Here is a 144179-nt window from a genome sequence, read left to right on the forward strand (position 1 = left end):
CCGAGTCGCTTCGGCGAAGTTACGAGCATTTTCGTCAGGCTTCGTAGCGTCTTGGGCGACCAGTTGAGTTGCGACGCGCTCAGATTCAGAAATACGAGTGGCAGAGTTCGTAGCGTGCGCCGCGAACGCGCGAAGGCGTTCTGCTTCACGCTGGCGTGTCTCTCGCCGGACCAAAGCGAGCTTCGCCTGTCGATGCCGTTGCCACTCTGCGCCGTTTAGCGCAGCACTTTTCTTAGTTGGTGCCATTGCAAGCGAAGCACTGCTGATGCATGTTGCAGTTGCACTCCGTGGGCGACGAGGCGCCACAGGCTAATTCGATGCGAAAGACAAACCATGTGGTGCACAAAGCGCCAAAACCAAGCTATGGCTGTGTTCCAAACTAGCCGTGGACGGGTAAGTAGACGGCATAGTGGACAGCGGCCATCTTAAGACTCGTTGCAATTCCCACGATGACGTCAAAGTAGAGAGCTTCGCGCAGACAGCTTCGAAGTCAAAAAACGCTCCAGGCTACTTTCCTGCTCAAACAAGATTGCAGCTGAACACAATGCTAAGAAAGCGGAAAGGGAGGCTGTCTGCTCCAAATAAAACGTAGACAAGCTATCCTGCGTGCTTGATTTAAGTCACATAATGTTTTTTCGCAGATTTCCAGGCACAATGACTTAAAATACAGAAATAGTGTGTGCGTCTATCAACTTTTTCTTGTCGCCGCGAGGTGGCGTCACGCTGCAGAAGCATCTCCCGTACGTTTTCAAAACGGCTAGAAACGCGCTCCGTTACATGGCCTCGAAGCTGTCTCGGCTGTCTCGATAGCTGTCTATACGCAGACTGTCTACCATGCTGGCCAGAATTGGAACACAGCCTATACCGCTTTGGAGCCTCCACAGCGCTGTGACAGAAGCGCTCCCTGTCGGCGCTTGTTAGTGTTACGATGCAGCACTTCGCTCCACCGCTCCTATCTCCATCTCACTTGCAGCACTGCCGAAGGTACGAGGCGTACACAGGTAATATCCTTGCGCAGCGGAATGTAGTTCTCGGCGTAACTGGCGGATTATAGGGTATACACTAGAGAGCTTTATTTTTTATCGCTACATGATACGATACAGCGATACGTGACATGTTAGGACGTTTGCGCATGCACGTCATATACCGATAATTACTGTGTCAGTTACCTCCGGTAACCGTAATAGCCACCCTAACCGTGGAAACATTGCAGCATCCATACAGCGCCGACAACCCGCTTCGATCCGAATTCGCACTTGCTGCTGGCTCTCCACCCTGTCAGCAAGGAAGTGGCGAAATCCGTCCTCGCTAAGTATCATCTCAAGCTGAGGTCAAATCATTACGTATCATCATCATCATCATCATCATCAGCCTGGTTACGCCCACTGCAGGGCAAAGGCCTCTCCCATACTTCTCCAACAACCCCGGTCATGTACTAATTGTGGCCATGCCGTCCCTGCAAACTTCTTAATCTCATCCGCCCACCTAACTTTCTGCCGCCGCCTGCTACGCTTCCCTTCCCTTGGGATCCAGTCCGTAACCCTTAATGACCATCGGTTATCTTCCCTCCTCATTACATGTCCTGCCCATGCCCATTTCTTTTTCTTGATTTCAACTAAGATGTCATTAACTCGCGTTTGTTCCCTCACCCAATCTGCTCTTTTCTGATCCCTTAACGTTACACCTATCATTCTTCTTTCCATAGCTCGTTGTGTCGTCCACAATTTGAGTAGAACCCTTTTCGTAAGCCTCCAGGTTTCTGCCCCGTAGGTGAGTACTGGTAAGACACAGCTATTATATACTTTTCTCTTGAGGGATAACGGCAACCTGCTGTTCATGATTTGGGACTGCCTGCCAAACGCACTCGAGCCCATTCTTATTCTTCTGATTATTTCCGTCTCATGATCCGGATCCGCCGTCACTACCTGCCCTAAGTGGATGTATTCCCTTACGATTTCCAGTGCCTCGCTGCCTATTGTAAATTGCTGTTCTCTCCCGAGACTGTTAAGCATTACTTTAGTTTTCTGCATATTAATTTTTAGACCCCTTCTTCTGCTTTGCCTCTCCAGGTCAGCGAGCATGCCTTGCAATTGGTCCCCTGAGTTACTAAGCAAGGCAATATCATCAGCGAATCGCAAGTTACTAAGGTATTCTCCATTAACTTTTATCCCCAATTCTTCCCAATCCAGGTCTCTGAATACCTCCTGTAAACACGCTGTGAATAGCATTGGAGATATCGTATCTCCCTGCCTGACGCCTTTCTTTATTGGGATTTTCTTGCTTGCTTTACGGAGGACTACGGTGGCTGTGGAGCCGCTATAGATATCTTCCAATATTTTTACATATGGCTCATCTACACCCTGATTCCGTAACGCCTCCATGACTGCTGAGGTTTCGACTGAATCAAATGCTTTCTCGTAATCAATAAAAGCTATATATAACGGCTGCTTATATTCTGCACATTTCTCTATCACTTGATTGATAGTGTGAATATGGTCTATTGTTGAGTAGCCTTTACGGAATCCTGCCTGGTCCTTTGGTTGACAGAAGTCTAAGGTGTTCCGGATTCTATTTGCAATTACCTTAGTAAATACTTTGTAGGCAACAGACAGTAAGCTGATCGGTCTATAATTTTTCAAGTCTTTGGCGTCCCCTTTCTTATGGATTAGGATTATGTTAGCGTTCTTCCAAGATTCCGGTACACTCAAGGTCATGAGGCATTGCGTATACAGGGTGGCCATTTTCTCTAGAACAATCTGTCCACCATCCTTCAACAAATCTGCTGTTACCTGATCCTCCCCAGCTGCCTTCCCCCTTTGCATATCTCCTAAGGCTTTCTTTACTTCTTCCGGCGTTACCTTCGGGATTTCGAATTCCTCTAGACTATTTTCTCTTCCATTATCGTCGTGGGTGCCACTGGTACTGTATAAATCTCTATAGAACTCCTCAGTCACTTGAACTATCTCATCCATATTAGTAATGATATTGCCGGCTTTGTCTCTTAACGCATACATCTGATTCTTGCCAATTCCTAGTTTCTTCTTCACTGTTTTTAAGCTTCCTCCGTTCCTGAGAGCATGTTCAATTCTATCCATATTATACTTCCTTATGTCAGCTGTCTTACGCTTGTTGATTAACTTCGAAAGTTCTGCCAGTTCTATTCTAGCTGTAGGGTTAGATGCTTTCATACATTGGCGTTTCTTGATCAGATCTTTCGTCTCCTGGGATAGTTGGCTGGTATCCTGCCTAACGGAGTTACCACCGACTTCCATTGCACACTCCTTAATGATGCCCACAAGATTGTCGTTCATTGCTTCAACACTAAGGTCCTCTTCCTGAGTTAAAGCTGAATACCTGTTCTGTAGCTTGATCTGGAATTCCTCTATTTTCCCTCTTACCGCTAACTCATTGATCGGCTTCTTATGTACCAGTTTCTTCCGTTCCCTCCTCAGGTATAAGCTAATTCGAGTTCTTACCATCCTGTGGTCACTGCAGCGCACCTTGCCGAGCACGTCCACATCTTGTATGATGCCAGGGTTAGCGCAGAGTATGAAGTCTATTTCATTTCTAGTCTCGCCGTTCGGGCTCCTCCACGTCCACTTTCGGCTATCCCGCTTGCGGAAGAAGGTATTCATTATCCTCATATTATTCTGTTCCGCAAACTCTACTAATAACTCTCCCCTGCTATTCCTAGTGCCAATGCCATATTCCCCCACTGCCTTGTCTCCAGCCTGCTTCTTGCCTACCTTGGCATTAAAGTCGCCAGCATAGATTCCAGCATTTGCGTTGGATCTGCACATTTTACATATCTATATTAACAGCGCATAGAAAAAAAATACACTACAATATACTGCCTTTTTGCTGCCTAATATAACTACTTTGCCTGCGTGGTTTTGTTCGTGCTTTGTTTTTTTTAATATATGTTTCAAGTCAAGACGGTCTACAAAAGGTCTGCGGACAATCTATCCTCTACCTAGGTTAGTTTTCACAATCGAGGAGAAATATTCCAGACCTAGGGACTTAAGTTCTGGTCTAGTAAAACTTTTCGTAATTTAGGAAAGACGTGCGATGACGAGGATGAAAGAACAACGCAGAGAAGTGATGAAACCACAGCTGCGAACGCAAGCGGGCCCATAAAAACGCGTTGTAATGCATCTATAGTACTCACCTACGAGAAGGGGGATGACACGAGCATATTAAGCCACCTTGCGCACGAATTTCAATCATTTACGTAAATAATCTCTGGCCCGTCAATCGATTTGAACATACTCTGCCTTAATTTTAAGAAAAGGGCTTCCTACTGCGTAACTAACCATGTTCCGTTACAAAACAAGCGACCGCAAAGAACAAGCATATATGGATAACTCGGGAAGTCACCCACCCGAAGCATCATATAAGAATGATACCCAACTCTATTAAAAATCATGGATCATGCGCATCCAAAACTAACAAACTAGCATGCGCAGTAGCACATTTTCGACAGACAGCCAAACATGTCAAGGAGTATTATTTTCATGTAATGCCGCTTACCCTTTTCACAAACAGCCCTCATCGATTCTGGAACCCCCATTTACGCCATACTAAAGACACGTTATCGGACTTGTCTCTTGAGGAAAAAGCTAACAACGCTAATACGTACCATAACTATTTTCACTCTAACTTACCAAAACACGACGACAACCTTTCAAACTTTAGTAGCAGTCCAACATCGCGCATTGATCCTTTAATCATATCTGACGCGGACATCTTTAACGTGTTCTTCACCCTTGACCAGGTGACATTCCAAACCATTTCCTCAAGAGATACGCAGAATGGTACAGCCGATACTTGGGCCTGATATTTCGAAAGTCCCTATTGCAATCATCCTTACCCACCGACTGGAAAATGCGAAAATCATCCCAATACACAAAACAGGATATACCTGATTGCCTTCTAAATATCGACCAATGTCTCTCACTAGCACCGCTTGCAAGATGCTCGAGCATATCATCCTTAAGCACTTAAGAAGCATTCTTGACACTGACAACCTTTTAACGCCGCACCAGCACGGACTCCGCCATGGACTGTCAACCGTCACGGCAGCTTGCGGAAGTTGTGCATCATCTCGCATTTAACATCGCAACTAACCAGACTGATTAAATATTATTAGAGCTTTCGAAAGCTTTTGATCGCGTAAGCCACAGTAAATTATTAGGAAAATTACGATGTCTTATTGGGGATGGGGAAATTTTAGACTGGGCAACAGATTTCTTAAGAAACTGGACACAATTCGTAATATTTTAGCATACGGAATCTGCGATAGTGCCTGTCACATCAGGCGTCCCCCAGGATCCGTGTTGGGGCCGCTGTTATTTTAAGTTTTCATTAACGACATAACAAGAAATATAGCCTGTACCATCAGACTGTTTGCTGTTGATTGCATTATCTACCAAACACTTAACACCCACGCAGATCATGTTTCGCTTAGCACTTCACTAGACCAGTAAAATGAATGGTGCCAAAAAAAATGGCAAATGACGCTAAACACAACTAAATAATTTTGCATGAAGGTAACAAGAAAAAAAAACGACCTTATGATTTTCCGTACTTTATTAATTGTGCAATGGTAACAAAAGTTCACCAGCATAAATACTTAGGCATCACTGTAACTTCTGACCTGAGATGGGACGCGCACAATGGCAACGTGACATCGAAGGCATAACGCAAGCTAATTCATCTCCGAAGACGTCTCCGCCTCACACCCACCCCCACTAAGCTTCTCGCATATACTGCTCTCGTTAGACCAGTTTTGGAGTACGCTAACACAATTTGGTTGCCCCATTCAGTAACTAATATAACGAAACTGGCAGAAGTACAGCGAAAAGCGCTGCGACTTATTTACAAATATAAGCGCACAGATGCACCGACTAACCTAGCGGCCATTTCGGTTTCTGTGACACCATCATAGAGAGCGAAACAAGCACGGCTCAAATTTTTATTTAACTTGATCAAACTATTATAAGATAGGCCTAACGGAACAATGTGTTTTTCGCAATCACGTTCATCGAGACAAACATGTACACGCTATAACAGAATATTCATGCCATAATCATACATTCATGTTCTCTTATTTCCCCTCCGTGATAAGAGAATGGAATCGCCTCGACCTTTCAGTCATTTCTACAGACACATTATCTCAGTTCACATAACTGTTAGAATCCATATCAAGTAATCAGTAACGCAGTCTTATTTACATAATATGCCTCTCAACTTTTGTAAGCCACGCTGATTATCGTGTACTATTATTTTTGTTTCGGTTTTATATCCTTTTCATGGTGTATTCACTGCATTGCTGTGCATGTCTGCTAGACATGTGATATCAATATTTGTTTGTTTTTATATGTATTGTTACCTTACTCTCTTGTGTTTCTTGGTTGGCTTATTGACACGCAATTTGTCCGTGCACATTTATTACTATGCATTTCATTTTTCTATGCCCCCTGCGATGGTCTCTGATGGGACTGGCAGCATCGAAAATAAATAAATAAATAAATATGCGATAGCGTCGAATCGACGACGTCTTCTGCGGCAGAAAAAAAAACACGTCCTCAGAGCTCAGAAGCAGCGGGCATCGCAGGCCGTGAGACGACCGTTTTACTGCCAAGCACAAGTTCGCAGTTTTGATTCTCGTCCGACACCGGTCTCGTTCCTGTGGCGATGGAATTGGAAAATCCTCGCGTGTGCATAGGATGGAAGTCCCCGTTAACGGCGTACTCACGCATTTTAGAGGGATCGGCACACCGTATACCGTCAATGTTACCGTGTACAAGTTTACGGGAACAATTTACCGCATGCCGTGTTTGTGCCGTATACCGCAACAACATGACAGCATTCAGGGCTGCCCCCTTCCATACTAACTCGCTCGTGATAGTTGCTCTAGATCGTTTATCTTTACGCTGCTGAGCCTAGAGTGACGGCGCGTGCTGTAGCTACCCAATCTAAGAGGCCAATGGCTCAGAAATGTGTGTCGACTTCCATCTAGCAGATAGCATCACAGCCTTTAGCGTCAATCAACGCTCATGATGGTAATAATGATGATTATGGTTTGTTACTACTCCCTGTCTAAGTTGCAGGCAGACTGTACGTTATCCAGGCCTGAATAAATAAAATAAAAAAAGTGAAGAAATACAGAAATGTATCGCGCAAGGTCACGCCACGTATACGCTGCACAGTCATGTGGCGTCATCTCTTAGATGGAAATCGACACACTTTTGCGCATCGATGGCGTCCCTCTTGGCCCAGCAGCGTGAAAACAAACAACCAATCTTAGTTATAACAAAAGAGCGCTTATACTTTATCTTCAGCGTGGAATTAGACTAAACCATGGCAAATTTTACCAACTATTTCTTGCTTTTACGAAGCAAGGCAAGCATCAGGGGTGAATTATCCTCGAAATGCCATCCTGCGTGCTGCCCTGTCTTCGCCCAAACACGCATACCGTGGAGTGTTGCGGTTCGCTCTAAATAACTTTACACCCTTTGGGGCTTATCTTGTCCTACGACAATGGTCGTCATATCCTTTGCTTGCGTTTCCTTTCTTCAAAATCTGCGGTGCCTTCTTTCTCGTCGAGAATGCTGTGTCACGCTGATAGCGCGCGTGCCGTTCGTGACTGGGAAGTACCGGGCTCGCAGTGATAAAGAAAGCGAATGCAGGCAAGATAGAGGATTATCATTGTTGCGCGACAAGATAAGCGCCAAACATTCTTAAAGTCTGCACCTGTTGCAGTTCCGTCACGTGTAGCTGACTCAACGGATGGGCCGCAACGCGGGGCCTACGGAACAGGCCAACGACCCAGAGCGTGGAGCGCCGCAGGAAAACCTCCTTGGAAGGGGACCAAATCGACCAAATGTAGAAAGCCGTTTATTTCAAATGGTGAGAGGCGGTAAATGACGCAGTACACTTACAAGGTTGAGCGCGGTGTGGCGCCAGTGGTCAGAACAATCCGAAACTGAAGCTGAACTAAGGATACAACATCAGCTCTCCCATATAAAAGAAAGTGAAGCTATCTCCCCTGGCTTGAAAAAACCAGAGAGCTTCAGACACACAAATGTCTTGCGCACAAAAGCAGGAACCGTATAAAGTTATACATTGAATAAAGATTTAAGAGGACCTCTACATCCAGTCTGTCACAATAAAGACCGCATAACACTCAAAAGTGTTTTGTGGACTGAAAGCATCCTTATGCTGGGTATCCCAGCTAACTTTAGCCAGAGATTAACAATATGCTCATGCATTCTAAGACCATATGCATGGTTCTGACTATTGTATTGAGTAAGTCAACTATTGTTTTGTAATCTGCTTAATTGCATAGTTAATCAATATTAATTAACCAACTTCGGAAGCAATGTGTTCAGGCCAACATACCAATTAGAAAGTTGTAGAGCGCTTAGCAAAACTGATTGGACAGTTTAACTTTCTGTCTATTAGTCATTTGTGTTTTCCCGCTTACTGCAGATGCCCGCGAAATAAAAAAAAATACCATGTGACATGTCCGCTTGCGCGCCGTGATTTCAGAGCGCCCAAACACTCCGCATACAAACGAACATAGTATTATTCGGCTGTGCTGCCGCTGTGCCTGCTTGTCGCTATCATGAACCGCCGATAGGAAAGGAAACCGGTGGCGTAAATCGCACAGCCAACGCCTGCGTGACTGCCCTGTCGCCTTTTAAGCGGCAGCTCATCCTGCTAGATGTTATGTTCGTTCACGCGGGAAATGCTTGGGAGCGCAGCAATCACGACACGCAAGCGGACATGTGACGTGGAATATTTTTGTATTTCGCGGGCATCTGCAGTAAGCGGAAAAACATTAATTGCGTAATAGCTAGAAAGTAGGAAACTGCTTAATCTGACGTTTTGCAAAGCACTCTACAACTTTCTAATTAGAATTTTTCGCCTAGCTTCGTTGCTTCCGAAAATGATAATTTAATCTTGCTTAATTATGCAATTAAGCTGTATACAAAAAATTGCGTTGCTTACTCCATGCAATAGTCAGCAACATGCATTTGTGGCTTTCTTGATGATCGAAGCTGGAATTCTACGGCAGACATCCGTTATCCTTGCCTTGAACTAACCTGGCGTCCGTCTCGATCACGTAAGCACAATCTTTCACATAACCCTAAAGAAAGAAATCGAGTGGAGAGAGGTCAGGTGGCCTAGCCGGCCAATTTACAAGCCCGCGCCTTCCAATCTATTGTACACGAAAAGTCGCATCCATCCAGTTCCGTGCTCTGCTCCTGCTGTGTGCTGGTGCCCCATCTTGCTGATACCACAGTAGTGGAAGACGTATGATTTTAGCACACGACCCAGGTATTCTATTACTAACTCAGGCGCTACGACATTATGTTTTTGATGGTGAATTTGTATACCAAAAAAACTGTTCCGTTAGGATCTAGATAGAAGTAGGCGTTGCCATTCTCTTTAAGAGCAAAACACAGGTCGTAATAATCCAGATGTGCAAGCCGTAGAAATCACCATGTGTGAAGTCTATACTAGAAGAATCGGATACACCCGCCGTGTTCGCTTAGTGGGCATACACAAAACACCGCACAATGTTACAAGCGCAGAATGTCACGTGACGAGTAATTGACATATCCATACATACTACACGAGTAATTGACCTATTGACATACTACACAACTTCAAATTCCCACATTTTCCTGTCTTCGACCTCTAGTGGCATTTGTCGACAATGTTTGTTTGCTTGTTCGCCATTTGTTGAGGGTGAAGCATAGGATAACGACGTTGTCCGGATAATGCCGATGCAGGCGGTTGGACGAAGATGATGTAACGGAAATAAAGGACACATACTCCGACAAAGCATAGCAATCGTTTTGAAATATCAATAGGGCCGCAGCAGCAAGCACAGCGTGAGTATAGGGACACGGAATGCTCACATTTAAGACATCAGTTTTAACATGAACAGGCGAATTCGAACAACGAATGTCGCTCTCAGCCGTTTCGACAAGGGGACTTGCCTTCGTCAGGGCAGCAACTGTTTTGCTTAGCGGTGTTTTTTACAGCGAAGCTGTTAGCCTCTAGTTAGTTAGGGCATATTTGATTTGCTTAGCAGTGTTTTTTACAGCGAAGCTGTTAGCCTATAGTTAGTTAGGGCATATTTTGATTAAATTTGCTGTATTTGAGAGAAAAAGTTAACATTTTTGTGACGATTGGAAGCGAAAATTCTATGTCGGATACTTATATATTAGAAGTAATTTTCAAAATTTGCAAGGTTGACAAAAATAGAAGTATGCAGTTTACAATTTCGTAGCTCTGCACCACAAAAGATATCGTACTTCTGTAAACTGCATCCGTTAGAGCATCGAAAGCGGACACATATGATATGTCAATTTATATCTTACGTAAATTCGTTACGTTGTTCACAAGGTTTTTGCAAAGGTTCTATTTAGATATTAGTGGTGTATTTGAGAGCCATGCATAATATAGTAACTTTGAGCGCTTTAGATGTGCTATTAGGTGCAGTTGACAGAATCGTGATGTCGTTTTTATTGCTGAGTTGCAAAGAAAAAAATGGATAGTTTCGTTTTCCCCAAATTTGTGATTTTGCCAATGTTTATTTTAAAGAAATTGATGACCTACATCTAAAGTATTCGCAACAGACACTATAGTTAACTTTTTCTTTTAAATGCAGCAAACCTCTCCAAATTTGGTGCACTGGTCGACGAGAAAAAATTTACCGGCAATTACGATACACCCCCCCCCCCTCATGTGAAATTTGAGAACAGCTCTTACGTGTTGTCATTCCGCGTGTCAATACTTTGTGTTATGGCTATATACGTAAACGGCTTATATCAGGAAGAGATCGCTGTGAGTGGTGCGCTTTGTTTCCATACAGACGATGCGCACTACTCGGGTGTCATATTGTTGCCATCGTCGGCACACAGCCCGTCTTGCGCGGCACTACGCTTTTCGTCTCACGCTTTCGTTCCACCAATACAGTCTAAAAAAACCTAAGACAAGATGAGCTGAAACAGTAAAAACAAAGATTGAAAAGAACATCTTCAAATGTATACCAACATGTTTATGAGAAAGAAATTGTGCATAAAAACCATTATTGGTGAGGACTCCTCAGCCACTATTTCTTGTCAAACCGCTAATGGAACCATAACAAAACAACGAAACAACAGCTATACACACAAGAATACAGTAGGCTAAAACGATCAGCAGCAAACCACTTAGAACCTATCATCTTCGCAAAAGCAAGCAACAGACCTTTCCACCAGCACAAGAATTAGGATCTTACAAGAATCGATAATTTCGTCAACTACAAGACAACCAATGAACACCCAGAAGAAGGTAGACGGGAGAATCCCTTCAAGACGAAGAGAAAGAAAATTACCATTTTGTTTAATTTTTATTTTACTTTTGTGTAATAAATGCCCGCTGCCTTTCCAAGTGCGTCCCCTTGGCTGTGGATGCTGATAGTAGCTTTCTCTCTCTTTATTTCATACTTTCTCACCAACACCTTCAAGATCTCAAGATCGGGGCCCTCGTATCTCTCTTCAACGCGAGCTCTGCAGCGAGACAAAGCACCAGATCGAGGCTGTCAGCAGTTGGCGCTCTCTGTCGACATCGCAGATCACTTTGAAGATACGGCTATAGAGGACGAAATTATACGTCCCTCGGGGCCGCTCCAGACGCTGCTGCTCCAGGAGTACGGTTTATCACGGTTCATAATGGTTCGACGTAGGCGGATAAGGCGCTAACCAGCGATAACGGCTTATAATGATCGGAACTACATCAGTGCATCTGGCGCCGCCACCTGAAGTAGATTGCTAATGTCATTACCCTTTGCCGCCGTTGACAGCACTTCATTTGGCCGCAGCGCTGTCGTTTGCATGTACGGGTCCGATCCAGTTTCAAGTTGACATGACAGCAGGCAGCGTGGATATTGTCACGTAGTAGTGACGGTGAAGGAAGCAGCAAAACTCGGAATGACGAAACTAGTGTTTTATTAGGTGAACTTGTGGCCTCATAAACAGGCTACACTCAAAGAACGGCGACAGCGGCGAACACAGTCGGCGATGGTCGAAAATCTGATCAGCACGGGTGCGATCGGAGATGGTTGTTCGGCGCGTTCGTTCGGTTACCGGCGCGCGCGATTGGCCTACTCCGCGCCGACGTCGCCAGCCGCGGGGCGCCGCCCGTTTTTGGTGACGTCAAAATGACAACACGCTCCTGTCAATCATCCGCCCACCGAGCATTTGGTCCGAACGCGACGGGAGTTGAGAAGTTTGGAGCGATCATACGGCTTCGCATGGCGCGTCTGGTGGATTGGATTGGATCCAACAGGCGGCCTTTTAGGCTGCGGAATGGCACGTTTGAATCCAATCCATAGTTTAAATCTAGAAAATGGCGCTTGCGTTGGAAACTTAGGTTGTTGCGCTGGCTTTTCTAGAGGAAGGAGGAGAGCGGGTGGCGGTGCGAAACGCGTTTGAAGAAATGGCAGAAAGTGAATTCCGGCGTCGTTTTTGTTTCTCGAAACAAATAATTCGTTGGTTGTACAGAGAAATCGACAAGATCATCGGTGCCAGCGAGCCACTGGGATGTTGTGGCTGCCTCTTGAAAAGTGCGCCACTCTTCCCGTCGTTTTTTTTTTCTTTTTCCTTCTCGCTGTGCGCGACACCACCTACAGACGACGCAAAGAACCTAATAGTTATAAATTGCAGTAGTCACACGTACTACTATTTGAAAACGTGTTTGGGCTTGAGAAGAAAAAATACATTTTTTTTAAATAAAGATTTCATTCAATTGGAAGACGAGAAACATTTGGCTTTGTAGTATACTGTTTGCAAGCAGACGAAAAACGACGGAGGTAAACTTCCGGGGAGGTCACCGCTTCCTGATTGGCTGCTCTCTCCGCCCCGCTGTCACAAATTTTGCATACTGCAACTTTGTGACGTTGCAGCAACTGAACAGAACGCGTATCGAACAAAATATCTCCGATCGCGCCCCAGGTCAAGCAGGTCCGCCATTATATATGAGCCATCGAACGTTCGACATTAATCGCTGGTGCCCACGTGTCTTCCAGAAAGCTCTTCACCATTCGCGTCACGCACACATGCAATGAGATTACACAAGGTTCGGCGACAACCAGACAGCGGACAGAACCACCGATAACATTTCAGAAACTTCCGATACTTGCAGGCGCATCCTACGTTGAGCGATAACATTTGTTAGACGGTGAAAAACAGCGCTCACCTGTGAAGGATAAACAAGTTTACATGCCAATATGATCATGTGGCACAATGCTTGTGCATACTTAGAAAACTCATGGAGAAGTTTCTGTATACATTTTTTATGTAAGTGTAGTTCGCTCTCCCCCGCCCTCAATGGCGGAAGAGGAGGAGGGCAATAGGCTGGGACGTAGTATAGGGGCCCTATAACGCAAAATTATTCCAATATGTTTTTATTCCAATCTCCTGACGTAAAATTTGCGTAACCACCGACGCAAACATCGGGCGGTGACACGCAGGGTTGTCTAAAGAGACCAATCAATTTTGTTTGCTTTAACAATGAATAACATTGCCTACAGTCAGCGACTTGTCTTATCTAATTGGCTGACTAGAGATGAGGAGCACCCTCAAGTGGAGAGGGATTCGCTGGGGCCGAGCCAGTGCACTGCAAATCGATAACCAGATAAAGAGGGTGGCGCCGGCGTCTGCGATTGGCCCGCTTTCCCTTACTTGCCCTGAGGTGGCTGGTCGAAAATCGCAGCCGCATGCAACGGAAGGTTAAGAATAACGATAAAATGGATCCTGAACCAAGAAGAGTTAGCAGAGCGAGGTCGTAAACGTGCCGAAAGGGCTTGAAAACGTTACATGGCCACGGAAAAAAGTTTATTGTACGCAAATAAACCCATGGTTTCCGGCAGGTGCGAGTAGCCAGTGCCTGAGCAATCGGCGGCAGCCATCATTTATTCCTTTCGGAATGGGACAGCCTGCGGCTGTTCAAAAGAAAATTCAGTTTTGTTCGGCATAATAATGCATCTTTAACGCGTACACGTCACTTTGACGCGGTAAATTTTCGCAGTCTTGTGACGTCGCGTGAAAGCCAGGTGAAGTGGGTGCAGCCCGAAAACTTTTGACCAATAGCCGATTGTGAATGGCTAAAAGGCGTCGAATCAGAAATAACTACACATTTTGTTCTGTCCAATGAACCATAATCCCTGTGTACGCGTCATGCCAGATGGGGAGCTATCGCGGTTTTCGTGACGTCGCGCGTGACAGACAGGCGAAGGGGGGGAGGGGTGTTGAAAAAAGTTTTTGACCAATCGCGGGGGGCTGATTGCACAGTCGGGATAGAAAATTTTGGAATGGTTTTATGTTATAGCGCCCCCACATAGATTAGGGCGTCTCGTTGTCCTGCTCGCACGTCGCTTTGTTCAGGGTGAGGCAACCGCGTCATCTGCTACGTCATCCGCTTTCGAAAAGCCCATCTTTCGGGTAGCACGCTTCAATCGCTCGAATAAGCCATGGGATTCTCGTCCGCAGGCGCCTTTCGCGCTAATAGGATTGCTTGAAGAGGTGGCAGTGCTAATAGCAGCGCAAATCAGAAAGTCTTCGCCCCTATTTTCTTTTTAGCCAAATTATGGTTGTAGATGCGAAGTCAACATATCCATTCGCGGCAGGGTACCTTTCTTGGACCGGCCCGGCCTTATCTGTCCGTCAGTTGTTGAAGATGGCGGTTCTGCTTCACAGCTTCACAGCTCCATGGCGAACGAGCCACAAAGTGTGATTGTTTTCTGTGGAGCAACGGTCGAACGCCCATCGAAATCCACAGGGAAAGCCAGCCCACGTGTGGACAAAGGTGTCTCGCTTTGAGAAGTGCGAGTTCGGAGTTGTGAGTTCGGAAAACGCCGCGAAGGCTTCCACGACAATGAGCGCTCGAGAAGGCAGCGTGGGTCAATGACTGACAAAAACATGACACCGGGGCATCTCAAATTTAGTGCTGCGATGGGACGAATGGTATGAATCGGTGTGGGGACCACGTTGAAAAATAGTGTAAGGTATGTAGAATAGTACGTATATTTGTAATTACTTGTACGTACCTAATTTTTACTAAGAAAAATAGGGTTAAAATCTTTCTGATTCGCCTCGTAATACGTCCAGAAATCTCACTTCTTCAAGGTATGGTTTCGCTCAACCAATGCTGCGACGTGGTATCATCCTAAAAACACTGCGTGTTTTCCTTCGATTGTTCCTGTGAGAAGTATGCGACGTGGACATATGTGTTTTCATGCAACGTGATGATGCCGTAGTTGATTTATGTTTTTTCCGAGACAATGCAGGAATAATTGCAGCAGGTTTCTAATTTGTGCTTGCGCGGTTCCTTACCAAGGGCAGTGTTGGCGGTGCTGAGGCACTTGACGGGTTTCGTAGAGGCATCTAATCATGTATATCTTGCACCGCAGTTTTCAAAACGTGATGAAGAGACCTGTAACTGACACAAGTGTGCTCATTAGTGGCCTATGAGTGTTTCGCGTTTGCCCAAGCGGTGTCCTCCTCCAGATTGAACTGATTGATTGAACTGAGCTCCGCAATTTCAGCTCCCGTGCCAAGCGATTATGCGGCTACATGTCATTGCTATTCACGCTGGCAATCCACAGCTGTGGTTCCTTTCGTTAAGTGGGCACTGATGCAGCCAAAATAATTCAAAATCTCGTGATTCCTGCACCACATATGCGCAACCTACAGCGCTCTTTTTGTATAGATATTGCTGCAGTCAAAGTTTAAACAGTTGTTCTTTAATGACCTAGTTCAGCGACCATCAAGTAAATATTTGGCCGAAGAAGCTAAAGCAACATCAAGTGGTCCCCCCACGTGATGGGAAAGCATTGCAGCGGGAGCGCGAAGGCTCTCGCCTACAAAAGAAAAAGAGGGCGGGGGTGAGGAAGGCTCGTTCATAAATTGTATCAGAATTCTAGTACACACTATATTAGCGTGTAGCAGAGAGCGAGCGCTGGCGGCCAAATACTTTTCCTCATCGACCAAGTTGAGCAGAGTGACAAGATTTGCCGACCACCAACTGCGCAAGGGTCTTTAGTTATCGGGCGTTGCTGGACACGGAGGTTACAAGTTCGCTCAATATTAGGTTAGGTTATTTATTCACTCTTTATCTAATAGTTCCTGCTAATTCATCTTCACTACATCGTTATTTTATAAAAGCAGCTGCTGCACTCAGTATATGTAGACCTATTCATGCGCTAGATCGCCGCCTTTCGACAATGTCATTAGTATACACGATCGTGTCCACGCAACCCTTTTCTTTCTTATCTTCATAATCATAAAAATTTCGAAGTGTGCCGGAGCGCGGAACAAAGCTGACACACTTTAGACACAGCACTGCGTGGTTTAACACTTTATATTTACATCAATAAGTGCGCTTTGAAATTAACAATAATAAAACTAAATTATGTCAATCAACTGGAAGCGCTTAATAACATGCAGGCGCCGTGCGCAACTGCAGAGCAGCGTAAGCAGTCCCAACTTGCACCGTCTCCAGGACGCCCGCAGCCAGGAAAGCTCGCCGTCGGGTTACGCAGATGTGGACCGGAGGATCAAGCTGAGGTATCCTACGGAAAAGCATGATCGCACGCAGGCGGCTTGTCGACATCACGAACGCCACCAAGGAGCGCTTCCACCATGGGCGCCATCGGCACCAGAAAACAGCGGCGACCCACGCGAAGGCTCTTGGTATCGGTGACGTCACCGTTGCGGCCGCACTCGCACGTCCGCCATTGACGACGGTGTGATGGCGCCGATCGCTCAGGTGAGGCCCCTGCGCCGGCCATCTTGTAACGCTCCTGTGCACCGGCTGTGACTTGCCTCGCTGTCGCGCGTTGTGCCGAGCTGCCGCCGACCAGTGACGCCCGGAGCCGCCGTGGACGCGCTTGGCGGCTTGCAAGAGTCGTCCATGTGGTGGAGTGACTGAAGCCTGACTGTGATCGTACCGACATTTCTTCTGCCGATAAGATCCATCGTCTAAACGCCGCTGGCGGAACCAGGGCAGCATGGCGGACATCCTGCATTTTCTCGCTTCCACGAAGTACCTGGCAGTCCTGGAGCTTCCTGGTGACGGCCTTTTTCGAAATGGAGTATCCTGATTCAGATAAGCAGGCAGCTGGACAGGACTGAGAGTTGTATTCCTTGTCGTCTTTGTCGTCTCCTACAAAGAAGCGCATTAGAAGCGCCGCCTTCCGGGTAGCGTTCCGTGTTGTGTTGAAAAATACGGAAAAAATAATTTAGGAACTCGTTACAAAATTGTCTATTAAGGTGGTTTTTGTGCAATAACCTCGTGTTTTATCCATCCCACAATATGGCTCATTATTGCAGACCCGTGCGCCTTGCAGGCCGCTTGTTGGGGAAATAAAACATCCGAAACATGATTGTTTTCAAGAAACCTTATATTAAAGTGAAGTGCATTCTCCAAGAAGGCAAGTTTCTTCAATGCTGCGAGACCCCGTGTAGAACACCAAACAGTTACTTGCGCGTGAGTGCGAAACCAAACAGCATAAATCTTTTCGCATGGAAAAGGAACGCGTAAAATTTGCGTTCGTCGTTGTAAATAAAATATTATAGCAGGCATCATTTTAGCTCTGATTTACATGATGTTTGTTTGGATGACTTGATCATACCTTAGTTCGACCTACAGATTTAAGCAAGACCGCTGCATCTGCTGACTTATTCCACATATATTACTTGGAAATCATTGCAACGTGCTCAAAGTGGAAAATATTGTCTGTAATTTTTGTTGGAAACGGAGGATTTTTTAAAATTTTGCGTGTGGTATTGATGATTGGATAAGGGTGAATAATTGGATTGTGAGATGCGCATGTCTTGATGATGGCTAATAGTTACCCTTTTTTTCAATCGTTGCATTTGAAGATTACTATTTATTTAGTGAACCGTTCGAACGTCCTGCATGCTCTGCGCTGACGACGCTAATTATGGTAATTCTAAATGCTATAAAGGCTTTTCTTTCTAAATGAAACTAACGACATTAGCTAATTCAACTTCTATAACGCTGTAGATCTAATATTTCGTTACTTCTGAAGAAGGATACAAAGATGTTTGTGCTTTAACTTTGTCTTTCCGGCTTTTCACCAGGACGTAGAAACGAACCTGTACCTGGACCAGAAACCAGCTGATCCGAACCGTAATCAGAGCCGCAAGTAAGTTCACCAACGCGAACAGATACTTTTGGCATGTGCCTGTATCACAACTAGGTTGAACGGAAGAAAATAATAATGGCATTTAAGATGCACACTAAAATTAGGCTGTTTCAGCTACCGAGATAACGGGAACCAAGGAAATGCATAAAACTAACTAAAACAAACTGCTTTCCACGGTCAGTGGATGAATCCCAGCAACATGCCGTTTGCGACTCTGAAAACCGCTAGTTCGGCAGAACAAAAGGCTGTGCCCACTTTACGAACAACGTGTAGCTACGCTCGTGATAGCAAAACTTTGCTATATTGACTTTCTTGCTACCGTTGCTAGCATAAACATTTCCGGTATCAACTCTAAAACACAAAATTTAAATGCTTTACAATACGGTATGACTGAACGACTTTAAGCAAATTGCATTACTTGTAATACTCATATGAGGCAGAAATCGCGACATGCTGAGCAAAAAATAAGTGCACTGCAGGAGTGAGCGACCAAGGGAACCAAAGTAGTGGTCAGTCGTAAAGTACTGCATTAGTCACTCTGCTGCTTCTAATCAATGTAGATGTGCCGAAAACCCGATCTCTGCTTTCACAAGGGTTTCGAGGCTTGTTCATCACTGGGCACCATGCACGGTAACGTTTACTTTCAAAGAAATGAACATCTATTAAACTTTTTTAAAAGATCGTCTACAGAGATCACGTACTCAGATCACGTACAGTATTGCCAGTAGTGGCGCAATAAACGTATTCGCGGACGCCTTCACTCTTACGGACGTCTTTGTGCTGCCCAACATACCGCAGAAAGTTATAAGCGCTAAATGTTGCGCGATGGGTGGTTGCAACGTCTGCCTCATAACTCCTCATATTCGCTGTTCCATGACCTTGATCTACAATGACAGTAATAGGGGCAAGTTTTTTTTTTCTTTCATTACTGCCATATGTTAAGGGTGAAGCTTAGGTTGAGTTCGTTTCCCGGATGATGACGACGTTGGTTGCGGGAAAACGAGAACTGTGTAATTGAAATAATGAGCATTCCTCGCTGCCTTCCCATTCCCTGACTTGAAATGTGCCTGTAACATTAAAATGAATGAATGAATGAATGGTCCAACAAATCTACGCCATCGTTATGGCATATCGATAGGGTACCAACCGCAGATGAGTATAGCCACATGGAGGGCTCAGATTTAAAGCATCACATTTTCCACCAGCATAACGTATTTCACATGTCCGCCAGCAGCGAGATAGTTACTGAAATACTTTCTCTCAGCTACAATCCACGTTATGAAGCTATGGTGGTAATTATATTTAGGCATACATTTTTTCGAACCATTGAGTAACCAGACTACCAGAGAAAGGTGAGTGAGAAATACATTCTATGTGTTATATATTAGAGAAAACAGCGTACTTATACTTTTTTAGAGCGCTGCTCTTTGGCGTCCGTTCCTGGGTTTCGCGTCGTCGTCGGCGTCGTCGTCGGCGTTGTCGTAGGCCTCGTAACCAGCTCCGCCCCCCTTTCATCCCCCCAGCGCTAGCAGCGACCGACTGATACCGCTGGATGCCGCTGACGCCGCTAGAGAGTCAAGATAACGTGACTGCATAGAACACCGTCGCCGCCATGCAGAAAGAGTATCAGTCAAAGGCATCAGTCAGTCGCTGCTATCTCTTCCCTCCTCCCTTTATCGTGTTGTCCGCTTGCTGCGCGCGCTTCTGCCCCCATCGTTTGCCGCTGGGTGTACACGCCGCCCCACTCCGCTTCCGCTTACTGCTGGTTGCTCTCGACGGCGGCGATGAGCCTCCGCTTCGGCGGCGCGAACTGCAGGGTCTTCTCGGCGGCGGCGATGAGCTTCTGCTTCAGCCTTGCTTACTGCTGGTTGCTCTCGACGGCGGCAATGAGCCTCCGCTTCGGCGGCGCGAACGGCAGGGTCTTCTCGGCGGCGGCGCTTAGCCTCTGCTTCCCCCACGGCTGTGACAACCTCGCGAGGCACTTGTATAGATCTCGTCTTTGAGAATCAAGCATTGGTGTACCAAGTCGAACATATATCAGTCTATTTCTCCGACCACAAAGCTTCCTTCATGACTGTCAAGAACTGTTAGTGGAGTCTTTGTTAAAGGAATACGTGTGAAAAAAAAAAAAATTCTGTGATAGCGCATACATGTGTTGCTCGATTTCTTTGCCTCAATCTATCCAAAAGGTGAAACAGCTTATTTGCTGCGCTCAAATTTCGCATTAGGAAGTAACGTAATCGTCGGTAATTTTTTTCTCCTCTTACACCACAGAACGCTCGCGAGATCCAGCAACATACATGCCCTCATCTAAGATAAATACCAAGTTAACTGCCAAGATAATTGCCAAGATACCAAAGATAACTGCAAAGGCTGCAAGCGGCACTGAACGAAAGTGGTATAGCAGGACTCTCATTTCACACGTCTACCAGGTACGCACAAATACAAATATTCATATAGTAAACCAAGTGTAAGTAGTTAAAATTATTGTAAAGCGCACAGCTTGGCTACTTGGAACATGTTCATAGCTAAAACCCAAACATAAAAACAAAACGGGAGTAGATTGACAACACCCTCAGTGGTTGGCTAGAAGCTATGTTTTTGCGATGCTAAGCGCGAGGTCGCGGAATCAACTCCCGGTCACGGCGGCCGCATTTTGATAGCGCGGAAATGCAAAAACGCCGTCTACCGTGCATTGGGAACACTTTAAAGAACCCAAGGTCGTGCAGGTTAATTCAGAGTCCCTCACTACGGCGTGCCTCATGATGAGTTCACCATTTTTTTTATGTAAAAGCCCACAATTTAATTTGTTTAAAGAACAACAACAGGACAGAAAGACAAGCATACAACTGCTCATGCATACCTGTCGAGTTGTCGCCTTCGTCCTGTTATTTTTTTTTTCATGGTCGCGTTTTAGTTATGAACAGCCAAAAAGATTGCTTTATCCCAACGCCTATCAATGCAAGGTGCACTTTCCATTGTTGCTTGTAGACTACGTTACTGGAGTTGCAATGAAGGTTCTGGCTAATCTCGAATTTGAAATCCGACCAGGTTGCTGTTGACTCCCATGTTTTGACCTCATCTTGTTCCTATATAGTATCGTTCCCTTTTGGTCTCTAATTCTGCGGTCATGTGTCACTTACATAGCTTTACAAAAAAGTTCAGTAGGAGGCGAAAAGTCTGAGGCACGTCTGCGGACCCTCGATTGACCGATCCACCTCCCATTAATGAGGCGTCCTTTGTGTACTCCACTCGCAGGCAAGGGAGCGGTCGCTCGCCGCTCAGCGCCGGAGCGTTTGGCGAGGGCTCCCGGGCCTTATTCGCAAATGCAGCGGGGGCTCATCTTCCCAGCCACGGCGGTCATGCGTTTGCAGTGCCTCGCCGCCGACGGACACTGTTCGCGGAACTCAGGCGACGCTTTTCGCGACCGGACACGACTTTCGCGTCGATGCCACTTTCCCTCGACACTTGCTTTCGGTGGTCACTTACTATCTCTCGGGGCCATGGCCTTCACGGACATCCGGTCGACTGGCTCTCGGCCGGCTACGATCCCCCACCGCGCTCGCTGATGTCGCCGTGAACATTGCACCGAAACATTTAGCGCCGACGTGCAAGCCTCCGTAACCACCTGCAGTGTGTTGAAGCGAGCCGAGAGGAACAAGTCGAGCGGGCCCACAGTTTATTGCGCATACAGCAATAAATACACGAGCTTGAATAGGCAGGAGGGAGAAAAGAACATACCAAAGCAGGGATACATCGTCAGGAGGATAGCCGCGATGATGAATAGTAAGAGAACACAACCAATTGTTCACCATCACCTGTGCGCAAGATACGGGAGTTCCGTGGCGAGGAGCGGTATCTGAGGCACACTCGCACATATATCGCCTTTTTTGCCGGTGCAAAGTACCTCGCATATATCTTGCATGCACGTTGGCCACCGTAGCGCCTTAGTATTTTGCCCTAAATAAATAATGCCCGACAACCACAAAAGGAGCTACGCATGACTAGGTGGCTGGCGCCACACCCCTTCATTAAACTTGAATGTTCTCATAGGCGGTCGTTGACACAACGGCCAGTTTGCCCGATGTATATAGCATGGACTACTAGAGCTGTTGCTCGTTTGCTTTTTCGTTTTTTTTTTCAGAGTATCCCGTGGTGACGTGTACTAATTAAATGCACTGAACTTCAATACAACTGGTTTTTCTCCCCTGTCCAGCCTGCAGCATGCTACGACTCCGAAAACGGTTTGGGTGCCTTTGGGTGCCTTTGGGTGAAAACGGAAAGACAGCCTGTCAGCAAAATTATCAGGTAGGCTGTGTCAGACATGCAGCCACAGTGGGGCACGGTCTTGTGCGTTCTGTATAGGTTGTGTGGCCACAAGGGGGTACAAATATAGCCCTAACGAAATGAGGCGATGATTTCACAATTTGCATCTATTCACGCATTAGAAAGTTCATGTGCCTAAGTTTGTTATGTTGCAGTTAGTGGAGGTCTCACCGTCTAATTTTGCTATCGTCCTCACTCCCTACTCGTAGTGGACCCGTTTGCTTAGGGTGTCTGGGCACCAGGGTACCGAAATGACCCCCCACCTGGTGACGCCCAAGATGGACTTGCGGCGCTCCATCCCGCAGCACTCGCAGAAAGTCGTGGCTTCTGCGTTTGCCTTAATATCCTGTCCTTGCGCTCTCTGTGGAGGCAGACACGTTCCGCCGCAGTCAAAGGGGTAACATATATATATTTGTTCGTCTTGCTACCTGAGTCTCTCCCCGTCATTTCTGACCATACGTGTCGAACGCAGGGGCGGTATACAGCAAACAAAACGTGAAATTTCTGCTATTATTGTATACTAGTAGGCCTTATTTCGGCTCCTGGTGAGCAACAGTTTGACATTCATCAATAATACCTAATATTTGGCCTAGCGAACTCTTTCAAATGCGACCATCCTTGCTGCTCGAATGGACAAACGTACTGCCGAGTTACGCCTCTGAACGCCGAGTGGTAGGCGTAATTTATCTCCGATGACGTCATGCGTGACGAAACAATTGCGCCATTTCTGCGTGCGACGTATGCACGATCGGATAACGACTTCCTTCCTCTTCACACTGATACCAAGGCAACGCGTGTCGCTCGTGTGGTAGGAAAGATATGAGCGATAACCCTATAACACATTTACGTTATATGCGGTTTCAGCAAATTTACGAGACATTTCACTGACCGATTCAAGAAAAATTTCATGTCAACATATTGCACGTGACCTTCATTCTCTGTGGTCATGAAGCGATTACCTTGGAAATAACGAAACTATAGTTTGGAAGTAATACTTTATTCGTTTAAGCATTTATTATTTTAATCGTAGTGGAACTCTGACGCTATTTATTGGCTCTAATCAATGCATAGTTTGGTCTTTTATTCTTTGGCAAGTCTGTTCGCACTTTTGCATGTTTCAGGAGAGCACAGTTTTCTATTAAATTCAATTGGCTCTTTGGTGTAAATGCATCCTCTGATATCTTCTTCACATTGGGAGCATGGAATGAGAAGCAGGAAATGCAGCTGAGGATGCAGAAAGTTGGTATATTCGCCGACACTGTAAGAGCCCACATAATACAACTGCTTGCGCTAAGGTTGAGATGATCGTGCTTACCCGCCGCCTCAGCCCAGCGGCTCGAGGCACCGGGTGTGATCGCGGCCGCAGCAGCCGCATTCTGGTGGAGGCGGAGCTGTAAAATTCGTGAGCTGTAAATTACCAAGGAGGCTTCAAATTATTCCGGAGCCCCCCACTACAACGCGCCTCATAATCTGGTTGTGGTTTCGGCACGTCAAGCCTTAGGATGTATTCTTAATTTTTTTTATGGGGGGAAATAACACGGAACAAGACTGATGCATGCGTTTATGCATACGAGCATAAACCAGATGAACGACATGCAAACCACGCAGGGCACACAAAGGATATTAGGTTAAGAACAGAGAGCTACGCATATTGCTGCAGTTTTCAGACAATTTTGAGTATTCTTGCCAGGTAGGTAGTAAAGCAGCATCAGAAGATATTATCCATAGACAAAAGGAAGAAACCGATACTGGCCAATACGTAAATGTAAAAATTGTTGCGATGGAGAATTTCTTACCTACATATTAGCTTTTACAGAGAATCCACAATTTTTTTTTTAATGTAATGTCCCAATTCTTGACTACGATGAATACTTGCGATAGTATCTACTTTTTGTTTTTTGTAAGCTTCTATATCAAATTCTATAAGGAGTGAAGATAACACTTTAAAATGGCAACTACATCTTCCTGCATCTTTGTTTGCATTTCCAGGCAACCAGAAGTGCGGCCTGCATAAAACTCGCAGAGCTTTGAAATATGGAAGAAAGCACAGCGAGGGGATTTTCCGTAGCACTTCAAATAACTGCAAGCCAAGCTTTATTGCATTACATTCTGAACCACACTGTAATGACAGTTAACATTTATTAGATGCCGGATTTATTTATTTATTTATTTATTTATTTATTTATTTATTTACTTAGTTCTACCTCATTTTACATTACGGAAACAGTTTCTCTCTTTCTATTTCATCCTTTCCGCGTATCCTCTCCACCTGTCCTGCCCTCACCGGCCGTGGTGGCACAGTGGCTTTGGCGTTGTGCTGCAAAGCCCGAGGGCGCGGGCGCCGCATTTAGATGGAGGCGAGATGCAAACATGCCCGTGTGCCGTGCGATGGGTGAACGTCAAAGCACGCCTGGTCGAAATTAATCCGGAGTTCCCCACTACAGCATGCCTCGTAATTATGCAGTATAAGAGTTATAAACAGGGATAAGGTGCCTCAGAAAGGCCACCGTTTCTGAGGCCTGTTTATAAACTTTATACCTCAGTGTGCTATTCCATCTGTCAGCCCCTTTCTTGATTTTGCACAGGAATTATGTAGTGGTTTTGGCTCGTAAAGCCAAAACCCGTTTGTTTGTTTGCCCTTTGTCACCGGCTCCTACCCACTATGGGGGATCGGCCATGATGGGGACGGATGATAATAATTCCTTATTTATTGACACCTTGGCGAGTTGGGAAGGTTTTGCTTTTCGTTTCCTCTCAGTGTGACTATTGAAAACGATGAACAGGCTACGATCGTCGAGGACGAATTTACTTGTGAAAACTCCCTAGAAGTGTCTTGCACAGAAAAGTCGGTGCCACCATAAACCTGCAAGCGTATATATACCACCGATCGTATTGCAGCATCGTCTCGAAAAGATTGACTCACTGCCTGAATTATTTCACGCCAGATAACTCCGTAACCGCAAGGATTGCTTACAGTAAATTATTTTCCACGTTGAGAAAACTATAGCTACAACGGCCGGTTGAGGGTTTCAGCGAAATACAATTCACAAGTGAAGAAGCTAGAAACGCCATCGGCATTCAAGCAAGCGATCGCTTGTTCCATTTCTGCGCGTTCAAGACGCGAATGCGGAAAGTTCCTTTATAAGCAGAGTGGCGCTGATTTTTTTGGAGCCACTTATGGTGTCCACGGCGCTGGAATGGAAGGCGCGTCCAGGTTAGCGGCATGGCAACTTGTCGCACGCCGTTTGCTGTTCACGGACCGATGGACGACGGCAACTTTTCTGGCAAACGGCGACATCTCCCTGTGGCACAGTGACGTGGCCATTCAGCGGCAGAGGAGCGACAGGACGCGGCTTCACTCTGGCGTCTCCGGCTACTAGCGGAGATTAAAACAGATTCAGAGACACTTGCGAATATCTGTGGCGGCGGAGCGACCAGTCTAGGCCTCAAGTTTAGCGCAGAGAAATCGGGAATTATGATCTTTAATGAAGAGACGAATAACTACGTGGTGTCATTTCAACAGAAAGTCACACCCACAGTCAAGCAATGGAAATATCTGGGCGTATACATAAACGAAGGAAATACTTACTCAAGTGACATTCAAGAGAATGCGCAAATAAAGGGGAAGCGGAATGCTACATTAATGAAACACAACGCACTGTAGTGCAACAACAGGTAGGGAGTGGTGCGTGGAGTCTGTAAAGGAGTAATGGTGCCAGTGCTAACGTTCGCAAATGCCATTCTGTGCTTAAAATCGAATATCTTGTCGAGGCTGAAAGTTAACCAAAGATCTTTAGGGCGGTTGGCCTTAGGAGCCCGCGGCAAAGCCACCAATGAGGCAGTGCAGGGGGATGGGAGTTGGGCCTGGCTTTAAGTCAGGAAAGCGCAGAGCAAAGTTAGTTTCGAATAAGAAAGACTCAGGCTCATGAATGAAAATAAATGAGCAGCTAAAGTGCACAAGTACATGTACTTGAATAGCGTGCGCACGGAGGAAGAGGGGAAGGAAGTTGCAACTAAGTACATGGTAATTGTAACTGTAGATAGACAACTAGGAGTCATCAGAAGGAAAATGAGAGACAAAGAGACAGTTAAGTCAAGTCAAGTCAAGTTTATTTCCAACAACACCGAGTCAGAGGTTCTTTCGTGAAAAAATGTCACAGACATCTTGAGAGTGCCTAAGGACCCCTTAAATAGCAGTAGGCAGTCGGCTATTAGATAGTTAGTTAGTGGATGCAAAGAATGAAAACCAAAATGACCATGGAGACTTGCAAGAATGAGGAGAAAGAAATTAAAAGAGAAAATATGCCCGATAACACAAAGAGCAGTGCCTTGATATTTGAGGCTCGCGAGCCAGTTGCCCAAGGACAAAAACATATCGGAGCAAATATTCGGAACTAGATGAGGCATGTGTATGCTGCAGAGAAAATTCGTAGACCACACAGAACACCCTAATGCAATGTGAAGTGATCCAATGAGTGACAACCGTAGGTAACGAACACCTTCCAGCAGCGCTTGGGTTTAAAGTGGACGGAAGCGGCCAACCAGTCAGCAGTCGAGATAAAGCAAGATACGTTTAGAGTATTGCTGAAAAAAAAGCAGGGTAGAGATTGATACGACCGGATCTCCTACAGTCATGCCTAGCGGTACAAAGTAGATTTAGAAAAAAAAAAGATTATCGAGATGTATGGAATAATGCTGGATAAAGAACCTGTATAGCAGGCCTGATTAGCCTGAAAAAGCAGGCTAGGTGACTATTTGTCACCGCCGCGTTTCAAATGCTATGCCATTCAATCATCACCATCATAATCATCATCAACATAAGGTGCCTCGATGTCCTCCTCGCCCGCCGCTCCGTACAGGGGTTCAGGGGCGACAACCGCCTCGTTTCCTACGGCGGGAGTCACGCTAAATCTCACTCCGAAGTACCGTGCGCGTAGCGCACTGACGCGAGATGGTCTTTCTCTACTATATGTGCATACGTGCGTGCAAGAAATAACCGCGCTGAAGTGTTTGCAGAAGGTATATTGCGTGACCTACTGCATGTCAAGTTATTTGCTTTCTTTCTTCTACTACTTCTTTCTTTTGTGCTTGGGCTCAGCTCAATGAACTTTGTCTCTGGAGCTGCTCTATCCGAAATGACTTTGTTTTTATCTTTGTGAACTAAAACTACAGACCGCATCTGCATGCGTCTGATCTCAGCACGTAATTTTTGTAACAGCAGATTCCAAATATTAAAAAATGTTTGCAAGGTACAGTTAAATCATATCGCGCATTTCAAAAGTTAGAGGTGATTCACACTGCATCATGCAGTGGGGAGAGCGGCCACCCACCTCTAGCCATTTATATTCGAAGTGATCCGTTAAACAAATTGCAAACGTGCAATCTAGGTGCACTGAATCAGCCAAAATTTCGTGGAGGTTGGCTTCTGCACATGTTTTGCTCCCATGCTCCTCAATCACTTGGGCTTCCACTTCACACAGATGTACCACAGCCTTAATAGAGCATAGCTGGAGATAAGAAGGTTCTCAACAACTTCCTTTAATTGTGCTGGCAGTATGCCTCCATACATGGATTCAGGGTCCTAGGGACATAAATAGTCACAGTCTGCACCGGCAACCTGACTTTGAAGATGGCGTCAGTCATTGAAATGTCATTGAAGTGCACTTCACATGACTTAAGAACTTTCATTACTTCTTTGCTTGGGTAGTAAAGGTTGCTGCCTTCGCGAAAATATTCTTTCTGGCTGGATAGGTAGGCCTGCTCACTAGTACTTGCCCCCAGAACTCGAGCTCAGCATGGCACACACTGGTTTCTTTTCTTCGGGAATCCTTTCATAAGGAAATCTGCAAAAGGAAGAAGCCTCTGAATGAGACCACTGTTGGCCCAGCATTTGGCGTCAACTTCTTCAAGTCATCTGCCCAGTATTGCTCGAAGCTAGATTTTTCGGTGTGAGCCTGCACGTTTACAAGACAGCGCACCGTCTTCATTTCCGACGAGTACAAAGACCACAAGCTCACTGTGGTTAACTGCATGTGGCATGTAATTAACGTGCTGACTTGCTTTTGAACGCGATGTGTTTATCCCACATTATTGTAAAACGAAAAATCTGCAGTGTATTCAATATAGGGCTCGGTGGTCCCGGGTTACGAGCGCGTGCTTGTCGTGCTTTATTTCTAGTGATAAGCATCCATGCATGAAAACCCACAAGCTCTCTAATACTGCAGTGGTTGAGTTTGCAGCGCAGTTTGCCAACAATTAGCTTTGATTTCATATTTTACACCGAACCTTCCGCTGTGACTATATAAGCGCTCAGAAATTAAGCTGATACGCACAAGAGTAAATGAAAGACGTACCAACCGAAACCTATTAGAAGAACCAAATTTCACAGCCAGCTCGGAATTGTAGGAAACCTGAGAGCGATAAAGGTGATAATATGGGGGAAACTTTCTAGTGTGAGGTGGTTTGCCTGCATTGAGGCAATTTGCGTCTGTCTCTGTAATTGCAAACTTGCTCGGACCAATTTCGCGATTTCATGGAACTGTGGCAAAGAACAACTAGGTTTGTAAGACAGAAAGTCCCTGCATAGAGCGCACGCCTTCGAAAACATGGTGACAAAATTAGAATTCTGTTGGTCAAGTTAGAAAGCCACAAAAGTTCAATATTTTACTACAACACTTGACGCGTAAATGAACTAAAGGGTGTATTGGTTTGATAATTTCTGAAAACGGACTTGCAAGTGTCTATCCGCACTAACAGCATCGTTGAAACTTGGCTTTGATTCCGCAAGGTTCCACAAATCCGACGATTTTTCGCAATGTCCCGCCGTCAGCACGCGCACTAACAAAATGTCAGTTGCACTGTACATACACTGTTTTCCTGAATTTCAATTCGTGGTTACGAACAAGTTGAACAAAACCAGAATAGGCTGTATACTCTCATTCCACAGATACTAGGAGTTCGTAGGGTGCCACATGTCCCGTTTATTGTAGGCCTTCCATAGAAGCCTTTCTTTTTCGACATCTCGTAAACGGAAACAATCGCCAGCCATTTCTCGATGGAATGATTAGAGCACTGCGGGACGGAGCACCCAGTCATCTTGAAAAAATCACAACACGGCTGGCAAAGGGGGCGATGGTTGCTAACCACGCACGTGTACGGCAGCCGTAGGAGGCGAGACAAAAAATGATGAAACGTGCCGATAAAATTGGTTTCCAGGAAGAATTATCAGCATCGACCCCTTCAAATAATGACGCCACCCTGTACGGAGTGCCGGAGGAGGTGTTCATTGAGGCAGCTTATTTTGAAAGTATAATGAGTTTGAAAGGATAATATGCTTCTACTAACTCAGTTTACAGAGATTTCAGTAGCTCAGAATATACCTATATGGATAACACTTCTAGATATTATGGTAACGTGGACAGGGAATTGTTATGCAATATTCTCAAGCACGAAGGCGTAGATGACGACTTCGTGGAGCACCTGTGGGATGTATACGGAGACAAATTGGTACAAATTGTATGGGAAGGCCGAAAATATTATGATGTGGTGGAAGTTCACCAAGCACTGAAGCATGGATGTCCTCTGTCTCTATTTTTGCTCACGCTTTACGTTGAGGGCATAAAAAGACGACACGAAAACAGTGAATTATGGTTTGGTTTGTCCTACATGTGTAATGGGCAAATGGTGCTACAAATGATCCCCGGACTGATGTATGCGGACGACATAGTGCTACTAGCGGAAAATGCGAGAGATTTGCAGACGCTAGCAAATATGTGTGGCAACGCAGTAACAAAGCTAGGCCTTAAGTTTAGCACAGAGAAATCGGGAATTATGATCTTTAATGAAGAGACGAGTAATAACATTGTGTCAATTCAACAGCAAGTCGTAGCTGTAGTCAAGCACTATATATACCTGGGCGTATACGTAAACGAAGGGAAGACTTACTGAAGCGCCCACCAAGATAATCTGAAAATAGTAGAAGTGGAATGCAGCCATAATGAAACACAGAGCACTTTGGGGCAACAATAAATATGAGGTGGTACGGTGAATCTAGAAAGGAGTAATGGTGCCAGCGCAAACGTTCGCAAATGCCGTTATGTGCTTCAAATCGGATTTCTTGTCACGGTTGGAAGTTAACCGAAGATCGGTAGGCCAGTTGGCTTTGGGAGGTCACGTTAATAGCACAAATTAGGCAGTGGAGAGGTACATGGGTTAGGCCTCTTTCGAAGTCAGAGAAGTGCAGATCAAAATTACTTTTGTAGACAAAAGGCTCAGAAACATGAATCAAAATAAACAGGCGGATAAAGGCTAAAGGAGGTAAAGGTATAAACTGCATTGCGACCACGGCGGCAACACAGTCGCCAATTGTTTACAAGTGCGAAATGCACAAACCATGCCTGACTGATCGAAGAAGGCGCCACTGCAGGTTAAAGGCGGCCTACAATTCCCAACTTTCTACCGTTTAGGGCCGCCGCATTCCCAGAAAAACTACGGGGTCAATTACCCCGCACCCCCACCCCGTTTCCTCATTCTCATTAGCTCTATTATAAGCGCTGTCCAAAGCTGAAGAAAGGGTTGAGACACCATTGAGAGCTTTCAAGATCGCTTCCTTTGCGCCAGGCTCAGAGCGGTATCGATACGGCGACAGGACTCACCATTCTGGATGCCCGGGAGCGCCAGCTTTCGGACGCCAAGAGACATGCAGACGCGACGACCGATTGATGCGCGGCCCGGCGCCTCCCGGTAAGCACTCAAAACGTTTCCCTTTTTTATTTTCACACGCAACTGTTATGTGCTGTTCAAATTCAGCGAAAATATATCGTGTACCTAGGGGCGTTCAAGACCGCGTGCGTGCGTGAGATTCGGGAAACAAGATGTTAGGACCAGGAAGAATCGATACTGTATTGTGCAACACGAAATCTTTAAGAAAAGGGCTTTACAAATGCACTAACAACATACCTTGCACATACTTTCTAGTGACAACGCTAGAAAATGTAACGCGGACAAATTCCGCACATCTGTACCCATGCCGCGATTCCCTCTTTATAAGCCCAAAATTGATAGAAGTTAGCTTATACAGATCTTGAAAACGTATTCCGGGAACCTAATACGCGTATACATGTTTTCACTACAAGCTCCTTAACTCTACAAATGTTCTAGAACTTATACACAGCAACTTACGAGGTGCGCTGCCAAAGCGGGCTTTCTTTGAGGATGCGAAGTTTCCGCACAAACGGAACAGAGTGAAATGACGGGAAGGTTTTTGTTGACAATATTCACGCAAAGAAGAAGGAAAAGCATGTAGCAAAAAGGGCACAAGTATCCGTACCTCAAAAGCGTGGTCACAACACGGATGAAGAAATCAAGACAGTTGGTAACCAAGTACAGGGTAACTGAAAGTCAAAATAGACAACCAGGATTCGCCTGAAAGAAAGTGAGATAAACAGAGACAGTGAATTGGATGCAAAGAAGGGAAACAAAAAATACAACGGAGGAGGAGGAGGAGGAAATAAAGAGCGAAGGCAGGGATGTTAACGAGAAATGCATCTGGTTGGCTACCCTACTCTGGAGAACGGGAAAGAGGGAATAGAAAAATAAGATAGAGAGAGGGAGGGAAGGGGGAGGAAAGCCGCGGTGAGCTCGCGCACGCACACGGAAGGCTTGGGCGAGTCAAAGATGTCTCCATAGGCCAGTCGCCCTCAAGAAAGACAAAAGTTCAGTTCAGTTCAGTTTTATTTCCTTAAAGACCCCTTTGCTAGTAATATTACATAAGGGGTGGGTTGATAATGCAACATAAACACAGGTATTCAGAAAAGCTGTACAAGAAAGCTAATTTTCACAAGTGCATAAAAACAGAATGAATGACGCGTGAAAAAAGCAGGTAATTTTTCAGCCACCAAAGACACATTTTCGAAGACCGATGTCAGGCAAGTGATTTCAGCGACGTGGTGGGGAAGGGCGTTTCTGTCTGATGCTGATGCTGTGCGGGGGAAAAAAAGACGAAGAAAGAGTAGTTGTATGGGAGCGTGGCCGTAAAAGTTGTAATGGGTGCCCAGTTCGCATACATATAGCGATATGCGTGTGGGCGGTGTGATATATCGCTTGTGAATTAGGGAACTGTAAAAGAACTTATGAAAGAGGCAAAGGATGGCTGTAGCATGGCAATGAGCAAGGGGCTGTAGATCAGAATTTGCTCTTAGGGATGATACGCTTACGTCATATGAGTAAGGTGAATGGATCTATCGACGACGAGGTTTTGAATGGACTCGAGCGCGTTAACACGATACACTTGATATGGATTCCAGATGGGTGATGCGTATTCAACTTTCGGTCTGATAAGGCATCTGAAAGCTAGGAGTTTTACGTTCTGCGGGACGTCACGCAAGTGTCATCTAATGAAGCCAAAAGTTCTATTAGCTGATGAAAGTATGTTGGCAATATGCGTACCCCAAATGAGATCATGAGAAAGTGTCACGCCCAAATAGTTAAATGATTGTACTGATCCTATGGGAACCTTTACTATTGTATAAGAGGACAGGAAACGGTTACGGCGGCGGGAAAAGATATATGTTTACGTTTGTTGGGATTAAGAGTCATCAGCCAATGTTTACTCCAAGACTGCACGTTGTTGAGACTTCGTTGTAAGGTGGTTTCGTCAGTAGCATTAGAAACTGGATGATAAATCACGCAATCATCGGCGAAAATTCGTATCTTCCAAGATACATGTTGGGGTAAATCATTATTATAAATTAAAAAGAGAAGATGACCGATAACTTATCCCTGAGGGACATAAGAAGTTACAGGGAGAATGGATGATTTGTCATTTACAGAAACGAATTGGTAGCGATCAGCAAGGAATGCTTCGAGGACTTGAGTACGTCACTGTGTAAGTTCAAAGAAGAAAGCTTTAGTAGTAAGTGGCGGTGAGAAACTTTGTCAAAGGCCTTTTCATAGTCCAGAAAAATAGCGTCAGTTTGTTGGTTAGAGTCAACGTTTACCTGCAAGTCTTGCAGAAAGAAAGCTAATTGCGTTTCGGTAGAGAAACCCTTACGGAACCCATTCTGTGCCCAATGAAAAAATTGATTGGCGTCCAAATGATTCATGATCAGGGAGTAGATGGCGTGTTCCATGATTTTGCACGGAAGGTTAGTTAGAGAGATGGGTCAGGAAGATCAGTCAGCAATCATTTTACAAATGTCCTAACGGCCCACACCTTCACTCTATGACTGCGCTCTCTCCGGATCACACCGTAATATTCGTTGAGCAAAGCCACACTTCCGGTTCTGGTTGTAGGCGCGCGCAGATGAAACATGGGTATGTGACTTTCGTTGCGGTTCTTAGGTATTTACACATTATTATTTTCCTTCGTACAGCCCTATGCTAACTTGGTGCATTCCTTTAGTTCCAATGTCAATTTTGATGTCCTTCTTGCTGTTCTACGTGCGCTAGAAGGCCTCAAATCGCCTTATTATGACGAAATTGTTTAGGCGTGGCAGGCCAGATAGGTAGATCCCATCAATTCTAAATCTGCCGGCAGGTGCCATAGGAAATATTGTCTTTAAAATCTGGCAGCAGTGCCCGAAGTGTGTAGCATTGACAGCATTAGTAAAGTACAGCGTTGCGATTGAACTCATCGGAGAGTGTTCTAAATGCAAGCAGGTACAATATTCAGGCGCAATAAAGCACGCACAGTTGCGGTCCCTAACAAAACAAGCTTATGCAATGCAACTCCTCCTCGGCAGAGGCAACAGCCACACGCCTCCTAGATAGCACAAGGCCGGCACGCTTCGATCCGTGACGTCATGCTACCTTACACGACTGCCATAGAATCTAATGGCTATGCTCTTTAATAAGCCTCTGTGATTTTTACGTAACTGTTTTCGTCACGCTGTGCCTGACGGTGGACATTTCAGTCAAAGGAGCACGACGTCAAAACGCAGAGTGCACAGGCCTGCTTTCTAGGAGGCACTGGAACCGCACCTTGGCCAGCTGGACGTGTAACAACGCACTAGCATCAAGTGCGCCGACAGTGCCATTGTGTGGCATCGAACCTCGATTCTGCGCTTCATGCTACCGACGGAAAATTCCCGTCGTACGTCACAGTCCAGTGAATCAATAAATAACGTTGTCTAACATTCACAACCTGCTCCGCCAAGACCAGTTCATACGCACATTAGATCAGAACGAATGCTATGGTATAATTATAGAGCACGTGTTCACACTACTCATGCTAATAGCTGAGCGCAGGACGCTGTCCTGGCTCCACCGTTTGCTGGAATTGTGCATAGTGGTTGCGGTGCGTCCTCTTCGCTTTGTCGCTTTTGACGCCAAACACACTCGGCGTCTATGGAGATTATACTCGTTAAACCCTGTGTATCCGACCTTTCCATGCGCTCTTAACAGGAAACGCATGGAAACGCAAACACCAAAGGCACCAATGAAGACAAAAAAATGTCGTGATGTCGTGATGCGTGATACGCTATTGTGTATTTCCTTTGTGTATCTTTATATCTCCTCTATATCCTCTTGCAGTGTTTCTTCCACTTCTGATAGAGATACTTTGTTTGCCCATAGTCTTATATCATCCGCATATATTGTATATTCTTGGTGTGTTATACGTTGGAGTGTGCCTGTGACTTCTGCCAGAGCCGGAGAGAACAGTATATAGCCATGGGGCACTCCTATCGTAAGAAATCGCTTTTCAAACTGTTCTCCAAATTTAACGCTTAAATTTTTATTGTATATAGAAAGTGGGCTGTGTACCCCGATGTAAGCGACGAACGATATGCACTGAGAGATGTGCTAAATGACATGCGGAGTGTTTCCAAGGTCAGTGCGGCGAGGTGGTGGCAACGGGTCCGAGCAATGAGTTTGACATGTGCACGCATTGTCTTGACGGCCATGTGCATCGTGATTGAATAATCTTGAGCAATGGCAGTGGTTTCGGCGGTTGACACACTGCACAGTAATCCAAGGCATATCCTTCATAGCTCTGTGGGCCGACGAGCGATGGGGACGGTCTTCAAGTAGCACCTTGTTGTGCCCGTACAACCAGCCCAGATTACGAATCTACAAGATGCAGAATTTATCTTGCGAACGCCCTTTGGACAAACCCGGGGCTGCGCCGAAAGGCACAGCACCCTAACGCTCTCTTGACAAGTCAAGATGCTGCGCCGCCAGGCAGCGGCGTCCTGTGGAGCAGCATCGGCGAGCGACATGTCCAAACGTGCAACGAAGTGCTAGACAGACCGGCACCGTATTTTCTTTCCCCTGGAGGTCACCGCGCGCTGCAAATTTGAAGCGGGTGGCCAGCGCGGTCGCTGGTTGGACCTCTCATATGACCGTCGAGTGCTGTCTTTGTATTGGGCCGTTTGAGTGACAATCCTCTCTCGGGGCTTTATAAGCCCCGACGCCGCCGCCTGGAGAACCAGATCCACCGAACCACCGTGAGCTGAGTGCCGCTGTCGAGTGGAGTGAGATGTGTTACGCGTTGGAGTCACGCCGGACGTCGCCGTGCGGGAACAGTCGCGTTTTCTGTAAGCTCTCGGCCCTCGTGCCGATCCGATTTTGTCCTGTATAATGACCTGTATATAGTTTATAAAGTCCCTTTTGTTATTCTCACCGACGCCTGAGTCGGAGTCTTCGCTACAGACTAGAGAGCTGGCAACGCTCTGTCAGGAAACGGGTGACGAGAGCTACGGGACCACCTCGGAAGTCGCAACAGTGGATGGCAGCTACGGGATTGACCGGCATGGGCTACCTCGGCGCGGTGAGTGCCTGAAGTTTACCTCAAACACCAGACTTTCTCTGACGCAGGTTATAGTAGCTTAGGGAAGGATTTGGTGTTGCATTGTGTTAACCTTGTGTGTGTGTTTCAATCCTAGTGAGAGTGTTTTGAAAACCAGGGGATGCTGAGGGGGTAAACAGGGCAGTGCGTGAAATACTTGCGGTTGTCTTACTAGTAGCGTTATAGTAGCGTACGGCAGGTATATTCAAAAAGGGTAAACAGCAGGAGGACAGTGTGAACGATGGAGAAGTACAAGGTCAAAGAACTTCTCCAAATTTGTGAGGAGTTGGGAATTGACTTGGGCTCAACAAAAAGAAAGAATGCGATCCTTGAGGTCATGAGGACTGAGGACGTAACGGCTGAGGAAGCCGAAGATGCCTGAGCGGATATCAATGAACGTCGCGAGGAGGAAAAGAGGAAGAAGGTACGTTGCGAGGAGGAAAGGCAAGAGAAGGAACGTCGCGAGCACGAGCTTAAAATGAAAGAGTTGGAGACCCGAAATAGCTCGACGGCGCCGATTCTCACTTCTAACGGTCCAAGAATATGCAATCAACTTCCACCCTCTGTCATCGGAGAGGATATGGCCATATATATACCTCGTGAAATTTGAGCACGTTTGCGAACGGAATAGCATTGAGCGATCCCTCTGGGCACAGAATCTGTTAGCCTTGTTTCCTGGGAGGCATCGGACGTAATAACTTGCTTATCGAACGAGGCGTCACAGTGATGTGAAGGAAGCGCTACTGCGGAAGTACAAATTGTCGCCCGAAGCTTTCCGGCAGAGGTTCGGTATGCAAAAAAAGGGCAGGGAGTCGAATGTTGACTTCGCCTTTCGGCTAAAAGCCGACCTGGTGGAATGGCTGAAGGGCGAAGAGGTTTACGACGACCGCGACAAAATCGTCGAATGCATCGCGTTCGAGCAGTCCTACCGTTGCATTGATGAGGATGTCAGGCTCTGACTGCAAGGTAGGCTAAAGGAGGTTAAGCTAAACAAGGCAGCAGAGTTGGCGGTAGAGTATTACACCCGCCGCAGCTTGCACAGCAAGGCAGTGCGCGTAGAAAAAGCAGATAGGAGAGATGGGTTTTCCGGGAAGCCCGACGAACGGAAGCAAATCTTGCGTCGCGAGTTTCGGAAAGACAAGTCCCTTACCAAAGAAACTGTAAGAGATGGACAGAATGCATCTCAGAATGCTAACGATGGTCCTAAGCCGCGAAACGATACGACGCGTTCTTTTGAAAAACGGAAGCCGTTAACCTGCTACAGTTGCAAAAAGCAAGGGCACATCGCTGGGAACTGCCCAGAGAAAATTGCTTTTGCAACAATACAGGAAACTAACAAAAACATACGTCTATAGGAGCCATATATGCAGGAAATGAAGGCAAACGGCAAGAAGTGCCGAGTACTTCGGGACTCGGCAGCAACTATGGACGTTGTCCACCCGTCTTTCGTCTCTTTTACGGGAGAGTGCGCCTGGATACGGCAAGTGGCCGAGGAGGAGAGTGTCTGTTTACCGATCGCAACGGTTATCATTGAAGGAGCGTTTGGGAAATTTAACACAGAAGCCGCTGTGTCTACCGCCCTCCCGGAGCACGTTCCCTACCTCTTATCAAATAGCTCGGAGCAGCTCCTGAAGGATCAGGGCAAATCATTCTTTGCCGATATAGCGTACATGGCCCTGACGCGATCCAAAGCGCGCCAGCTGTCGAAGGAACGTGACTTTGCGTCAGTGAGCGAACAGCGGTGCCGCACACTGACCGATCACGGTAACTTCAGTGGCAAGCAGGCACGGGAGAGGCAGAGCTCGGAGGCTGGCCTGGGCGAGCGTGTCCTGGAAGTGACTGGGAGGGACTCGTGCAGTGCTAGCTGCGATATGGACACGACGCCGCAGTTAGAGGAAGAGCGTCAAACTGGGAGTGGAAAAAAAGAGGGTTTCATTTTACGAGGAATCTGGCTTATTGTACCGCCGCTACACGGGTAAGCAGGGTCATAAATATGAGCAGCTTCTGATTTCTCGAAAATATCACCGAAAAAAATAATTGAATGACCTCGTTTGCTTCCTCAGCAGTATGTTTTCGGTACAAGTGATTTCAAGGGGACCATTCAATTTTTTATTATTATTGCTGATTATTAATGGTTCCTGATATTTTGGTGTGTTGTTAATGTGAAAAATGGTTGATTGAGCCTTGTGTACCAGATCGTACACCTGCCTACTGTTGCAGCGGGATCAAGTCAGCATCTGACAAGTCAAATCTGCAGCGCAGCATCTTGACAAGTCAAGATGCTGCGCCGCCAGGCAGCGGCGTCCTGTGGAGAAGCATCGGCGAGCGACCTGTCCAAACTGGCAACAAAGTGATAGACAGCCCAGCGCCGTATTTCCTTTCCCCTGGAGGTCACAGCGCGCGGCAAATTGGAAGCGGGTGGCCAGCGCGGTCGCTGGTTGGACTTCTCGGACGACCGTCGAGTGCTGGCTTTGTATTGGGCGGTTTGAGTGACAATGGTCTCTCGGGGCTTTATAAGCCCCGACGCCGCCGCCTGGAGTACCGGATCCACCGAACCACCGTGAGCCGAGTGCCGCTCTCGAGTGGAGTGAGATGTGTTACGCGTTGGAGTCTCGCCGGACGTCGCCGTGCGGGAACAGTCGCGTTTGCTGTGAGCTCTCGGCTCTCGTGCCGATCCGATCTTGTCCTGTATAATGACCTGTACATAGTGTATAGAGTGTCTTTTGTTATTCTCACCGGCGCCTGACTCGGAGTCTTCGCTACCGACTAGAGAGCTGGCAACGCTCTGTCAGGAAACGGGTGACGAGCGCTACGGGACCACTTCAAAGTGGCAACACGAGCTGGCAACGCTCTGTCACGAAACGGGGGACGAGCGCTACGGGACCACCTCAAATTCGCAACAACGTGCACAGACAACGGCTGATCGCCCAGTCGTCGGAATGCGATAGATAATGCTTGGCTTTCCGACTAAAATCAATGACAATGGTACAATAAATGTTCAATGTTCTCTTCCACGTCGCAGACGTCGCATGCAGCACTGTCGGTCATTCCAGTCAAAGTATTGTACGCCTTTGTGAAAGCCATTCCGAACCACAGCCAGTATAGAAGCGATGCCTCACGTAGGGGAAGCCCGGGTGGATGTGGCAGTTGTAGCGAAGGGCTCAGTTCGCACAGCCTGGTGTTCCTTATATTTGGGGTGTTTCACTCTGTTAAAGAGAGCTTGTATGGCAGATGACGAAGCTGCCTTGCAGCATATGTGCTCGAAAGAGGAATGGGAACGTTGTGTTGTCCGTGATGTGACTCTCAGGCAGCTTTGTCTGCTTGATCATTTCCACTGATCCCGCCATGGCCAGGCGGCCACTGGAAAATAATTTCATGCCCTTTCTGTTTAACACCGTGATGAAGTTTGACGATTTCGTATGTTAGCTGTTCGTGAGCTCCACGTCTGACAATTGACTGCATGCTATGTAAAGTCAGTCTCGAGCCGGCAAACACGGCCCATTTACCAGGACTTCCTGTGTCAATAAATTGAAGCACACTGCGCAGTGCCGTGAGTTCTGCAGCTGTGGACGTCGTGACATGTGACGTCTTCAATCACCGTGTTACTACTCTTGTCGCTATAAACACAACACCCCCAGAACTCATCGATGTGGTCGATCCATCATTATAGATATGTATGTGGTTACTATATCTCTCGTACAACAGGAGTAAGCTCAATTGCTTTAGGGCAGACGGTGGTAGATGTGACTTTTTGTGATGTGGAATTCGGAGGTGTACTTCAGGATGGCAGAAACAACCTGGAGCCGACACCCGCCTGGCCGCAGGTGTGTACCCCGATGTAAGCGAAGAACGATGTGCACTGAAAGATGGGCTAATGACATGCGAAGTCTTTCCAAGGTCAGTGCGGCGAGGTGTTTGCAACGGGTCCGAGCAAAGTGTATGACATGTGCACACATTGTCTCGACGCCCATGTGCGTCGTGATGGAATAGTCTCGAGCAATGGCAATGGTTTCAGCGGGTGACACACTCCATAGTAATCCAAGGCATATCCTCAGAGCTTGGGCATGAATGCTCTAGGATGCACGCAAATTGGTTACGCAGGGGTTCGATATAACAGGTAGGCTATATAGAAGGAGCCCAACAAACAACACCCTGTACAGCTGTAACATGGATTGTGCGCACAGCCCCCAGTTCTTTCCTGCAAGGAACCTGAACACATGACAAATAGCAGACTCGCTTTTTCACATCGTTCACGTGAAGAGTCCAGGACAGGTCTCTATCATTCACAGCCCCCAAGAACCTGTGACTTCTGTTGGACGATATCACTTGTCCATTGATTGATATGCCGTTTGCAGACATTGGCTTCTAGGTAAATGCCACCACTGCGCACTTTCCCACGTCACCTCCATACCTTGTTTACGAAGGTAGCATGATATCGATGAGGCCGCCTTCTAAAGCCAAGAGGGAACCTGAAGCCGTGTCACCCTCGACGTCCAGATACAGATGTCGTCGGCGTAGATAGAGAATCGAACAGTCCTTGACAGGTCCTCGAGCAGTCCAATAAGGGCTAGATTAAAAAGCGTTGGGCTTAGTACTCCGCCCTTAGGAACTCTGCAGCTACTGTAATACTGTGGTGTCCGGCCGTCCCCGGTGAGCACATAGAATGATCGCATCGGTATGTAGCTACGAACCCAGTGATTTATCCTTTCCACCAAGTCCTATTGCGTCTAACGCTTTAAGGATAGCTTCATGGGTAACGTTATCGTAAGCCCCTTTAACTTCTAGAAACAAGGCAGCAGACAAGAGTTTACAGGCCTTCTGGAATTCGACGGACGTTAGCAAGTCAACAACGTTGTCTATAGATGAGCGGCCGTGTCTGAATCCTATCAACGTATTTGGATAAATTTCATAGTGTTCTAGGTACCACTCGAGACGCGTTAGAATCATCTGCTCCATTACTTTGCCTACACAACTAGCAAGCGCGATCGGACGGTATGACCCAATGGCCAAAGGCGACTTGCCAGCTTTGAGAAGCGGAATCAGCCGACTTGGCTTTCATCCCTGGGGAACCGTGCCAGTCTGCCGCGAGTCGTTGTACAGGAGCAGGAATGCCTCTCCAGCTCGTTCACCGAGGTTACACAGAGCACGGTATATATATATACTATATATACTACTATACTATACTATATATAGCTACTATATGCTTTTCCTCGCAGATAGGTGGGGCTTCCATAATTTAACAAAGAAAATTCTCGTTCAGTGACAATCGACACCTATTTTCTGCCGCTTGAGTTAATCTTGTCACTTTCCCAGAGATAGTGGTGGGCATTCAAATCTCCAGTGTTGACCTACGGTGGTGTAGTCGTCGATATTTCCCGTAAGCGCTCGCAGTGTAGACGACTTGATGGTGATAAGTAGGCTCCCACAATTGAGAAAATGACCTAACTCTTCTTCGCAGTCAAACACACGTACTGGTTTTCATTGTCAGGTGACACGGGGTGATAAACATACGCCAAGTCACGGCGCATAATAACAATAATCTATCGGCATTGCCCATGGGTGGAGGTTATAATGCACTGATACCCAGACAGTCTGATGGGAGATGACAGGTTTGGTTGACAAATGACAATAATGGGAAACTGATTCACGAATACAAACTGCCTAAAGTCGGACATGCGCGAGTTAAGTCCTCTGGCGTTCCATTGAGAGACAGATGCATCCTGGATCTCCTCTCGAAACGATGGTCTCTGGCGGGCCCTTGCTTTAGCCTAGAGCTGCAAGCACTGGACCCAGGGCGTCCAGCACCTGCAGCTCGCTCTGCGCCGACGGGATTTTCATGTTGCTGAGTATAACAGGCATATCATTCAGCAGTGACTGTAATATTATAATAACCTGGCGTTCATCAGATGTCGTTGCGTCAGCAGTTTGTGAGTGTCTCGATGGCGGCGGTATCCTAGGTGTCTTCGTGGCGGGTTGTGCGCTTGCAAGTGCGGCACCCTCTGCAGGATGATGGAGCCTTGCTACTTCCTTCGTTATCGCGCCATCTTTCATTGTGGCGCTCCGCGTTGATGTAGCAGCCACTTTGGCGGAAGACGGCTTGTTGCTCGTTGCGGCGCTTCGTGGCACTCTTTGGTGGCGATACCATCGCGGCCTAAGTGTAGCGGCAGCCTCGCTGTGTGTGAAATGATCCCGAACCATGCGCTTTAGAGCCGCTAATTCCTTCCGGACCCTCGGGCAGTCCTTCGATGAGGCATCGTGGGAACCACGGCAATTAGGGCACTTCAGGACAGTCTCGCGGCAGGCGTCTTCGGAATGGTATTCACCGCACCGCAGGCACACGGCATTGTTCACACAGACGCTTTTTACATGACCAGTCTTGAAGCACTTGTCACTTTGCAGGGGCTTCGGTATGTAAGGTAAAACTGCATGGCGGACATGGCCAACTTTGACGTGAGAGGGAAGGCAGTCTCCTTCAAAGTGTCGCGCAGCGTGTGTTTCCGAGCCTAGTGAGGTGCGTGATGAAAGTGCCTTCTGTTGTTGGCTTTATTAATATTGGCACGTCGTTGGCCGGAATGGAAACGTCGCCGTCATAAATGACGCCAACAGTGCCGTTACCGCCTGTAGGGGTCATTGATCGCACTTTTACTTTGTCGATTTCCGTGACATTCAGAAGACCTTGTAGTGCGCTACGATGTAAAACATCTACAGCCAGGACATTCTTCCGTGAGTGTATTCCCTCGTCTTTAATCTCGTTCGGTGCGATTCCCTCGAGTAACAAAGAAAGAACCTGCCGGTTCAGGAGCCGCAAATCGGTCGTAGGGTCCACGGACAAGAAGAGAACAGTGGGAGGCCAGCGCTGTGACACATATGCTTCACAGCTGAAACACTTGCTGGACATGACGCCCGCAGCAGCCTTCTTTTTTTGCCTTTCGGCTGATGATAACCTTGAAGTCGTCGTCCGAAGAGTCGCAGCTGTCCGACTACAACTCTGTGGCTTCGCTGTCTGTGTCGCTTGACTCGTTCCCACGTTTCCTGGAAGTAGGCCGACCGGACGACTGACGACTGCGCGCCAGGAAAGTCCTTGGATGTTTCTTCGTCCATTGCCCCAACGAGGGAGCAGCAGCTCCCAGAATTTGCTAAGAAACAAAGCGAAAATGGGCCAACAGTGCCAGCGTTCAACTAGAAAATGAGTTCGTCGTCGTCCCCTCCATTGAGATTTACAAGAATGGGAAGCAAGAAATTAGAAGAGAAAATCTGAACGATGACACAAAGGTCAGTGCCTTACTATTTGAGGCTCGAACTGGTTGCCCCAGGACAAAAACATGCTGGAGCAAATATTCGTAACAAGATGAAGCATATGTATGCTGCAGGCAAAATCCGGAGACGCCTTTGCACATCCTAATGGAATTCGAAATAATTCACCGAATGAGACCTGTAGGTAACATACACCTTCCAGAAGCACTTCGATTTAAAATGGACGGAAGCATCAACTGGTAAGCAGTCAAAATAAGCAAGAGACGTTCAGAGTACCGATCGCAAAAAAACAGGAAATAGATTAATAAGGCCGGATCCGTTGCAATCATAGGTAGCTTTACAAGGTAGAGAGAAAAGTTTTGAGGAAGAGAAAAACGGTTAGGGGATCGATGCATACAAAACTGCTCAAATGAAACGCATCTATAGCACAGCTGTTTAACTCAAGGTGATTATTTGCCACCACCCCTGTTTAAGGGTAATGCCAATTAATCATCATCATCGTCATCATTATCAGTCCAGCGCTAATGCCCCATAGGCGGTGCACTACGCGTGTAGTTAAAGAATGTTGCCCAAAAATATATGAAGTTTTACGTGCCAAAACCACTTTGTGATTATGAAGCACACCGTAGTGGAGGACTCCGGAAATTTCGACCACCTGGAGTTCTTCATCATCATCATCATCAGCCAGGTTACGCCCACTGCAGGGCAAAGGCCTCTCCCATGCTTCTCCAACAACCCCGGTCATGTACTAATTGTGGCCATGCCGTCCCTGCAAACTTCTTAATCTCATCCGCCCACCTAACTTTCTGCCGCCCCCTGCTACGCTTCCCTTCCCTTGGGATCCAGTCCGTAACCCTTAATGACCATCGGAGTTCTTCTACGTGCCCCTCAATCTAACCACAACGGGTGTTTTCGCATTTCGCCCCCATGGAAATGCGGCCGCCGAGGCCGGGATTCGAACCCGCGACCTCGTGCCCAGCAGCCAACGCCATAGCCACTGAGCAACCACGGCGGGGGAATGTTGCCAAGATAAGGCAAGCGCAGTCATGCACTGGTGATGTGGTGAAATTAAGAATTTGCAAGGCAGGAGGCAATTAGAGATCGCCGGGAGAAGCTTTCACCTTGCAGTGAACATAAACAGCCTAATGATGATGACGATGATAGTGATTTTGTGGCAAAGACAAACCCAGTTGTAGAGGAGCATGAAGATCTTTATTTGGAGCGGAAAAAATATATTACTGGCACTCAAATTCATTCTCGAATGAAAACGTTGATAATCGAATTAATGAAGAATCCAGCTCGCGTCCAAAGTTCAGATGCGCCTCTTCATCTTCCGTTCCACCAGTTCCTTGCTCAGTCGGTCTCCCAGGCGTCTTTTGTATCGTAACAAGACTGTCTAGAGTATACGGCTCGCCTTAGTGTAAGGCCCGCACCGGTACTTCGGAGTGCGAACTTTTCGAAAACATTCTTCACTAAGCGTGCTGGGCATACTAGTGTGCGTGGCCTTCCAGATCCCTCCAGTGAGCCGTTGTCATCTCGGAGACCTCGCATTTGTGACGGTTAATTTCGGCTACCCGCTACTACAGGTAGTCCCAGTTACCGCCCTGTCGTATAGCGGGGCCTACATACTCTAAGAGAGGAAGTCGCGCGCGTATATGTAGGCTCTTTATCCTTCCAGGACGAAGCAAATATTTGTAACAGGACGAGGCATGTGTCTGAAGCCCACTGCAGCAAAAGTCAGGAGACAAATTAGAACACTGTAATGAAATGCCAAAATATTGATCACGCAAGAACCGTAGGGAACGTCCCCCTTCCGGAGTCACGGGGATTAGTATAGGTGGGTGCGTTAGCTGGTCAGCAGCTGATGTAAGCAAGAGTCGTTTTGAGGACAGACGGAAAAGCGGAAGGAAGAGATGGATGGAGCAAAGGTGGTTGCAGACATAGGTAACTGTACCTTATAGATATAAATGTTTAAATGAAGAGAGACACAATTAAACAGACTGGTGAAGTGCTAGACAGAAACATATTTGGGAAAATCTGAATAGTTCTAGCAGGCTGGGTGACTATTTGACGCTGCCCTTTTCAAAGGGGATGTCAATAGAAATAATCTTCATCACCGAGAATTCCATCGTCATCTGCCCTGTATTTTGCCGCATTGCGACCGCGATCATGAGGCACCACTTCAATAAGCTTAAACTGCATCGGCCGGCGCTGAGGCGCAAGGTTCATCAGATTTAGCTGTACCACGTTTGCGCGCACAATAAGGCAGCATCGCAGCAAGGAGTGTGCGCGTCAAATTTTTTTGAACGTGTGGCGTGCGGTTTTGTTCGAAACTCGTCAAGAGCTTCAAGGTGGTGGGAACCTGAAACAGAAATGGACCGCACATTGGACTACCAGCTCTGGGAGAGTGCCGATTATGCGAGCTCGTCAAAAAACGAGGGCCACAGGAGTGACGAGAACGACTGAATAAAGCTGTTCCTAATCAACCGCTAGAGGTTGCGTTAATCTGTATAGAAATCTGACTGCAGTTCGAGGCTTCAGTGAGTGGTCGTAAGCCTGCCTCATGTATAGGCCCCTGCCGTGAAAATAAAAAAAAGAAACCGAAAGTGCCGGCCTTATACAGCAACATTGGGTACAATTTCTGTATTTACAGGTAATGTACTTAACTAAATCATTTAACCTAAACTTAAGGCCCGCGAACGTAAAACTATTCCAACGTGTCTTTATCGAATCTCCTGACGTCAAATTTGCGTAACCGCCGGCGCAAGCATCGGGTGGTAACCCGCAGCGTTGTCTCGACAGCCCAATCAAACGCCCTCTTATTTTATAGGTGGTCAGTTTGCTTTGACAAAACGAACAAGATAGCCTACATTGAGCGGCTTTTCGTTTGTGGTTCCAGGAGGCGAGGAGTACGCTCAAGTGGAGAGGGTATTGATGGGGCCGAGCCAACCCACTGAAAATAGACAACCGGATGAAGAGGTTGATGCCGGCGTCTGCGATTGGTCCGCTTTCCCTAACCTAGCGTCAGTGGCGCTGAGGTGGCTGGTCGAAAATCGCGGCGGCGTGCAACGGAAGGTTAAGAATGTCGCTAACACGGATCTTCAGCAAGGAAGAGCTGGCAGAGCGAGGTCGTAAACGAGCCGCAAGTGCTCGAAAACGTTACATGGTCACGCAGAAAGCTTTATTACACGCAAATAAACTCATGTCCTCCGGCAGGCGCCAGTAGCCAGTGCCTGAGCGATGAGCGGCCGCCATATTTTATTCCTTTTGGAACGGGGCATCCTGCGGCTATTTAGAAAAAAAAATTCAGTATCGTTCGGCATATTAATGCATTTTTAACGCGTACACATCACTTTGACGCGGTGAGTTCACGCGGTTTTGCGACGTCGCGTGACAGGCAGGTGAAGTGGGTGCAGTCCGAAAAGGCATCGAATGAGAAATAACAATTTTACTTTTGTTCGGTCCAATCATGTACAATCAGTGTGTACATGCCGTATCAGACGGGGAGATTTCGTTGTTTTCGTGACGACGCGTGACAGACAGGCGAAGCGCGGGTGGTCCAAAATATGTTTCTGACCAATCGCGGAGGGCTGATTGCAGAAATAGTACAGAAAAGTTTGGAATAGCTTTACGCTATAGTGCGCGTGCACTGTAAAAAATAAAAGCAGAAACCTTCTACACCCACTTACGAAAATTTATTTCAATGGAGGCACAGAGCCTATATATATAATTCATAAACAGATTTTTTTTTATTTACGTTCAAAGAGAGTTTCGATTTTATTTTAGGAGAATTTTTTCATAATGGATAAAGCGAAAAAAATGTCGAGAATACTGTGAGCGAAGTCACTTTTGTTTGGTTCTTTTTTTTATTGATATGAATTAAGGAGACGTTGACGTACAATTTAAGGCGCTGGCTACTCCTTAGCTCTCGAAAAGGTCTAGCTTAGAACATACAGGGTACAATGTTACATATCAAATAAACTTTTCGTAGAAGCACCAGAACTTGTCAAACAACGTTTTTCACCAAAAGTCTGCTGCGGGGCCGGATGGCATTCCGTACAGTATGCTAAGAAACCTCAGACCGACAGGTACGAATGCTCTCTCAGGCATCTATAATAATCTATGGATAGAACAAACTGCACCTGACTCTTGGAAAGCCGCTCGAATCATACCAATCTGAAAACCGGGTAAGACGCCCCTGTGCCTTGAATTCTTCCGCCTAGTTAGTTTGACAAGTTGTTTATGCAAAGTAATGGAGAAAATGATTGACGCATGACTTCAGTGGTGCTGTAATCAAACGGACGTGTTTTCCAACTACTTAGCAGGTTTTAGAAAACAGAGAGGCTCAATAAATGCAATATTGGATATAGTAACCTTTGTGGACCACGATCGTGCATGTGAAAAGATTACGATTGCAGTATTGCTAGACATAAAGAGGTTATTCAACAGTTAAGTCACGTTCATTTTCTGCTAAGTATGTTGGAACTCAGAATATCTGGAAGTTCCTTGCGATGGATTTCTGTATTTTATCAAGTCGCAAAATATGTGTTCAGGCGGGTGAAGGAAAGAGCGCTGAACATGTTGTCAAACAGGGAGTACCACAGGGAAGCGCACCCAGCCCCTTTATAACTGCTGCGTCATGGCTGATTTAACAAGAAGACTGCCATCACAGTTAAGGTTTTCACTGTATGCCGATGGTGTATGTATTTGGACATCTGGGACTAAGGTTCAATTACTTCAGATGGCATTGCAAGACGGCATAAATATCATTAAACGATTTTTGAGAGAGAGAGAAAGAGAGAGAGAGAGAGAGAGAGGAATGGTTCTGTCACACGCAAAGACAGCTGTATTGCCCTTCACTCGGAGGCAGTTAAAAAATGTCACTCCTAACCTGGAAGGACACCCTCTAATGATTGTCACATAGCATCGATTTCTTGGCATAATACTTGACAGGCAGCTATCCTGGGCACCCAACATTAAAATGGTCGAAAACGAGTTCAATGCAATAGTGACTGTACGCAGTCTTGCAGGTACATCATGCGGCGGATCAGTATCGTCCATGCTCAAAATTTACGATGCATTAAACGGAAGCTGAAACACTTTTCGAATAAAATGAGTTCTCTGCGGCATTCTACAGTTTTGAGTCCCGTGAACACGAATATCTGGTTCAAAAAGGGCGAAAACAAACGCAAGCGGCTGTTTTTTCAAGAAAACGCGCACCAGCGCCTCGGGGCATCGCGCGAACGCCGCTGTTGCCCGTGATTGGTCGGGGCCGCTGTGACGTCAATCGCGGCAGTCGCCGGTCGGCGAGGGAAGACGACGACGATCGCTCGAGCAGACGTGCCGTCGATGGGCTGCGTCGACAACGGCCGCTCGAGCACAAGTTGGATTCGACGGTCTTGGTTTCTAGCTGGAATCAACAGCACTCGACGAACGGACACCGTGGATATCCGTTTTTCCAAGGTGGGCCCTTGTTCTACCACGATATTGAGACTTTGAAGTGTTCGACGCGCTGCATGGTGAGCTAAGCCTAAGGCTTGACACAGCGACGAGAAGCCACCGGCGGCGGCGGAGGCTCAGCTCGAAGACTATGATGGAGACCGTAGAAGGTACGGAGATCGATCCGGAAGAATTAAACGTGCCGGGGCAATGGTACGTTAGAAAGAAGAAAGGAAAAGCGGCGCCCCTAATGAACAACGAGGCACGCCATATGGAACGGCAGCGAGCCGCCGAGAAGCTCGCAGGGAGGAAGATGGCGGCTAAGTCGGTTGAAAGGCACTTTGCCCGACTTCCCGACGGCGCCGAGAAAGTAGTCATGAGGCCGCACGGCGGTCTCATAAGTCTAATGAAATACGGAAGTGCGTATTTGGCAGACGTAATACTTAGGGCGGCTGGCGTCAGTCCAGACGCCGCCGGACAGGACGTCATCTTGATGAATGCGAAGCAACATTCCATTCTCGTCGCTACCGTCAGCGCGGAAAGGAAGCGAAAATACGCCGACTTGAAGCTCCTCATGTTCGAAGGGGAAAAAATTGAAATGACTACGTACGTCACAATGCCGGAGGACTGCGGGAAAGGCGTCGTGCATGAGGTCCCTTTGTCCTTCTCGGACGCAGATATCATGAAAAGGCTGCAAATCTACGGGAATCCTCCAGTTCTGGGAGTACGACGACTCGGAAGAACGTCGAGGACGGTTTTAATACTGTTCGAAGACAAAGAGGTGCCGCGGTGGGTGAGACCTACGCTCTCCGCAAAAATCGGAGTTATTCGTCTACAAACCAAAGTCGCTCCGGTGCAAGCGTAGCTGGGAATTTGACATTAAAGTAGAGGGGAAACCAGTCCCAAGGGTAAACCAAATCAGAATCTGATTTGGTTTACCCTTGGATCCAAGGAAATACCCTTGGATATAAGAAAACGGATATAATGATGGGACAATCAAAAATCTAGAGGGATTTGCCACACAAGCACTTGGCATATTTAGAAGGGTCGCGCTGAAAGGACGAGGCCTGAAGGAAAGAAGCTTGCTTAAGCTAACCCAAGCATACGTAATAAGCCGCGTCGGCTATTCCATGCCTTTCTTAAACATCAGGTCAGAGGAGAGGAGGAAACTCGACTCGCTCATTCGACAGTGCATAAAAAGGGCCTTAGGCTTACCAATTACCACCTCCACGGAGAAGCTCCTCTCTATGGGAGTGCACAATACCTGGGACGAAATAGCGAAGCCTGTCAGAATTTCGCAGCTCGAAAGATTAAGCCGAACGACCACGGGCAGAGCTATCCTCGAAATGGTAGGCCTGCAAACAGATAGGGGACTGCGAGGCAAGACAAACATCCGGCTGGACTGCCGAGAAAATACAATCATTCCCCCCCTCCCTCGTAACATGCATCCCATATTCAACACGGAGAGGAGGGAAATGAGAGCAGAAGCACTAATCAAATGCTTTGATTCAATGGACAGCAAGTCGGTTGCGTACGTGGACGCGGCAAGTGGCAAGTCGGGTGCGGCGGTTGCCTCGGTGGTCGACGGCCGAGGTGCCCCCGTATCGGCCGCCACCATTAGAAGCCGCAATTCGGAAACGGCTGAAGAAGTTGCGATAGCGCTCGCTTGCGTGGGAACGGAAGCAAATTTCATAATTAGCGATAGCAAAACGGCCATCTGGAATTTTGGAAAGAGTAGGATCTCGCCGGAAGCGGCAAGGGTTCTAGCCAGTAGACGGCTGAACAGAAAAATTCGCCTAATTTGGACCCCTGCACACACGTCCGTTCCTGGCAACGAGGCGGCCCACGAGTTAGCCCGAGTTCTCTACTTTCGGGTGGCTGTGGAACCGCCCGACTGCCGGAACATGGACGAGCGTCAGCAAAATTATACGGAGATTGTCGAAAATTATCGGCTACGCAGGACACTGGTGCCACCACCGGATAAAAGTCTAAACAACAGAGAGGCAGTCGCATGGCGGCGCCTGCAAGCTGGGAACTTCGTAAACCCGGTCTGGGCATACCATGTTATGCATGATAGAGAAAACGATGAGTGCAAACACTGTGGGGCGAGAGGGACCCTCGATCACATAATCCGGGAATGCGCTAGCTCACCAGGCGCTAAAGCAAACATAAATTGTAGAGAGGTCTGGGAAGCCCTGCTGCGGAGCGAGGACCCTACTCCACAGCAACACGCCATCCGCCTGGCAGAAGAAGCCGCGAAGAGTCAAGGCCTCTTTGCTTGCTTCTAATCGCGGAGGTTCCTGCCTCCGTCCCCAAGGCCTGTGTGCCGAGGATGGGGAGTATGGGCCTCCTTATCCGGTGGTACAATAAAGTTGCTATCATCATCATCATCATCATCATCATCATCATCATCATCATCATCTCCGGTCGACGCCGCCGCATGCCGCCGTTTCAGAGCGTAGTACGCTGTTCTGTTCTGGCTTCATAGCTCAGTTGTAAGAATCATGGAACGTTCTCGCTGTCTCGGACAGCTTGTATTTTCGCCGAACATGTTCGAACCGACAGTCGATACGGAAAACGATGGCGGCAATGGCGGTAACAGCGGCAACGACGATGTTGAATGTGCCAACAGCGAGAGCGATTTGTGCACCTTCTCGCGCGTTGGAAATCTTAGCTGGTACGTGTTTTTTTTTTTTTCATGTAGCTGCACGTTCCAATGACGGGAGAAAAAATGCGCTAAAGTGTCACTGGGAACTTGCTGCTGGAAGAATGCCGAAGCACTAACTTCTCATTAGATTGTAAACATGGGTGCAATTCCGTGATGTCAAGCACGTTGCCGCTGCTTGTCTAAAGTCCCGTCGTTTTTGGAGTGTTGATACACGATCGCGAACATAAGTGCCGCGTTTCAAAGCGCGCACATGCAGTGCTGCGAGGTGCAGTCATGGAAGTTGCTTATCATACACACCCAGAGATGGCCAGAGGTATTATATGTGCAATATTCATACTATGGTTCGACGACTTTGCGATTGTGGCTCGATCAAGAATCGGTATGCGTGCTCCATGCTAGTGTTGACATAAAGATATTAGGCAGTTTTAGCACCGCCGTGTGGTAAACACGATAACTGCAACTGTACGTCGAATGTCACTAGGCAAGCCTATACTCCATTTCATATCTCAGATGCAACGCTGTGGAAGCTACGCACGAAGTCCGGTCACCAAAATTTATTACTGCGCGCGTTTCCGTCTATGCTTCGCAGCGTGCCAGCGGCGTTTGCTCGCGCGAGCATGCACGTGAACCTGCCGCGACGGGCAGCTTCACGAAAGAACATTTTACGAAAATCGCAAAAGAAAACAAACGTGAGCGGCGGCGGCGGCAGATCTCTCGTAGCGTGGTTCAGTAAAGCGCAGGAGGGAAAGAGGCATGCCAGTACATGCCAGCATGCCGGTCCGGCAGCTCGGTCGCCGCGAGTGACGTCACTCTCGCCGGTTCTCTCCTCTGGCAACCACCTCACCCGGCGCTCCGGGAAGTGATGGGGGCGTGTCCGCGGGGGTGATGTAGAAAGCGATTTCCGCCCCTTATATTAACAAAACGAAGAAAAAAATTCGGAACCGTAAATTATTAGGTCTGTTCTTCCCAATCCCAGCAATTAGAGGAAATTGAAAACCGTTTCAGCTTCCCTTTAATACGACAAAAAATTGCGTATTTCGCGCCCATTTTACACGGACATTCCCACGCGTCAGAAGGGCGACTTCAAAAACTTTTTGCTAGATGACTACTCATATGTCTGAGAATTTCACGAGCGACTTCTAGCTGTCTTGTAATACCTGAGGCTCGCCAATCACCGTGTGCAGTAATGAGTACAGAAACATGCCGACATTATTTTCGTCTTCTTAATAATCCTCAATTACCATTTGTTTGCAGCTTCACCACCCGGCACGTAACTGTAGGCTGATAGATCTCGTATGCGTTATATTTTTAACGTAAAAAAACATTGGGGTTGATTCCTCTTGCATAGGAATCGGTAGAACACGAAAGTGCAGCGTGTCTTCACAGAAGCTGTTGCATGTTTTCTTGGTGAAGTCACGGTTCACTGCAGCCAAAGGGGCACGATTTGCGGGACGGCGACCGTGTTGCACGTATCCTTGGGGTGCGGCGTCCTGTTGACGAGCGGCGTCCTGCTGCCGAGTCGCTTCGGCGAAGTTACGAGCATTTTCGTCAGGCTTCGTAGCGTCTTGGGCGACCAGTTGAGTTGCGACGCGCTCAGATTCAGAAATACGAGTGGCAGAGTTCGTAGCCTGCGCCGCGAACGCGCGAAGGCGTTCTGCTTCACGCTGGCGTGTCTCTCGCCGGACCAAAGCGAGCTTCGCCTGTCGACGCCGTTGCCATTCTGCGCCGTTTAGCGCAGCACTTTTCTTAGTTGGTGCCATTGCAAGCGAAGCACTGCTGATGCATGTTGCAGTTGCACTCCGTAGGCGACGAGGCGCCACAGGCTAATTCGATGCGAAAGACAAACTATGTGGTGCACAAAGCGCCAAAACCAAGCTATGGCTGTGTTCCAAACTAGCCGTGGACGGCAAAGTAGACGGCATAGTGGACAGCGGCCATCTTAAGACTCGTTCCAATTCCCACGATGACGTCAAAGTAGAGAGCTTCGCGCAGACAGCTTCGAAGTCAAAAACGATGCAGGCTACTTTCCTGCTCAAACAAGATTGCAGCTGAACACAATGCTAAGAAAGCCGAAAGGGAGGCTGTCTGCTCCAAATAAAACGTAGACAAGCTATCCTGCGTGCTTGATTTAAATCACATAATGTTTTTCGCAGATTTCCAGGCACAATGACTTAAAATACAGAAATAGTGTGTGCGTCTATCAACTTTTTCTTGTCGCCGCGAGGTGGCGTCACGCTGCAGAAGCATCTCCCGTACGTTTTCAAAACGGCTAGAAACGCGCTCCGTTACATGGCCTCGAAGCTGTCTCGGTTGTCTCGATAGCTGTCTATACGTAGACTGTCTACCATGCTGGCCAGAATTGGAACACAGCCTATACCGCTTTGGAGCCTCCACAGCGCTGTGACAGAAGCGCTCCCTGTCGGCGCTTGTTAGTGTTACGATGCAGCACTTCGCTCCACCGCTCCTATCTCCATCTCACTTGCAGCACTGCCGAAGGTACGAGGCGTAAACAGGTAATATCCTTGCGCAGCGGAATGTAGTTCTCGGCGTAACTGGCGGATTATAGGGTATACACTAGAGAGCTTTATTTTTTATCGCTACATGATACGATACAGCGATACGTGACATGTTAGGACGTTTGCGCATGCACGTCATATACCGATAATTACTGTGTCAGTTACCTCCGGTAACCGTAATAGCCACCCTAACCGTGGAAACATTGCAGCATTTATACAGCGCCGACAACCCGCTTCGATCCGAATTCGCACTTGCTGCTGGCTCTCCACCCTGTCAGCAAGGAAGTGGCGAAATCCGTCCTCGCTAAGTATCATCTCAAGGTGAGGTCAAATCATTACGTATCATCATCATCATCATCATCATCATCAGCAGCAGCAGCAGCAGCAGCAGCAGCAGCAGCAGCAGCAGCCTGGTTACGCCCACTGCAGGGCAAAGGCCTCTCCCATACTTCTCCAACAACCCCGGTCATGTACTAATTGTGGCCATGCCGTCCCTGCAAACTTCTTAATCTCATCCGCCCACCTAACTTTCTGCCGCCCCCTGCTACGCTTCCCTTCCCTTGGGATCCAGTCCGTAACCCTTAATGACCATCGGTTATCTTCCCTCCTCATTACATGTCCTGCCCATGCCCATTTCTTTTTCTTGATTTCAACTAAGATGTCATTAACTCGCGTTTGTTCCCTCACCCAATCTGCTCTTTTCTTATCCCTTAACGTTACACCTATCATTCTTCTTTCCATAGCTCGTTGTGTCGTCCTCAATTTGAGTAGAACCCTTTTCGTAAGCCTCCAGGTTTCTGCCCCGTAGGTGAGTACTGGTAAGACACAGCTATTATATACTTTTCTCTTGAGGGATAACGGCAACCTGCTGTTCATGATTTGGGACTGCCTGCCAAACGCACTCCAGCCCATTCTTATTCTTCTGATTGTTTGCGTCTCATGATCCGGATCCGCCGTCACTACCTGCCCTAAGTAGATGTATTCCCTTGCGATTTCCAGTGCCTCGCTGCCTATTGTAAATTGCTGTTCTCTCCCGAGACTGTTAAGCATTACTTTAGTTTTCTGCATATTAATTTTTAGACCCCCTCTTGTGCTTTGCCTCTCCAGGTAAGCGAGCATGCCTTGCAATTGGTCCCCTGAGTTACTAAGCAAGGCAATATCATCAGCGAATCGCAAGTTACTAAGGTATTCTCCATTAACTTTTATCCCCAATTCTTCCCAATCCAGATCTCTGAATACCTCCTGTAAACACGCTGTGAATAGCATTGGAGATATCGTATCTCCCTGCCTGACGCCTTTCTTTATTGGGATTTTGTTGCTTGCTTTACGGAGGACTACGGTGGCTGTGGAGCCGCTATAGATATCTTCCAATATTTTTACATATGGCTCATCTACACCCTGATTCCGTAATGCCTCCATGACTGCTGAGGTTTCGACTGAATCAAACGCTTTCTCGTAATCAATGAAAGCTATATATAACGGCTGCTTATATTCTGCACATTTCTCTATCACTTGATTGATAGTGTGAATATGGTCTATTGTTGAGTAGCCTTTACGGAATCCTGCCTGGTCCTTTGGTTGACAGAAGTCTAAGGTGTTCCGGATTCTATTTGCAATTACCTTAGTAAATACTTTGTAGGCAACAGACAGTAAGCTGATCGGTCTATAATTTTTCACGTCTTTGGCGTCCCCTTTCTTATGGATTAGGATTATGTTAGCGTTCTTCCAAGATTCCGGTACGCTCGAGGTCATGAGGCATTGCGTATACAGGGTGGCCATTTTCTCTAGAACAATCTGTCCACCATCCTTCAACAAATCTGCTGTTACCTGATCCTCCCCAGCTGCCTTCCCCCTTTGCATATCTCCTAACGCTTCTTTTACTTCTTCCGGCGTTACCTTCGGGATTTCGAATTCCTCTAGACTATCTTCTCTTCCATTATCGTCGTGGGTGCCACTGGTACTGTATAAATCTCTATAGAACTCCTCAGTCACTTGATCTATCTCATCCATATTAGTAATGATATTGCCGGCTTTGTCTCTTAACGCATACATCGGAGTCTTGCCAATTCCTAGTTTCTTCTTCACTGTTTTTAAGCTTCCTCCGTTCCTGAGAGCATGTTCAATTCTATCCACATTATACTTCCTTATGTCAGCTGTCTTACGCTTGTTGATTAACTTCGAAAGTTCTGCCAGTTCTATTCTAGCTGAAGGGTTAGATGCTTTCATACATTGGCGTTTCTTGATCAGATCTTTCGTCACCTGGGATAGTTTGCTGGTATCCTGCCTAACGGAGGTACCACCGACTTCCATTGCACACTCCTTAATGATGCCCACAAGATTGTCGTTCATTGCTTCAACACTAAGGTCCTCTTCCTGAGTTAAAGCTGAATACCTGTTCTGTTAGTTGATATCTTAGTTGAAATCAAGAAAAAGAAATGGACATGGGCAGGACACGTAATGAGGAGGGAAGATAACCGATGGTCATTAAGAGTTACGGAATGGATTCCAAGGGAAGGAAAGCGTAGCAGGGGGCGGCAGAAAGTTAGGTGGGCGGATGAAATTAAGAAGTTTGCAGGGACAACATGGCCACAATTAGCACATGACCGGGGTAGTTGGAGAAGTATGGGAGAGGCCTTTGCCCTGCAGTGGGCATAACCAGGCTGATGATGATGATGATGATGACCTGTTCTGTTGGAATTCCTTTATTTTCCCTCTTACCGCTAACTCATTGATCGGCTTCTTATGTACCAGTTTCTTCCGTTCCCTCCTCAGGTATAAGCTAATTCGAGTTCTTACCATCCTGTGGTCACTGCAGCGCACCTTGCCGAGCACGTCCACATCTTGTATGATGCCAGGGTTAGCGCAGAGTATGAAGTCTATTTCATTTCTAGTCTCGCCGTTCGGGCTCCTCCACGTCCACTTTCGGCTATCCCGCTTGCGGAAGAAGGTATTCATTATCCTCATATTATTCTGTTCCGCAAACTCTACTAATAACTCTCCCCTGCTATTCCTAGTGCCTATGCCATATTCCCCCACTGCCTTGTCTCCAGCCTGCTTCTTGCCTACCTTGGCATTAAAGTCGCCAGCATAGATTCCAGCATTTGCGTTGGATCTGCACATTTTACATATCTATATTAACAGCGCATAGAAAAAAAATACACTACAATATACTGCCTTTTTGCTGCCTAATATAACTACTTTACCTGCGTGGTTTTGTTCGTGCTTTGTTTTTTTTAATATATGTTTCAAGTCAAGACGGTCTACAAAAGGTCTGCGGACAATATATCCACTACCTTGGTTAGTTTTCACAATCGAGGAGAAATATTCCAGACCTAGGGACTTAAGTTCTGGTCTAGTAAAACTTTTCGTAATTTAGGAAAGACGTGCGATGACGAGGATGAAAGAACAACACAGAGAAGTGATGAAACCACAGCTGCGAACGCAAGCGGGCCTATAAAAACGCGTTGTAATGCATCTATAGTACTCACCTACGAGAAGGGGGATGACACGAGCATATTAAGCCACCTTGCGCACGAATTTCAAGCATTTACGTAAATAACCTCTGGCCCGTCAATCGATTTGAACATACTCTGCCTTAATTTTAAGAATATGGCTTCCCAGTGCGTAACTAACCATGTTCCGTTACAAAACAAGCGACCGCAAAGAACAAGCATATATGGATAACTCGGGAAGTCACCCACCCGAAGCATCTTATAAGAATGATACCCAACTCTATTAAAAATCATGGATCATGCACATCCAAAACTAACAAACTGGCATGCGCAGTAGCACATTTTCGACAGACAGCCAAACATGTCAAGGAGTATTATTTTCATGTAATGCCGCTTACCTTTCTCACAAACAGCCCTCATCGATTCTGGAACCCCCATTTACGCCATACTAAAGACACGTTATCGGACTTGTCTCTTGAGGAAAAAGCTAACAACGCTAATACGTACCATAACTATTTTCACTCTAACTTACCAAAACACGACGACAACCTTTCAAACTTTAGTAGCAGTCCAACATCGCGCATTGATCCTTTAATCATATCTGACGCGGACATCTTTAACGTGTTCTTCACCCTTGACCAGGTGACATTCCAAACCATTTCCTCAAGAGATACGCAGAATGGTACAGCCGATACTTGGGCCTGATATTTCGAAAGTCCCTATTGCAATCATCCTTACCCACCGACTGGAAAATGCGAAAATCATCCCAATACACAAAACAGGATATACCTGATTGACTTCTAAATATCGACCAATGTCTCTCACTAGCACCGCTTGCAAGATGCTCGAGCATATCATCCTTAAGCACTTAAGAAGCATTCTTGACACTGACAACCTTTTAACGCCGCACCAGCACGGACTCCGCCATGGACTGTCAACCGTCACGGCAGCTTGCGGAAGTTGTGCATCATCTCGTATTTAACATCGCAACTAACCAGACTGATTAAATATTATTAGAGCTTTCGAAAGCTTTTGATCGCGTAAGCCATCGTAAATTATTAGGAAAATTACGATGTCTTATTGGGGATGGGGAAATTTTAGACTGGGCAACAGATTTCTTAAGAAACTGGACACAATTCGTAATATTTTAGCATACGGAATCTGCGATAGTGCCTGTCACATCAGGCGTCCCCCAGGATCCGTGTTGGGGCCGCTGTTATTTTAAGTTTTCATTAACGACATAACAAGAAATATAGCCTGTACCATCAGACTGTTTGCTGTTGATTGCATTATCTACCAAACACTTAACACCCACGCAGATCATGTTTCGCTTAGCACTTCACTAGACCAGTAAAATGAATGGTGCCAAAAAAAATGGCAAATGACGCTAAACACAACTAAATAATTTTGCATGAAGGTAACAAGAAAAAAAACGACCTTATGATTTTCCGTACTTGATTAATTGTGCAATGGTAACAAAAGTTCACCAGCATAAATACTTAGGCATCACTGTAACTTCTGACCTGAGATGGGACGCGCACAATGGCAACGTGACATCGAAGGCATAACGCAAGCTAATTCATCTCCGAAGACGTCTCCGCCTCACACCCACCCCCACTAAGCTTCTCGCATATACTGCTCTCGTTAGACCAGTTTTGGAGTACGCTAACACAATTTGGTTGCCCCATTCAGTAACTAATATAACGAAACTGGCAGAAGTACAGCGAAAAGCGCTGCGACTTATTTACAAATATAAGCGCACAGATGCACCGACTAACCTAGCGGCCATTTCGGTTTCTGTGACACCATCATAGAGAGCGAAACAAGCACGGCTCAAATTTTTATTTAACTTGATCAAACTATTATAAGATAGGCCTAACGGAACAATGTGTTTTTCGCAATCACGTTCATCGAGACAAACATGTACACGCTATAACAGAATATTCATGCCATAATCATACATTCATGTTCTCTTATTTCCCCTCCGTGATAAGAGAATGGAATCGTCTCGACCTTTCAGTCATTTCTACAGACACATTGTCTCAGTTCACATAACTGTTAGAATCCATATCAAGTAATCAGTAACGCAGTCTTATTTACATAATATGCCTCTCAACTTTTGTAAGCCACGCTGATTATCGTGTACTATTATTTTTGTTTCGGTTTTATATCTTTTTCATGGTGTATTCACTGCATTGCTGTGCATGTCTCCTAGACATGTGATATCAATAATTGTTTGTTTTTATATGTATTGTTACCTTACTCTCTTGTGTTTCTTGGTTGGCTTATTGACACGCAATTTGTCCGTGCACATTTATTACTATGCATTTCATTTTTCTATGCCCCCTGCGATGGTCTCTGATGGGACTGGCAGCATCAAAAATAAATAAATAAATAAATAAATATGCGATAGCGTCGAATCGACGACGTCTTCTGTGGCAGAAAAAAAAACACGTCCTCAGAGCTCACAAGCAGCGGGCATCGCAGGCCGTGAGACGACCGTTTTACTGCCAAGCACAAGTTCGCAGTTTTGATTCTCGTCCGACACCGGTCTCGTTCCTGTGGCGATGGAATTGGAAAATCCTCGCGTGTGCATAGGATGGAAGTCCCCGTTAACGGCGTACTCACGCATTTTAGAGGGATCGGCACACCGTATACCGTCAATGTTACCGTGTACAAGTTTACGGGAACAATTTACCGCATGCCGTGTTTGTACCGTATACCGCAACAACATGACAGCATTCAGGGCTGCCCCCTTCCATACTAACTCGCTCGTGATAGTTGCTCTAGATCGTTTATCTTTACGCTGCTGAGCCTGGAGGGACGGCGCGCGCTGTAGCTACCCAATCTAAGAGGCCAATGGCTCAGAAATGTGTGTCGACTTCCATCTAGCAGATAGCATCACAGCCTTTAGCGTCAATCAACGCTGATGATGGTAATAATGATGATTATGGTTTGTTACTACTCCCTGTCTAAGTTGCAGGCATACTGTACGTTATCCAGGCCTGAATAAATAAAATAAAAAAGTGAAGAAATACAGAAATGTATCGCGCAAGGTCACGCCACGTATACGCTGCACAGTCATGTGGCGTCATCCCTTAGATGGAAATCGACACACTTTTCCGCATCGATGGCGTCCCTCTTGGCCCAGCAGCGTGAAAACAAACAACCAATCTTAGTTATAACAAAAGAGCGCTTATACTTTATCTTCAGCGTGGAATTAGACTAAACCATGGCAAATTTTACCAACTATTTCTTGCTTTTACGAAGCAAGGCAAGCATCAGGGGTGAATTATCCTCGAAATGCCATCCTGCGTGCTGCCCTGTCTTCGCCCAAACACGCATACCGTGGAGTGTTCAGTTCGCTCTAAATAACTTTACACCCTTTGGGGCTTATCTTGTCCCACGACAATGGTCGTCATATCCTTTGCTTGCGTTTCCTTTCTTCAAAATCTGCGGTGCCTTCTTTCTCGTCGAGAATGCTGTTTCACGCTGATAGCGCGCGTGCCGTTCGTGACTGGGAAGTACCGGGCTCGCAGTGATAAAGAAAGCGAATGCAGGCAAGATAGAGGATTATCATTGTTGCGCGACAAGATAAGCGCCAAACATTCTTAAAGTCTGCACCTGTTGCAGTTCCGTCACGTGTAGCTGACTCAACGGATGGGCCGCAACGCGGGGCCTACGGAACAGGCCAACGACCCAGGGCGTGGAGCGCCGCAGGAAAACCTCCTTGGAAGGGGACCAAATCGACCAAACGTAGAAAGCCGTTTATTTCAAATGGTGAGAGGCGGTAAATGACGCAGTACACTTACAAGGTTGAGCGCGGTGTGGCGCCAGTGGTCAGAACAATCCCAAACTGAAGCTGAACTAAGGATATAACATCAGCTCTCCGATATAAAAGAAAGTGAAGCTATCTCCCCTCGCTTGAAAAAACCAGAGAAATTCAGACACACAAATGGCTTGCGCACAAAAGCAGGAACCGTATAAAGTTATACAATGAATAAAGATTTAAGAGGACCTGTACATCCATGCAGTCTGTCACAATAAACACCGCATAACACTCAAAAGTGTTTTGTGGACTGAAAGCATCCTTATGCTGGGTATCCCAGCTAACTTTAGCCAGAGATTAACAATATGCTCGTGCATTCTAAGACCATATGCATGGTTCTGACTATTGTATTGAGTAAGCCAACTATTTTTTTTGTAATCTGCTTAATTGCATAGTTAGTCAATATTAATTAACCAACTTCGGAAGCAATGTGGTTAGGCCAGCATACCAATTAGAAAGTTGTAGAGCGCTTAGCAAAACTGATTGGACAGTTTAACTTTCTGTCTGTTAGTCATTTGTGTTTTCCCGCTTACTGCAGATGCCCGCGAAATAAAAAAAAATACCATGTGACATGTCCGCTTGCGCGCCGTGATTTCAGAGCGCCCAAACACTCCGCATACAAACGAACATAGTATTATTCGGCTGTGCTGCCGCTGTGCCTGCTTGTCGCTATCATGAACCGCCGATAGGAAAGGAAACCGGTGGCGTAAATCGCACAGCCAACGCCTGCGTCACTGCTCCTGTCGCCTTTTAAGCGGCAGCTCATCCTGCAAGATGTTATGTTCGTTCACGCGGGAAATGCTTGGGAGCGCAGCAATCACGACACGCAAGCGGACATGTGACGTGGAATGTTTTTGTATTTCGCGGGCATCTGCAGTAAGCGGAAAAACATTAATGCGTAATAGCTAGAAAGTAGGAAACTGCTTAATCGGACGTTTTGCAAAGCACTCTACAACTTTCTAATTAGAATTTTTCGCCTAGCTTCGTTGCTTCCGAAAATGATAATTTAATCTTGCTTAATTATGCAATTAATCTGTATACAAAAAATTGCGTTGCTTACTCCATGCAATAGTCAGCAACGTGCATTTGTGGCTTTCTTGATGATCGAAGCTGGAATTCTACGGCAGACATCCGTTATCCTTGCCTTGAACTAACCTGGCGTCCGTCTCGATCACGTAAGCACAATCTTTCACATAACCCTAAAGAAAGAAATCGAGTGGAGAGTGGTCAGGTGGCCTAGCCGGCCAATTTACAAGCCCGTGCCTTCCAATCTATTGTACACGAAAAGTCGCATCCATCCAGTTCCGTGCTCTGCTCCTGCTGTGTGCTGGTGCCCCATCTTGCTGATACCACAGAAGTGGAAGACGTATGATTCTAGGAAACGACCCAGGTATTCTATTACTAACTCAGGCATGGCTACGAGATAATGTTTTTGATGGTGAATTTGTACCAAAAAACTGTGCCGTTAGGATCTAGTTAGAAGAGAAGGAGGCGTTGCCATTCTCTTTAAGAGCAAAACACAGGTCGTAATAATCCAGATGTCCAAGCCGTAGAAATCACCTTCTGTGAAGTCTATACTAGAAGAATCGGATACACCCGCCGTGGTTGCTTAGTGGGCATATATAAAACACCGCACAATGTGACAAGCGCAGAATGTCACGTGACGAGTGAGTGACATATCTACTACACAACTTCAAATTCCCACATTTTCATGTCTTCGACCTCCAGTGGTATTTGTCGACAATCTTTGTTTGCTTGTTCGCCATTTGTTGAGAGTGATGCATAGGATAACGACATTGTCCGGATAATGCCGATGCAGGCGGTGTGACGAAGATGATGTAACGGAAATAAAGGACACATACTCCGACAAAGCATAGCAATCGTTTTGAAATATCAATAGGGCCGCAGCAGCAAGCACAGCGTAAGTATAGAGACACGGAGTGCTCACATTTAAGACATAAGCTTTAACATGAACAGGCGAATTCGAACAACGAATGTCGCTCTCAGCCGTTCGTATCGTAAGCAGACTTGCCTTCGTCAGGGCAGCAACTGTTTTGCTTAGCAGTGTTTTTTACAGCGAAGCTGTTAGCCTCTAGTTAGTCGGGTTTTTTTGTGTCCATAAGCAAAAAAGAAAGTGACCAAAAAGGTACATATCTCCGTCGCAATCAGGCATACAACACACAGCTTAGTAACCATTTCAATAAATAAAAGCACAAAACAAGCGTCAAAACAGCATCATGGATGATGAGGCGCCAGTGAACAATGCGAGGCACGTTCCTTCTCCCCGCGTGTAATTCCCGGTAAGGATTACGGTTGCACAAGCTGTTCCGGTGGGAAAAGGGCTACAGCAATATACGAAACAGTGAGTGACGTCACCAAACTTCTCATGTAAGAAGGAGACCTGCCTACCAACTCATTCAGTTCCTTGCAAGACCGCTATAGGTAGACCACGCACAGTTAAGACTCCCGAAGAGCAGCGTGAATACGATGAGCGTCCAAGAGTGTAAAATCGTAATGCTCAACAATGGTGTCGTGCTGCGAATAGGCAGAACAATAAAACAGTCCATATCCCTATCGGCGGCATTTCAGTGGTTTTCTAAAAGCTTCGCTGGCCATCCACTTTGCCAGGGTCGGGATGGTCAGACATATTTTTTTTTTAAAGGAAGCTTTAGCTCTCGCCCAACTTTGACGCCGCCTATTGAAAAATATTTAAAACGCGCAAACGATTTTCTGGCATAACCACAGGGCATATTTTGATTAAATTTGCTGCATTTGAGAGACAAAGTTAACATTTTTGTGACGATTGGAAGCGAAAAGTCTATGTCGGATACAGATATATTAGAAATAATTTTCAAAATTTGCAAGGTTGACAAAAATAGAAGTATGCAGTTTACAATTTCGTAGCTCTACACCACAAAAGATATCGTACTTCTTTCTGTAAACTGCATCCGTTAGAGCATCGAAATCGAACACATGTGATATGTCAATTTATATCTTACGTAAATTCGTTACGTTGTTCACAAGGTTTTTGCAAAGGTTCTATTTAGATATTAGTGGTGTATTTGAGAGCCATGCATAATACAGCAACTTTGAGCGCTTTAGATGTACTATTAGGTGCAGTTGACAGAATCGTGATATTGTTTTTCATTGCTGAGTTGCAAAGAAGAAAAAATGGATAGTTTCTTTTTCCCAAAATTTGTGATTTTGCCAATTTTTATTCTAATAAATTGATGACCTACATCTAAAATATTAGCAACAGACACTATAGTTAACCGTTTCTTTTAAATGCAACAAACCTTATAAAATTTGCTCCACTGGTTGACGAGAAAAAATTTACCGGCGATTACGATCCCCCCCCCCCCCCTCATGTGAAACTGGAGAACAGCTCTTACGTGTTCTCATTCCGCGTGTCAATACTTTGTGTTATGGCTATATACGTAAACGGCTTATATCAGAAAGAGTTCGCTGTGAGTAGCGCGCTTTGTTTCCATACAGACGATGCGCACTACTCGGGTGTCATATTGTTGCCATCGTCGGCGCACAGCCCGTCTTGCGCGGCACTTCGCTTTTCTTCTCACGCTTTCGTTCCACCAATACAGTCTAAAAAAACATAAGACAAGATGAGCTAAAACAGTAAAAACAAAAATTGAAAAGAACATCGTCAAATGTATACCAGCATGTTTACGAGAAAGAAATTGTGCATAAAAACCATTATTGGTGAGGACTCCTCAGCCACTATTTCTTGTCAAACCGCCAATGGAACCATAACGAAACAACGAAATAACAGATATACACACAAGACTACAATAGGCTAAAACGATCAGCAGCAAACCACTTAGAACCTATCATCTTCGCAAAAGCAAGCAACGGACTTAACCACCAGCACGAAAATTAGGATCCTACAAGAAACGATAATTTCTTCAACTACAAGACAACCAATGAACACCCAGAAAAAGGCAGACGGAAGAATCTCTTCAAGACGAAGAGGGAGAAAATTACCATTTTGTATATATTTTATTTTACTTTTGTGTAATGAATGCCCGCTGCCTTTCCAAGTCCATCCCCTTGGCTGTGGATGCTGATAGTAGCTATCTCTCTCAATATTTCATACTTGCTCGCCAAGAACTTCAAGATTTCAAGCTTGGGGCCCTCGTATTTTTCTTCAACGCGAACTCTGCAGCGAGACAAAGCACCAGATCGAGGCTGTCAGCAGTTGGCGCTCTCTGTCGACATCGCAGATCACTTTGAAGATACGGCCATAGAGAACGAAATTATACGTCCCTCGGAGCCGCTCCAGACGCTGCTGCCCCAAGAGTACGGTTTATCACGGTTCATAATGGTTAGACGTAGGCGGATAAGGCGCTAACCAGCGATAACGGCTTATAATGATCGGAACTACATCAGTGCATCTGGCGCCCCCACCTGATGTAGATTACTAATGTCATCACCCTGCGCCGCCGTTGGCAGCACTCCATCTGGCCGCAGCGCTGGCCTTTGTATGGGTCCGATCCAGTTTCAAGCTATTACAGCAGGCAGCGTGGATATTGTCACGTAGTTGTGACAGTGAAGAAAGCAGCAAAACTCGGAATGACGAAACTAGTGTTTTATTGGGTGAACTTGTGGCCTCATAAACAGGCTACACTCAAAGAACGGCGACAGCGGCGAACACAGTCGGCGATGGTCGAAGATCTGATCAGCAGGTGAAGCATGTCCGCCTTTATATATGACCCATCCAACGTTCGACATTAATCGCTGGTGCCCACGTGCCTTCCGGAAAGTTCTTCACCATTCGCGTCGCGCATACATGCAATGAGATTACACAATGTTCGGCGACAACCAGACAGCGGATAGAACCACCGATAACACTTCAGAAACTTCCGATACTTGCAGGCGCGTCCTACGCTGAGCGATAACATTTGTTAGACGGTGAAAAACAGCGCTCACCTGTGAAAGATAAACAAGTTTACATGCCAATATGATCAAGTGGCACAATGCTTGTGCATACTTAGAAAACTCATGGAGAAGTTTCTGTATACATTTTTTACGTAAGTGTGGTTCGCTCTCCCCCGCCCTCAATGGCGGAAGAGGAGGAGGGCAATAGGTTGGGACGTAGCATAGGGGCCCTATAAGGCAAAATTATTCGAATATGTTTTTATTCCAATCTCCTGACGTAAAATTTGCGTAACCACCGACGCAAACATCGGGCGGTGACACGCAGTGTTGTCTAAAGAGACCAATCAATTTTGTTTCCTTTAACAATGAATAACATTGCCTACAGTCAGCGAGTTGTCTTATCTAATTGGCTGACTAGAGATGAGGAGCACCCTCAAGTTGAGAGGGATTCGCTGGGGCCGAGCCAGTGCACTGCAAATCGATAACCAGATAAAGAGGGTGGCGCCGGCGTCTGCGATTGGCCCGCTTTCCCTTACTTGCCCTGAGGTGGCTGGTCGAAAATCGCAGCCGCATGCAACGGAAGGTTAAGAATAACGCTAAAATGGATCCTCAACCAAGAAGAGTTAGCAGAGCGAGGTCGTAAACGTGCCGAAAGGGCTTGAAAACGTTACACGGCCACGGAAAAAAGTTTATTGCACGCAAATAAACCCATGGTTTCCGGCAGGTGCGAGTAGCCAGTGCCTGAGCAATCGGCGGCAGCCATCATTTATTCCTTTCGGAATGGGACAGCCTGCGGCTATTCAAAAGAAAATTCAGTTTTGTTCGGCATAATAATGCATCTTTAACGCGTACACGTCACTTTCACGCGGTAAGTTTTCGCAGTCTTGTGACGTCGCGTGAAAGCCAGGTGAAGTGGGTGCAGCCCGAAAACTTTTGACCAATAGCCGATTGTGAATGGCTAAAAGGCTTCGAATCAGAAATAACTATACCTTTTGTGCTCTCCAATGATCCATAATCACTGTGTTCGCGTCATGCCAGATGGGGAGCTATCGCGGTTTTCGTGATGTCGCACGTGACAGACAGACGAAGGGGGGGAGGGGTGTTCAAAAAAGTTTTTGACCAATCGCGGAGGGCTGATTGCAGAGTTGGGATAGAAAATTTTGGAATGGCTTTATGTTATAGCGCCCCCACATAGATTAGTGCATCTCGTTGTCCTGCTCGCTCGTCGCTTCATTCAGGGTGAGGCAACCGCGTCATCTGCTACGTCATCCGCCTTCGAAAAGCCCATCTTTCGGGTAGCACGCTTCAATCGCTCGAATAAGCCACGGGATTCTCGTCCGCAGGCGCGTTTCGTGCTAACAGGATTGCTTGAAGAGGTGGCAGTGCTAATAGCAGCGCGAATCAGAAAGTCTTCGCCCCTATTTTCTTTTTAGCCAAATTATGGCTGTAGATGCGAAGTCAACATATCCATTCGAGGCAGGGTACCTTTCTTGGACCGGCCCGGCCTTATCTGTCCGTCAGTTGTTGAAGATGGCGGTTCTGCTTCACAGCTTCACAGCTCCATGGCGAAACGAGCCACAAAGTGTGATTCGTTTTCTGTGGAGCAACGGTCGAACGCCCATCCAAATCCACAGGGAAAGCCAGCCCACGTGGGGACAAAGGTGTCTCGCTTTGAGAAGTGCGAGTTCGGAGTTGTGAGTTCGGAAAACGCCGCGAAGGCTTCCACGACAATGAGCGCTCGAGAAGGCCGCGTGGGTCGATGACTGACAAAAACGTGACACGGGGGCATCTCACATTTAGTGCTGCGATGGGACAAATGGTATGAACCGGTGTGGGGACCACGTTGAAAAATATAGTGTATGTATGTAGAACAGTACGTATATTTGTAATTACCTGTACGTACCTAATTTTTACTAAGAAAAATAGGGCTAAAATCTTTCTGATTTGCCTCGTAATACGTCAAGAAATCTCACTTCTTCAAGGTATGGTTTCGCTCAACCAATGCTGCGACGTGGTATCATCCTAAAAACACGGCGTGTTTTCCTTCGATTGTTCCTGTGAGAAGTATTCGACGTGGACATATGTGTTTTCATGCAACGTGATGATGCCGTAGTTGATTTATGTTTTTTTCCGAGACAATGCAGGAATAATTGCAGCAGGTTTCTAATTTGTGCTTGCGCGGTTCCTTACCCAGGGCAGTGTTGGCGGCGTTGAGCCACCTGACGGGTTTCGTAGAGGCATCTAATCATGCATATCTTGCACCGCAGTTTTCAAAACGTGATGAAGAGACCTCTGACTGACACAAGTGTGCTCATTAGTGGCCTATGAGTGTTTCACGTTTGCCCAAGCGGTGTCCTCCTCCAGATTGAACTGATTGATTGAACTGAGCTCCTCAATTTCAGCTCCCGTGCCAAGCATTTATGCGGCTACATGTCATTGCTATTCACGCAGGCAATCCACAGCTGTGGTTCCTTTCGTTAAGTGGGCACTGATGCAGCCAAAATAATTCAAAATCTCGTGATTCATGCACCACATTTGCGCAACCTACAGCGCTCTTTTTGCATAGATATTGCTGCAGTCAAAGTTCAAACAGTTGTTCTTTAATGACCTAGTTTAGCGAACATCAAGTAAATATTTCGCCGAAGAAGCTAAAGCAACATCAAGTGGTCCCCCCACGTGATGGGAAAGCATTGCAGCGGGAGCGCGAAGGCTCTCGCTTACAAAAGAAAAAGAGGGCGGGGGGGAGGAAGGCTCGTTCATAAATTGCACCAGAATTCTAGTACACACTATATAAGCGTGTAGCAGAGAGCGAACGCTGGCGGCCAAATACTTTTCCTCATCGACCAAGTTGAGCAGAGTGACAGGAATTGCCGACCACCAACTGCGCAAGGGTCTTTAGTTATCGGCCGTTGCTGGACTCGGAGGTTACAAGTTGGCTCAATATTAGGTCAGGTTATTTATTCACTCTTTATCTAATAGTTCCTGCTAATTCATCGTCACTACATCGTTATTTTATACAATCAGCTGCTGCACTCAGTATACGTAGACCTATTCATGCACTAGAACGCCGCCTTTCGACAATGTCATTAGTATACACGATCGTGTCCACGCAACCCTTTTCTTTCTTATCTTCATAATCATAAAAATTTCGAAGTGAGCTGGAGCGCGGAACAATGCTGACACACTTTAGACACAGCATTGCGTGGTTTAACACTTTATATTTACATCAATAATGTGCTTTGAAAGTAACAATAATAAAACTAAATGATGTCAATCAACTGGAAGCGCTTAATAAAATGCAGGCGCCGTGCGCAACTGCAGAGCAGCGTAAGCAGTCCCAACTTGCACCGTTTCCAGGACGCACGCAGCCAGGAAAGCTCGCCGTCGGGTTGCGCAGATGTGGACCGGAGGATCAAGCTGAGGTATCCTACCGCAAAGCATGATCGCACGCAGGCGGCTTGTCGACATCACGAACGCCACCAAGGAGCGCTTCCACCATGGGCGCCATCGGCACCAGAAAATAGTGGCGACCCACGCGAAGGCTCTTGGTATCGGTGACGTCACCGTTGCGGCCGCACTCGCACGTCCGCCATTGACGACGGTGTGAAGGCGCCGATCGCTAAGGTGGGGCCCCTGCGCCGGCCATCTTGTGACGCTCCTGTGCACCGGCTGTGACTTGCCTCGCTGTCGCGCGTTGTGCCGAGCTGCCGCCGACCGGTGACGCCCGGAGCCGCCGTATACGCGCTTGGCGGCTTGCAAGAGTCGTCCATGTGGTGGAGTGACTGAAGCCTGACTGTGATCGTACCGACATTTCTTCTGCCGATAAGATCCATCTTCTAAACGCCGCTGGCGTAACCAGGTCTGCACGGCGGACATCCTGCCTTTTCTCGCTTCCACGAAGTACCTGGCAATCCTGGAGCTTCCTGGTGACGGCCTTTTTCGAAATGGAGTATCCTGATTCAGATAAGCAGGCAGCTGGACAGGACTGAGAGTTGTATTCCTTGTCGTCTTTGTCGTCTCCTACAAAGAAGCGCATTAGAAGCGCCGCCTTCCGGGTAGCGTTCGGTGTTGTGTTGAAAAATACGGTAAAAATAATTTAGGAACTCGTTACAAAATTATCTATTAAGGTGGTTTTTGTGCAATAACCTCGTATTTTATCCATCCCACAATATGGCTCATTATTGCAGACCCGTGCGCCTTGCAGGCCGTTTGTTGGGGAAATAAAACATCCGAAACGTGATTGTTTTCAAGAAACCTCATATTAAAGTGAAGTGCATTCTCCAAGAAGGCATGTTTCTTCAATGCTGCGAGACCCCGTGTAGAACACCAAACAGTTACTTGCGCGTGAGTGCGAAACCAAACAGCATCAATCTTTTCGGATGGAAAAGGAACGCGTAAAATTTGCGTTCGTCATTGTAAATAAAATATTATAGCAGGCATCATTTTAGCTCTGATTTACATGATGTTTGTTTGGTTGACTTGATGATACCTTTGTTCTACCTACAGATTTAAGCAAGACCCTTGCATCTGCTGACTTATTCCACATATATTACTTAGAAATCGTTGCAACGTGCTCAAAGTGGAAAATATTGTCTGTAATTTTTGTTGGAAACGAAGGTTTTTTTAAAATTTTGCGTGTGGTATTGATGATTGGATAAGGGTGAATAATTGGATTGTGAGATGCGCATGTCTTGATGATAGCTAATAGTTACCCTTTTTTTAAATCGTGGCATTTGAAGATTTCTATTTATTTAGTCAACCGTTTGAACGTCTTGCATGATTTGTGCTGACGACGCTAATTATGGTAATTCTAAACGCTATAAAGGCTTTTCTTTCTAAATGAAACTAACAACATTAGCTAATTCAACTTCAATAACGCTATAGATCTAATATTTCGTTACTTCTGAAGAAGGATACAAAGATGTTTGTGCGTTAACTTTGTCTTTCCGGCTTTTCACCAGGACGTAGAAACGAACCTGTACCTGGACCAGAAACCAGCTGATCCGAACCGCAATCAGAGCCGCAAGTAAGTTCACTAACGCGAACAGATACTTTTGGCATGTGCCTGTTTCACAACTAGGTTGAACGGAAGAAAAAAATAATAATGGCATTTAAGATGCACACTAAAATTAGGCTGTTTCAGCAACCGAGATAACGTGAACCAAGGAAATGCATTAAACTAACTAAAACAAACTGCTTTCCACAGTCAGTGGAAGAATCCCAGCAACATGCCGTTTGCGACTCGGAAAACGGCTAGTTCAGCAGAACAAAAGGCTGTGCCCACTTTACGAACAACGTGTAGCTACGCTCGTGATAGCAAAACTTTGCTATATTGACTTTCTTGCTACCGTTGCTAGCATAAACCTTTCCGGTATCAACTCTAAAACACAAAATTTAAATGCTTTACAATACGGTATGACTGAACGACTTTAAGCAAATTGCATTACTTGTAATACTCATATGAGGCAGAAATCGCGACATGCTGAGCAAAAAATAAGTGCACTGCAGGAGTGAGCGACCAAGGGAACCAAAGTAGTGGTCAGTCGTAAAGTACTGCATTAGTCACTCTGCTGCTTCTAATCAATGTAGATGTGCCGAAAACCCGATCTCTGCTTTCACAAGGGTTTCGAGGCTTGTTCATCACTGGGCACCATGCACGGTAACGTTTACTTTCAAAGAAATGAACATCTATTAAACTTTTTTAAAAGATCGTCTACAGAGATCACGTACTCAGATCACGTACAGTATTGCCAGTAGTGGCGCAATAAACGTATTCGCGGACGCCTTCACTCTTACGGACGTCTTTGTGCTGCCAAACATACCGCAGAAAGTTATAAGCGCTAAATGTTGCGCGATGGGTGGTTGCAACTTCTGCCTCATAACTCCTCATATTCGCTGTTCCATGACTTTGATCTACAATGACAGTAATAGGGGCAAGTTTTTTTTTCTTTCATTACTGCCATATGTTAAGGGTGAAGCTTAGGTTGAGTTCGTTTCCCGGATGATGACGACGTTAGTTGCGGGAAAACGAGAACTGTGTAATTGAAATAATGAGCATTCCTCGCTGCTTTCCCATTCCCTGACTTGAAATGTGCCTGTAACATTAAAATGAATGAATGAATGAATGGTCCAACAAATCTACGCCATCGTTATGGCATATCGATCGGGTACCAACCGCAGATGAGTATAGCCACATGGAGGGCTCAGATTTAAAGCATCACATTTTCCACCAGCATAACGTATTTCACATGTCCGCCAGCAGCGAGATAGTTACTGAAATACTTTCTCTCAGCTACAATCCACGTTATGAAGCTATGGTGGTAATTTTATTTAGGCATACATTTTTTCGAACCATTGAGTAACCAGACTACCAGAGAAAGGTGAGTGAGAAATACATTCTATGTGTTATATATTAGAGAAAACAGCGTACTTATACTTTTTGTTCTCCTCTTACACCACAGAACACTTGCGGGATCCAGCAACATACATGCCCTCATCTAAGATAAATACCAAGTTAACTGCCAAGATAATTGCCAAGATACCAAAGATAACTGCAAAGGCTGCAAGCGGCACTGAACGAAAGTTGTATAACAGGACTGTCATTTCACACGTCTACCACGTGCGCACAAATAGAAATGTTCATTTAGTAAACCAAGTGTAAGTAGTTAAAATTATTGTAAAGCGCACAGCTTGGCTACTTGGAACATGTTCATAGCTAAAACCCAAACATAAAAACAAAACGGGAGTAGATTGACAACACCCTCAGTGGCTGGCTAGAAGCTATGTTTTTGCGATGCTAAGCGCGAGGTCGCGGAATCAACTCCCGGTCACGGCGGCCGCATTTCGATAGCGCGGAAATGCAAAAACGCCCGTCTACCGTGCATTGGGAACACTTTAAAGAACCCAAGGTCGTCCAGGTTAATTCAGAGTCCCTCACTACGGCGTGCCTCATGATTAGTTCGTCATTTTTAATGTAAAAGCCCACAATTTAATTTGTTTAAAGAACAACAACAGGACAGAAAGACAAGTATACAACTGCTCATGCATACCTGTCGAGTTGTCGCCTTCGTCCTGTTATATTTTTTTTCGTGGTCGCGTTTTAGTTATGAACAGCCAAAAAGATTGCTTTATCCCAACGCCTATCAATGCAAGGTGCACTTTCCATTGTTGCTTGTAGACTACGTTACTGGAGTTGCAATGAAGGTTCTGGCTAATCTCGAATTTGAAATCCGACCAGGTTGCTGTTGACTCCCATGTTTTGACCTCATCTTGTTCCTATATAGTATCGTTCCCCTTTTGTCTCCCATTCTGTGGTCATGTGTCACTTACATAGCTTTACAAAAAAGTTCAATAGGAGGCGAAAAGCCTGAGGCACGCCTGCGGATCCTCGATTGACCTATCCACCTCCCATTAATGAGGCGTCCTTTGTGTACTCCACTCGCAGGCAAGGGAGCGGTCCCTCGCCGCTCAGCGCCGGAGCGTTTGGCGAGGGCTCCCGGGCCTTATTCGCAAATGTAGCGGGGGCTCATCTTCCCAGCCACGGCGGTCATGCATTTGCAGTGCCTCGCCGCTGACGGACACTGTTCGCGGAACTCAGGCGACGCTTTTCGCGACCGGACACGACTTTCGCGTCGATGCCACTTTCCCTCGACACTTGCTTTCGGTGGTCACTTACTATCTCTCGGGGCCATGGCCTTCACGGACATCCGGCCGCCTGGCTCTCGGCCGGCTACGATCCCCCACCGCGCTCGCTGATGTCGCCGTGAACATTGCACCGAAACATTTAGCGCCGACCTGCAAGCCTCCGTAATTACCTGCAGTGTGTTGAAGCGAGCCGAGAGGAACAAGTCGAGCGGGCCCACAGTTTATTGCGCATACAGCAATAAATACACGAGCTTGAATAGGCAGGAGGGAGAAAAGAACATACCAAACTAGGGATACATCGTCAGGAGAATAGCCACTATGATGAATAGTAAAATAACACAACCAATTGTTCACCATCATCTGTGCGCAAGATACGCGAGTTCCGTGGCGAGGAGCGGTATCTAAGGCACACTCGCACATATATCGCCTTTTTGCCGGTGCAAAATACCTCGCATATATCTTACATGCACGTTGGCCACCCTAGCGCCTCAGTATTTTGCATTAAATAAATAATGCCCGACAACCACAAAGGTAGCTACGCATGGCTAGGTGGCTGGCACCACACCCCTTCATTAAATTTGAATGTTCTCATTGGCGGTCGTTGACACAACGGCCAGTTTGCCCGATGTATATAGCATGGACTACTAGAGCTGTTGCTCGTTTGCTTTTTCGTTTTTCTTTTTCAGAGTATCCCGGGGTGACGTGTACTAAGTAAATGCACTGAACTAACTTCAATACAACTGGTTTTTCTCCCCTGTCCCGCTTGCAGCGTGCTACGACTCCGAAAACGGTTTCGGTGCCTGAGAGGCGTGCAGACGTTGTGTGGGCGTCAATAACATCGGACACCCGGCCGGCGGAAAGACACTCTGTCAGCAAAGTTATCAGGTAGGCTGTGTTAGACGTGCAGCCACAGTGGGGCACGGTCTTGTGCGTTCTGTATAGGTTGTGTGGCCACAAGGGGGAACAAATATAGCCGTAAAGAAATGAGGCGATGATTTCACAATTTGCATCTATTCACGCATTAGAAAGTTCATATGCCTAAGTTTGTTATGTTGCAGCTAGTGAAGGTCTTACCGTCTAATTTTGCTATCGTGCTCACTCCCTACTCGTAGTGGACCCGTTTGCTTAGGGTGTCTGGGCACCAAGGTACCGAAATGACCCCCCGCCTGGTGACGCCCAAGATGGACTTGCGGCGCTCCATCCCGCAGCACTCGCAGAAAGTCGTGGCTTCTGCGTTTGCCTTAATATCCTGTCCTTGCGCTCTCTGTGGAGGCAGACACGTTCCGCCGTAGTCAAAGGGGTAACATATATATCTGTTCGTCTTGCTACCTGAGTCTCTTCCCGTCATTTCTGACCATACGTGTCGAACGCAGGGGCGGTATACAGCAAACAAAACGTGAAATTTCTGCTATTATTGTATACTAGTGGGCCTTATTTCGGCTCCTGGTGAGCAACAGTTTGACGTTCATCAATAATACCTAATATTTGGCCTAGCGAACTCTTTAAAATGCGACCATCCTTGCTGCTCGAATGGGCAAACGTACTGCCGAGTTACGCCTCTGAACGCCGAGTGGGAGGCGTAATTTATCTCCGATGACGTCATGCGTGATGAAACAATCGCGCCATTTCTGCGTGCGACGTATGAACGATCGGGTAACGACTTCCTTCCTCTTGACACTGGTACTAAGGAAACGCGTGTCGCTCGAGCGGTAGCAAAGATATGAGCGATAATGCTATAACACATTTCCGTTATATGCGGTTTCAGCAAATTTACGAGACATTTCACTGACCGATTCTAGAAAAATTTCATGTCAACATATTGCACGTGACCTTCATTCTCTGTGGTCATGAAGCGATTACCTTGGAAATTACGAAACTATAGTTTGGAAGTAATACTTTATTCGTTTAAGCATTTATCATTTTAATCGTAGTGGAACTCTGACGCTATTTATTGGCTCTAATCAATGCATAGTTTGGTCTTTTATTCTTTTGCAAGTCTGTTCGCACTTTTGCATGTTTCAGGAGAGCACAGTTTTCTATTAAATTCAATTGGCTCTTTGGTGTAAATGCATCCTCTGATATCTTCTTCACATTGGGAGCATGGAATGAGAAGCAGGAAATGCAACTGAGGATGCAGAAAGTTGGCATATTCGCCGACACTGTAAGATCCCACATAATACAACTGCTTGCGCTAAGGTTGAGATGATCGTGCTTACCCGCCGCCTCAGCCCAGCGGCTCGAGGCACCGGGTGTGATCGCGGCCGCAGCAGCCGCATTCTGGTGGAGGCGGAGCTGTAAAATTCGTGAGCTGTAAATTACCAAGGAGGCTCCAAATTATTCCGGAGCCCCCCACTACAACGCGCCTCATAATCTGGTTGTGGTTTCGGCACGTCAAGCCTTAGGATGTATTCTTAATTTTTTTTATGGGGGGAAATAACACGGAACAAGACTGATGCATGCGTTTATGCATATGAGCATAAGCCAGATGAACGACATGCAAACCACGCAGGGCACACAAAGGATATTAGGTTAAGAACAAAGAGCTACGCATATTGCTGCAGTTTTCAGACAATTTTGAGTATTCTTGCCAGGTAGGTAGTAAAGCGGCATCAGAAGATATTATCCATAGACAAAAGGAAGAAACCGATACTGGCCAATACGTAAATGTAAAAATTGTTGCGATGGAGAATTTCTTACCTACATACTAGCTTTTACACAGAATCCACAATTTTTTTTAATGTAATGTCCCAATTCTTGACTACAGTGAATACTTGCGATAGTATCTACTTTCTGTTTCTTGTAAGCTTCTATATCAATTTCTATAAGGAGTGAAGATAACACTTTAAAAAGGCAACCATATCTTCCTGCATCTTTGTTTGCATTTCCAGGCAACCAGAAGTGCGGCCTGCATAAAGCTCCCGGAGCTTTGAAATATGGAAAAAAGCAGAGGAAGGGGACTTTCCGTAGCAATTCAGATAACTGCAAGCCAAGCTTTATTGCATTACATGCTGAACCACACTGTAATGACAGTTAACAGTTATCAGATGCCGGATTTATTTATTTATTTATTTATTTATTTAGTTATTTACTTAGTTCTACCTCATTTTACATTACGGAAACAGTTTCTCTCTTTCTCTTTCATCCTTTGCTCGTATCCTCTCCACCTGTCCTTCCCTCACCGGCCGTGGTGGCACAGTGGCTTTGGCGTTGTGCTGCAAATCCCGAGGGCGCGGGATCAAGCCCCGGCCACGAGAGCCGCATTTACATGGAGGCGAGATGCAAATATGCCCGTGTGCCGTGCAATGGGTGCACGTCAAAGCACGCCTGGTCGAAATTAATCCGGAGTTCCCCACTACAGCATGCCTCGTAATTATGTAGTATAAGGGTTACAAACAGGGATAAGGTGCCTCAGAAAGGCCAGCCTTTCTGAGGCCTGTTTATAACCTTTATACGTCAGTGTGCTATTCCATCTGCCAGCCCCTTTCTTGATTTTGGATAGGAATTATGCAGTGGTTTTGGCTCGTAAAGCCAAAACCCGTTTGTTTGTTTGCCCTTTGTCACCGGCTCCTACCCACTATGGGGGATCGGCCATAATGGGGATGGATGATGATAATTACTTATGTATTGACACAAACACACCTTTGCGGATAGGCCACGCAGTGGCTGGTGATAAACAACATGGAAAACATGTAATCAAAATGAAAGCGTGTGAATAGTGGATGTAGCCATCAGTGGCGTCTCAATGAGAAACTACCGCTGCCTAGACGGAGCTCAGGAAAAACCACCCTGAGCACCTTGAGTGAGAAAGTGCCGTAACTTAATAATAGTAATGTTATGAAACTTAAAGGGACCCTGAAACGCTTTTGACGATTTTCTACAAACGTACTGAGTCGTTAGAGTAGGTCCTTCTGATCATTAATTGACACATCTAAGTGCCCCACGTAAAGCGTGTAATTTATTATAAGGTTTTAAAAATGCACATCGCTGCCGATCGCAGCACAGTGCTCGGCGGAATTTTAAGCCGCCCCTACCCATATGACCGAAATCACCCATACGACGTCAGTGGGGCGAGCTATCCGATTGGCTGACAAGGGCGCGTGTTCGATCATTTTTCCAACTTTATGGTAAACAAATGATCTTCATAATAGTTGGAATGTTAGCTAATTTGTTTTTATGAAAAGAAAGTAACATAAAGAGAATGCACAAGAATAATTTTTCAGTACAGTTGAGCACTTCCGGCACACAGCAAGTGTCGTCTGCTTGTGTTACAACGTACTCCATTTTGTCGAGAGCTCCGCGGTCAGAATCGGTCTCAGTCTTTTCGCGAGCACTATGATTCGACTTTGTTGCCTTGTGGACTGCAAACGTAGCGAGTGGCAATGTGTCAAGCTGCGACATTGTGTCCCTCTTCAAGGCAGCGTACGAGCGAACTGGCTGCTGGGCATCGGACTGCCGCTATCCGATCGGCGCCAGGATTTGCGCGTTTGTGGCCGTCACTTTACACCGGAAGATTACTAACGCAATAGCGTTTCGCGAGTCCGGTATTAGGGCAAACGCAAGCGCAAGGGGACAGAGTTTGGCCATGGTTTGGCCGCTTGACTGTGCCGTAACGGGATGACCCACGAGATGAGCAGAAGGGCAAATGTGAATGGTCTGCACGGTGCAGCCACCTGGTGGCAATGAGCTCAACCATACACAGTAGCAGCAAGAAGTGTATTCTTCTTTGTTGCTGGTGTGTATTTTTCGCAGGAGTGTAATCATCAACACGTTGTTTTTATAAATGTTTAAAATCTTTTACACTTGGTTAGAGCAATATTAGCGCTGTGTTTGGCTGGTTAAGCGCTGCGCCAACAAGTGTATGGACCGTGCAGACCGATCAGGCCGCTCACGTACATCTACGCTAAAGTTCCTTCATCAGCTTGAGTTTATGCCTCCAGTCATTTGCCGAAATGACCAGCTTGCCTGTGGTTACCGCTTGTGTGTGGTTAACGGAATACCAGACATGTTCGGCGCTACGACAGAATGCTCGCAACGCACGCTGCTTCGATAGCTCTCGCTTGGGGTCGACGGCCAAGCGGCTAGCGGAGAGGTCTCGCGCGGGCGGGGGCGGGCTCCAAAACAACCGGAAGTGGACGATGTGACGTCGCATCGTGACGCTGAACCAGTGAAGGCGGAGCTTAGCCCCGCTCGCTCGGCGAACGAGTTGAGGAGGAAAAGCATGACTAGGGAGGAGGGTAACTTCTAATCGCTTGTAGCTCCGTTAATGCGTAACGCTTCACTTAAATTGTGGTGCGAATGTTCTACCTAAGCTGAACCCTACTCGTCTACAAAATTTGTCCGAACTGTTTCAGGGGCCCTTTAAAAAAAATAAACACTGCTTTTTATCCCAGCCTCCGTCATCTTAATGATGAAAAATGGCGGAGTTAACTTTCAAACTCCCAAACAAGTAAACGCGGGACCACAGGGAGCCCATTGTTTTTAAGATTTACGAAACTGTTACCTTAGCGAGTTGGGCAGGTTTTGCTTTTCCTTTCCTCTCAGTGTGACTATTGAAAACGATGAACAGGCTACGATCGTAGAGGACGAATTTACTTGTGAAAACTCCCCAGAAGCGTCTTGCACAGAAAAGTCGGTGCCACCATAAACCTGCAAGCGTATATATAACACCGATCGTGTTGCAGCATCGTTTCGAAAAGATTGACTCACTGCCTGAATTATTTCACGCAAGATAACTCCGTAACCGCAAGGATTGCTTACAGTAAATTATTTTCCACGTTGAGAAAACTATAGCTACAACGGCCGGTTGAGGGTTTGAGCGAAATACAATTCACAAGTGAAGAAGCTAGAAACGCCATCGGCATTCAAGCAAGCGATCGCTTGTTCCATTTCTGCGCGTTCAAGACGCGAATGCGGAAAGTTCCTTTATAAGCAGAGTGGCGCTGATTTTTTTGGAGCCACTTATGGTGTCCACGGCGCTGGAATGGAAGGCGCGTCCAGGTTAGCGGCATGGCAACTTGCCGCACGCCGTTTGCTGTTCACGGACCAATGGACGACGGCAACTTTTCTGGCAAACGGCGACATCTCCCTGCGGCACAGCGACGTGGCCATTCAGCGGCAGAGGAGCGACAGGACGCGGCTTCACTCTGGCGTCTCCGGCTACTAGCGGAGATTAAAGCAGATTTAGAGACACTTGCGAATATCTGTGGCGACGGAGCGACAAGTCTAGGCCCCAAAAAAAATTAAATTATGGGGTTTTACGTGCCATAACCACTTTCTGATTATGCGGCACGCCGTAGTGGAGGACTCCGTAAATTTCGACCACCTGGGGTTCTTTAACGTGCACCTAATTCTAAGTACACGGGTGTTTTCGCATTTAGCCCCCATCGAAATGCGGCCGCCGTTGCCGGCATTCGATCCCGCGACCTCGCGCTCAGCAGTCCAACACCATAGCCACTGAACAATCACGGCGGGTTAAGTCTAGGCCTCAAGTTTAGCGCAGAGAAATCGGGAATTATGATCTTTAATGAAGAGACGAATAACTACGTGGTGTCATTTCAACAGAAAGTCACACCCACAGTCAAGCAATGGAAATATCTGGGCGTATACATAAACGAAGGAAATACTTACTCAAGTGACATTCAAGAGAATGCGCAAATAAAGGGGAAGCGGAATGCTACATTAATGAAACACAACGCACTGTAGGGCAACAATAGGTAGGCAGTGGTGCGTGGAGTCTGTAAAGGAGTAATGGTGCCAGTGCTAACGTTCGCAAATGCCATTCTGTGCTTAAAATCGAATATCTTGTCGAGGCTGAAAGTTAACCTAAGATCTTTAGGGCGGTTGGCTTTAGGAGCCCGCGGCAAAACCACCAATGATGCAGTGCAGGGTGATAGGAGTTGGGCCTGGCTTTAGGTCTGGAAAGCGCAGAGCAAAGTTAGTTTCGAAGAAAGACTCAGGATCATGAATGAAAATAAATGAGCAGATAAAGTGCACAAGTACATGTACTTGAAAAGCGTGCACACGGAGGAAGAGGGGAAGAAAGTTGCAACTAAGTATATGGTAATTGTAACTGTAGATAGACAACTAGGAGTCATCAGAAGGATAATGAGAGACAAAGAGACAGTTAAGTCAAGTCAAGTCAAGTTTATTTCCAACAACACCGAGTCGGAGGTTCTTTCGTGAAAAAATGTCACAGACATCTTGAGAGTGCCTAAGGACCCCTTAAATAGCAGTAGGCAGTTGGCTATTAGATAGTTAGTTAGTGGATACAAAGAATGGAAAGAAAAATCACTATGGAGATTTGCAAGAATGAGGAGAAAGAAATTAAAAGAGAAAATATGCCCGATAACACAAAGAGCAGTGCCTTGCTATTTGGGGCTCGCGAGCCAGTTGCCCAAGGACAAAAACATACCGGAGCAAATATTCGGAACTACATGAGGCATGTGTATGCTGCAGGGAAAATTCGTAGACCACTCAGAACACCCTAATGGAATGTGAAGTGATCCACTGAGTGACAACCGTAGGTAACGAACACCTTCCAGCAGCGCTTGGGTTTAAAGTGGACGGAAGCGGCCAACCAGTCAGCAGTCGAGATAAGCAAGATACGTTTAGAGTATTGCTGAAAAAAAAAAAAAGCAGGGGAGAGATTGATACGACCGGATCTCCTACAGTCATGCCTAGCGGTACAAAGTAGATTTAGAAAAAAAAGATTATCGAGATGTATGGAATAATGCTGGATAAAAAACCTGTATAGCAGACCTGATTAGCCTGAAAAAGCAGGTGAGGTGACTATTTGTCACCGCCGCGTTTCAAATGGTATGCCATTCAATCATCACCATCATAATCATCATCACCAACATAAGGTGCCTCGATGTTCTCCTCGCCCGCCGCTCCGTACAGGGGTTCAGGGGCGACAACCGCCTCGTTTCCTACGGCGGGAGTCACGCTAAATCTCACTCCGAAGTACCGTGCGCGTAGCGCACTGACGCGAGATGGTCTTTCTCTACTATATGTGCATACGTGCGTGCAAGAAATAACCGCGCAGAAGTGTTTGCAGAAGGTATATTGCGTGACCTACTGCATGCCAAGTTATTTGCTTCCTTTCTTCTACTACTTCTTTTTTTTGTGCTTGGGCTCAGCTCAATGAACTTTGTCTCTGGAGCTGCTCTATCCGAAATGACTTTGTTTTTATCGTTGTGAACTAAAACTACAGACCGGATCTGCATGCGTCTGATCTCAGCACGTAATTTTTGTAACAGCAGATACCAAATATTAAAAAATGTTTGCAAGGTACAGTTAAATCATATCGCGCATTTCAAAAGTTAGAGGTGATTCACACTGCATCACGCAGTGGGGAGAGCGGCCACTGTTGCGTTTCGCCTGCGACACGTGGTTTTGCCGGCGCGACTGCGGCGGGGCGGCAGACATTTTGGCCCGATCGTCGTCGCCGCAACACTCATCGCCAGGTGTTTCCAGGCGCGACTGCGGCGATGCGACCGCCTAGGGATCATCCTCGCATTCCAGTCATTGTGCCCGAAACAGGCGATGCCAAAGCAGGGATCTCATTCCAGTCATTGTGCCCGAAACAGGCGATGCCAAAGCAGGGATCTCGTTCCAGTCATTGTGCCCGAAACAGGCGATGCCAAAGCAGGGACCATCCTCTCATTACAGTCATTGTGTCCGACCGGCAGCGCCACGACAGGGTGCTACGAGATCGTGCTCGACATGGTGCTACGGCATCGCTACGACAGTGTGCGTCACCATTAGCCCATTGTACATTCACGTGCTCGTCTTTTGAGGGGTTCCTTCTTGCCCTCAACTGCGAGAGTATAAAAACAGCTGCCCCCGGACGCCAAAAGGAGGGCTCCGATTTCTTCTGTTGAGTGAAGTGCTCTCCCGTCTCTCTACTTCGGTCAACCTGACCGCCAACTCTTTGCGATGTTAAAATAAACAAGTTGTTTCGTTGTTACCAGTCGACTCATGCTTTGCCGGGACCTTCGGATGCTTCCAGTTGTACCCCAGGCCGCCAGGCCAACGCTACCCTTGGGGCTTGCGACCCAGGTACAACCACGGGCGTCAGCGCCGAGTTCCCAACAGATCGTACCAGCAGTCCGATCCAAACACCACCCACCTCTAGCCATTTATATTCGAAGTGATCCGTCAAACAAATTGCAAACGTGCAATCTAGGTGCACTGAATCAGCCAAAATTTCGTGGAGGTTGGCTTCTGCACATGTTTTGCTCCCATGGTCCTCAATCACTTGGGCTTCCACTTTACACAGATGTACCACAGCCTTAATAGAGCATAGCTGGAGATAAGAAGGTTCTCAACAACTTCCTTTAATTGCGCTGGCAGTATGCCTCCATACATGGATTCAGGGTCCTAGGGACATAAATAGTCACTGCCTGCACCGGCAACCTGACTTTGAAGATGGCGTCAGTCATTGAAATGTCATTGAAGTGCACTTCACATGACTTAAGAACTTTCATTACTTCTTTGCTTGGGTAGTAAAGGTTGCTGCCTTCGCGAAAATATTCTTTCCAGCTGGATTGGTAGGCCTGCTCACTAGTACTTGCCCCCAGAACTCGAGCTCAGCATGGCACACACTGGTTTCTTTTCTTCGGGAATCCTTTCATAAGGAAATCTGCAAAAGGAAGAAGCCTCTGAATGAGACCACTGTTGGCCCAGCATTTGGCGTCAACTTCTTCAAGTCATCTGCCCAGTATTGCTCGAAGCTAGATTTTTCGGTGTGAGCCTGCACGTTTACAAGACAGCGCACCGTCTTCATTTCCGACGAGTACAAAGACCACAAGCTCACTGTGGTTAACTGCATGTGGCATGTAATTACCGTGCTGACTTGCTTTTGAACGCGATGTGTTTATCCCACATTATTGTAAAACGAAAAATCTGCAGTGTATTCAATATAGGGCTCGGTGGTCCCGGGTTACGAGCGCGTGCTTGTCGTGCTTTATTTCTAGTGATAAGCATCCATGCATGAAAACCCACAAGCTCTCTAATAATAATAATAATATTTGGGGTTTTACGTGCCAAAACCACTTTCTGATTATGAGGCACGCCGTAGTGGAGGACTCCGGAAATTTTTGACCACCTGGGGTTCTTTAACGTGCACCTAAATCTAAGCACACGGGTGTTTTCGCATTTCGCCCCCATCGAAATGCGGCCGCCGTGGCCGGGATTCGATCCCGCGACCTCGTGCCCAGCAGCCCAACACCATAGCCACTGAGCAACCACGGCGGGTTGCTCTCAATACTGCAGTGGTTGAGTTTGCAGCGCAGTTTGCCAACAATTAGCTTTGATTTCATATTTTACACCGAACCTTCCGCTGTGACTATATAAGCGCTCAGAAATTAAGCTGATACGTACAAGAGTAAATGAAAGACGTACCAACCGAAACCTATTAGAAGAACCAAATTTCACAGCCAGCTCGGAATTGTAGGAAACCTGAGAGCGATAAAGGTGATAATATGGGGGAAACTTTCTAGTGTGAGGTGGTTTGCCTGCATTGAGGCAATTTGCGTCCGTCTCTGTAATTGCAAACTTGCTCGGACCAATTTCGCGATTTCATGGAACTGTGGCAAAGAACAACTAGGTTTGTAAGACAGAAAGTCCCTGCATAGAGCGCATCCCTTCGAAAACATGGTGACAAAATTAGAATTCTGTCGGTCAAGTTAGAAAGCCACAAAAGTTCCATATTTTACTACAACACTTGACGCGTAAATGAACTAAAGGGTGTATTGGTTTGATAATTTCTGAAAACGGACTTGCAAGTGTCTATCCACACTAACAGCATCGTTGAAACTTGGCTTTGATTCCGCAAGGTTGCACAAATCCGACGATTTTTCTCAATGTCCCGCCGTCAGCACGCGCACTAACAAAATGTCAGTTGCACTGTACATACACTGTTTTCCTGAATTTCAATTCGTGGTTACGAACAAGTTGAACAAAACCAGAATAGGCTGTATACTCGCATTCCACAGATACTAGGAGTTCGTAGGGTGCCACTTGTCCCGTTTATTGTAGGCCTTCCATAGAAGCCTTTCTTTTTCGACATCTCGTAAACGGAAACAATCGGCAGCCATTTCTCGATTGAATGATTAAAGCACTGCGGGACGGAGCACGCAGTCATCGTGAAAAAATCACAGCACGGCTGGCAAAGCGGGCGATGGTTGCTAACCACGCACATGTATGGCAGCCGTCGGAGGCGAGACAAAAAGTGATGAAACGTGCCCAGAAAATTGGTTTCCAGAAAGAATTATCGGCATCGACCCCTTCAAAGAATGACGCCACCCTGTACGGAGTGCCGGAGGAGGTGTTCATTGAGGCACCTTATTTTGAAAGTATAATAAGTTTGAAAGGATAATATGCTTCTACTAACTCAGTTTACAGAGATTTCAGTAGCTCAGAATATACCTATATGGATAACACTTCTAGATATTATGGTAACGTGGACAGGGAATTGTTATGCAATATTCTCAAGCACGAAGGCGTAGATGACGATTTCGTGGAGCACCTGTGGGATGTATATGGAGACAAATTGGTACAAATTGTATGGGAAGGCCGAAAATATTATGATGTGGTGGAAGTTCACCAAGCACTGAAGCATGGATGTCCTCTGTCTCTATTTTTGCTCACGCTTTATGTTGAGGGCATAAAAAGACGACACGAAAACAGTGAATTATGGTTTGGCTTGTCCTACATGCGTAATGGACAAATGGTGCTACAAATGATCCCCGGACTGATGTATGCGGGCGACATAGTGCTACTAGCGGAAAATGCGAGAGATTTGTAGACGCTAGCAAATATGTGTGGCAACGCAGTAACAAATCTAGGCCTTAAGTTTAGCACAGAGAAATAGGGAATTATGATCTTTAATGAAGAGACGAGTAATAACATTGTGTCAATTCAACAGCAAGTCGTAGCTGTAGTCAAGCACTATAAATACCTGGTGTTGGAACCTCGGCGCTGACACCCGTTGTTGCACCTGGGTCGCAAGCCCCAAGGGTAGCGTTGGCCTGGCGGCCTGGGGCACAACTGGAAGCATTCGAAGGTCCCGGCAAAGCATGAGTCGACTGGTAACAGAACAACTTGTTTATTCTAGCATCGCAAAAGAGCGGGCGGTCAGGTCGACCGAAGTGGAGAGACGGGAGAGCACGTAACTCAACTGAAGAAATCGGAGCCTCTCTCTTGGCGTCCGGGGGCAGCTGCTTTTATACTCTCGCAGTTGAGGGCAAGAAGGAACACCTCTATAGACGCGCACGTGACTGTGCCGCTCGGGCACGTTGGGAAGAGTAGGTGACGCATCCGCCGGGCCGGCGCCGCTCGGGCACGTTGGGAAGAGTAGGTGACGCATCCGCCGGGCCGGCGCCGCTCGGGCACGTTGGGACGAGTAGGTGACGCATCCGCCGGGCCGGCGCCGCTTGGGCACGTTGGGACGAGTAGGTGACGCATCCGCCGGGCCGGCGCCGGTCAGACCTCCTCGCCTCACAGTTGGGGGAGCTCCTCTCCCCGGCTGCCGCGCTTTGACAAGCGTGGGCACCAACATGCACACACACACACACGCACACCGAAGACACGTGGCATTGGAACATGCCTGGATGCGCTTGGCGGGGAGGCGTCTGCCGCTTTGAACGAAGCCCCAGCGTCCGTTGCATCCGCGCCGGCTACACCGCGCGTCGTAGGCGAAACGTAACAGACGGCCCCGCCGGGGGAAGGAGATCCCGATGGTCAGGGGACTGCATCCGCTGTCCGGAGGGATGTCGCTCGATGATGCTCATAACCGAAGTCGGGCGTCCCTCGACGTTTCTTGAGCGCAGCGCACAGAGAAGGCCTCGTTCTCTCGTTCAGGTTCACACAGGACACTGCAAAGTGACTTCGGGAGAGTTCACATTTTTGTTCTCGTTCCCGGCAAGCGTTAGAACTACGCCGAAACTCAACCGCTCAGTCAGCAAGCACGGCACAACCCTCACTAAGCCCCGCCAGGCTCTTTCCCCTTCTATAACACTGCCTAGAAAGCACATCATCACTTTGAAACACTACACAAAAGCAATATGTTAAAAATCCTGCCTCAGGAAGAAAAACATCAGTAACAAACAATTTTGAGGCTGATTCCCTCGTTAGGGGCTTCGACTTAAGCCATCGGCGTTACCGTTGAGACTCCCCTTTTTGTAACGCACCTCAAAGGAATATTGTTGCAAAGCGAGGCTCCAGCGCAGGAGGCGGCCATTTTTGGGAGAGATGGTCTGCAGCCATTGGAGAGGGCAGTGATCCGTCTCAATGATAAACCTCGAGCCGGCTAGATAGCATACAATTTCTGAACGGCCCACACGAGACGCTATACGGCCCACGAGACGCTATACGGCCCACGAGGCGCTATACGCCTGCTCACGACTGGTCAGCTTACGACTAGCATACAGGACGGGGTGTTCCACTTCTCCATTTTCCCGTTGGCACAGTACAACGCCCATGCCTCGCTCACTAGCATCGCACTGAACAACGAACCCTTTTGTGTAGTCTGGCGATCGTAGCACAGGCTGGCTTGTTAGGCACTCTTTAGGGCGCTAAAAGCTATTTCCTTTGTCTCGTCCCAGACGACTGTTTGCGGCTCTGTCTTTCTTAGAGCATCCGTCAGGGGAGCCGCGATATCAGAGTACCTGGGGATGTACCTCTGATAGTAGCCGGCGACACCTAAGAACGACCGAATATCGGTCTTCGTGCGCGGTTGCGGGAAGTCTCGCACAGCGGCCACCTTTATTTCAGAGGGGCGGCGACGACCCTGACCAATCACGTGACCGAGGTAGACAACCTCGGCCTGTGCTAACTGGCACTTAGGAGCCTTGACTGTCAAGCCCGCTTCGCGCAGGCGGGTTAGCACTGCCCGCAAGTGTGCCATATGCTCAGACCAGGATGCGGAGAATATCGCTACGTCGTCTAAATACGGTAAAGCGAATTCTTGCTGTCCCCGCAACACTTTATCCATGAGGCTTGAAAAACAGTATGGCGCGTTCTTCAAACCAAAACTCAACACTTTAGGACGGAATGTTCCCATTGGTGAAATGAACGCCGCATACCTACTAGCCTCTTCTGTAAGTGGAACCTGCCAATAACCCCTGACAAGATCTAGGGTGGAAATAAACTGAGCGCTACTAACTTTCTCAAGGCGCTCCTCGATGTTAGGGATCGGATAAATTTGATCCTTAGTGATGGAATTAAGCCTGCGGTAGTCGACGCAAGGACGAGGTTCCTTGCCCGGTACCTCAACTAAAATCAAAGGGGAGGTATAATCACTCTCACCCGCCTCAATAACTCCGAGCTGTAGCATTTTCTTTACCTCAGCCTCCATAATATCGCTCTGGCGGGGTGACACCCGATACGCCTTGGATCGTACTGGCTCTGGGGAGGTAAGTTCTATGTCATGAGTAAGGACAGAAGTCCTACCAGGCCTCTCAGAGAACAGACTTTGAAACTCTTGTAAGAGCTGGTGTAGTTCGGTTTTCTGCTCAGGCGACAGCGATGCTCTACTGATTAAGTCACTAATGACTTGATCGGTGTCTTTCCTGTTCGTCACTGAGCCTAGTCCCGGAAGCTCGACCGGAAGCTCTTCAGGAACGTTTACCATCATGCACACCATTGCTTCCCTTTGTCTATAAGGTTTTAGCAGATTACAGTGGTAAACTTGCAGTGCTTTCCGCTTTCCTGGCAGACTCACCACGTAGTTAACGTCCGACAGTTTCTGAGCAATCCGTGCTGGGCCCTCCCACTGCACGTCTAGTTTGTTTTTAGCGATGTGCGCAATATCATGACCTCATCGCCCACCTCGAAACGACGGGCCCTGGCTTTCCGATCATAATAAACCTTGGCCCTCTGCTGGGCCTTTGCCATTGCTTCACCTGACAACTCCTGTGCCCTTCTTAAGCGTTCGAGGAGCTTAAGCACGTACTCCACCACGACTGGGTCGTCGCCCCTGCCTTCCCACGATTCTCGAAGCATGCGAAGCGGAGACCGCAGCGAGCGACCGTACACCAGCTCAGCTGGCGAAAACCCCGTAGCCACATGCGGCGCGGTCCGTAATGCAAACATCACCCCAGGCAGACACAGCTCCCAGTCAGTTTGATGTTCAAAGCACAATGCTCTCAACACGTGCTTCATGACGGAGTGGAGCTTCTCAACGGAATTCGACTGTGGGTGATACACTGAGCTGTGTAACAGATTTACCCCACACCTTTCGAGAAAAGTTGTCGTCAAAGCGCCCGTAAACACCGTGCCCCGATCCGACTGGATTTCCGCAGGAAAACCAACTCGCGCAAATATGGACAGTAGTGCATTGACTATCTCAACTGAGCTGAGTTCTTTAAGCGGCACTGCTTCAGGGAACTTTGTCGCTGGGCAGATCACAGTCAAAATGTGTCTGTACCCCGTGGCTGTTACCGGCAGAGGTCCCACTGTATCAATAACGAGCCGTCTAAAAGGCTCCGTAATGATAGGTACCAATCTCAACGGCGCCCTCGATTTGTCCCCTGGTTTGCCCACCCGCTGACAGGGGTCACATGTCCTCACAAAGTGGTCTGCGTCCCGAAAACACCCTGGCCAATAGTACTCTTGCAAGAGACGGTCCTTAGTTTTCTTAACTCCTAGGTGTCCGGACCACGAACCCCCGTGCGACAAGCGCAACAGATCCTGACGATAGCATTGAGGCACGATCAGCTGATCGAACTCCACTCCCCTGCGGTCTAGATACTTCCGGTACAGGACCCCACCTCTTTCCACAAAGCGAGCATTTTTCTTGGCGATACCTTCCTTGACAATGCAGCGTATGTTTTCTAGGCTGCCATCCTTCTTTTGCTCGGCTATCAAAGCCGACCGGCTGACTTTTAGCAACCTATTAAGTCCGTCTGACGTAGGCGCGATGAGCAAATCTGCAGATAGCTCTTCTAACTTTCCCGCATCGGTAATTTCCTCTCCAGTATCTGGTGCCTTTAACGCTACAGGCTCAATTTTATTCAGTTCGGGCGTGCTCTGAATATCAGCTTGCTGCGCCTCTGACCCTTTTTCATTGTTCGACAACGTCGGCCCCGCAACTACCGCCTTTGCAGCGAGCTCCCGAACCTTCGATCTGGTTAAGGCCTGAACGCTAGCCTCACCAAACAAAAGCCCCTTCTCGCGCAGGAGGTGATCGGACCTGTTCGAAAATAGGTACGGGTACTGGGGGGTCAGCATAGATGACACTGCGGCCTCCGTCTCAAGCGCTCCGAAAGGTCCTTCAATAAGCACTTTTGCTACGGGCAGACACACGCTATGAGCTTCCACGGCTTGCTTGATCCATGCACACTCGCCCGTGAACATATCGGGTTCTACGTAGGATGGGTGAACTACATCCATCGTAGCTGCGGAATCGCGAAGCACTCGGCACTCTTTCCCGTTCACGAGGAGGTCTCGCATGTAAGGCTCGAGAAGCTTCATGTTCTCGTCAGTGCTGCATAATGACAAAAACACGACTTTTGTTTTTGTTTCCGGACACTGCGCCGAAAAGTGACCCGGCTTCTGGCACGTATAACACACGCGCGCTTGCCTCATCTCGAACCGCTTTCTGCGTTCGGCTTCGGCTGCCGCCGTCTCCTTACGTTCTGTCGGACTGCTTTCACTCGCATCCGCACTACGTGTGTCCCCCTTTAATCTCATGGGCGTGAACTTCGGCCTCTCAAACTTCGAGCCAAATTCACCCTTTTGACCGTCCTTAGCTCCGCGAGCCCGACGCGTCACAAACTCCTCGGCTAGCTCAGCGGCTTTAGCCACTGTACTAAAGTCTGGCCTATCCAAGACCCAGTACCGCACGTTCTCAGGTAACCGACTATAAAACTGTTCCAGCCCGAAGCACTGCAGAACTTTATCGTGGTCACCAAACGCTTTCTCTTCTTTGAGCCACTCCTGCATGTTTGACATAAGCCTGTAGGCAAACTCTGTATATGACTCACTTTTGCCTTTCTCATTTTCCCGAAACTTCCGACGGAACGCCTCCGCTGACAGCCTGTACTTTTTTAGCAGACTCGATTTCACTTTGTCGAAATCCTCTGCCTCCTCTCTATTCAAGCGAGCGACTACGTCGGCCGCCTCGCCGGGTAACAAAGTGAGCAAGCGCTGTGGCCACGTTTCCCGAGAGAACCCCTGCTTCTCGCACGTTCGCTCAAAGTTAACCAGGAAGAAACCAATGTCCTCTCCAAGCTTAAACGGCCGCATCAGGTCAGTCATTTTGAACAATACGCGTTCTCCTGCACCGTGTGCCTGACTTCCATTACGAGCGCGTTCGATCTCTATCTCGAGACGCTTCATTTCCAAAGCGTGTTGACGGTCGCGCTCTTGTTGCTCTCGCTCTTTCTGTTCTTTACTTTCGCGCTCCTGTCTTTTTGCCGTCTCCCTCTCCTCAATGGTCTCAAGGCATTCCGACAGCTCGTCATCCTCAGCTTCTAACTCAAGAATAGCCCTTAGCAGTTCTGGTTTTCTGAGTTTGTCTGAGACATCCAGACCCAACTCTCTTGCAAGCTCCAGCAATTTCGGTTTGCGCAACGACTTCAAATCCATGGCTGCTCTGAATGCTGCTTTCTCTACTGCCTATTATTGTCTTGCCGCAAACTAACCCGGCAGCAACGACAACCACAATTACCAGCTCTGTTTCTGACACTAACAAAAGCCTGGCAAAACTCAGAAGAAGAAAGTCCCGCACTCACCAAACCTCGCAGCCAAGAATTCAGCGCAGTCGTTCCGCTGCAGGCAACCAGTCATCACACAGGGCTCGTTGCACTGCTCCCGGATGGTCGTTGTGCTGCTCAGCATACAGTCAACCGCATATCTTCGCCGCTGGCCTCCGTTGTCGCGATCTCACCGCTGGCAGACAGTTGTTGGAACCTCGGCGCTGACACCCGTTGTTGCACCTGGGTCGCAAGCCCCAAGGGTAGCGTTGGCCTGGCGGCCTGGGGCACAACTGGAAGCATTCGAAGGTCCCGGCAAAGCATGAGTCGACTGGTAACAGAACAACTTGTTTATTCTAGCATCGCAAAAGAGCGGGCGGTCAGGTCGACCGAAGTGGAGAGACGGGAGAGCACGTAACTCAACTGAAGAAATCGGAGCCTCTCTCTTGGCTTCCGGGGGCAGCTGCTTTTATACTCTCGCAGTTGAGGGCAAAAAGGAACACCTCTATAGACGCGCACGTGACTGTGCCGCTCGGGCACGTTGGGAAGAGTAGGTGACGCATCCGCCGGGCCGCCGCCGCTCGGGCACGTTGGGACGAGTAGGTGACGCATCCGCTGGGCCGGCGCCGCTCGGGCACGTTGGGAAGAGTAGGTGACGCATCCGCCGGGCCGGCGCCGCTCGGCCACGTTGGGACGAGTAGGTGACGCATCCGCCGGGCCGGCGCCGCTCGGGCACGTTGGGACGAGTAGGTGACGCATCCGCCGGGCCGGCGCCGTTCAGACCTCCTCGCCTCACAGTTGGGGGAGCTCCTCTCCCCGGCTGCCGCGCTTTGACAAGCGTGGGCACCAACATGCACACACACACACACGCACACCGAAGACACGTGGCATTGGAACATGCCTGGACGCGCTTGGCGGGGAGGCGTAGCAGCGGCGCCGAACGGGCCAAAATGTCTGCCGCTTTGAACGAAGCCCCAGCGTCCGTTGCATCCGCGCCGGCTATACCGCGCGTCGTAGGTGAAACGTAACACTGGGCGTATACGTAAACGAAGGAAAGACTTACTGAAACGCCCACCAAGATAGTCTGAATATAGTAGAAGCGGAATGCAGCCATAATAAAACACAGAGCTCTTTGAGGCAACAATAAATATGAGGTGGTGCGGTGAATCTAGAAAGGAGTAATGGCGCCAGCGCAAACGTTCGCAAATGCCGTTATGTGCTTCAAATCGGATTTCTTGTCAGGGTTGGAAGTTTAACGAAGATCGGTAGGCCAGTTGGCTTTGGGAGGTCACGTTAATAGCACAAATTAGGCAGTGCAGAGGTACATGGGTTAGGCCTCTTTCGAAGTCAGAGAAGTGCAGATCAAAATTACTTTTGTAGACAAAAGGCTCAGGAACATGAATCAAAATAAACAGGCGGCTAAAGGCTAAAGGAGGTAAAGGTATAAACTGTATTGTGACCACGGCGGCAACACAGTCGCCAATTGTTTACAAGTGCGAAATGCCCAAACCATGTCTGACTGATCGAAGAAGGCGCCACTGCAGGTTAAAGGAGGCCTACAATTCCCAACTTTCTACCGTTTAGGGCCGCAGCATTCCCAGAAAAACCACGGGGTCAATTATCCCCCCCCTCACCCCGTTTCCTCCTTCTCATTAGCTCTATTATAAGCGCTGTCCAAAGCTGAAGAAAGGGTGGAGACACCATTGAGAGCTTTCAAGGTCGCTCCCTTTGCGCCAGGCTCAGAGCGGTATCGATACGGCGACAGGACTCACCATTCTGGATACCCGGGAGCGCCAGCTTTCGGACGCCAAGACACATGCAGACGCGACGACCGATTGATACGCGGCCCGGCGCCTCCCGGTAAGCACTCAAAACGTTTCCCTTTTTTATTTTCACACGCAACTGTTATGTGCTGTTCAAGTTCAGCGAAAGTATATCGTGTACCTAGGGGCGTTCAAGACCGCGTGCGTGCGTGAGATTCGGGAAACAAGATGTTAGGACCAGGAAGAATTGATACTGTATTGTGCAACACGAAATCTTTAAGAAAAGGGCTTTACAAATACACTACCAACATACCTTGCACATACTTTCTTGTGACAACACTAGAAAATGTAACGCGGACAAATTCCGGACATCTGCACATGCCGCGATTCCCTCTTTATAAGCCCACAATTGATAGAAGCTAGCTTATACAGATCTTGAAAACGTATTCCGGGAACCTCATACGCGTATAGATGTTTTCACTACACGCTCCTTAACACTACAAATGTTCTAGAACTTATACACAGCAACTTACGAGGTGCGCTGCCAAAGCGGGCTTTCTTTGAGGATGCGAAGTTTCCGCACAAACGGAACAGAGTGAAACGAGGGGAAGGTTTTTGTTTACAATATTCACGCAAAGAAGAAGGAAAAGCATGTAGCAAAAAGGGCACAAGTATCCGTACCTCAAAAGCGTGGTCACAACACGGATGAAGAAATCAAGACAGTTGGTAACCAAGTACAGGGTAACTGAAAGTCAAAATAGACAACCAGGATTCGCCTGAAAGAAAGTGAGATAAACAGAGACAGTGAATTGGATGCAAAAAAGGGAAACAAAAAATACAACGGAGGAGGAGGAGGAGGAAATAAAGAGCGAAGGCAGGGATGTTAACGAGAAATGCATCTGGTTGGCTACCCTACTCTGGAGAACGGGAAAGAGGGAATAGAAAAATAAGATAGAGAGAGGGAGGGAAGGGGGAGGAAAGCCGCGGTGAGCTCGCGCACGCACACGGAAGGCTTGGGCGAGTCAAAGATGTCTCCATAGGCCAGTCGCCCTCAAGAAAGACAAAAGTTCAGTTCAGTTCAGTTTTATTTCCTTAAAGACCCCTTTGCTAGTAATATTACATAAGGGGTGGGTTGATAATGCAACATAAACACAGGTATTCAGAAAAGCTGTACAAGAAAGCTAATTTTCACAAGTGCATAAAAACAGAATGAATGACGCGTGAAAAAAGCAGGTAATTTTTCAGCCACCAAAGACACATTTTCGAAGACCGATGTCGGGCAAGTGATTTCAGTCACGTGGTGGGGAAGGGCGTTCCAGTCTGATGCTGTGCGGGGGAAAAAAAGACGAAGAAAGAGTAGTTGTATGGGAGCGTGGCCGTAAGAGTTGTAATGGGTGCCCAGTTCGCATACATATAGCGATATGCGTGTGGGCTGTGTGATATATCGCTTGTGAATTAGAGAACTGTAAAAGAACTTATGAAAGAGGCAAAGGATGGCTGTAGCATGGCAATGAGCAAGGGGCTGTAGATCAGAATTTGCTCTTAGGGATGATACGCTTACGTCATATGAGTAAGGTGAATGGATCTATCGACGACGATGTTTTGAATGGACTCGAGCGCGTTAACACGATACACTTGATATGGATTCCAGATGGGTGATGCGTATTCAACTTTCGGTCTGATAAGGCATCTGAAAGCTAGGAGTTTTACGTTCTGCGGGAGGTCACGCAAGTGTCATCTAATGAAGCCAAAAGTTCTATTAGCTGATGAAAGTATGTTGGCAATATGCGTACCCCAAATGAGATCATGAGAAAGTGTCACGCCCAAATAGTTAAATGATTGTACTGATCCTATGGGAACGTTTACTATTGTATAAGAGGACAGGAAACGGTTACGGCGGCGGGAAAAGATATATGTTTACGTTTGTTGGGATTAAGAGACATCAGCCAATGTTTACTCCAAGACTGCACGTTGTTGAGACTTCGTTGTAAGGTGGTTTCGTCAGTAGCATTAGAAACTGGATGATAAATCACGCAATCATCGGCGAAAATTCGTATCTTCCAAGATACATGTTGGGGTAAATCATTATTATAAATTAAGAAGAGAAGATGACCGATAACTTATCCCTGACGGACATAAGAAGTTACAGGGAGAATGGATGATTTGTCATTTACAGAAACGAATTGGTAGCGATCAGCAAGGAATGCTTCGAGGACTTGAGTACGTCATTGTGTAAGTTCAAAGAAGAAAGCTTTAGTAGTAAGTGGCGGTGAAAGCTTGCAGAAAGAAAGCTAATTGCGTTTTGGTAGAGAAACCCTTACGGAACCCATGCTGTGCCCAATGAAAAAATTGATTGGCGTCCAAATGATTCATGATCAGGGAGTAGATGGCGTGTTCCATGATTTTGCACGGAAGGTTAGTTAGAGAGATGGGTCAGGAAGATCAGTCAGCAATCATTTTACAAATGTCCTAACGGCCCACACCTTCATTCTATGACTGCGCTCTCTCCGGATCACACCGTAATATTCGTTGAGCAAAGCCACACTTCCGGTTCTGGTTGTAGGCGCGCGCAGATGAAACATGGGTATGTGACTTTCGTTGCGGTTCTTAGGTATTTACACATTATTATTTTCCTTCGTACAGCCCAATGCTAACTTGGTGCATTCCTTTAGTTCCAATGTCAATTTTGATGTCCTTCTTGCTGTTCTACGTGCGCTAGAAGGCCTCAAATCGCCTTATTATGACGAAATTGTTTAGGCGTGGCAGGCCAGATAGGTAGATCCCATCAATTCTAAATCTGCCGGCAGGTGCCATAGGAAATATTGTCTTTAAAATCTGGCAGCAGTGCCCGAAGTGTGTAGCATTGACAGCATTAGTAAAGTACAGCGTTGCGATTGAACTCATCGGACAGTGTTCTAAATGCAAGCAGGTACAATATTCAGGCGCAATAAAGCACGCACAGTTGCGGTCCCTAATAAAACAAGCGTATGCAATGCAACTCTTCCTCGGCAGAGGCAACAGCCACACGCCTCCTAGATAGCACAAGGCCGGCACGCTTCGATCCGTGACGTCATGCTACCTTACACGACTGCCATAGAATCTAATGGCGATGCTCTTTAATAAGCCTCTATGATTTTTACGTAACTGTTTTCGTCACGCTGTGCCTGACGGTGGACATTTCAGTCAAAGGAGCACGACGTCAAAACGCAGAGTGCACAGGCCTGCTTTCTAGGAGGCACTGGAACCGCACCTTGGCCAGCTGGACGTGTAACAACGCATTAGCATCAAGTGCGCCGACAGTGCCATTGTGTGGCATCGAACCTCGATTCTGCGCTTCATGCTACCGACGGAAAACTCCCAACGTACGTCCCAGTCCAGCGAATCAATAAATAACGTTGTCTAACATTCACAACCTGCTCCGCCAAGACCAGTTCATACGCACATTAGATCAGAACGAATGTTATGGTATAATTATAGAGCACGTGTTCACACTACTCATGCTCATAGCTGAACGCAGGACGCTGTCCTGGCTCCACCGTTTGCAGGAATTTCGCATAGTGGTTACGGTTCGTCCTCTTCGCTTTGTCGCTTTTGACGCCAAACACACTCGGCGTCTATGGAGATTATACTCGTTAAACCCTGTGTATCCGACCTTTCCATGCGCTCTTAACAGGAAACGCATGGAAACGCAAACACCAAAGGCACCAATGAAAAGACAAAAAAAAATGTCGTGATGTCGTGATGCGTGATACGCTATTGTGTATTTCCTTTGTGTATCTTTATATCTCCTCTATATCCTTTTGCCGTGTTCCTTCCACTTCTGATAGAGATACTTTGTTTGCCCATAGTGTTATATCATCCGCATATATTGTATATTCTTGGTGTGTTATACGTTGGAGTGTGCCTGTGACTTCTGCCAGGGCCGGAGAGAACAGTATATACCCATGAGGCACTCCTCTCGTAAGAAATCGCTTTTCAAACTGTTCTCCAAATTTAACGCTTAAATTTTTATTGTATATATAAAGTGGGCTGTCTACCCCGATGTAAGCGACGAACGATATGCACTGAGAGATGTGCTAAATAACATGCGGAGTGTTTCCAAGGTCAGTGCGGCGAGGTGGTGGCAACGGGTCCGAGCAATGTGTTTGACATGTGCACGCATTGTCTTGACGGCCATGTGCATCGTGATTGAATAATCTTGAGCAATGGCAATGGTTTCCGCGGTTGACACACTGCACAGTAATCCAAGGCATATCCTTCATAGCTTTGTGGGCCGACGAGCGATGCGGACGGTCTTCAACTAGCACCTTGTTGTGCCCGTACAACCAGCCCAGATTCCGAATCTACAAGATGCAGAATTTATCTTGCGAACGCCCTTTGGACAAACCCGGGGCTGCGCCGAAAGGCGCAGCACCGTAACGCTCTCTTGACAAGTCAAGATGCTGCGCCGCCAGGCAGCGGCGTCCTGTGGAGTGCACAGATCGGATCGGCACAGATCGGATCGGCCCTCGTGCCGATCCGATCTTGTCCTGTATCATCATCATCATCATCATCATCAGCCTAGTTACGCCCACTGCAGGGCAAAGGCCTCTCCCATACTTCTCCAGCTACCCCGGTCATGGACTAATTGTGGCCATGTTGTCCCTGTAAACATCTTAATTTCATCCGCCCACCTAAATTTCTGCCGCCCCCTGCTACGCTTCCCTTCCTTGGAACCCTTAATGACCATCGGTTATCTTCCCTCCTCATTACATGTCCTGCCCATGCCCATTTCTTTTTCTTGATTTCAACTAAGATGTCGTTTACCCGCGTTTGTTGCCTCACCCAATCTGCTCTTTTCTTATCCCTTAACGTTACACCCATCATTCTTCTTTCCATAGCTCGTTGCGTCGTCCTCAATTTCAGCAGAACCCTTTTCGTAAGCCTCCAGGTTTCTGCCCCATATGTGAGTACTGGTAACACACAGCTGTTATACACTTTCCTTTTGAGGGATAGTGGCAACCTGCTGTTCATGATTTGAGAATGCCTGCCAAACGCACCCCAGCCCATTCTTATTCTTCTGGTTATTTCAGTCTCATAATCCGGATCCGTAGTCACTACCTGCCCTAAGTAGATGTATTCCCTTACCACTTCCAGTGCTTCGCTACCTATCGTAAACTGCTGTTCTCTTCCGAGACAGTTAAAGAATACTTTAGTTTTCTGCAAATTAATTTTCAGACCCACCCTTCTGCTTTGCCTCTCCAGGTCAGTGAGCATGCATTGCAATTGGTCTCCTGAGTTACTAAGCAAGGCAATATCATCAGCGAATCGCAAGTTGCTAAGGTATTCTCCATCAACTTTTATCCCCAATTCTTCCCACTCCAGGCCTCTGAATACCTCCTGTAAACATGCTGTGAATAGCATTGGAGATATCGTATCTCCCTGTCTGACGCCTTTCTTTATAGGGATTTTGTTACTTTCTTTGTGGAGGACTACGGTGGCTGTGGAGCCGCTATAGATATCTTCCAGTATTTTTACATATGGCTCATCTACACCCTGATTCCGTAATGCCTCCATGACTGCTGAGGTTTCGACTGAATCAAACGCTTTCTCGTAATCAATGAAAGCTATATATAAGGGTTGGTTATATTCTGCACATTTCTCTATCACTTGATTGACAGTGTGAATATGGTCTATTGTTGAGTAGCCTTTACGGAATCCTGCCTGGTCCTTTGGTTGACAGAACTCTAAGGTGTTCCTGATTCTATTTGCGATTACCTTAGTAAATACTTTGTAGGCAACGGACAGTAAGCTGATCGGTCTATAATTTTTCAAGTCTTTGGCGTCCCCTTTCTTATGGATTAGGATTATGTTAGCGTTCTTCCAAGATTCCGGTACGCTCGAGGTTATGAGGCATTGCGTATACAGTGTGGCCAGTTTCTCTAGAACAATCTGACCACCATCCTTCAACAAATCTGCTGTTACCTGATCCTCCCCAGCTGCCTTCCCCCTTTGCATAGCTCCTAAGGCTTTCTTTACTTCTTCTGGCGTTACCTGTGTGATTTCGAATTCCTCTAGGCTATTCTCTCTTCCACTATCGTCGTGTGTACCACTGGTACTGTATAAATCTCTATAGAACTCCTCAGCCACTTGAACTATCTCATCCATATTGGTAACGATATTGCCGGCTTTGTCTCTTAACGCACACGTCTGATTCTTGCCTATTCCTAGTTTCTTCTTCACTGTTTTTAGGCTTCCTCCGTTCCTGAGAGCCTGTTCAATTCTATCCATATTATAGTTTCTGATGTCCGCTGTCTTACGCTTGTTGATTAACTTAGAAAGTTCTGCCAGTTCAATTCTAGCTGTAGGGTTAGAGGCTTTCATACATTGGCGTTTCTTGATCAGATCTTTCGTCTCCTGCGATAGCTTACTGGTTTCCTGTATAACGGCGTTACCACCGACTTCTATTGCGCACTCCTTAATGATGCCCATGAGATTGTCGTGCATTGCTGCAACACTAAGGTCCTCTTCCTGAGTTAAAGCCGAGTACCTGTTCTGTAGCTTGATCCTGAATTCCTCTAGTTTCCCTCTTACCGCTAACTCATTGATTGGCTTCTTGTGTACCAGTTTCTTCCGTTCCCTCCTAAAGTCTAGGCTAATTCGAGTTCTTACCATTCTATGGTCACTGCAGCGTACCTTGCCGAGCACATCTACATCTTGTATGATGCCAGGGTTCGCGCAGAGTATGAAGTCGATTTCATTTCTAGTCTCACCATTCGGGCTCCGCCACGTCCACTTTCGACTAACCCGCTTGCGGAAAAAGGTGTTCATTATCCGCATATTATTCCGTTCTGCAAACTCTACTAATAATTCTCCTCAGCTATTCCTAGAGCCTATGCCATATTCCCCCACTGACTTGTCTCCAGCCTGCTTCTTGCCTACCCTGGCATTGAAGTCGCCCATCAGTATAGTGTATTTTGTTTTGACTTTAGCCATCGCCGATTCCACGTCTTCATAAAAGCTTTCGACTTCTTGGTCATCATGACTGCATGTAGGGGCATAGACTTGTACCGCCTTCAATTTGTACCTCTTATTAAGCTTCACAACAAGACCTGCCACCCTCTCGTTAATGCTATAGAATTCCTGTATGTTACCAGCTATTTCCTTATTAATCAGGAATCCGACTCCTAGTTCTCGTCTCTCTGCTAAGCCCCGGTAACACAGTACATGCCCGCTTTTTAGCACTGTATATGCTTCTTTTGTCCTCCTAACCTCACTGAGCCCTATTATATCCCATTTACTACCCTCTAATTCCTCCAATAACACTGCTAGACTCGCCTCGCTAGATAGCGTTCTAACGTTAAACGTTGCCAGGTTAAGATTCCAATGGCGGCCTGTCCGGAGCCAGGTATTCTTAGCACCCTCTGCAGCGTCACAGATCTGACCGCCGCCGTGGTCAGTTGCTTCGCGGCTGCTGGGGACTGAGGGCCGGGGTTTGATTGTTGTATTCATATAGGAGGCTGTGGCCCAGTACTGCACCAGGGTGGCCAATCCTGCTCTGGTGAGAGAGTGCGTTACCGGTTCTGGTCACCGGGATCAGGCCGCACTCCAGGCCTGTTTGTGCAATTTTCTCAACACACGTTTTTTTTTTTTTGTATTTTCCGATGGAGAATTGCGCTGCACCGGGATTTGAATCACAGTCCTTTTGCACTGGAGACGGATACTCTACCGTCCCCGCAGGAGTTAAATTAATAATTGGAGAATGGGGATTTGCGTGACAAAACCACTTTCTGATTATGCACGCCTTAGTGGAGGACTCCGAAAATTTCGACCACCTGGGGTTCTTTAATGTGCACCATATTCTAAGTACACGGGTGTTTTCGCATTTCGCCCCCATCGAAATGCGGCCGCCGTGGCCGGGGTCCGATCCCGCGACCTCGTGCTCAGCAGTCTAACACCATGACCACTGAGCAACCACGGCGGGTCCCGCAGGAGTTGTACGCCTCATTTAACCTACAGTGGTGCCCAATTTGATCAGTCAAGGTGGGCCAATCTGAGCTCGGTTATACCGCATGGATGGCACTCGGCTAGAGAACCTGGTATTTATGACCTGCACATGTGTGGCCACACATAATTGAGGATAAAATGAAGTGATAAAATGAAGGAAAAGACATTAAAAAAAAGAAAAAAAAGAAAGGGAAAAAAAAAGGAACATAACTTGTGATTTGAACTCGTGATCCTTCAATGTTGCCCGGAAAGGTAGCTCAGTCGGTTGGTTCGTCAAGCCAGCGGTTACTTTCAAGCGCTATAGCTCCTGCTCCGAGCCTTATACTTATGTGGAAAGGGGCTGGTGTTGTCCGCGACAGTCGATTCTGAGTGGTTGGAAGGCATAATTTATTGGAAAAGTGGCCGGCAGAGGAGCAGCGTGAACTCGAGCGGCTTTAGAGACTAGGAAAACTGCCTTAAAGTATTTAGACTTGAGGGGAAGCTTCGTTAACAAACTATAACACGGCTATCAGCACTCGAATATAATTATAACCCTAATAATAATTGTAAATATTCATCTCATCTATAGGATCTAAAGCGCGCGCTGTTTCTTGCCTCTGCGTGTAGTAGTTAAGAGAGCCAGTTTAAGGGCGGAGAAGAGGGAAGGAAAAGAAAGCAAACTTGCAGCGCCGTGGTTTTAAGGCGCAACCGTGGTAGAGAAACGGAAAGGCGATATAAGCATGCGTGGCCATGATACGCACACGACAAACTGCCTTACAATATTTAGACTTGAGGGGAAGCTTCGTTAACAAACTATAACACGGCAATGAGCACTCGAATACGACGAGAGAAATAATTGAGACGTGGAAAATTCCCTTGAAATAAATCTGGTTTGCGAGACAAATGCTTGTATGTATTGACCTGTATATAGTTTATAAAGTCCCTTTTGTTATTCTCACCGACGCCTGAGTAGGAGTCTTCGCTACAGACTAGAGAGCTGGCAACGCTCTGTCAGGAAACGGGTGACGAGAGCTACGGGAACACCTCGGAAGTCGCAACAGTGGATGGCAGCTACAGGATTGACCGGCATGGGCTACCTCGGCGCGGTGAGTGCCTGAAGTTTACCTCAAACACCAGACTTTCTCTGACGCAGGTTATAGTAGCTTAGGGAAGAATTTGGTGTTGCATTGTGTTAACCTAGTGTGTGTGTTTCAATCCTAGTGAGAGTGTTTTGAAAACCAGGGGATGCTGAGGGGGTAAACAGGGCAGTGTGTGAAATACTTGCGGTTGTCTTAATAGTAGCGTTATAGTAGCGTACGGCAGGTATATTCAAAAAGGGTAAACAGCAGGAAGACAGTGTGAATGATGGAGAAGTACAAGGTGAAAGAACTTCTCCAAATTTGTGAGGAGTTGGGCATTGACTTGGGCTCAACAAAAAGAAAGAATGCGATCCTTGAGGTCATGAGGACTGAGGACGTAACGGCTGAGGAAGCCGAAGATGCCTGAGCGGATATCAATGAACGTCGCGAGGGGGAAAAGAGGGAGAAGGTACGTTGCGAGGAGGAAAGGAAAGAGAAGGAACGTTGCGAGCACGAGCTTAAAATGAAAGAGTTGGAGACCCGAAATAGCTCGCCGGCGCCTAGTCTCACTTCTAACGGTCCAAGAATATGCAATCAACTTCCACCCTCTGTCGTCGGAGAGGATATGGCCATAGACCTCGGGAAATTTGAGCACGTTTGCGAACGGAATAGCATTGAGCGATCCCTCTGGGCACAGAATCTGTTAGCCTTGTTTCCTGGGATGCATCGGACGTAATAACGTGCTTATCGAAAGAGGCGTCACAGTGATGTGAAGGAAGCGCTACTGCGGAAGTACAAGTTGTCGACCGAAGCTTTCCGGCAGAGGTTCCGTATGCAAAAAAGGGCAGGGAGTCGGGTGTTGACTTCGCCTTTCGTCTAAAAGCCGACCTGGTGGAATGGCTGAAGGACGAAGAGGTTTACGACGACCGCGACAAAATCGTCGAATGCATCGCGTTCGAGCAGTTCTACCGTTGCATTGATGAGGATGTCAGGCTCTGACTGCAAGATAGGCTAAAGGAGGTTAAGCTAAACAAGGCAGCAGAGTTAGCGGTAGAGTATTACACCCGCCGCAGTTTGCACAGCAAGGCAGTGCGCGTAGAAAAACCAGATAGGAAAGATGGGTTTTCCGGGAAGCCCGATGAACGGAAGCAAATCTTGCGTCGCGAGTTTCGGAAAGACGAGTCCCTTACCAAAGAAACTGTAAGAGATGGACAGAATGCATCTCAGAATGCTACCGATGGTCCCAAGCCGCGAAACGATACGACGCGTTCTCTTGAAAAACAGAAGCCGTTAACCTGCTACAATTGCAAAAAGCAAGGGCACATCGCTGGGAACTGCCCAGAGAAAATTGCTTTTGCAACAATACAGGAAACTAACAAAAACATACGACTATTGGAGCCATATATGCAGGAAATGAAGGCAAACGGCAAGAAGTGCCGAGTACTTCGGGACTCGGCAGCAACTATGGACGTTGTCCACCCGTCTTTCGTCTCCTCGAGGGATTTTACGGGAGAGTGCGCTTGGATACGGCAAGTAGCCGAGGAGGAGAGTGTCTGTTTACCGATCGCAACGGTTATCATTGAAGGAGCGTTTGGGAAACTTAACACAGAAGCCGCTGTGTCTACCGCCCTCCCGGAGCACGTTCCCTACCTCTTATCAAATAGCTCGGAGCAGCTCGTGAAGGATCAGGGCAAATCATTCTTTGCCGATATAGCGTACATGGCCCTCACGCGATCCAAAGCGCGCCAGCTGTCGAAGGAACGTGACTTTGCGTCAGTGAGCGAACAGCGGTGCGGCACACTGACCGATCAAGGTAACTTCATTGGCAAGCAGGCACGGGAGAGGCAGAGCTCGGAGGCTGGCCTGGGCGAGCGTGTCCCTGAAGTGACTGGGAGTGACATGTGCAGTGCTAGCCGCGGCATGAGCACGACGCCGCAGTTAAGCGACGCGGGCTCCACACTACTCCGGTTTCCGCCAGCTGACAGGAGCTGGCTGCAGTCGAAAGGGAAACTCTGATTCGCGAGCAACAGGAAGACTTTTCAATAGCCGATCTGAGGAAGAGCGTCAAACTGGGAGTGGAAAAAAAGAGGGTTTCATTTTACGAGGAATCTGGCTGATTGTACCGCCGCTACACGGGTAAGCAGGGTCATAAATATGAGCAGCTTCTGATTTCTCGAAAATATCACCGAAAAAAAAAATTGAATGACCTCGTTTGCTTCCTCAGCAGTATGTTTTCGGTACAAGTGATTTCAAGGGGACCATTCTATTTTTTATTATTATTGCTGATTGTTAATGGTTCCTGATATTTTGGTGTGTTGTTAATGTTAAAAACGGTTGTTTGAGCCTTGTGTACCAGATCGTACACCTGCCTACTGTTGCAGCGGGATCAAGTCAGCATCTGACAAGTCAAATCTGCAGCGCAGCATCTTGACAAGTCAAGATGCTGCGCCGCTAGGCAGCGGCGTCCTGTGGAGAAGCATCGGCGAGCGACATGTCCAAACTGGCAACAAAGTGATAGACAGCCCAGCGCCGTATTTCCTTTCCCCTGGAGGTCACCGTGCACTGCAAACTTGAAGCGGGTGGTCAGCGCGGTCCCTGGTTGGACTTCTCGGACGACCGTCGAGTGCTGGCTTTGTATTGGGCCGTTTGAGTGACAGTCATCTCTCGGGGCTTTATAAGCCCCGACGCCGCCGCCTGGAGTACCGGATCCACCGAACCACCGTGAGCCGAGTGCCGCTCTCGAGTGGAGTGAGATGTGTTACGCGTTGGAGTCTCGCCGGACGTCGCCGTGCGGGAACAGTCGCGTTTGCTGTGAGCTCTCGGCTCTCGTGCCGATCCGATCTTGTCCTGTATAATGACCTGTATATAGTGTATAGAGTGTCTTTTGTTATTCTCACCGGCGCCTGATTCGGAGTCTTCGCTACCGACTAGAGAGCTGGCAACGCTCTTTCACGAAACGGGTGACGAGCGCTACGGGACCACTTCAAAGTGGAAACACGAGCTGGCAACGCTCTGTCACGAAACGGGTGACGAGCGCTACGGGACCACCTCAAATTCGCAACAACGTGCACAGACAACGGCTGATCGCCCAGTCGTCGGAATGCGATAGATGATGCTTGGTACAATAAACAATGGTACAATAAATGACAATGGTACAATAATGGTACAATAAATGACAATGGTACAAAAAATTTTCAATGTTCTCTTCCACGTCGCAGACGTCGCATGCAGCACTGTCGGTCATTCCAATCAAAGTATTGTACGCCTTTGTGAAAGCCATTTCCAACCACAGCCAGTATAGAAGCGATGCCTCACGTAGGGGAAGCCCGGGTGGATGTGGCAGTTGTAGCGAAGGGCTCAGTTCGCACAGCCTGGTGTGCCTTATATTCGGGGTGTTTCATTCTGTTAAAGAGAGCTTGTATGGCAGATGACGAAGCTGCCTTGCAGCATATGTCCTCGAAAGAGGAATGGGAACGTTGTGTTGTCCGTGATGTGACTCTCAGGCAGCTTTGTCTGCTTGATCATTTCCACTGATCCCGCAATGGCCAGGCGGCCACTGGAAAATAATTTCATGCCCTTTCTGTTTAACATCGTGATGAAGTTTGACGATTTCGTATGTTAGCTGTTCGTGAGCTCCACGTCTGAGAATTGACTGCATGCTGTGTAAAGTCAGTCTCGAGCCGGAAAACACGGCCCATTTACCAGGACTTCCTGTGTCAATAAATTGAAGCACACTGCGCAGTGCCGTGAGTTCTGCTGCTGTGGACGTCGTTACATGTGACGTCTTCAATCACCGTGTTACTACTCTTGTCGGCATAAACACAACACCCCCAGAACTCATCGATGTGGTCGATCCATCATTATAGATATGTATGTGGTTACTATATCTCTCGTACAACAGGAGTAAGCTCAATTGCTTTAGGGCAGACGGTGGTAGATGTGACTTTTTGTGATGTGGAATTCGGAGGTGTACTTCAGGATGGCAGAAACAACCTGGAGCCAACACCGGCCTGGCCGCAGGTGTGTACCCCGATGTAAGTGAAGAACGATGTGCACTGAAAGATGGGCTAAATGACATGCGAAGTCTTTCCAAGGTCAGTGCGGCGAGGTGTTTGCAACGGGTCTGAGCAATGTGTCTGACATGTGCACACATTGTCTCGACGCCCATGTGCGTCGTGATGGAATAGTCTTGAGCAATGGCAATGGTTTCAGCGGGTGACACACTCCATAGTAATCCAAGGCATATCCTCAGAGCTTGGGCATGAATGCTCTAGGTTGCACGCAAATTCGTTACGCAGGGGTTCGATATAACAGGTAGGCTATAAAGAAGGAGCCTAACAAACAACACCCTGTACAGCTGTAACATGGATTGTGCGGACAGCCCCCAGTTCTTTCCTGCAAGGAACCTGAACAGATGACAAATAGCAGACTCGCTTTTTCACATCGTTCACGTGAAGAGTCCAGGACAGGTCTCTATCAATCACAGCCCCCAAGAAACTGTGACTTCTGTTGGACGATATCACTTGTCCATTGATTGATATGCCGTTTGCAGACATTGGCTTCTAGGTAAATGCCACCACTGCGCACTTTCCCACGTCACCTCCATACCTTGTTTACGAAGGTAGCATGATATCGATGAGGCCGCCTTCTAAAGCCAAGAGGGAACCTGAAGCCGTGTCACCCTCGACGTCCAGATACAGATGTCGTCGGCGTAGATAGAGAATCGAACAGTGCTTGACAGGTCCTCGAGCAGTCCAATAAGGGCTAGATTAAAAAGCGTTGGGCTTAGTACTCCGCCCTAAGGAACTCTGCAGCTACTGTAATACTGTGGTGTCCGGCCGTCCCCGGTGAGCACATAGAATGATCGCATCGGTATGTAGCTACGAACCCAGTGATTTATCCTTTCCACCAAGTCCTATTGCGTCTAACGCTTTAAGGATAGCTTCATGGGTAACGTTATCGTAAGCCCCTTTAACTTCTAGAAACAAGGCAGCAGACAAGAGTTTACAGGCCTTCTGGAATTCGACGGACGTTAGCAAGTCAACAACGTTGTCTATAGATGAGCGGCCGTGTCTGAATCCTATCAACGTATTTGGATAAATTTCATAGTGTTCTAGGTACCACTCGAGACGCGTTAGAATCATCTGCTCCATTACTTTGCCTACACAACTAGCAAGCGCGATCGGACGGTATGACGCAATGGCCAAAGGCGACTTGCCAGCTTTGAGAAGCGGAATCAGCCGACTTGGCTTTCATCCCTGGGGAACCGTGCCAGTCTGCCGCGAGTCGTTGTACAGGAGCAGGAATGCCTCTCCAGCTCGTTCACCGAGGTTACACAGAGCACGGTATATATATATACTATATATACTACTATACTATACTATATATAGCTACTATATGCTTTTCCTCGCAGATAGGTGGGGCTTCCATAATTTAACAAAGAAAATTCTCGTTCAGTGACAATCGACACCTATTTTCTGCCGCTTGAGTTAATCTTGTCACTTTCCCAGAGATAGTGGTGGGCATTCAAATCTCCAGTGTTGACCTACGGCGGTGTAGTCGTGGAAATTTCCCGTAAGCGCTCGCAGTGTAGACGACTTGATGGTGATAAGTAGGCTCCCACAATTGAGAAAATGACCTAACTCTTCTTCGCAGTCAAACACACGTACTGGTTTTCATTGTCAGGTGACACGGGGTGATAAACATACGCCAAGTCACGGCGCATAATAACAATAATCTATCGGCATTGCCCATGGGTGGGGGATATAATGCACTGATACCCAGACAGTCTGATGGGAGATGACAGGTTTGGTTGACAAATGACAATAATGGAAAACTGATTCACGACTACAAACTGCCGAAAGTCGGACATGCGCGAGTTAAGTCCTCTGGCGTTCCATTGAGAGACAGATGCATCCTGGACCTCCTCTCGAAGCGATGGTGTCTCCCGGGCCCTTGCTTTAGCCTAGAGTTGCAAGCACTGGACCCAGGGCGTCCAGCACCTGCAGCGTGCTCTGCGCCGACGGGGTTGTCATGTTGCTGAATAGAACAGGGATATCATTCATCAGTGACTGTAATATTATAATAACCTGGCGTTTATCAGATGTCGTTGCGTCTGCAGTTTGTGAGTGTCTCGATGGCGGCGGTATCCTAGGTGTCTTCGTGGCGGGTTGTGCGCTTGCAAGTGCGGCCCCCTCTGCAGGATGATGGAGCCTTGCTACTTGCTTCGTTATCGCGCTATCTTTCATTGTGGCGCTCCGCGTTGATGTAGCAGCCACTTAGGCGGAAGACGGCTTGTTGCTCGTTGCGGCGTTTCGGTGCACTCTTTGGTGGCGATACCATCGCCGCCTAAGTGTAGCGGCAGCCTCGCTGTGTGTGAAATGATCCCGAACCATGCGCTTTAGAACCGCTAATTCCTTCCGGACCCTCGGGCAGTCCTTCGATGAGGCATCGTGGGAACCACGGCAATTAGGGCACTTCAGGACAGTCTCGCGGCAGGCGTCTTCTTGATGGTATTCACCGCAACGCGGGCACATGGCATTGTTCACAGACGCTTTTTACAAGACCAGTCTTGAAGCACTTGTGACTTTGCAGGGGCTTCGGTATGTAAGGTGAAACTGCATGGCGGACATGGCCAACTTTGACGTGAGAGGGAAGCCAGTCTCCTTCAAAGTGTCGCGCAGCGTGTGTTTCCGAGTCTAGTGAGGTGCGTGATGACAGTGCCTTCTGTTGTTGGCTTTATTAATATTAGCACGTCGTTGGCCGAAATGCAAACGTCGTCGTCATAAATGACGCCAACAGTGCCGTTACCGCATGTAGGGGTCATTGATCGCACTTTTACTCTGTCGATTTCCGTGACATTCAGAAGGCCTTGTAGTGCGCTACGATGTAAAACATCTACAGCCAGGACATTCTTCCGTGAGTGTATTCCCACATCTTTAATCTCGTTCGGTGCGATTCCCTCGAGTAACAAAGAAAGAACCTGCCTGTTCAGGAGCTGCAAATTGGTTTTAGGGTCCACGGGCAAGAAGAGAACAGCGTGAGGCCAGCGCTGTGACACATATGCTTCACAGCTGAAACACTTGCTGGACATGACGCCCGCAGCAGCCTTCTTTTTGCCTTTCGGCTGATGATAACTTTAAGTCGTTGTCCGAAGAGTCGCAGCTGTCCGACTACAACTCTGTGGCTTCGCTGTCTGTGTCGCTTTACTCGTTCCCACGTTTCCTGGACGTAGGGCGACCGGACGACTGCGCGCCAGGAAAGTCCTTGGATGTTTCTTCGTCCATTGCCGCAACGAGGGAGCAGCAGCTCCCAGAATTTGCTAAGAAACAAAGCAAAAATGGGCCAACAGTGCCAGCGTTCAACTAGAAAATCAGGTCGTCGTCGTCCTCTCCATTGAGATTGACAAGAATGGGAAGCAAGAAATTAGAAGAGAAAATCTGAACGATGACACAAAGGTCAGTGCCTTACTATTTGAGGCTCGAACTGGTTGCCCCAAGACAAAAACATGCTGGAGCAAATATTCGTAACAAGATGAAGCATATGTATGCTGCAGCCAAAATCCGGAGACCCCTTTGCGCATCCTAATGGAATTCGAAATAATTCACCGAATGAGACCACTAGGTAACATACACCTTCCAGAAGCACTTCGATTTAAAATGGACGGAAGCATCAACTGGTCAGCAGTCAAAATAAGCAAGAGACGTTCAGAGCACCGATCGCAAAAAAACAGGAAATAGATTAATAAGGCCGGATCCGTTGCAATCATAGGTAGCTTTACAAGGTAGAGAGAAAAGTTTTGAGGAAGAGAAAAACGGTTAGGGGATCGATGCATACAAAACTGCTCAAATGAAACGCATCTATAGCACAGCTGTTTAACTCAAGGTGATTATTTGCCACCACCCCTGTTTAAGGGTAATGCCAATTAATCATCATCATAATCATCAGTCCAGCGCTAATGCCCCATAGGCGGTGCATTACGCGTGTAGTTAAAGAATGTTGCCCAAAAATATATGAAGTTTTACGTGCCAAAACCACTTTCTGATTATGAGGCACACCGTAGTGGAGGACTCCGGAAATTTCGACCACCTGGAGTTCTTTAACGTGCACCTAAATCTAAGCACAACGGGTGTTTTCGCATTTCGCCCCCATGGAAATGCGGCCGCCGAGGCCGGGATTCGATCCCGCGATCTCGTGCGCAGCAGCCAACGCCATAGCCACTGAGCAACCACGGCGGGGGAATGTTGCCAAGATAAGGCAAGTGAAGTCATGCACTGGTGATGTGGTGAAATTAAGAATTTGCAAGGCCGGAGGCAATTAGAGATTGCCGGGAGAAGCTTTCACCTTGCAGTGAACATAAACAGCCCAATGATGATGACGATGATAGTGATTTTGTGGCAAAGACAAACCCAGTTGTAGAGGAGCATGAAGATCTTTATTTGGAGCGGAAAAAATATATTACTGGCGCTCAAATTCATTCTCGAATGAAAACGTTGATAATCGAATTAATGAAGAAACCAGCTCGCGTCCAAAGTTCAGATGCCCATCTTCATCTTCCGTTCCACCAGTTCCTTGCTCAGTCGGTCTCCCAGGCGTCTTTTGTATCGTAACAAGACTGACTAGAGTATAAGGCTCGCCTTAGTGTAAGGCCCGCACCGGTACTTTGGAGTGCGAACTTTTCGAAAACATTTTTCACTAAGCGTGCTGGGCATGCTAGTGTGCGTGGCCTTCTAGATCCCTCCAGTGGCCCGTTGTCATCTCGGAGACCTCGCATTTGTGACGGTTAATTTCGGCTACGCGCTACTATAGGTAGTCCCAGTTACCGCCCTGTCGTATAGCGGGGCCTACATACTCTAAGAGAGGAAGTCGCGCGCGTATATGTAGGCTCCTTATCCTTCCAGGACGGAGCAAATATTTGTAACAGGACGAGGCATGTGTCTGAAGCCCACTGCAGCAAACGTCCGGAGACAAATTAGAACAGTGTAATGAAATGCCAAGATATTGATCACGCAGGAACCGTAGGGAACGTCCCCCTTCCAGAGTCACGGGGATTAGTATAGGTGGGTGCGTTAGCTGGTCAGCAGCTGATGTAAGCAAGAGTCGTTTTGAGGATAGATGGAAAAGCGGAAGGAAGAGATGGATGGAGCAAAGGTGGTTACAGACATAGGTAACTGTACCTTATAGATATAAATGTTTAAATGAAGAGAGACATAATTAAAGAGACGGGTGAAGTGCTAGACAGAAACATATTTGGGAAAATCTGAATAGTTCTAGCAGGCTGGGTGACTATTTGACGCTGCCCTTTTCAAAGGGGATGTCTATAGAAATAATCTTCATCACCGAGAATTCCATTGTCATCTGCCCTGTATTTTGCCGCATTGCGACCGCGATCATGAGGCACCACTGCAATAAGCTTAAACTACATCGGCCGGCGCTGAGGCGCAAGGTTCATCAGATTTAGCTGTACCACGCTTGCGCGCACAATAAGGCAGCATCGCAGCAAGGAGTGTGCGCGTCAAATTTTGTTGAACGTGTGGCGTGCGGTTTTGTTCGAAACTCGTCAAGAGCTTCAAGGTGGTGGGAACCTGAAACAGAAATGGACCGCACATTGGACTACCAGCTCTGGGAGAGTGCCGATTATGCGAGCTCGTCAAAAAACTAGGGCCACAGGAGTGACGAGAGCGACTGAATAAAGCTGTTCCTAATCAACCGCTAGTGGTTGCGTCAATCTGTATAGAAATCTGACTGCAGTTCGAGGCTTCAGTGAGTGGTCGTAAGCCTGCCTCATGTATAGGCCCGTACCATGAAAATAAAAAACAGAAACCGAAAGTGCCGGCCTTAAACAGCGACATTGGGTACAATTTCTGTATTTACAGGTAATGTACTTAACTAAATCATTTAACCTAAACTTGAGGCCCGCGAACGTAAAACTATTCCAATGTGTCTTTATCCAAACTCCTGACGTCAAATTTGCGTAACCGCCGACGCAAGCATCGGGCGGTAACCCGCAGCGTTGTCTCGACAGCCCAATCAAACGCCCTCTTATTTTATAGGAGGTCACTTTGCTTTGACAAAACGAACAAGATAGCCTACATTGAGCGGCTTTTCGTTTGTAATTAGGTTCCAGGAGGCGAGGAGTACGCTCAAGTGGAGAGGGTATTGATGGGGCCGAGCCAACCCACTGAAAATAGACAACAGGATGGAGAGGTTGATGCCGGCGTCTGCGATTGGTCCGCTTTCCCTAACCTAGCGTCAGTGGCGCTGAGGTGGCTGGTCGAAAATCGCGGCGGCGTGCAACCGAAGGTTAAGAATGTCGCTAACACGGATCTTCAGCAAGGAAGAGCTGGCAGAGCGAGGTCGTAAACGAGCCGAAAGTGCTCGAAAACGTTACATGGTCACGCAGAAAGCTTTATTACACGCAAATAAACTCATGTCCACCGGCAGGCGCCAGTAACCAGTGCCTGAGCGATGAGCGGCCGCCATATTTTATTCCTTTTGGAACGGGGCAGCCTGCGGCTATTTAGAAAAAAAATTCAGTATCGTTCGGCATATTAATGCATCTTTAACGCGTACACATCACTTTGACGCGGTGAGTTCTCGCGGTTTTGAGACGTCGCGTGACAGGCAGGTGAAGTGGGTGCAGTCCGAAAAGGCATCGAATGAGAAATAACAATTTTACTTTTGTTCGGTCCAATCATGTATAATCAGTGTGTACATGCCATATCAGACGGGGAGATTTCGTTGTTTTCGTGACGACGCGTGACAGACAGGCGAAGCGCGGGTGGTCCAAAAAATTTTACTGACCAATCGCGGAGGGCTGATTGCAGAATTAGTACAGAAAAGTTTGGAATAGCTTTACGTTATAGTGCGCGTGCACTGTAAAAAATAAAAGCAGAAGCCTTCTACACCCACTTACGAAAATTTATTTCAATGGAGGCACAGAGCCTATATGTATAATTCATAAACTGATTTTTTTCTATTTACGTTCAAAGAGAGTTTCAATTTTATTTTAGGAGAATTTTTTCATAATGGATAAAGCGAAAAAAATGTCGAGAATACTGTGAGCGAAGTCACTTTTGTTTGGTTCTTTTCTTTATTGATATGAATTAAGGAGACGTTGACGCACAATTTAAGGCGCTGGCTACTCCTTAGCTCTCGAAAGGGTCTAGCTTAGAACATACAGGGTACAATATTACATATCAAATAAACTTTTCGTAGAAGCACCAGAACTTGTCAACGTTTTCACCAAAAGTCTGCTGCGGGGCCGGATGGCATTCCGTACAATATGCTAAGAAACCTCAGACCGACAGGTACATATGCTCTCTCAGGCATCTATAATAATCTATGGATAGAACAAACTGTACCTGACTCTTGGAAAGCCGCTCGAATCATACCAATCTTAAAACCGGGTAAGACGCCCCTGTGCCTTGAATTCTTCCGCCTAGTTAGTTTGACAAGTTGTTTATGCAAAGTAATGGAGAAAATGATTGACGCGTGACCTCAGCGGTGGTGTAATCAAACGGACGTGTTTTCCAACTACTTAGCAGGTTTTAGAAAACAGAGAGGCTCAATAAATGCAATATCGGATATAGTAACCTTTGTGGACCACGAACGTGCATGTAGAAAGATGACGATTGCAGTATTGCTAGACATAAAGAGGTTATTCAACAGTTAAGTCACGTTCATTTTCTGCTAAGTATGTTGGAACTCAGAATATCTGGAAGTTCCTTGCGATGGATTTCTGTATTTTATCAAGTCGCAAAATATTTGTTCAGGCGGGTGAAGGAAAGAGCGCTGAACATGTTGTCAAACAGGGAGTACCACAGGGAAGCGCACCCAGCCCCTTTATAACTGCTGCGTCATGGCTGATTTAACAAGAAGACTGCCATCACAGTTAAGGTTTTCACTGTATGCCGATGGTGTATGTATTTGGACATCTGGGACTAAGGTTCAATTACTTCAGATGGCATTGCAAGACGGCATAAATATCATTAAACGATTTTTGAGAGAGAGAGAAAGAGAGAGAGAGAGAGAGAGAGGAATGGTTCTGTCACACGCAAAGACAGCTGTATTGCCCTTCACTCGGAGGCAGTTAAAAAATGTCACTCCTAACCTGGAAGGACACCCTCTAATGATTCTCACATAGCATCGAGTTCTTGGCATAATACTTGACAGGCACCTATCCTGGGCACCCAACATTAAAATGGTCGAAAACGAGTTCTATGCAATAGTGACTGTACGCAGTCTTGCAGGTACATCATGCGGCGGATCAGTATCGTCCATGCTGAAATTTACGATGCATTAAAGGGAAGCTGAAACACTTTTCGAAAAAAATGAGTTCTCTGCGGCATTCTACAGTTTTGAGTCCCCTGAACACGAATATCTGGTTCAAAAAGGGCGAAAACAAACGCAAGCGGCTGTTTTTTCAAGAAAACGCGCACCAGCGCCTCGGGGCATCGCGCGAACGCCGCTGTTGCCCGTGATTGGTCGGGGCCGCTGTGACGTCAATCGCGGCAGTCGCTGGTCGGCGAGGGAAGACTCCGTCGACAATGGCCGTCGACAAGGGCTCCGTCGACAACGGCCGCTCGAGCACAAGTTGGATTCGATGGTCTTGGTTTCTAGCTGGAATCAACAGCACTCGACGAACGGACACCGTGGATATCCGTTTTTCCAAGGTGGGCCCTTGTTCTACCACGATATTGAGACTTTGAAGTGTTCGACGCGCCGCATGGTGAGCTAAGCCTAAGGCTCGACACAGCGACGAGAAGCCACCGGCGGCGGCGGAGGCTCAGCTCGAAGACTATGATGGAGACCGTAGAAGGTACGGAGATCGATCCGGAAGAATTAAACGTGCAGGGGCAATGGTGCGTTAGAAAGAAGAAAGGAAAAGCGGCGCCCCTAATGAACAACAAGGCACGCCATATGGAACGGCAGCGAGCAGCCGAGAAGCTCGCACGGAGGAAGATGGCGGCTAAGTCGGTTGAAAGGCAATTTGCTCGACTTCCGGACGGCGCCGAGAAAGTAGTCATGAGGCCGCACGGCGGTCTCGTACGTCTAATGAAATACGGAAGTGCGTATTTGGCAGACGTAATACTTAGGGCGGCTGGCGTCAGTCCAGACGCCGCCGGACAGGACGTCATCTTGATGAATGCGAAGCAACATTCCATTCTCGTCGCTACCGTCAGCGCGGAAAGGAAGCGAAAATACGCCGACTTGAAGCTCCTCATGTTCGAAGGGGAAAAAATTGAAATGACTACGTACGTCACTATGCCGGAGGACTGCGGAAAACGCGTCGTGCATGAAGTCCCTTTGTCCTTCTCGGACGCAGATATCTTGAAAAGGCTGCAAATCTACGGGAATCCTCCAGTCCTGGGAGTACGACGACTCGGAAGAACGTCGAGGACGGTTTTAATACTGTTCGAAGACAAAGAGGTGCCGCGGTGGGTGAGACTTACGCTCTCCGCAAAAATCGGAGTTATTCCTCCGCAGCAGGCCTGGGAAGCCCTGCTGCGGAGCGAGGACCCTACTCCACAGCAACATGCCATCCGCCTGGCAGAAGAAGCCGCGAAGAGTCAAGGCCTCTTTGCTTTCTTCTAATCGCGGAGGTTCCGGCCCCCGTCCCCAAGGCCTGTGTGCCGGGGACGGGTAGTAGGGGCCTCCTTATCCGGCGGTACAATAATGTTGCTATCATCATCATCATCATCATCATCATCATCATCACCGCCGGTCGGCGCCGCCGCATGCCGCCGTTTCAGAGCGTAGCACGCTGTTCTGTTCTGGCTTCATAGCTCAGTTGTAAGCATCATGGAACGTTCTCGCTGTCTCGGACAGCTTGTATTTTCGCCGTACATGTTCGAACCGACAGTCGATACGGAAAACGATGGCGGCAATGGCGGTAACAGCGGCAACGACGATGTTGAGTGTGCCAACAGCGCGAGCGATATGTGCATCTTCTCGCGCGTTGGAAATCTTAGCTGGTACGTATGTTTTTTTTTTTTTCATGTAGCTGCACGTTCCAATGACGGGAGAAAAAATGCGCTAAAGTGTCACTGGGAACTTGCTGCTGGAAGAATGCCGAAGCACTAACTTCTGATTAGATTGTAGACACGGGTGCAATTCTGCGATGTCAAGCACCTTGCCGCTGCTTGTCTAAAGTCCCGTCGTTTTTTGAGTGTTGATACACGATCGCGAACATAAGTGCCGCGTTTCAAAGCGAGCACATGCAGTGCTGCGAGGTACAGTCATGGAAGTTGCTTATCATACACATCCAGAGATGGCCAGAGGTATTATATGTGCAATATTCATACTATGGTTCGACGACTTTGCGATTGTGGCTCGATCAAGAATCGGTATGCGTGCTCCATGCTAGTGTTGACATAAAGATATTAGACAGTTTTAGCACCGCCGTGTGGTAAACACGATAACTGCAACTGTACGTCGAATGTCACTAGGCAAGCCTATACTCCATTTCATACCTCAGGTGCAACGCTGTGGAAGCTACGCACGAAGTCCGGTCACCGAAATTTATTACTGCGCGCGTTTCCGTCTATGCTTCGCAGCGTGCCAGCGGCGTTTGCTCGCGCGAGCATGCACGTGAACCTGCCGCGACGGGCAGCTTCACGAAAGAACATTTTACGAAAATCGCAAAAGAAAACAAACGTGAGCGGCGCCGGCGGCAGATCTCTCGTAGCGTGGTTCAGTAAAGCGCAGGAGGGAAAGAGGCGTGCCAGTACATGCCAGCATGCCGGTCCGGCAGCTCGGTCGCCGCGAGTGACGTCACTCTCGCCGGTTCTCTCCTCTGGCAACCACCTCACCCGGCGCTCCGGGAAGCGATGGGGGCGTGTCCGCGGGGGTCATGTAGAAAGCGATTTCTGCCCCTTATATTAACAAAACGAAGAAAAAAATTCGGAACCGTAAATTATTAGGTCTGTTCTTCCCAATCCCAGCAATTCGTGGAAATTGAAAACCGTTTCAGCTTCCTTTTAATACGACAAAAAATTGCGTATTCCGCGCCCATCTTACACGGACATTCCCACGCGTCAGAAGGGCGACTTCAAAAACTTTTAGCTAGAGGACTACGCATATGTCTAAGAATTTCACGAGCGACTTCTAGCTGCCTTGTAATACCTGAGGCTCGCCAATCACCGTGTCCAGTAATGAGTACAGAAACATGCCGACATTATTTTCGCCTTCTTAATAATCCTCAATTACCATTTGCTTGCAGCTTCACCACCCGGCACGTAACTGTAGGCAGATAGATCTCGTATGCGTTAGATTTTTAGCGTAAAAAAACATTGGGGTTGATTCCTCTTGCATAGGAAGCGGAAGAACACGAAAGTGAAGGGTGTCTTCACAGAAGCTGTTGCATGTTTTCTTCGTGAAGTCACGGTTTACTGCAGCCAAAGGGGCACGATTTGCGGGACGGCGACCGTGTTGCACGTATCCTTGGGGTGCGGCGTCCTGTTGACGAGCGGCGTCCTGCTGCCGAGTCGTTTCGGCGAAGTTACGAGCATTTTCGTCAGGCTTCGTAGCGTCTTGGGCGACCAGTTGAGTTGCGACGCGCTCAGATTCAGAAATACGAGTGGCAGAGTTCGTAGCGGGCGCCGCGAACGCGCGAAGGCGTTCTGCTTCACGCTGGCGCGTCTCTCGCCGGACCAAAGCGAGCTTCGCCTGTCGACGCCGTTGCCATTCTGCGCCGTTTAGCGCAGCACTTTTCTTAGTTGGTGCCATTGCAAGCGAAGCACTGCTGATGCATGTTGCAGTTGCACTCCGTAGGCGACGAGGCGCCACAGGCTAATTCGAGGCGAAAGACAAACCATGTGGTGCACAAAGCGCCAAAACCAAGCTATGGCTGTGTTCCAAACTAGCCGTGGACGGCAAAGTAGACGGCATAGTGGACAGCGGCCATCTTAAGACTCGTTGCAATTCCCACGATGACGTCAAAGTAGAGAGCTTCGCGCAGACAGCTTCGAAGTCAAAAACGATGCAGGCTACTTTCCTGCTCAAACAAGATTGCAGCTGAACACAATGCTAAGAAAGCCGAAAGGGAGGCTGTCTGCTCCAAATAAAACGTAGACAAGCTATCCTGCGTGCTTGATTTAAGTCACATAATGTTTTTCGCAGATTTCCAGGCACAATGACTTAAAATACAGAAATAGTGTGTGCGTCTGTCAACTTTTTCTTGTCGCCGCGAGGTGGCGTCACGCTGCAGAAGCATCTCCCGTACGTTTTCAAAACGGCTAGAAACGCGCTCCGTTACATGGCCTCGAAGCTGTCTCGGCTGTCTCGATAGCTGTCTATACGTAGACTGTCTACCATGCTGGCCAGAATTGGAACACAGCCTATACCGCTTTGGAGCCTCCACAGCGCTGTGACAGAAGCGCTCCCTGTCGGCGCTTGTTAGTGTTACGATGCAGCACTTCGCTCCACCGCTCCTATCTCCATCTCACTTGCAGCACTGCCGAAGGTACGAGGCGTACACAGGTAATATCCTTGCGCAGCGGAATGTAGTTCTCGGCGTAACTGGCGGATTATAGGGTATACACTAGAGAGCTTTATTTTTTATCGCTACATGATACGATACAGCGATACGTGACATGTTAGGACGTTTCCGCATGCACGTCATATACCGATAATTACTGTGTCAGTTACCTCCGGTAACCGTAATAGCCACCCTAACCGTGGAAACATTGCAGCATCCATACAGCGCCGACAACCCGCTTCGATCCGAATTCGCACTTGCTGCTGGCTCTCCACCCTGTCAGCAAGGAAGTGGCGAAATCCGTCCTCGCTAAGTATCATCTCAAGCTGGGGTCAAATCATTACGTATCATCATCATCATCATCATCATCATCATCATCATCATCATCATCATCATCATCATCATCATTATCATCATCATCATCATCATCATCATCATCAGCCTGGTTACGCCCACTGCAGGGCAAAGGCCTCTCCCATACTTCTCCAACAACCCCGGTCATGTACTAATTGTGGCCATGCCGTCCCTGCAAACTTCTTAATCTCATCCGCCCACCTAACTTTCTGCCGCCCCCTGCTACGCTTCCCTTCCCTTGGGATCCAGTCCGTAACCCTTAATGACCATCGGTTATCTTCCCTCCTCATTACATGTCCTGCCCATGCCCATTTCTTTTTCTTGATTTCAACTAAGATGTCATTAACTCGCGTTTGTTCCCTCACCCAATCTGCTCTTTTCTGATCCCTTAACGTTACACCTATCATTCTTCTTTCCATAGCTCGTTGTGTCGTCCTCAATTTGAGTAGAACCCTTTTCGTAAGCCTCCAGGTTTCTGCCCCGTAGGTGAGTACTGGTAAGAAACAGCTATTATATACTTTTCTCTTGAGGGATAACGGCAACCTGCTGTTCATGATTTGGGACTGCCTGCCAAACGCACTCCAGCCCATTCTTATTCTTCTGATTATTTCCGTCTCATGATCCGGATCCGCCGTCACTACCTGCCCTAAGTAGATGTATTCCCTTACGATTTCCAGTGCCTCGCTGCCTATTGTAAATTGCTGTTCTCTCCCGAGACTGTTAAGCATTACTTTAGTTTTCTGCATATTAATTTTTAGACCCCCTCTTCTCCTTTGCCTCTCCAGGTCAGCGAGCATGCCTTGTAATTGGTCCCCTGAGTTACTAAGCAAGGCAATATCATCAGCGAATCGCAAGTTACTAAGGTATTTTCCATTAACTTTTATCCCCAATTCTTCCCAATCCAGGTCTCTGAATACCTCCTGTAAACACGCTGTGAATAGCATTGGAGATATCGTATCTCCCTGCCTGACGCATTTCTTTATTGGGATTTTGTTCCTTGCTTTACGGAGGACTACGGTGGCTGTGGAGCCGCTATAGATATCTTCCAATATTTTTACATATGGCTCATCTACACCCTGATTCCGTAATGCCTCCATGACTGCTGAGGTTTCGACTGAATCAAACGCTTTCTCGTAATCAATGAAAGCTATATATAACGGCTGCTTATATTCTGCACATTTCTCTATCACTTGATTGATAGTGTGAATATGGTCTATTGTTGAGTAGCCTTTACGGAATCCTGCCTGGTCCTTTGGTTGACAGAAGTCTAAGGTGTTCCGGATTCTATTTGCAATTACCTTAGTAAATACTTTGTAGGCAACAGACACTAAGCTGATCGGTCTATAATTTTTCAAGTCTTTGGCGTCCCCTTTCTTATGGATTAGGATTATGTTAGCGTTCTTCCAAGATTCCGGTACGCTCGAGGTCATGAGGCATTGCGTATACAGGGTGGCCATTTTCTCTAGAACAATCTGTCCACCATCCTTCAACAAATCTGCTGTTACCTGATCCTCCCCAGCTGCCTTCCCCCTTTGCATATCTCCTAAGGCTTTCTTTACTTCTTCCGGCGTTACCTTCGGGATTTCGAATTCCTCTAGACTATTTTCTCTTCCATTATCGTCGTGGGTGCCACTGGTGCTGTATAAATCTCTATAGAACTCCTCAGTCACTTGATCTATCTCATCCATATTAGTAATGATATTGCCGGCTTTGTCTCTTAACGCATACATCTGATTCTTGCCAATTCCTAGTTTCTTTTTCACTGTTTTTAAGCTTCCTCCGTTCCTGAGAGCATGTTCAATTCTATCCATATTATACTTCCTTATGTCAGCTGTCTTACGCTTGTTGATTAACTTCGAAAGTTCTGCCAGTTCTATTCTAGCTGTAGGGTTAGATGCTTTCATACATTGGCGTTTCTTGATCAGATCTTTCGTCTCCTGGGATAGTTTGCTGGTATCCTGCCTAACGGAGTTACCACCGACTTCCATTGCACACTCCTTAATGATGCCCACAAGATTGTCGTTCATTGCTTCAACACTAAGGTCCTCTTCCTGAGTTAAAGCTGAATACCTGTTCTGCAGCTTGATCTGGAATTCCTCTATTTTCCCTCTTACCGCTAACTCATTGATCGGCTTCTTATGTACCAGTTTCTTCCGTTCCCTCCTCAGGTATAAGCTAATTCGAGTTCTTACCATCCTGTGGTCACTGCAGCGCACCTTGCCGAGCACGTCCACGTGTTGTATGATGCCAGGGTTAGCGCAGAGTATGAAGTCTATTTCATTTCTAGTCACGCCGTTCGGGCTCCTCCACGTCCACTTTCGGCTATCCCGCTTGCGGAAGAAGGTATTCATTATCCTCATATTATTCTGTTCCGCAAACTCTACTAATAACTCTCCCCTGCTATTCCTAGTGCCAATGCCATATTCCCCCACTGCCTTGTCTCCAGCCTGCTTCTTGCCTACCTTGGCATTAAAGTCGCCAGCATAGATTCCAGCATTTGCGTTGGATCTGCACATTTTACATATCTATATTAACAGCGCATAGAAAAAAATACACTACAATATACTGCCTTTTTGCTGCCTAATATAACTACTTTGCCTGCGTGGTTTTGTTCGTGCTTTGTTTTTTTTAATATATGTTTCAAGTCAAGACGGTCTACAAAAGGTCTGCGGACAATCTATCCACTACCTAGGTTAGTTTTCACAATCGAGGAGAAATATTCCAGACCTAGGGACTTAAGTTCTGGTCTAGTAAAACTTTTCGTAATTTAGGAAAGACGTGCGATGACGAGGATGAAAGAACAACACAGAGAAGTGATGAAACCACAGCTGCGAACGCAAGCGGGCCTATAAAAACGCGTTGTAATGCATCTATAGTACTCACCTACGAGAAGGGGGATGACACGAGCATATTAAGCCACCTTGCGCACGAATTTCAAGCATTTACGTAAATAACCTCTGGCCCGTCAATCGATTTGAACATACTCTGCCTTAATTTTAAGAATATGGCTTCCCAGTGCGTAACTAACCATGTTCCGTTACAAAACAAGCGACCGCAAAGAACAAGCATATATGGATAACTCGGGAAGTCACCCACCCGAAGCATCATATAAGAATGATACCCAACTCTATTAAAAATCACGGATCATGCACATCCAAAACTAACAAACTAGCATGCGCAGTAGCACATTTTCGACAGACAGCCAAACATGTCAAGGAGTATTATTTTCATGTAATGCCGCTTACCTTTCTCACAAACAGCCCTCATCGATTCTGGAACCCCCATTTACGCCATACTAAAGACACGTTATCGGACTTGTCTCTTGAGGAAAAAGCTAACAACGCTAATACGTACCATAACTATTTTCACTCTAACTTACCAAAACACGACGACAACCTTTCAAACTTTAGTAGCAGTCCAACATCGCGCATTGATCCTTTAATCATATCTGACGCGGACATCTTTAACGTGTTCTGCACCCTTGACCAGGTGACATTCCAAACCATTTCCTCAAGAGATACGCAGAATGGTACAGCCGATACTTGGGCCTGATATTTCGAAAGTCCCGATTGCAATCATCCTTACCCACCGACTGGAAAATGCGAAAATCATCCCAATACACAAAACAGGATATACCTGATTGCCTTCTAAATATCGACCAATGTCTCTCACTAGCACCGCTTGCAAGATGCTCGAGCATATCATCCTTAAGCACTTAAGAAGCATTCTTGACACTGACAACCTTTTAACGCCGCACCAGCACGGACTCCGCCATGGACTGTCAACCGTCACGGCAGCTTGCGGAAGTTGTGCATCATCTCGCATTTAACATCGCAACTAACCAGACTGATTAAATATTATTAGAGCTTTCGAAAGCTTTTGATCGCGTAAGCCACAGTAAATTATTAGGAAAATTACGATGTCTTATTGGGGATGGGGAAATTTTAGACTGGGCAACAGATTTCTTAAGAAATTGGACACAATTCGTAATATTTTAGCATACGGAATCTGCGATAGTGCCTGTCACATCAGGCGTCCCCCAGGATCCGTGTTGGGGCCGCTGTTATTTTAAGTTTTCATTAACGACATAACAAGAAATATAGCCTGTACCATCAGACTGTTTGCTGTTGATTGCATTATCTACCAAACACTTAACACCCACGCAGATCATGTTTCGCTTAGCACTTCACTAGACCAGTTAAATGAATGGTGCCAAAAAAAATGGCAAATGACGCTAAACAAACCTAAATAATTTTGCATGAAGGTAACAAGAAAAAAAAACGACCTTATGATTTTCCGTACTTTATTAATTGTGCAATGGTAACAAAAGTTCACCAGCATAAATACTTAGGCATCACTGTAACTTCTGACCTGAGATGGGACGCGCACAATGGCAACGGGACATCGAAGGCATAACGCAATCTAATTCATCTCCGAAGACGTCTCCGCCTCACACCCACCCCCACTAAGCTTCTCGCATATACTGCTCTCGTTAGACCAGTTTTGGAGTACGCTAACACAATTTGGTTGCCCCATTCAGTAACTAATATAACGAAACTGGCAGAAGTACAGCGAAAAGCGCTGCGACTTATTTACAAATATAAGCGCACAGATGCACCGACTAACCTAGCGGCCATTTCGGTTTCTGTGACACCATCATAGAGAGCGAAACAAGCACGGCTCAATTTTTTATTTAACTTGATCAAACTATTATAAGGTAGGCCTAACGAAACAATGTGTTTTTCGCAATCACGTTCATCGAGACAAACATGTACACGCTATAACAGAATATTCATGCCATAATCATACATTCATGTTCTCTTATTTCCCCTCCGTGATAAGAGAATGGAATAGCCTCGACCTTTCAGTCATTTCTACAGGCACATTATCTCAGTTCACATCACTGTTAGAATCCATATCAAGTAATCAGTAACGCAGTCTTATTTACATAATATGCCTCTCAACTTTTGTAAGCCACGCTGATTATCGTGTACTATTATTTTTGTTTCGGTTTTATATCCTTTTCATGGTGTATTCACTGCATTGCTGTGCATGTCTCCTAGACATGTGATATCTATATTTGTTTGTTTTTATATGTATTGTTGCCTTACTCTCTTGTGTTTCTTGGTTGGCTTATTGACACGCAATTTGTCCGTGCACTTTTATTACTATGCATTTCATTTTTCTATGCCCCCTGCGATGGTCTCTGATGGGACTGGCAGCATCGAAAATAAATAAATAAATAAATAAATATGCGATAGCGTCGAATCGACGACGTCTTCTGTGGCAGAAAAAAAAAACACGTCCTCAGAGCTCAGAAGCAGCGGGCATCGCAGGCCATGAGACGACCGTTTTACTGCCAAGCACAAGTTCGCAGTTTTGATTCTCGTCCGACACCGGTCTCGTTCCTGTGGCGATGGAATTGGAAAATCCTCGCGTGTGCATAGGATGGAAGTCCCCGTTAACGGCGTACTCACGCATTTTAGAGGGATCGGCACACCGTATACCGTCAATGTTACCGTGTACAAGTTTACGGGAACAATTCACCGCATGCCGTGTTTGTACCGTATACCGCAACAACATGACAGCATTCAGGGCTGCCCCCTTCCATCCTAACTCGCTCGTGATAGTTGCTCTAGATCGTTTATCTTTACGCTGCTGAGCCTAGAGCGACGGCGCGCGCTGTAGCTACCGAATCTAAGAGGCCAATGGCTCAGAAATGTGTGTCGACTTCCATCTAGCAGATAGCATCACAGCCTTTAGCGTCAATCAACGCTGATGATGGTAATAATGATGATTATGGTTTGTTACTACTCCCTGTCTAAGTTGCAGGCAGGCTGTACGTTATCCAGGCCTGAATAAATAAAATAAAAAAGTGAAGAAATACAGAAATGTATCGCGCAAGGTCACGCCACGTATACGCTGCACAGTCATGTGGCGTCATCTCTTAGATGGAAATCGACACACTTTTCCGCATCGATGGCGTCCCTCTTGGCCCAGCAGCGTGAAAACAAACAACCAATCTTAGTTATAACAAAAGAGCGCTTATACTTTATCTTCAGCGTGGAATTAGACTAAACCATGGCAAATTTTACCAACTATTTCTTGCTTTTACGAAGCAAAGCAAGCATCAGGGGTGAATTATCCTCGAAATGCCATCCTACGTGCTGCCCTGTCTTCGCCCAAACACGCATACCGTGGAGTGTTGCGGTTCGCTCTAAATAAATTTACACCCTTTGGGGCTAATCTTGTCCCACGACAATGATCGTCATATCCTTTGCTTGCGTTTCCTTTCTTCAAAATCTGCGGTGCCTTCTTTCTCGTCGAGAATGCTGTGTCACGCTGATAGCGCGCGTGCCGTTCGTGACTGGGAAGTGCCGGGCTCGCAGTGATAAAGAAAGCGAATGCAGGCAAGATAGATGATTATCATTGTTGCGCGACAAGATAAGCGCCAAACATTCTTAAAGTCTGCACCTGTTGCAGTTCCGTCACGTGTAGCTGACTCAACGGATGGGCCGCAACGCGGGGCCTACGGAACAGGCCAACGACCCAGGGCGTGGAGCGCCGCAGGAAAACCTCCTTGGAAGGGGACCAAATCGACCAAACGTAGAAAGCCGTTTATTTCAAATGGTGAGAGGCGGTAAATGACGCAGTACACTTACAAGGTTGAGCGCGGTGTGGCGCCAGTGGTCAGAACAATCCGAAACTGAAGCTGAACTAAGGATATAGCATCAGCTCTCCCATACAAAAGAAAGTGAAGCTATCTCCCCTCGCTTGAAAAAACCAGAGAGCTTCAGACACACAAATGGCTTGCGCACAAAAGCAGGAACCGTATAAAGTTATACAATGAATAAAGATTTAAAAAGACCTGTAGATCCAGTCTGTCACAATAAACACCGCATAACACTCAAAAGTGTTTTGTGGACTGAAAGCATCCTTATGCTGGGTATCCCAGCTAACTTTAGCCAGAGATTAACAATATGCTCATGCATTCTAAGACCATATGTATGGTTCTGACTATTGTATTGAGTAAGTCAACTCTTTTTTTGTAATCTGCTTAATTGCATAGTTAGTCAATATTAATTAACCAACTTCGGAAGCAATGTGGTTAGGCCAACATACCAATTAGAATGGTGTAGAGCGCTTAGCAAAACTGATTGGACAGTTTAACTTTCTGTCTATTAGTCATTTGTGTTTTCCCGTTTACTGCAGATGCCCGCGAAATAAAAAAAAAATACCATGTGACATGTCCGCTTGCGCGCCGTGATTTCAGAGCGCCCAAACACTCCGCATACAAACGAACATTCGGCTGTGCTGCCGCTGTGCCTGCTTGTCGCTATCATGAACCGCCGATAGGAAAGGAAACCGGTGGCGTAAATCGCACAGCCAACGCCTGCGTCACTGCCCTGTCGCCTTTTAAGCGGCAGCTCATCCTGCTAGATGTTATGTTCGTTCACGCGGGAAATGCTTGGGAGCGCAGCAATCACGACACGCAAGCGGACATGTGACGTGGAATATTTTTGTATTTCGCGGGCATCTGCAGTAAGCGGAAAAACATTAATGCGTAATAGCTAGAAAGTAGGAAAGTGCTTAATCGGACGTTTTGCAAAGCACTCTACAACTTTCTAATTAGAATTTTTCGCCTAGCTTCGTTGCTTCCGAAAATGATAATTTAATCTTGCTTAATTATGCAATTAAGCTGTATACAAAAAATTGCGTTGCTTACTCCATGCAATAGTCAGCAACGTGCATTTGTGGCTTTCTTGATGATCGAAGCTGGAATTCCACGGCAGACATTCGTTATCCTTGCCTTGAACTAACCTGGCGTCCGTCTCGATCACGTAAGCACAATCTTTCACATAACCCTAAAGAAAGAAATCGAGTGGAGAGAGGTCAGGTGGCCTAGCCGGCCAATTTACAAGCCCGTGCCTTCCAATCTATTGCACACGAAAAGTCGCATCCATCCAGTTCCGTGCTCTGCTCCTGCTGTGTGCTGGTGCCCCATCTTGCTGATACCACAGAAGTGGAAGACGTATGATTCTAGGAAACGACCCAGGTATTCTATTACTAACTCAGGCATGGCTACGAGATAATGTTTTTGATGGTGAATTTGTACCAAAAAACTGTGCCGTTAGGATCTAGTTAGAAGAGAAGGAGGCGTTGCCATTCTCTTTAAGAGCAAAACACAGGTAGTAATAATCCAGATGTCCAAGCCGTAGAAATCATCTTCTGTGAAGTCTATACTAGAAGAATCGGATACACCCGCCGTGATTGCTTAGTGGGCATATATAAAACACCGCACAATGTGACAAGCGCAGAATGTCACGTGACGAGTGAGTGACATATCTACTACACAACTTCAAATTCCCACATTTTCATGTCTTCGACCTCCAGTGGTATTTGTCGACAATCTTTGTTTGCTTGTTCGCCATTTGTTGAGAGTGATGCATAGGATAACGACATTGTCCGGATAATGCCGATGCAGGCGGTGTGACGAAGATGATGTAACGGAAATAAAGGACACATACTCCGACAAAGCATAGCAATCGTTTTGAAATATGAATAGGGCCGCAGCAGCAAGCACAGCGTAAGTATAGAGACACGGAGTGCTCACATTTAAGACATCAGCTTTAACATGAACAGGCGAATTCGAACAACGAATGTCGCTCTCAGCCGTTCGTATCGTAAGCAGACTTGCCTTCGTCAGGGCAGCAACTGTTTTGCTTAGCAGTGTTTTTTACAGCGAAGCTGTTAGCCTCTAGTTAGTCGGGTTTTTTTGTGTCCATAAGCAAAAAAAAAAAAGTGACCAAAAAAAGTGCATATCTCCTTTGCAATCAGGGATACAACACACAGCTTAGTAAGCATTTCAATAAATAAAAGCACAAAACAAGCGTCAAAACAGTATGATGGATGATAATTCGCCAGTGAACAATGCGAGGCACGTTCCTTCTCCCCGCGTGTAATTCCCGGTAAGGATTACGGTTGCACAAGCTGTTCCGGTGGGAAAAGGGCTACAGCAATATACGAAACAGTGAGTGACGTCACCAAACTTCTCATGTAAGAAGGAGACCTGCCTACCAACTCATTCAGTTCCTTGCAAGACCGCTATAGGTAGACCACGCACAGTTAAGACTCCCGAAGAGCAGCGTGAATACGATGAGCGTCCAAGAGTGTAAAATCGTAATGCTCAACAATGGTGTCGTGCTGCGAATAGGCAGAACAATAAAACAGTCCATATCCCTATCGGCGGCATTTCAGTGGTTTTCTAAAAGCTTCGCTGGCCATTCACTTTGCCAGGGTCGGGATGGTGAGACATCTTTTTTTTTAAAAGGAAGCTTTAGCTCTCGCCCAACTTTGATGCCGCGTATTCAAATATATTTAAAACGCGCAAACGATTTTCTGGCATAACCACAGGTCATATTTTGATTAAATTTGCTGCATTCGAGAGAAAAAGTTAACATTTTTGTGACGATTGGAAGCGAAAAGTCTATGTCGGATACGGATATATTAGAAGTAGTTTTGAAAATTTGCAAGGTTGACAAAAATAGAAGCATGCAGTTTACAATTTCGTAGCTCTGCACCAGAAAAGATATCGTACTTCTGTAAACTGCGCCCGTTAGAGCACCGAAAGCGGACACATATGATATGTCAATTTATATCTTACGTAAATTCGTTACGTTGTCAACAAGGTTTTTGCAAAGGTTCTATTTAGAAGAATACATTGTTGCGCTAAAAAAGGAAAATAAAGACTTGAGAAGGAAGCGTACGAAAAGACAGATTGAGCGGTGAGCGTCTTTTCGTACTCTTCCTTCTCAAGTCTTTATTTTCCTTTTTTGGCGCAACAATGTATTCTTCAGACCCCAACCAACTCGCCCAGCAACAAGTTCTACTCTTCTATTTAGATATTAGTGGTGTATTTGAGAGCCGTGCATAATGTATAGCAACTTTGAGCGCTTTAGATGAACTATTAGGTGCAGTTGACAGAATCGTGATATTGTTTTTCATTGCTGAGTTGCAAAGAAGAAAAAATGGATAGTTTCCTTTTCCCAAAATTTGTGATTTTGCCAATCTTTATTTTTAAAAATTGATGACCTACATCTAAAATTCGCAACAGACACTATAGTTAACTTTTTCTTTTAAATGCAGCAAACCTCACCAAATTTGGTGCACTGGTCGACGAGAAAAAATTTACCGGCAATTACGATACCCCCCCCCCCCTCATGTGAAATTTGAGAACAGCTCTTACGTGTTGTCATTCCGCGTGTCAATACTTTGTGTTATGGCTATATACGTAAACGGCTTATATCAGGAAGAGATCGCTGTGAGTAGTGCGCTTTGTTTCCATACAGACGATGCGCACTACTCGGGTGTCATATTGTTGCCATCGTCGGCGCACAGCCCGTCTTGCGCGGCACTACGCTTTTCTTCTCACGCTCCCGTTCCACCAATACAGTCTAAAAAAAACACAAGACAAGATGAGCTAAAACAGTAAACACAAAGATTGAAAAGAACTTCTTCGAATGTATACCAGCATGTTAACGAGAAAGAAATTGTGCATAAAAACCATTATTGATGAGGACTTCTCAGCCACTATTTCTTGTCAAACCGCCAATGGAACCATAACGAAACAACGAAATAACAGATATACACACAAGACTACAATAGGCTAAAACGATCAGCAGCAAACCACTTAGAACCTATCATCTTCGCAAAAGCAAGCAACGGACTTAACCACCAGCACGAAAATTAGGATCCTACAAGAAGCGATAATTTCTTCAACTACAAGACAACCAATGAACACCCAGAAGAAGGCAGACGGCAGAATCCCTTCAAGACGAAGTGGGAGAAAATTACCATTGTGTATATATTTTATTTTACTTTTGTGTAATAAATGCCCGCTGCCTTTCCAAGTCCATCCCCTTGGCTGTGGATGCTGATAGTAGCTTTCGCTCTCTATATTTCATACTTGCTCGCCAACACCTTCAAGATTTCAAGCTTGGGGCCCTCGTATTTTTCTTCAACGCGAACTCTGCAGCGAGACAAAGCACTAGATCGAGGCTGTCAGCAGTTGGCGCTCTCTGTCGACATCGCAGATCACTTTGAAGATACGGCCATAGAGAACGAAATTATACGTCCCTCGGAGCCGCTCCAGACGCTGCTGCCCCAGGAGTACGGTTTATCACGGTTCATAATGGTTAGACGTAGGCGGATAAGGCGCTAACCAGCGATAACGGCTTATAATGATCGGAACTACATCAGTGCATCTGGCGCCCCCACCTGATGTAGATTACTAATGTCATCACCCTGCGCCGCCGTTGGCAGCACTCCATCTGGCCGCAGCGCTGTCGTTTGTATGGGTCCGATCCAGTTTCAAGCTATTACAGCAGGCAGCGTGGATATTGTCACGTAGTTGTGACGGTGAAGAAAGCAGCAAAACTCGGAATGACGAAACTAGTGTTTTATTGGGTGAACTTGTGGCCTCAAAAACAGGCTACACTCAAAGAACGGCGACAGCGGCGAACACAGTCGGCGATGGTCGAAGATCTGATCAGCAGGTCAAGCATGTCCGCCTTTATATTTGACCCATCCAACGTTCGACATTAATCGCTGGTGCCCACGTGCCTTCCGGAAAGTTCCTCACCATTCGCGTCGCGCACACATGCAATGAGATTACACAAGACAGCCGAAAGAACCACCGATAACATTTCAGAAACTTCCGATACTTGCAGGCGCGTCCTACGCTGAGCGATAACATTTGTGAGACGGTGAAAAACAGCGCTCACCTGTGAAAGATAAACAAGTTTACATGCCAATATGATCAAGTGGCACAATGCTTGTGCAAACTTAGAAAACTCATGGAGAAGTTTCTGTATACAATTTTTATGTAAGTGTAGTTCGCTCTCCCCCGCCCTCAATGGCGGAAGAGGAGGAGGGCAATAGGCTGGGACGTAGTATAGGGGCCCTATAACGCAAAATTATTCCAATATGTTTTTATTCCAATCTCCTGACGTAAAATTTGCGTAACCACCGACGCAAACATCGGGCGGTGACACGCAGTGTTGTCTAAAGAGACCAATCAATTTTGTTTCCTTTAACAATGAATAACATTGCCTACAGTCAGCGACTTGTCTTATCTAATTGGCTGACTAGAGATGAGGAGCACCCTCAAGTGGAGAGGGATTCGCTGGGGCCGAGCCAGTGCACTGCAAATCGATAACCAGATAAAGAGGGTGGCGCCGGCGTCTGCGATTGGCCCGCTTTCCCTTACTTGCCCTGAGGTGGCTGGTCGAAAATTGCAGCCGCATGCAACGGAAGGTTAAGAATAACGCTAAAATGATTACGAGAAAGCGTTTGATTCAGTCGAAACCTCAGCAGTCATGGAGGCATTACGGAATCAGGGTGTAGATGAGCCATATGCAAAAATACTGGAAGATATCTATAGCGGCTCCACAGCCACCGTAGTCCTCCATAAAGCAAGCAACAAAATCTCAATAAAGAAAGGCGTCAGGCAGGGAGATACGATATCTCCAATCCTATTCACAGCGTGTTTACAGGAGGTATTCAGAGACCTGGATTGGGAAGAATTGGGGATAAAAGTTAATGGAGAATACCTTAGTAACTTGCGATTCGCTGATGATATTGCCTTGCTTAGTAACTCAGGGGACCAATTGCAATGCATGCTCACTGACCTGGAGAGGCAAAGCAGAAGAGTGGGTCTCAAAATTAATATGCAGAAAACTAAAGTAATGCTTAACAGTCTCGGGAGAGAACAGCAATTTACAATAGGCAGCGAGGCACTGGAAGTCGTAAGGGAATACATCTACTTAGGGCAGGTAGTGACGGCGGATCCGGATCATGAGACGCAAATAATCAGAAGAATAAGAATGGGCTGGAGTGCGTTTGGCAGGCATTCCCAAATCATGAACAGCAGGTTGCCGTTATCCCTCAAGAGAAAAGTATATAATAGCTGTGTCTTACCAGTACTCACCTACGGGGCAGAAACCTGGAGGCTTACGAAAAGGGTTCTACTCAAATTGAGGACGACACAACGAGCTATGGAAAGAAGAATGATAGGTGTAACGTTAAGGGATAAGAAAAGAGCAGATTGGGTGAGGGAACAAACGCGAGTTAATGACATCTTAGTTGAAATCAAGAAAAAGAAATGGGCATGGGCAGGACATGTAATGAGGAGGGAAGATAACCGATGGTCATTAAGGGTTACGGACTGGATCCCAAGGGAAGGGAAGCGTAGCAGGGGGCGGCAGAAAGTTAGGTGGGCGGATGAGATTAAGAAGTTTGCAGGGACGGCATGGCCACAATTAGTACATGACCGGGGTTGTTGGAGAAGTATGCGAGAGGCCTTTGCCCTGCAGTGGGCGTAACCAGGCTGATGATGATGATGATGATGGATCCTGAACCAAGAAGAGTTAGCAGAGCGAGGTCGTAAACGTGCCGAAAGGGCTTGAAAACGTTACACGGCCACGGAAAAAAGTTTATTGTACGCAAATAAACCCATGGTTTCCGGCAGGTGCGAGTAGCCAGTGCCTGAGCAATCGGCGGCAGCCATCATTTATTCCTTTCAGAATGGGACAGCCTGCGGCTATTAAAAAGAAAGTTCAGTTTTGTTCGGCATAATAATGCATCTTTAACGCGTACACGTCACTTTCACGCGGTAAGTTTTCGCAGTCTTGTGACGTCGCGTGAAAGCCAGGTGAAGTGGGTGCAGCCCGAAAACTTTTGACCAATAGCCGATTGTGAATGGCTAAAAGGCGTCGAATCAGAAATAACTATACCTTTTGTTCTGTCCAATGATCCATAATCACTGTGTTCGCGTCATGCCAGATGGGGAGCTATCGCGGTTTTCGTGACGTTGCGCGTGACAGACAGGCGAAGGGGGGGAGGGGTGTTCAAAAAAGTTTTTGACCAATCGCGGAGGGCTGATTGCAGAGTTGGGATAGAAAATTTTGAAATGGCTTTATGTTATAGCGCCCCCACATAGATTAGTGCGTCTCGTTGTCCTGCTCGCACGCCGCTTCATTCAGGGTGAGGCAACCGCGTCATCTGTTACGTCATCCGCCTTCGAAAAGCCCATCATTCGGCTAGCACGCTTCAATCGCTCGAATAAGCCACGGGATTCTCGTCCGCAGGCGCCTTTCGCGCTAATAGGATTGCTTGAAGTGGTGGCAGTGCTAATAGCAGCGCAAATCAGAAAGTCTTCGCCCCTGTTTTCTTTTTAGCCAAATTATGGCTGTAGATGCGAAGTCAACATATCCATTCGCGGCACGGTGCCTTTCTTGGACCGGCCCGGCCTTATCTGTCCGTCAGTTGTTGAAGATGGCGGTTCTGCTTCACAGCTTCACAGCTCCATGGCGAACGAGCCACAAAGTGTGATTCGTTTTCTGTGGAGCAACGGCCGAACGCCCATCGAAATCCACAAGGAAAGCTAGCCCACGTGTGGACAAAGGTGTCTTGCTTTGAGAAGTGGGAGTTCGGAGTTGTGAGTTCGGAAAACGCCGCGCAGGCTTCCACGACAATGAGCGCTCGAGAAGGCCGCGTGGGTCGATGACTGACAAAAACGTGACACCGGGGCATCTCAAATTTAGTGCTGCGATGGGACAAATGGTATGAACCGGTGTGGGGACCACGTTGAAAAATAGTGTAAGGTATGTAGAATAGTACGTATATTTGTAATTACCTGTACGTACCTAATTTTTACTAAGAAAAATAGGGTTAAAATCTTTCTGATTCGCCTCGTAATACGTCAAGAAATCTCACTTCTTCAAGGTATGGTTTAGCTCAACCAATGCTGCGACGTGGTATCATCCTAAAACACGGCGTGTTTTCCTTCGATTGTTCCTGTGAGAAGTATGCGACGTGGACATATGTGTTTTCATGCAACGTGATGATGCCGTAGTTGATTTATGTTTTTTCCGAGACAATGCAGGAATAATTGCAGCAGGTTTCTAATTTGTGCTTGCGCGGTTCCTTACCAAGGGCAGTGTTGGCGGTGCTGAGCCACCTGACGGGTTTCGTAGAGGCATCTAATCATGTATATCTTGCACCGCAGTTTTCAAAACGTGATGAAGAGACCTGTAACTGACACAAGTGTGCTCATTAGTGGCCTATGAGTGTTTCGCGTTTGCCCAAGCGGTGTCCTCCTCCAGATTGAACTGATTGATTGAACTGAGCTCCGCAATTTCAGCTCCCGTGCCAAGCGATTATGCGGCTACATGTCATTGCTATTCACGCTGGCAATCCACAGCTGTGGTTCCTTTCGTTAAGTGGGCACTGATGCAGCCAAAATAATTCAAAATCTCGTGATTCCTGCACCACATTTGCGCAACCTACAGCGCTCTTTTTGTATAGATATTGCTGCAGTCAAAGTTTAAACAGTTGTTCTTTAATGACCTAGTTCAGCGACCATCAAGTAAATATTTGGCCGAAGAAGCTAAAGCAACATCAAGTGGTCCCCCCACGTGATGGGAAAGCATTGCAGCGGGAGCGCGAAGGCTCTCGCCTACAAAAGAAAAAGAGGGCGGGGGTGAGGAAGGCTCGTTCATAAATTGTATCAGAATTCTAGTACACACTATATTAGCGTGTAGCAGAGAGCGAGCGCTGGCGGCCAAATACTTTTCCTCATCGACCAAGTTGAGCAGAGTGACAAGATTTGCCGACCACCAACTGCGCAAGGGTCTTTAGTTATCGGGCGTTGCTGGACAAGGAGGTTACAAGTTCGCTCAATATTAGGTTAGGTTATTTATTCACTCTTTATCTAATAGTTCCTGCTAATTCATCTTCACTACATCGTTATTTTATAAAAGCAGCTGCTGCACTCAGTATATGTAGACCTATTCATGCGCTAGATCGCCGCCTTTCGACAATGTCATTAGTATACACGATCGTGTCCACGCAACCCTTTTCTTTCTTATCTTCATAATCATAAAAATTTCGAAGTGTGCCGGAGCGCGGAACAAAGCTGACACACTTTAGACACAGCACTGCGTGGTTTAACACTTTATATTTACATCAATAAGTGCGCTTTGAAATTAACAATAATAAAACTAAATAATGTCAATCAACTGGAAGCGCTTAATAACATGCAGGCGCCGTGCGCAACTGCAGAGCAGCGTAAGCAGTCCCAACTTGCACCGTCTCCAGGACGCACGCAGCCAGGAAAGCTCGCCGTCGGGTTGCGCAGATGTGGACCGGAGGATCAAGCTGAGGTATCCTACGGCAAAGCATGATCGCACGCAGGCGGCTTGTGGACATCACGAACGCCACCAAGGAGCGCTTCCACCATGGACGCCATCGGCACCAGAAAACAGCGGCGACCCACGCGAAGGCTCTTGGTATCGGTGACGTCATCGTTGCGGCCGCACTCGCACGTCCGCCATTGACGACGGTGTGATGGCGCCGATCGCTCAGGTGGGGCCCCTGCGCCGTCCATCTTGTGACGCTCCTGTGCACCGGCTGTGACTTGCCTCGCTGTCGCGCGTTGTGCCGAGCTGCCGCCGACCAGTGACGCCCGGAGCCGCCATGGGCGCGCTTGGCGGCTTGCAAGAGTCGTCCATGTGGTGGAGTGACTGAAGCCTGACTGTGATCGTACCGACATTTCTTCTGCCGATAAGATCCATCGTCTAAACGCCGCTGGCGGAACCAGGGCAGCATGGCGGACATCCTGCATTTTCTCGCTTCCACGAAGTACCTGGCAATCCTGGAGCTTCGTGGTGACGGCCTTTTTCGAAATGGAGTATCCTGATTCAGATAAGCAGGCAGCTGGACAGGACTGGGAGTTGTATTCCTTGTCGTCTTTGTCGTCTCCTACAAAGAAGCGCATTAGAAGCGCCGCCTTCCGGGTAGCGTTCGGTGTTGTGTTGAAAAATACGCAAAAAATAATTTAGGAACTCGTTACAGAATTATCTATTAAGGTGGTTTTTGTGCAATAACCTCGTATTTTATCCATCCTACAATATGGCTCATTATTCCAGACCCGTGTGCCTTGCAGGCCGTTTGTTGGGGAAATAAAACATCCAAAACGTGATTGTTTTCAAGAAACCTTATATTAAAGTGAAGTGCATTCTCCAAGAAGGCATGTTTCTTCAATGCTGCGAGACCCCGTGTAGAACACCAAACAGTTACTTGCGCGTGAGTGCGAAACCAAACAGCATCAATCTTTTCGGATGGAAAAGGAACGCGTAAAATTTGCGTTCGTCATTGTAAATAAAATATTATAGCAGGCATCATTTTAGCTCTGATTTACATGATGTTTGTTTGGATGACTTGATCATACCTTTGTTCTACCTACAGATTTAAGCAAGACCCTTGCATCTGCTGACTTATTCCACATATATTACTTAGAAATCGTTGCAACGTGCTCAAAGTGGCAAATATTGACTGTAATTTTTGTTGGAAACGAAGGTTTTTTTTTAATTTTGCGTGTGGTATTGATGATTGGATAAGGGTGAATAATTGGATTGTGAGATGCGCATGTCTTGATGATAGCTAATAGTTACCCTTTTTTTTAAATCGTGGCATTTGAAGATTGCTATTTATTTAGTCAACCGTTTGAACGTCTTGCATGATTTGTGCTGACGACGCTAATTATGGTAATTCTCAACGCTATAAAGGCTTTTTTTCTAAATGAAACTAACGACATTAGCTAATTCAACTTCAATAACGCTGTAGATCTAATATTTCGTTACTTCTGAAGAAGGATACAAAGATGTTTGTGCTTTAACTTTGTCTTTCCGGCTTTTCACCAGGACGTAGAAACGAACCTGTACCTGGACCAGAAACCAGCTGATCCGAACCGTAATCAGATCCGCAAGTAAGTTCACTAACGCGAACAGATACTTTTGGCATGTGCCTGTTTCACAACTAGGTTGAACGGAAGAAAATAATAATGGCATTTAAGATGCACACTAAAATTAGGCTGTTTCAGCTACCGAGATAACGTGAACCAAGGAAATGCATAAAACTAACTAAAACAAACTGCTTTCCACGGTCAGTGGATGAATCCCAGCAACATGCCGTTTGCGACTCGGAAAACGGCTAGTTCGGCAGAACAAAAGGCTGTGCCCACTTTACGAACAACGTGTAGCTACGCTCGTGATAGCAAAACTTTGCTATATTGACTTTCTTGCTACCGTTGCTAGCATAAACATTTCCGGTATCAACTCTAAAACACAAAATTTAAATGCTTTACAATACGGTATGACTGAACGACTTTAAGCAAATTGCAATACTTGTAATACTCATATGAGGCAGAAATCGCGACATGCTGAGCAAAAAATAAGCGCACTGCAGGAGTGAGCGACCAAGGGAACCAAAGTAGTGGTCAGTCGTAAAGTACTGCATTAGTCACTCTGCTGCTTCTAATCAATGTAGATGTGCCGAAAAACCGATCTCTGCTTTCACAAGGGTTTCGGGGCTTGTTCATCACTGGGCACCATGCACGGTAACGTTTACTTTCAAAGAAATGAACATCTATTAAACTTTTTTAAAAGATCGTCTACAGAGATCACGTACTCAGATCACGTACAGTATTGCCAGTAGTGGCGCAATAAACGTATTCGCGGACGCCTTCACTCTTACGGACGTCTTTGTGCTGCCCAACACACCGCAGAAAGTTATAAGCGCTAAATGTTGCGCGATGGGTGGTTGCAACTTCTGCCTCATAACTCCTCATATTCGCTGTTCCATGACTTTCATCTACAATGACAGTAATAGGGGCAAGTTTTTTTTTCTTTCATTACTGCCATATGTTAAGGGTGAAGCTTAGGTTGAGTTCGTTTCCCGGATGATGATGACGTTGGTTGCGGGAAAACGAGAACTGTGTAATTGAAATAATGAGCATTCCTCGCTGCCTTCCCATTCCCTGACTTGAAATGTGCCTGTAACATTAAAATGAATGAATGGATGAATGAATGAATGAATGAATGAATGAATGAATGAATGAATGAATGGTCCAACAAATCTACGCCATCGTTATGGCATATCGATAGGGTACCAACCGCAGATGAGTATAGCCACATGGAGGGCTCAGATTTAAAGCATCACATTTTCCACCAGCATAACGTATTTCACATGTCCGCCAGCAGCGAGATAGTTACTGAAATACTTTCTCTCAGCTACAATCCACGTTATGAAGCTATGATGGTAATTATATTTAGGCATACATTTTTTCGAACCATTGAGCAACCAGACTACCAGAGAAAGGTGAGTGAGAAATACATTCTATGTGTTGTATATTAGAGAAAACAGCGTACTTATACTTTTTTTTTCTCCTCTTACACCACAGAACGCTCGCGAGATCCAGCAACATACATGCCCCCATCTAAGATAAATACCAAGTTAACTGCCAAGATAATTGCGAAGATACCAAAGATAACTGCAAAGGCTGCAAGCGGCACTGAACGAAAGTGGTATAGCAGGACTCTCATTTCACACGTCTACCAGGGGTGCTATGCAGGATGCGCCGAGTTTGGCGAAACTCGGGATCTTCACGAACTCTGGCGACACCCCAAGATGAAAGCACAAATGGTACCGAGACACAGTTTATCTTTCGACAAGCCTCCAGTTTCATTGGTTTATCTAGATTCACTCTGGGTGGCTATCATTGCTTGGGCGTTGCCTTCTGGGCGGTCGACAAACTGGGGCTCACGTGATCATACCGTCGGTGCATGGTCGTGCCTTCTTTCACTTGTTTGTCGTTCCACCGAGTGCATTACACGCACAAGCGAGTTATAAAACAAATGCATTTAGTACGATATTATTAGTTACTTTAACGTTGTTTAAAAGCATTTTAACGCTTACAAGATGTACACTGAATGTGCATTCGACTAATTTGTAATTTAGTACGCTTCGCATTATACCACGAGGGAACGCTGTGGTGGCGTCACCACATACATTCATCGGGCGAGCATGGCGGCTAAGCATCGGAGAGGCCCAGTGTAAACAAATTCGTACAGTGCGCGACGTAGTGATCAGGCTCGACGATGACCACTATTTCTTGGATAGTTCTGTTCCTCCGTGAGCAATTTTTCCGTGCACCCCGAAAGAGTGCCAATAGCTTCGGCGATTTTACAGATCGCAACGCGCACCTACTGCTCACGGCACAATCCTGAACAAAACCCTTATCCGGTGCTGCTTCTGTCAGTGCGCTGAGTTCCTCCACTCTGCGTGACTGCGATCGTTACGAATATTGCATAGTGTGTGCAAAAGGAAGACAGCCGATATAGCTACGATGCGACAAGGAGGTGGTGCCGAAGATGGATTTCGCAACCAACACAGTGAAGGAGACATCGACAAGCTGCAGATAAGTATACTTCTACTGTTTCATATTTAGCAGAATAATAGTGCACGGATTAAGTCACTTTCGTAGTAACGAACTGAATGTCCAGCAGTTTAAAAAAGGCATTGAGAACCAACGAGTGTTCGTGCTTTCACATGTACGTGGGCCCGCGAGAATATGGAAAAGATAAAGGTAACTTCACTAACTTAGTGATATAACAGAAATTCATCAGTGACATTCAGCCCGTAAATATATGGAAGTGTATCTTTATAAAGGTGAAATATCAATAGCAGGTACTGATATAAAGCAGGAAACTTATACAAAAATTTCACGGATTGAACAGCACATGGGAGGCATTCCCGAATTGTGATCGCCACATTACCAATATCCTTCAAAATGTTTAGAAACATTGCATTCTACCGGTTATGCAATATGGGACATAAACCTGGAGGTTAACTAAGAAACTTGAGAAGTCGAGGACTGTGCAGAAAGCGAAGTAACAAAAATTGTTGGATATAGCATTAAGGCAGAAAGACAGTGGCGTAGTAAACCGTGGCAACTGATATGCCAGTTGAGATTAAGAAAAAAAAATGGAATCGGCGGGCAGGCCATGCACGTCTTCAATCACTTGTTGCCAATTTATAACAGGTGATTACATAAGCGTGACAGAATGAATGTCAAGGAGAGAGAATTGCAGCCGAGGATGGTAGAAAATTGCATAACGAGACAAAAATATGATGTTTGTAGGCATATGATGCAATCGGCTCGCATAAGACGGGATTGTAGGGAGCGGCATTGGTTTTGCAGTGAACAAAAATAGGTTTGTGGTGCTTACAGTAGAGACTCGTGAAAGTGCGAGGACACCTCAGCTGTTGGCACACTAATAAACATTACAATTGGCTCTGAAAAAAACAACCCGTTATGAAAAATGAAGCAACGTTGTCCCGACAAATTGTGTTATTATGCATACACTAAAGGCTTCCACAGTTAAGGGCATTTAGTACCAATAGTGCAATGAGCATTTTTCTTTGTAAATAATGTTTTATATGCGGTTGATTCATTCCAACAATCCACTTTTTTTGCAGCAAAACATTCTGCTGCTGGAGGCACTCAACCGCCTGGTGGCAGTAGGCGAGCGCCAGGCATGTGCTCTTGAGACTGTGGCAAGGTCCAGAGGGCTGCTCTGCAACAGTAGGATCAGCGCCCTCACTGCTCTCCAGTCGAGCCCCCAGAACACACCTTATAATCGAGCTTTCAGTTTATTATTTTGTTTATTATTCAAGAGCATGAATAAAATTATTGCAGTAAACATAGTGCTGTGCATACTGGGACACTTGTAACATGCACTTGATGTCTCTTCAAAATGAGCAAAAACGTAAGACAACCTGTGCACTCTTGGACCGTGTAAATGAAAAAGACACTAATGCAGCATATACGTCATTGTGCTGTTTGTTCTTTCTATGTGCAAGAATACAGTGGGTGTTGATTAGCCACAAGATGAACGGTGCGTGTATTTCACAATGGAAAGACAGGAAACGGCATGAGCTTAATAATGCTATCACTTATAGACTGTGCATATGAATGCAACACTCCCCGATTTAAACGTGCCATTACATGCATGTTCGATACCGCATATTCTTTAACAATGTCATATATTTGCATGTACTAATTTTCACACAACTTAAGCCCATGCATAGCTCACTTATGATGTATCCATTTCATAGGCCAAATAATTGCACACTTTGTCCTTTTGTGTTGTATGAAAAGCGGCATCCTCTAGTCGGATACAACTTCACAAGACAGGAGGCCCAGATGACCAAAGCGCAGCAGCCGATTGCCTCCACGTCTAAATTGTCCCTCTCCAATGAGCGGGTATTAGTGCGTCCAGCGGCACGACATCAGTGTAGAGTGTGTGCCCATTGGTGCAGGCTTGTGTGCAGATTCTGCGGCCTCCTAAAGTTGTATCCGACTATAGAATCACGTAATGCCTTGCACTGGTTGCATAGACTTTATCAACTTGATAGCACACAATGATCAGGAACAGAAACGTATAAAGGCACACAAGCAAAGCTGGCTGGCCACACTTCCATTATGAGGGGCTGTAAAAAGGTCTCGCCCAAATATTCCCATGACATCCTTGAAAAAGAGGTGGTGTTTGGCACTTCTTTAGAATCAAAAACAGATTACAGTGAATGTTGTGTACCACGTATAAACAAACTGAGCTTGGTTATCTGCACAGCATGTAATGGAAGCTTGTGCTTCACATAGTAAACAAGCTGCTCTGTCCAGTACAATTGTCGAGTCCGGTGTGGCACCTATTATGTCATCAGTGTCAACATACAAATTTTCAAAGGCCATTCATTTCACCATTATTTTTGTATGACGGTTCCTTCAATCAGTGCTTGTATTACATGAGCAGGTGGATTTGAAAGCAAAGCTTTGTTTGCAAACATTCACACTTCTATAATTGTGTGGCAAGGCTCTGGCATGGTGTGGAATAGCTCACAATGCTCCTCAATCCTGCACCAAACAAGCGCAATGCTCTATTTGAAGTTGGATCGCGCAACGATTCGACGGCACACAAAGAAGAGTAACACACACAGCCGAGCGTTCCGCTGTGTGTATTTCTCTTCTTTGTGTCCCGTCGAATTGTTGTGCAATTCAACTTCAAGCTTCTATACCGATACAACCGTTCAACCTCACCAATGCTCTAGGTATTAAGCCACAATGGCGCACATCTTTGAAATGCCCCAACACGAATTAGCTCTCCAACAAATCACCACAAGCGTAAAAGTTTGCTGCACAGGTGTATGCACATGCCATATTTTGTGCCACTAAACTCGCAGGAATCAAAGGGGCAAGCATTAACCAGTCTTACTGCTGCCATTACCATCATCATCATGACACCAATAAAAAGACAGTGCTGCGTTTCAGTAAAGGGAGTGCTGGAGGGAAAGGCGTGACAGCGAGGCTTACAATAAAAATAGCAGTTACAAGACGTGTTCAATGCCAAAATATGCTGCATATCACTCATCCTACTTTGGCATTGTGGCAAGCTTTTACATGTTTGAGCATGTCACAGTTTGTGTAATTATTGCTCTAAAGCTGTACAAAAGGTCTATTCGCTCTGCAATCTTTATTTTTATCATGGCGGGTTAAAGACCCACCTTTCATTGGCATCTGCACCACATTTCTCCCGATATGTAATTTTGCCTTGGTGGTTCACGACATGTTCACGCACACAGAGTTCTGCAGAGCATTGGATCTGCATTGTTCTACTGCTGAAGAATTAGAGCCCCATTATGAGACGAAACTATACGATTTGTCCATACAGAATAACGCTGCCCCCCCGCAAAAGAATATACACTGAACCACTGGCACATGCACCAACAGTGAACACAGCAAACACTCTGAAGTATTTTCTTCATGCAAGCCAGCACGCTAAGATTCTCAATGCATTTTCATTTCGCCATAAATGCATAGGCACAACAGGCTTGGCGCGACATCCTTATCTCGCACTGCAACAAATTGTGCAATGCCTTGCTGTTTCATAGTGCGGCCAATAGATGACGCATGACCTAAATTCAGCATTATGCATACTAAGTAACTTGCACTAAGTACTAAGTAATCTCATAAAAAACACTAAGTTCTTTGTGAGATTAGCATTCACAGGGTACTTCACACAATTTGTGATATCTATTTATCTATTTATACTTCATTAACCTCTTTCCCCAAAAAGTGAGCCACTTGGAAGGCACCCTGATAGACAAGTAGAACAATCGGTAAAAAGTCAGCAACCAGCGAAAAAGTCTCTATCATAGGCTGCCGCATGTGTGATGACGGTAACACAAAACTTAAGTCGGCTACACAGAAGTGACAAATTTGGCAATATGGTGCGTCTAGACATTGCTTCAATGCTAATCACAGTAACGCTGACATTGAAGGCACCTTAATTCCTACGTACGTTCCGTCGACACACCCGACTACGTTCGTAATGTTTCCGCGAAGTAAGAAGCGTTCTTTTATAAATGCCCGCTCAGCCGCAGTCTTCGGGAAAGCCAGCCACCGCTTCCGCACTGCCGCATCAATAAGCACAGCAGACATCTCTGACACAGAGGCTCACAGTAGTTTGATGACGTCCAATGTAACACTGGGCGCCGACGCTTCCCTGAAAACTCCCAGTCCCGTAGAAACGGAAAGCGCAGAGGACTTGCTCTTCGACGGTGAGCGAATGAAGCCCGCCACGCTGTCTCCACAGACGAGAGTCTTCGCCTAGCTCGTCACACAGCCAGCGCAATGATGTCTTCGACAGGCGAAAATGACGCCTAAACTCCACGGCGGTCATGTACGTGAACGGGTCCAGACGGTCATATTGACGCTTGCTGCCGCTGGATGTAATAACACAGGCTGCTGCTGCCGCCGCCATGTTCCCGAGTTGAACTCGGAGGGGGTTTCGCGATGTAAGAGTTTAGCACGAGTTCGCCTGTCAATCAAAGCCAGAGGTCACGCC

The sequence above is a fragment of the Dermacentor variabilis genome, unplaced genomic scaffold (genome assembly GCF_050947875.1).
Source record: "Dermacentor variabilis isolate Ectoservices unplaced genomic scaffold, ASM5094787v1 scaffold_13, whole genome shotgun sequence".
NCBI classification, from domain to species: Eukaryota; Metazoa; Arthropoda; class Arachnida; order Ixodida; family Ixodidae; genus Dermacentor; species Dermacentor variabilis.